The 144,179-nt window shown below is 41.6% G+C and overlaps 2 protein-coding genes across 6 annotated transcripts; both read left to right on the forward strand.

Moving 5' to 3' along the window:
* The first annotated feature begins 34,005 nt into the window (after positions 1–34,005).
* Positions 34,006–101,529, forward strand: abcc3 (ATP-binding cassette, sub-family C (CFTR/MRP), member 3). Of its 4 annotated transcripts, none has more exons than XM_034133101.1 (31): positions 34,006–34,264; positions 60,914–61,090; positions 61,928–62,053; positions 63,434–63,571; positions 69,284–69,409; positions 69,691–69,752; positions 71,939–72,070; positions 77,029–77,271; positions 78,446–78,623; positions 78,733–78,894; positions 81,465–81,557; positions 81,917–82,120; positions 83,198–83,344; positions 83,433–83,520; positions 86,106–86,172; positions 86,262–86,388; positions 88,634–88,810; positions 89,803–89,970; positions 90,309–90,492; positions 90,579–90,687; positions 90,829–90,985; positions 91,749–91,956; positions 92,382–92,692; positions 96,177–96,376; positions 97,404–97,530; positions 97,785–97,886; positions 98,554–98,700; positions 98,954–99,112; positions 99,336–99,502; positions 99,613–99,807; positions 100,686–101,529. In XM_034133101.1, the coding sequence occupies exons 1-31, from the start codon at positions 34,229–34,231 to the stop codon at positions 100,795–100,797; spliced, it is 4,629 nt and encodes a 1,542-aa protein (XP_033988992.1). In that variant the 5' UTR covers positions 34,006–34,228; the 3' UTR covers positions 100,798–101,529. The 4 variants fall into 4 exon arrangements, 3 of the variants coding, with proteins under 3 accessions (XP_033988992.1, XP_033988991.1, XP_033988993.1); XM_034133100.1 differs by lacking the exon at positions 92,382–92,692 and adding an exon at positions 93,788–94,101; XR_004556164.1 differs by lacking the exons at positions 92,382–92,692; positions 98,554–98,700; positions 98,954–99,112; ... (1 more) ...; positions 99,613–99,807; positions 100,686–101,529.
* A 7,016-nt stretch (positions 101,530–108,545) lies between these two features.
* LOC117484676 (WAP, Kazal, immunoglobulin, Kunitz and NTR domain-containing protein 2-like) lies at positions 108,546–111,257 on the forward strand. 2 transcript variants are annotated; one of them, XM_034133096.1, is made up of 2 exons: positions 108,546–108,839; positions 109,082–111,257. In XM_034133096.1, exons 1-2 carry the CDS (start codon positions 108,657–108,659, stop codon positions 110,627–110,629), a joined length of 1,731 nt encoding a protein of 576 aa, XP_033988987.1. In that variant the 5' UTR covers positions 108,546–108,656; the 3' UTR covers positions 110,630–111,257. The 2 variants fall into 2 exon arrangements, with proteins under 2 accessions (XP_033988987.1, XP_033988988.1); XM_034133097.1 differs by having other exon boundaries at positions 109,103–111,257.
* Positions 111,258–144,179: the final 32,922 nt, after the last annotated feature.

Below are 144,179 nucleotides of genomic sequence, written 5' to 3' on the forward strand. Positions count from 1 at the left end.
ACATCCCTTTCAAGATTTCAAGATTTTCTAAGGTTTATTGACATATCATATACTACGGTGTAGTTATGCAATGAATGAAAAACTTGGGTCACAGGTTCCTCAACAGTGCATTACAAGACATCTATCGATATCTGTGTACCTCCACCATTAAACATATTCTGCACATTTCTTATACTATCTATATACATCTTATAAGAGTATAATTAATATGTATAATATCAGTTAACCTGTTCCACTCTGAGCCTGTTTTTCAGGTCTCAGGCTCGAAAATGACATTCCCAGAACAAATGACCATATCTTCCCTTCTAAAAGGGTTAAATTAATAATCTTTTTTCTCAAAGTAATGATAAACCTGTGAGTTGGATGTAGAAGTGTCAGAATCAATATAAATGTTTTTTATTTTAAAGAAAATTCAGATTTTACATAGTAAAAAACTGTAAATTATAGTGTCCGTCCAAAAATTATTTTTTACAGATAGTGAAAACTACCCTTGGATGATGGGTTAGTAGACTAAAAGCTTTAGGAATCCAAAGTACAACATATAATAAGTACCCTGTATCAAGATTGATGCAAAACAAGTGAAATTTGATCTTTTTAGAGAGATTTAGCCAAAAACTGGGCCATCTGGGGTCATTTGGGTGGATTTGACCTATCTCTGGCCCCCCTTGCTCGATTTGGTTGGTTGACATACCCTTGTGACCGTTAGAGCCAATAGAATCGAAGGGGGGGGACAACACCCACACAAGCTGTAAAGAAAAAATGTGGGCGCTTCGCGTGTGGAAAACGAAACCAAACTGGAGGAATGTCTCCTTCTGGAGTTTGGAAACTAAAACGCAGTTGTATTGCTTATGGATTATCAGAAATAATTTCAAAGAAGGCACAGACACATAGGATGAACCTATGGATTAACTATGTTTATCACTGAGTGTTGAGGTGGGCACCGGTAGATTCAGTGTCTCCAGGACACCAAAAACGAGTGGTTGGCTGTGCATCTAGGATAAGTAATAAGGGAGTTATGAGTGAGTTTAAGTGCCTTTGTAGGTCCCGTTTTTTCGATCGAGGCTAATTCAGAGGCTGAGTGCTAGCATTGTGGGTTTTTTTTTGAAAAAAAAAATTAAAAAGATCAGTTAGCTGAGTTTCTTCCCGTTACATGGATATAACACATTCATAGTTTTATTCAATATTAAGATTCCTTAGACGTTGTTTCCTGCAAATGACGCGTTTATCCGCCCGGTACCGGGGGGAAGGTGTGAAACAGGTTAAAATAAGTGCTTCAACATAGTTAACATTGCAGGAAAGTTGATTGTCAAGTTCCAAAACAAACCATGCAATATATTAGACGTTAAGTACTTTGTCAGGCTTAATATCTGTAGATACCCCCAAAGCTTTTTTCTTATTTAAAAGAAGACCTTAACCGAAAGTATTCTTTAATGTTTAAATAAAGCCTTATTAGTTTGTCTGTTTTGCACATCCTCCTATCAGGCACTAAACTGTTTTATTGTAGAGATCACTTACAGTATCTTCTTGATATTTTCTATTCTATATTATTTATATCATTGACCTTCCACTTTCCCACTATATTAAGAGTATGTACTCTTAATATTTAAATGTTTTCATCAAATATAACACATTCAAAATGCTTTACAAAAATGAAAGACATTAAGAAAAAGGCATTTTAAAACAGTCATTAAAAAGCAACACAATCTACCTGCATTGCAATGACTCTAAACGTGTAATAACGTGCTTTAACCAGTAGGAGGTGCGGGTTAAAAAGCTGTCAAGTTTACAGTGTTAACAAAATAAAATATACTGCTGTTTCTGGTTTAGTTTACGACGGATATATTCTGTTATTGTTTTGATATTTGTAACACAAAAGCGATGTAAAAAACCCACAGCAACACAGAAAAGATGGTCTTAACATGACCCAGCGGTCTAGTAAAAAACAATAATATCAAAACAAATTATTACTACTAACTTTATTGTGAAATTAAAACAGAACGGTAAAAGAATAGTTTCCGGTCTATTCTGAGGCCCGATCTCTGTAGATAAATAAAGAACTAGGACAGATGTGTAATGTTTAATGCAGCCAAACCATTCATTACAATGCATTCATGTGATGACTTTCAAAGAGTAAAGCAAGCACTGCTGAATAAAGTATGATTTTATCTTTTACGAAACGTTTTTTTTCCATATGGAATGCAGTTGGAGGTCAACCAATCACAGAGCTTGAGGCAAAGCGGAACAATAGCTGAGGATTCTGGGTAGTGTAGTGTCTTCGGCCATCCTAAACTCTGAACACATATTTGTTTCTCCGAATCGAAGGGGAAAATTACAAAAGCATTGGACACAATTTAAACCAATCAATGTTGTGTAATTAACAAGGATAATCTGGTGTTTTTGAGTCGATGAGTAGTGCAGATATCACTGTAAAATCAATCGACAGTAAGGAGAATACTTACTTCCGGGTGTAAAATCCTCCGTTATCCAATGGGAATGGACGCTCACATTGCTCTTTGGGTCCGTAATACAATAAAGGGGACATGATCAAATAGGAATATAATTATCTTTTAAATAACGTAAACTAAAGGGAACAATCTATTTGACACAGCTGAAGCTCTGGCCTTCCTTAAAAACTAACTAATTTAATAAAAATCACAGTTGTATTACACACAATTCACTGTTTTTTGAGAACAAAAATTGGTAAATAATGCACCATAATACATTCTGACGAAAAATAAAAATTATTATGAATACAAATAAAATAAAAGAAGCCTCCCGTGAGTTACTACAAGCTATAAAGTAGATTCTAAAAACGTTTTATAGAATAAAAGCTCACTGCGGGACGTTGTAGAAATGCGAAGAAGAGAGAAGAGAGAGAGAGGGCGATCAAGAGAAGAGAGAGGGTGATCAAGAGGAGAGAGAGAGGGCGATCAAGAGGAGAGAGAGGGCGATCAAGAGAAGAGAGAGAGGGCGATCAAGAGAAGAGAGAGAGGGTGATAGAAGAGTGAGAGGGTGATCAAGAGAAGCGAGAGAGGGGGCGATCAAGAGAAGAGAGAGGGCGATCAAGAGGAGAGAGAGAGGGCGATCAAGAGAAGAGAGAGAGGGTGATAGAAGAGTGAGAGGGTGATCAAGAGAAGAGAGAGAGGGCGATCAAGAGAAGAGAGAGAGAGGGCGATCAAGAGGAGAGAGAGAGGGCGATCAAGAGAAGAGAGAGAGGGCGATCAAGAGAAGAGAGAGAGGGCGATCAAGAGGAGAGAGAGAGAGGGCGATCAAGAGAAGAGAGAGGGCAATCAAGAGAAGAGAGAGAGGGCAATAGAAGATTGAGAGGGTGATCAAGAGAAGAGAGAGGGCGATCAAGAGAAGAGAGAGAGTAATGTAACCTCCTAATGTAATGTATAACTCCTATGAAAATGTTCAAAAAGTGCTCAAACTTCACATGTGTGCTAACAGTCCAGCCGTGAAGACATCTACGGGACAGTTTTGAGATTTCTTCAAATGATGTTGCCATGGCAACACAATGCTCACCATGAAACACGGTTTTCTCATAAATTCAGTGAAAATGCTCGAAATGGCCCAAAACTTCACAGTTTGGTAACGATGCAGCCATCAACACATCTAAGCGTATTATGGGGTGTCATCAAATGCCATTGCCATGGCGACAGATAATTCACCATCAAGTTAGTTCAAAAGTTTGTAGTTCAAATATTATGCTGCTTTCCCAAGCCTTTTTACTTTTCTCATCTTAATACAAATTCATTCACTACTACTTACATCTGATATTTAACTCCTTCAGCCTATTTTCAGCTGCAGAAACCATTCAACTATTACATTATTCAGCTATTTCAGGACATCAAGGCTATACATGTTTTTTTTAGGGCTGTCAAGTTAACGCGTTAATAACGCGTTAACGCAAAAAAAAATTAACGCCACTAATTATTTTAACGCGATTAACCAGTGGCGAGCCGTCAGGGCCCTCTAGGCCCTCTGTGAGGGCCTAAGATATTCCAAAAAATAATATTTAAAAACATTAAAAAAATATATATTTTTTTTAAATATATATTTTTTTAATATTATTTTTGTTATATCTTTCATTAGTTTTACCGAAAAAAAACTTGATTTAATAAAATAACATTTCCAAATAAATAAATCCTTCGAATCTGCCTGTTCAGTCTCTGTTGAATGTGAAGGGTTACATGAAAGATGCTGGTCTGGCCCTCTCTGCGATTCACAGAGGGCCCGCTATAGTAACTGAACGAGAGAGTAATGTCAAATGACAGTACAATTGACCAATCATATCTTCCCTCTAAATGGGCGGGTTTTATTATCGCGGACTAGATGACAAGTTCCGCCCGCTGTGAAACTTTTCTTGTTTCCATAGCAACAACAACTTCCTGTCAACAGCGTGAACTCGCCTTCAAAATAAAAGCATGCCAAATTACACTTAAGACATACAACTGTAACGAAAGTAACAAACACAATGCAATATCATGTTCAATGTCAAAGAACACAAATTGGGTTCACAGGTGTTGTTTTGTGTGGTAGAGGGTCGCTGTCATTGATGCGTTTTGCACCCTGGGCCGTTGTTTTGATATTCCGCTGAAGTATACGCTGTGACGTAATAACTCTTTTTTTTTTTTTTTTTCGAGGGAAGGGGTGGGGGTCAGAGGGCCTAAGTATAAAGCTCACGGCTCGCCACTGCGATTAACGCATGTGTATTTTTTGTCCTCGGCCGCCCCGTAGTTTCAGAGCGCATCGAGTTTAAAATACCATCTACAAGCTGATGCTGACAGCCCTACTCCTGCCGCCCGCTTGTGGCAGACCACACTTCCACGCCCACCGGCAGGCCCGGACTGGCCATCGGGAGGACCGGGAGGGTGTGTGTATGTGTGGCGCGACTCGCGCGAGCGAGGCACACCTTACGTGTTGTTGTTGTTGTTAGCATCTGGTGCTAGCTAGCTGCGCTAACGGATATAAGGAGCTGTTTCAATGACATTTCGCCGACAACTGCGCCGAGCACTTGACTTTATGCAGGTAGCCAGACAGTGGGACATTGTACGAAAAGTCAGCACACTCAGCACGGATAGTACGCGCAACATGATTGCAGCATCCAGGCAGCTCCCGTTGGAGCATATATGCCTTGAGCTGCACGTAACTCCAACGATCCATCACAGTGTCTCAACACACACACACACACACACACACACACACACACACACACACACACACACACACACACACACACACACACACACACACACACACACACACACACACACACACACACACACACACACACACACACACACACACACACACACACAGACACTGTATTATTGTATGAGAGAGGTTCCAGGTTGAATTGAGGCGAATATTTGTAATGTTCAGAGGTTGTTGTGTTTAATATTCATGAGAATATTTGTCATTGTTCAAATGATAATAAACAAACATATAAAGCATATTTGTCCACTCATATGTTGATAAGAGTATTAAAAACGTGAAAAATATCCCTCTAAGGTACATTTAGAACAGATAAAAAATGTGCGATTAATTTGCGATTAATCGCGATTAACTATGGACAATCATGCGATTAATCGCGATTAAATATTTTAATCGACTGACAGCCCTAGTTTTTTTAAACCTTTTCTTTTAAATATTAAGCTTTTTCTGCATTTTTGTAGCTAAAAGCAGCTGCCATTCAGCTAATAACATATTCAGCTTTTTCTGCATTTTCAGCTAAATTCAGCAACAAATGTTCACAGTTTACAGCATTCGCACGCATTTTCTGCAGGAAATGCATTTTCTAGTTCACTTTACATTGGGGTTGTTTGCGTGGTGCAGACACGTAAATGTAGCAAAGTTTGTGACTCCACCACACACTGCGGTGTTAAGGAGTCGTGGTGGAGTCACGCATTCTGGTGAGACCAGGTTGCCTAACACAGTGGTTCTCAAAGTTGGGGGCGCTCCACCCTGGGGGGCGCAGAGGCATGACAGGGGGGGCGCGAGAGCCCAGGAGGAAAAATGGTTATTAAAAAAAAAGATAAAAAAAAAAGATATATATATAATATATATATGATACAGTACAGTACTATTACGTCTTGGTACTATTACGTCTTGGTCTCTGTGTTTCATTAAAGCTCGGCTCTGTGTGTGTGTGGAACGAGCCATTTTGTGTGTGCGCGTGCACGAGCGAGAGAGAGAGAGCGCACCGGTACCGGAGATCGTTGTTGTTAGCTTCTGGTGCTAGCGAGCTACGCTAACGGATATAAGGAGTTTTTTCAACAACAAAGTGGAGGAGAGTCCTCTCCTGTCAGACTGAGAGACTCAGTGACCTAAGGACTCTCTCAGTGTTGTCTCAGTGGGTCTCAAAGGTTTTGGTCACCATTAAGGCACACGTTTATATGATCATTATAGTTATAAAAAAATAAGAGAATAAATGAAAAACAGGTATGAAATACTATATGACATTAAAAAAAGAATAAAGTTTAAAAGGGGAGTGATTTGTAAAATATCCATAAAGAAATAGTAAATCTGTTTACAGTTCTGTTTCAAATGGGTGTTGAGAGAGGTATCCATAGATCTCTTAATTTTGCTCTCAAAGTGCACCAGATTGATGCTTTTAACTTCAATATTTAAAAATCTTCCCGGGGGAGCTTGCCCCCGGACCCCCCTATGTGAGGTCCACACACAACCTATAAAAATAGCACTTTACCCCTGCTTACACCTATATGCCGTGAGCTGATTATCGAGCCTTCATTGTAACAGTCGCGGGTACACTGTGTCTGTGCGTGGGGAGTGTTGCAGTAGAAAATTCCACTATAGCGCCCGGTACATTAATGGGAAACCCTAAATGTTTGAGCACCCTCTATGAAACGTCAAGCTACCCCACAGCACCCCCAAAATAAATCTCTGGCGCCGCCACTGAGCCTGACTATTTGTGTTGGGGGGGGGGGCCCGACTTTTTATTTTCTCCAAAGCCTGACAGAAAAAGTTTGAGAACCACTGACCTAACATAACTGTCGAGTCACAACAGAGGTGAGGAGGAGAGGAGGAGAGGAGGAGAGGAGGAGTGGAGGTGGGAGGGTAAGAATAAACAAGACCTCTCACTAAAAAAGGTAAACACCAAATGATCTAATACAATTACAAGATTTAACGATGTAAACATTATCTGTTGTCATTTTATCCGAAGAATTTAACTAACATTTCCTTTTGTTTTTAGAGAGCAGAAGAAAGGAGGAAAGGAGAGGAGGTGGGAGGACATCATTAAGTGTGACTTATCATGCTAAAAAGGTGAATTATATAATATTATTACTAGATTTCTTGAAGTTCAGGTCACCTGTTTACATCTTTTAGTTTTAAATGTTTAACTATTAATTACCTTTTGTATAGTGAAGAAAAGGAAAGGTGGAAGGAGAGGAGGTGGGAGGAGAGGAGAGGAGGTGGAAGGAGAGGAGAGGAGATGGGAGGAGAGGAGAGGAGGTGGAAGGAGAGGAGAGGAGGTGGAAGGAGAGCGAGAGAGGGAGGAGCACGAATTTCTTTTTCTTAGAGGAGAGTGAGTTCCTCTCTTCTCTTTATTTCGTTTCATTACGAGGCTGGTTTTCTCTTCTCTTCTTTTCCTTCTTTGCTTTTTCGAGGGGTTCTTTTTTTTCTTGACTGGCTTTTCTTTTTTTCCTCCTCTTTGGTTTTGGAGGTTCTTGGAGGCTTTTTCGTCTCTTCTGGTTCGTTTTTCCTCTTCTCTGCTTTTGGAGGTGGAAGGAGAGGAGAGGAGAGGAGGTGGAGGAGAGGAGAGGAGAGGAGGTGGAAGGAGAGGAGAGGAGGTGGGAGGGAGAAATGAAGCGTGACCTCTCAAATATAAAAGGTAAATATCAACGTATTTAATGTTTAATCAGAAATGATGTACATGAATAACTCATCTGTTGAATCGTACTCTCTGAAGATTTGAACATTATGATGTTATTTTGACAGAATGAAGGAGAGGAGAAGAAAGGATTAAAGAACAGAGAGGTGAAGAGACGAGGAAAGAGAAGGAAAATTGTATTGTTTTACTATGAGGTTTAGAGAGGTCTATTTTACACAATGCTCACGATGTAAACCTTTAACTCATTTCCAAATGCTTCAGTTCAATGATTACACAAAATAAGGTTAATGATAACAGTATATTATCTATATTTTGGAACAAAGAGCAACAGTATTTTCTTATTATTCACAACCAAGCTGTAAGTTCTGGGTCCCATGAAAGACCAGCTCCGTGATATCCTTTACTGTACTGAACACAGGTCTGTGTCTATCAAACATGTTCATATGTGTAAACTTATATCATTTAGGTACTGGTAATGCAGTCTGTTTATCTCCATCTAAATACAGAGTGTAGTTGATATAATCCTAAACTGTTAGAATAGCATTCCAATCATCTTTTCTCTTTGGTGAAAGGCATTTGACTCAAATCCACACTGCTTTGAACAACTTTTTTCACAAATCTGAAAATGCCACAAGGCTTTTCCACAAAATCCTCTGACAGCCCACAGAGTTCCATTAATACATCAAGTTATGCTATGAAATAAAACTAACAAAATACATATGTATTAATTAACTTATTCTTATTCTATGATATTGCACTCCAAAGGAGGTGCCTTCACTTCAACTACAGCCTCTGCAGAAGTGGTTCATTTGATTACTACAACTTAGTAGATATAACACACTGCTGCCACAGGGGGGCGATATTACACTGAAACATTTCCTAAAAACGAAACCATGCCAGCGTAATCACTCAAAGGGCTGCAACTAAATACTTTTACGGATTCATTTTACGATTATTTCACCATTAAGATTTTGGTCTATAAAATGTCAGTTCAGAGTACGATTTAAAAATAACTACAAATCAATGGATGTAAGGGTGCTTAATTATATATTCCTATGATGACCAAGGCATGTCTTCAAACATGTAACTCAAACATATGTTTATGAACAGTACTTGAGTACACTCACCTTCCACCACTGACTAAATACATATTATACCAATCATTTGTATCCTAATCCAGAGGATTAGGATACATCTGCCACCCCACAGAACTCCTTCTAAAACCTATGTTTAGCACTGATGTCAATTATACACATAATCCTGATTCTAAAGCCAAACACATGTGCCAAAGTTATTCCAATTTAACCACTGGATGCTCAGCCCCAAAACACCACACACTGACCTGAGGCCTGTACTACGAAGCTGGATTTTCGCTTAGCCGGCTAACTTCAGGGAAATCTCTGGCTTTCCGGTCCTACGACGCTGATTCTCTTTTTAGCAGGCTAGATTTCCATGGTAACTTATGCTGAACGGCAAACCTGCTCCGGAGCAGGTTAGGTGGCAGGCTAAGAGATCAACTCAGTGAAAGCACCGCCTGCTGACCAATCAGAGCTCCGTGTGCGGAGTTTAAAGCGATCAATTCATATTACAGGATAGAGGAAATACAGAAAAACTGCCGTTGCAGGAAAGACGGCCGGCCAAAATCAACTGACTGTGTGAACGTGAAAATTAATAGAATATCCCCTCCCATCTTCAGAGCAATCTGACTATTATAATATTAGCGTTAAGAAAGCTTACTTAAATATCTGCCACGACATAAGTAACCGGATCAGAGTAACATTAAGTACAGTCCGCGGCACTGTGAGTGCAGGCGTCGATGTGTTCATTATATTGTAGCATCTCGCTACAGGAACACAGGGAGGCTTGGTTTGTCCTTTATCCGGGAGTTTATTATACAGATCACAGGTTACTGTTGGCCATAACCACGCCAAACAATCCACTAACTCTGTCGTATATCCTCACTCTCCGTCACATATTCCCCTAGCTCTTCTCTCGCTTCCCGCGTCTCCCCCTCCAGGAACCTCCCTCTTCCAGCCCCAACCAACCAGACAACACTCTCCCACCCAAACCCACAGCTACAGGTCACAAGAACCGTCCATCAAAACAGTGGCACGTTCACTGACACTCTGTAAAATGCAAACAAACTCTGAACAACAAACACATCAAACATCAACATTATAACCAGTCCGTTACACTTTCCCCCCTCCTCAAAGTCCCTCGTCCTCGAGGGAATAAACAAAGTCTCTCAGGTGGTTAGGGGGTCTGCGATTTCTCTGCGGTCTGCGGCAGGGGGAAACAGGCCCACCGTGGGGCTCAGAGTAGGGCAAGGGAAAAAAAGTCCAGGTTGTGGGGAACCAGGCAAGGTCGCTGGGTCATGGGAGGGGGTTTGGGAAGAAGAAAGAATAGTGTCCCTAGCCCGCTGTGTCTCACCAACTGATCCTAGTGGTGTCGCTGTACCCCGATAGGGTGCCAACCTGTCCCGGTGAAGAGCAACTATTCTCCCTCTCCTCTGCAGTTGGACCCTGTAGACGACCTCACTCAGTCTCTCCAGAACCCTGCAGGGCCCTTCCCAGTTGCTGTCCAGCTTTGGGCATCTTCCCTTCTTCCTCTGTGGGTTATACACCCAGACCAACTCGCTAGCACTGAAATGCCGTCCTCTAGCATGCACATCGTAGTTCCTCTTCTGCCTCGCCCCTGCACTCTGTAGCTGGCGCCTGGCAAAGTCGTGAGCAGACTGTAACCGTTCCTGGAGTTTCCTGGCATATTCGAACCCTGGGGGGTCCACAGGAGCGTCGGGGGGTAAGCCCATCATCATCTCGCCTGGCGTGCGCATCTCCCTTCCTAACATGAGGAGGGCAGGGGAGCAGGAAGTGGAATCTTGGGCCGCAGACCGGTACGCCATCAGCACGAGGGGGACATGGGCGTCCCAGTCTCTTTGGTGTTTCGCCGTCACTATGGCAAGCTGTTGAGCCAGTGTGCGGTTGAACCTTTCTACGAGGCCGTCGCTCTGTGGGTGAAGGGGTGTGGTGCGGGTCTTATGGGACCCCAGTTTTTCGCACATAGCCTTAAACACTCGGGACTCAAAGTTCCGGCCCTGGTCTGTGTGTATGACTTCAGGCGCCCCGAATCTGGTAAACATTCCCTCCACCAAAGCATCCACAATAGTCTCTGCCTCTTGATTTGGTAGGCTGTATGCCTCAGGCCACTTAGTGAAGTAGTCCATGGCTGTGAGGATGTAGCGGTTCTCTTTTTCTGTGCGGGGAAACGGCCCAAGAACGTCGATCCCGATCCTCTCCATTGTGCACCCTACCGGAAATTGCTGGAGCTGGGCATGAGATCTGTCGGTAGGGCCCTTACGTGCAGTGCAGCTGTCGCAGCGGCGACAGTAATCTTCCACGTCTCGTCTGTGTTGGCCCCAGTAGAATCTCTGTCGCAGGCGGCGGAGAGTCTTAGAGACCCCAAAGTGACCAGATCCTGGAGTTCCATGCACTGACCGAAGTACCGTCTCCCGCAGGGTCCTCGGCACCACCACCTGCCACCGTGTCTCTCCTGTAGCCGGTTCCTTCCACCCCCTCTGCAGCACTCCATCACACAGCCGCAGGGCTTCGAACATTGACCATAGCCCTTTTGTGGCACGAGAAAACTCAGAGATCTGTTCCCACCGGGGATTGTGTTGTGCAGCCACCCAAGCGGTCACCGGCCTGATGTCGACATCCCCCTCCTGATTCTTCCTCCATTCGGCAGCATCTACAGCTAAAAGTCCATGGTCAGTTGATGCCCCGACTGGTCCCACAGCTGCACATATCACCTCAGCCTGTAGACATTCCCTCTCCTGTGTCTCTCTCTTCACGCAGTAGCGGCAGTCATCACTGTAGCAGGGGCGGCGGGAGAGTGCATCAGCGTTGCCGTGCTGCACGCCAGGTCTGTGAATTATGGTGAAGTCATATGCTTGTAACTCTTCAATCCAGCGTGCCAACTGACCTTCTGGTTCTTTGAAGGACATGAGCCACTGTAAGGCAGAGTGATCAGTCTGGACTGTGAAGTGGAGGCCCCCTAGGTAGTACCTGAAGTGCCGGATGGCGCTGACCACAGCAAGCAGTTCCCGTCTGGTGACACAGTAGCGGCGTTCAGCTTTGTTAAATGTTCTGCTATAGTAGGCCACTACTCTCTCTCCTTCTGGTGTCACCTGGGCCAGCACGGCTCCTGCTCCACTGTTGCTGGCATCGGTGTCGAGGATGAAGGGAAGGGTGGGGTCAGGGGGAAAGAGGATCGTTGCCTCCACTAGGGCTTCCTGTAGTAAAGCAAATGCTGCTTGACACTCCACTGTCCATGAAAACACCTCTCCTTTCTGTAACAGGCGGAACAGCGGCGTAGCTATGCAGGAGAACCCTTTCACAAACCTCCTGTAGTAGGAGGACAGGCCCAGGAAGCTCTTCAGGTCCTGCACAGAGCTGGGGGTGGGCCAGTCCTTCACAGCCTGCACCTTCTCTCCCATGGTGCCGACGCCGCCCTCCGTTAGCCTGTGACCGAGAAAAGTCACCTCACGCTTCACAAAACAGCACTTCTGGGGGTGCAATTTCAGTCCTGCTCCAGCCACTCTCACCAGCACACGTTTGAGGGCCCCGAGAGCTGATTCGAAGGATTTCCTATGGACGAGGATGTCGTCCAGGTAAACAACACACTCATGGCGGGGGATGTCTGCCAGTACCTGGTCCATAAGCCTCTCAAACGTGGCAGGGGCATTACAGAGGCCGAATGGAAGAACTTTAAACTGCCATAAACCCCCGTTGGTGATGAAGGCTGTCTTCTGTCTGGCCTCAGGGCAAAGGGGGACCTGCCAATATCCGCTGCGTAGATCCAGGGAGGAGAACCAGGAAGACCCTGCCACTGTATCGAGTGCCTCATCGATGCGAGGAAGTGGGTACAGGTCCTTCTTGGTCACTTTATTGAGCGGTCTGAAGTCTACGCAGAACCGAAAGTCCTCCTTCTTTTTCTTAGGAACCATGACTACTGGAGCGGCCCAGGGGCTGTTGGAGGGTTCGATGAGTCCAGCCCGTTGCATCTCCCCCAGTGCTTTATCCGCTGCAGCTTGTCTGGCCAGAGGGAGGCGTCGTGGTCTCATTCTAATGGGCTGTGCATCTCCAGTGTCGATGTTGTGTTCGATGAGATCTGTCCGGCCAATATCGGTCTCAGACAGTGAAAAACAGTCTTTGAATTCCAGCAAGAGCTGCTGTAGCAGGTTCTGCTCATTGGGAGTTAGTCCATCAGAGTTTCTCTGCCAGACCTCTGTTACTGCCGAAACTCTCTCATCGGCGACAGGTTCTGCAGCAATGACTGGGTGAAGACAAGGGTCCAGGGTCGGCAGGGTGGGGGTTTGTGCAGGTGCCGTCATCTGGGAGTCGCAACAAGCAACGGCGTCGGTCACTGTCTCGGTTGTCTGTGTTATAATGGTGTGGGTCACACGACAGCCTGTCTGGGGTGGCCGCCTACACATCTGAACGACCTGTCCATCTGGAAAAGTGAGTGTACCCCTCTTTGTGTCAATGACACAGTCTAATGTCCCAAGAACATCCAGCCCCAGGATGCAATCTTCCAGGTCTGCGACCCACACTGGGCAGTGAACAGACTTCTTTCCCACCCCCATTGTCACAATTGTCTCTCCCACCATCGGACATCGTTCCCCGGTAACTGTCTGTAATTTCACTATGGTGGGGCAAATAGTTGTTTTATTTCTCACTGTTTCAGGCTTCACAAGGGTTGCTGAAGAACCTGTGTCGACCAGCGCAAAACAGTCTGTTCCCGCAATAGTCACTGGGGCATACCAGCAGTCCTCAACCCAGGTTCGGCCCAGCCTGATGATTCGCTCCGGCTGGCCGTCAGCCTCTTCTGTTGGTTGTAACACTTCTACTTGGTTAATGCGCTGCGACGTTTTCTCATTTGAAGAGGGACGGGACACATCATCAGGGGTCCGCATTGTCCCGGTTATGCAGACCCGGCCCCGTTTCCCTGGTTAGCTGTGCTGCGAGGGCAATCTGTCCACACCAGCAGATCCTCTGGCGGGGTCTCTGAGACTCCTCCTGTCTCAGTGTGGTGGCACGCACAAGCTGTGTCAATTTTTCCACCCAGGCCGGCTCTGCTGTATTCAGCTCAATACCGCATGCGGCGCTCACCTTCGGTGTGTGGTCATCCGCACTCCATGAAGCAGTACATAGCATCTCTCTCTCTGTGGCTAGCTCCAAAGCCTCCTGTAGAGACTTGGGGTGGGCGAGCAAAGTCTGTGTACGCAGGTCGGCTGGTAGTAGGCCCTGGAGGAAGTAGTCCCGGGCTAACTCACTCTGGATAACAGGAGGCATGTGAGTATAGGTGCGGTGAACCAGCCCCTCAATGTCGTTGGCGAGCTCCCTCAGCGGCTCCCCAGGCCGTCGCTTGCGGCTACACAGTTCAGAGCGGAGCAGGCTAGCTGCAGAGCATAGTCCAAAGCGCCTCTTTAAAGCTCCCACCAAAGCATCATAGTCACTCCTATCATCAGGGTTAAGTAGCAGCAGGCTGGTTAAAGCATCCCCAGTAAGGCACATTGCGAGCTGGAGGGCCTTTTCTTCAGCAGACCACCTGCCAGCCTTGGCTAGCAATTCAAATTGTGCCTGGAATGCTTCCCAGTTAGCTTTGCCATCATACCTGGGTGTTTTCATAGATGAGGGGAGGGCTTCTCTGTGCTGCTCAGTGTGTTGACTCGTGCCTGCCCTCTTTGTCTCTGTTTTCCCGCGTGTGGCGTCTCTATCGGGGAAGTAGCCGGGGCGGTCAAAGCCAGCCTCAGCGGCCATTCTCATAGTCATTCCCCTTCCCCGACCCTCAGTAGCACCGAAGTGTTGCCGCTCGTCAGCTTCCTCCTCCCGTTTAATTTTAGAGTAGTCCCACAGCGACATGTTCTCACCGAGATGGAAACTGTAGGCTGTATGGCAGCAATCACTGTAGCACGCCGCTAGTTAGCTGTCGTTAATCCGGAGTTGAACTTTTACTTCTGACACCAAATGTAGCGTCTCGCTACAGGAACACAGGGAGGCTTGGTTTGTCCTTTATCCGGGAGTTTATTATACAGATCACAGGTTACTGTTGGCCATAACCACGCCAAACAATCCACTAACTCTGTCGTATATCCTCACTCTCCGTCACATATTCCCCTAGCTCTTCTCTCGCTTCCCACGTCTCCCCCTCCAGGAACCTCCCTCTTCCAGCCCCAACCAACCAGACAACACTCTCCCACCCAAACCCACAGCTACAGGTCACAAGAACCGTCCATCAAAACAGTGGCACGTTCACTGACACTCTGTAAAATGCAAACAAACTCTGAACAACAAACACATCAAACATCAACATTATAACCAGTCCGTTACAATATCATATCACATCATAATGTATCATATATTTCCTTATTTGAGTCAGCTTCTTGAGCCGTATCTGGCCGTGCAACACTCACAGTGTCACATACTGTATGCAGAAGTATTATTTTAAGCAACACATTAAGTTGACGAAACACTCGAGTCAAATGTAATTAAAGTCAGATCCACTCGTGTCTTACTCGTGATTTCATAAACCTGTTAATGTACGCATTCAAACACTTTTTCTTTTACCAGCTGTATTCACCTTGCAGGTGCAGCTATGTGGCTTTTATCCTGGATAAAGTGTTTAAGTCATGGATGTTTAAAGTTTAACTTCTTCATATTTGACTAATATTAAAGTTCACTTTTCATTCAGGAAGTATGACGCTGCGCTGTCAGTACGCTTGTCCATGTTTGAGATTGGTCTAATGCTCCAAATACCACCCCTTTCATGTGAACGCGCACCTAACTAGATAGGACACGGCTGGCTTGAGCGATCCACTTGATAACCAGCGTCGTAGTACAGTTTAGCCAGAGCGCGTATGTTTTGGATTGGGCCAACCGGCTAACTCAAACATATCCAGGTTAGGTTGAACCAGCTTCGTAGTACAGGCCTCTGCTTATGTGGTGTCATTATTTACAGCAATTATGAATGCAAAACAGGATAAGAAAATAGAAAACAGTCCAGATCACCTTTTTTTTATTGATTTTATTCTACGTTTATTGGCAGTGTTTTTCTTCGTAATAAGATTGCAGGGCTTTATTGACTTATTGTTGTGCACCATCAAAAGTGCTAAATCAGTCATGTTTCAAGTTGTTGTTGGTCATCCTTGTATTGTCTTTCACTTCCTGTTTTGTTTTGACACTCACTTGTTACGTCTCATTCCAGGTTCCTTGACTCCCTTCTCTAGGGAGTGTTTCTCCCGTGCTCATCAGCACCAGACCTGATTGTTTTCACCTGTGCCCAGTTATCTCCTGTTTATATTCTCCAGTTTCCCTTTGTTTGTTGTCAGTTCGTCTTGTCCTGTCCTCATGCCAGAACTCTGCTCATCAGCGTTTGCTCTTTTGAATACATGCGATATTCATGCTCCTGTAAAACTTATTGTAAGTTTGTTCCTCACGTTGTGAGTGATTTTTTGTTACGCTTTAGTGAAACCTATTTTTTGTCGCCTCGTTAAGAGTGCCTTATTCCTTTTTGTATATCCTATTTTTGTTTTTATTACTTATACTTTATCTCTGGCTCCCGGGTCGTGTATTTGAGTCCTTTTTCCCTTGTGTATCCGAGTTCGTAACACTTATAATGTCAGATATTTGTGTAAAACAACTTCACATGTAGCTTTGGGCCACCTGATGCTATTTTTAGGCATATATTATGGGTCTCAGATATATACAAATATATAAAAACATGTCTATGATGTGTTTTGCTCAAAATACCAAACAGATCATGCATTTTAGACATCCCTCATATCCCTGTATTTCAGGCCTGTTAGAGAAGTGCTGATCTGGGTCCTTAGCTTGAAAAACAAAAACAAAGAGGAGGGGGAGCTTGTGCCTGCTCAGAATTCTACGAGATACAGATGGAGCCTCTTATTTTGGACCCCGGCATACAGCTTCCTGCCGACTGCCAGCCAGTTGCCTGCCAAAGACCAGTATTCAGGAATGTTAGGCCCTCCCACTATTCTCCAATTTCAGGGTTTAACCAGGAGATGGCGCTATATATTAAATAACTAAGACTTAGTTTTTCACAATAGAAAATGCAGATATTATATAAAAAACTAAAGTTAAAATCTTGTTTTTAATGCCCCAAGAGCAATAACATCTTGTCACAAGCTTTTTGGAAGAAAAAGACTGACTCAAGAGACTTGTAGTTGACTAATTACAGGCCTCAATAAAGTTCTGCCATTGGTTGTGAAAAACAACGGTGGACATAGTGGAAAGTGAAATTGACATTGTCGAATTTAATAAAAATACAAAATAATGTATCTGTGTACGTGTTTTACTATGTGATCTGCACTTATCAAACATCTAATTAAGGCGAGACACCCCAGGTGAATAGGGTATTTTTAACTTAAAGATATCAGCTAAATATTTCTCCAGTTAATTACTTACAATAAGGCAATTGTTTTTTGTATTACAAGTTTTCTGAAATAGCATGTTTAAATATCCAAATGAACCATTATCTCATGAAATATGCGCATATTTTAACACATTTCAGGAACCGAAATCTGAACTTTGGATAAAGCCAGGATCAAAATTATTGTTTCATTTTGTAGTCATATTAGTATCTAAGGCTTTTACAGAAGGGATTTTGGATATCTCTTGAAAATGAATAGCACTTAGTTAGATCACTTTACAGATCAGGTTGGACCAGCCCTGTCGCTACTCTCTGCATTTCCTACTGCAGATAAAAAAAAAGCTGCAAATATGTATTTCTTAATAAACTAAATAGGCCACCATTGGTAGCAGTTCTCATTATATACTTCTCAGTATACTTCCCCCACCCGCCCACTGTTTGTTGCTTTTTGACATGTAAATGGATAACTACCCCCCTCTGAGTGAATACCTGTTGTACCTGTCCGGGGCTAAGCCCATAGGACGATGCTCTGATGTCATCACCCTCGCACATTGGTCATATGTTTATGAGATCACTGTGATTCACTTCTCCGCGGCTCCTCTGTGCAGAGAGGCCCCCCCCCGTTGACAATTCACGAGCGTCTAACTCTCTCCCCCCCTCCCCCGTCGCACCTTCTAACAGAACCCCCCCCCCCCCTTCCCCCCCCCCATATCTGGATTTGGCCCACAGACCTAGAGAGTAGCAAAATACAGTGAGTCCTAAACACAAGTAGTCAGGGTTCATTTATAACGCTTATTTTGATTTATTTTTCTCAAATGATGCTGTATGTTTCACTTTCTGAAAGCGTTAGAATCGCACATGAAAAATATTGAAAGCTGCCAGCTGCCCTCGGCCATGTCTTTGGCGGTGATCCAAGCTTCGGTACCACAGTGGATAAAGTTAGTAATACATTTATAGGCTACTGATCAAATGTCAATACATTACATAAGTCTTATTCTCATTCATACTTAATTTATTTCTTCTTCTGTCAGTATGAACACAAAAAACTAACCGGTATTACATTTCATTCTAAAGTTTACGGTCTAAAAAGGTATTTAAAACAGATAATTAGCTAAGGGTGATGATCTGCGAACACAAACTACAGACTGCTGGAGAAGAGATATCACAGGGGGGGGGGGGTTGGGACACACACATTCCGATGGCCAATTCGTTTTAAACAAAGAGTAGGCTATACTCAACATAGTGGGGTGGGGGCTGGTGAACGGTATGGTCAATGTTTGTAAACACTGTGACATTTTGACTTTATTTGATAATTTCAGTTAAAAACTAACGTTCATATTTCATATTACTGTTTTGCCTGGCTGGACCTGTAATTTACAGGAAAGGAGTGCACGCTACTAAAGAGACACGCTACCATGGAAACCAAACAATGGTGTTGCTGTATTGAAGTCCGAGTGGAAACAGTCATATTTGGAGCGTTATGTTAGAATGAAACAGCGAGGTCGTGACTCACAAAAAAAAAGTGTTACTTCACTAACTGTAAACTTGTCACTCAGAGTAACCTACAGTTAACTTAACTGTTGGAAAAGAAAGATTAGGGGGGGAGAGAGCTGTGATGGGCCATTAGGAGTGTGAACACACAGCTAGGACACTTGACACAGTGGCTTTTGGCAAAGCACACAAAGAAAACAAAAAAAACCGAGAGAGATGAGTTATTGTTATTACAACGTGACTTCACTATTATTTAACAACTATTTTTATTGGGTTCTTTTATTTGGGGTTAAGTACATTGTCAGAATAAGTGAGAAATGGATTTAACTTCTGTTAGACAGCTATCATACTCAGTGGCGGCTCCAGAGTATTTGTGTTGGGTAATCTATGGTAGGGCTAACCCATACAGTGGTGGGGCTCAAGTCAGTATTTGCAATGTAATTACATACACGCTATATCGCCCCCCTTGACAGTGAAACGCCACGCGTGAGGTTTAGATTATTTCCCTGTCTCAATCCAAATTGAACTGTATGAAATAAAAAGGCACATTTGTCTTGTAGTAAATAAAAAGGGCGACCTGGAGCCATTCCTGCAATTTCCCCACAGGTGAAAGAGTTGACATGCTGAAAACCCAACCCCTGCAGGGGGGTCTGGGGGGATTCTCCCCCAGGAGATTTTTTGAAATACTAACATAAAATACACATTCTGGTACTCTCTTGAGAAGAAAAATAAATAAATCTATTACTACATATTTAAAAAAATGAATGCCATTTTTGTTTTTTGTTACTTTGTTCTGAAAGCTGAACCTGCTGCTCCTCACAGAGAGAAGAGGGAAGAGGCTGTGTGAATTACATTGTGGATAAGGGTGGATAGCCCCCATTGTTCTGTGTGTCAAAATGAAAGACAGCCCACACACCTATCAATCATCAAACCGTGGGGTCTTATTTCACGTAATGTTGTATCTATGTATATAGAGATGTACTACCGCTAAAGTATTCTCCGTCGGGACTTCCTGCACGCCGTTATCGTGATTCTGATTGGCCAGAAGACATTATCAAAGATGTTTTATTGGGAAGAAGATCACTACGTGACAAAAGTTTTCAAAACCGTTTCTAGTCTTCGGTATTTCCAGACAAGTGGCTACTGAAATCAATCTTACTAGCTGCTGTCTGTGCAATTTACTCCGCGCGAGATGACGGACTTTATTTAGCTTACTTTAACATCATTTTTCATGGTGGGGCTAAGGTGGGGCTCAGCCATTTCTTGGTATGGCTGTAGCCTACCCCAGCCATACCCTGGCGCCGCCACTGATCATACTGAATAAATATTTATGCAAAAATGTATGGCATTAATAATGTATATCTAATTACATTTAAAAACGTATGGCATTAATAATGTATATCTAATTACATTAACTGTGAATGTCTTTCATTTGATTTAAAATGAAATAAAATTACATAAAACATTTTCCATAAAAAAGTTGATTCAAGAACAAATCAGTACTTTTCTTATATGACTATTATTGCTAAATTTGAAAGGTCTTTACCAGCTTTGGAATTATATATATATATATAGCACCTTCTGCCATCCCATCTCTATATATAATATCTATCCGTGACATATGGATCTTAACAAAGATCCGCTATACATTAGTACCAGATATACTGTACACGGACATTTTAGTGAACCAGACCAGCTGTTTCCGCCGGGTCTTCGCTTCCCGGGCATCACGTTGTTTACAAGTGTGTTCAGATGCTAAATAAAAGTTTAGCTTGTACTTTTGATACCCCGCCTCTCGGCACCACAACATCCAGTTTACTGTATTTCACATGAGCGATGTCGAACATTGAAAAGTCCTTATAAAATCTCTGTTATTAGATCAGTACTTTTCTTATATGACTATTATTGACTTGAACACTGAGAATGTATTTATTAACTTCAGACATTTGAAATATTTGAAATCAGATGAAAACAAACTGTAACGGACCCTGCCGTGTTATCTATGATTACTATGCCTTACTGTACATTCATAATTTCAGCCGGAGGTAGGTGGTAGGCGTTGCGGAGGAGCAGATTGCGAGTGAGGTGCCTGTTCTAAACGAACTATTCCAGCTGTTATAAAGCATTAAATAAAAAGTAAGCAAGGAATACAGAATGTTTCGTTACGTAACTTTGTTGAGAATGTGGCCATGTACATGTAATACATGGGATCATTTGCAGCGACTTGGTCATTGTGGGGAAAAATAACACCCATCCTGATCGTTTCAATGAAGTTGAATACAGAATATTCATATTTGTCAGTGATTTCATGTCAATTCGGCGAACATAAACATCAATGATGATGATTAAATTAGGATTAAAAATCGGGAGAGCCGGCTCGTTCGTTTTTTCCGACTAAACAACATCTATTATTTAGAAGTTGATTTCACATGACTCCAGTGTGGAACCCCACTGCACCCCCTGGTGGATCAATGATCCATTGCAGCTGGCTTCACAATAATTAAATGTATTTATCATGGGGGCGGTATCAAGTCTGACTGGGGGCCGGCCGGCCATCACGGAACGTGCACGAACCGATCACGACCCTCGCACTTTAAACTGTCCAAAATAAGACGCTTCATCTGTACTCAGCTAAATGCTGCAGTGATTAAACGCCATATCATGTTCCAAACCACATCAAGGATTATTTCTGAAACAGTATGGAGCTCAAATGCTTCTTTTCTTGCGGGTTTACCACAAGGTGAGTTCCTTTTTTAAATGTCCTGCTTCTTTACACATACTCTCTCCAGTACAGAGGCCTGTACTACGAAGCTGGTTCAACTTAACCTGGATATGTTGGAGTTAGCCGGTTGGCGTAATCCAAAACATACGCGCTGGCGCTAAGCTGTACTACGACGCTGGATATCAAGTGGATCGCTCAAGCCGCCGTGTCCTATCTAGTTAGGTGCGCGTTCACATGAAAGGGGTGGTATTTGGAGCATTCGACCAATCTCAAACACGGAGAAGCGTACTGACAGCGCAGCGTCATACTTCCTGAATGAAAAGTGAACTTTAATATTAGTCAAATATGAGGAAGTTAAACTTTAAACATCCATGACTTAAACACTTTACCCAGGATAAAAGCCACATAGCTGCACCTGCAAGGTGAATACAGCTGGTAAAAGAAAAAGTGTTTGAATGCGTACATTAACAGGTTTATGAAATCACTGCCCCGTCCAAGACACGAGTGGATCTGACTTTAATTAGGAGAATTTGACTCGAGTGTTTCGTCAATTTAATGTGTTGCTTAAAATAATACTTCTGCATACAGTATGTGACACTGTGAGTGTTGCACGGCCAGATACGGCTCAAGAAGCTGACTCAAATAAGGAAATATATGATACATTATGATGTGATATGATATGAATGATAATGGGACACATCTACGTCTGCACTCACAGTGCCGCGGACTGTACTTAATGTTACTCTGATCCGGTTACTTATGTCGTGGCAGATATTTAAGTAAGCTTTCTTAACGCTAATGTTATAATAGTCAGATTGCTCTGAAGATGGGAGGGGATATTCTATTAATTTTCACGTTCACACAGTCAGTTGATTTTGGCCGGTCGTCTTTCCTGCAACGGCAGTTTAAACTGTATTTCCTTTCTCCTCCTGTCATATGAATTGATCGCTTTAAACTCCGCACACGGAGCTCTGATTGGTCAGCAGGCAGTGCTTTCACTGAGTTGATCTCTTAGCCTGCCACCTAACCTGCTCCGGAGCAGGTTTGCCGCTCAGCATAAGTTACCATGGAAATCTAGCCTGCTAAAAAGAGAACCAGCGTCGTAGGACCGGAAAGCCCGAGATTTCCCTGAATTTAGCCGGCTAAGCGAAAATCCAGCTTCGTAGTACAGGCCTCAGGTTAGCTCTGAGTGTTAGCGATGCTTGCTAATGTAAACAAAGACCATATTATGTCCAAAACAGTCGGGCATTGTTTCTGATAGCAACGTTTCTGATAGTGCCGTGGGTCCACATTTCTGATATTACGTCATATTGGACGCAAATCTGGATCAGCTCTGTTGTGCCCCCGTTTTTAGAGATTTGGGTACGGAGGAAAAGAGAGGGTTTTGTTTTCTGACACACCGAGGACACATATGTATGTATAAAAGACGTAAAAAAGTGCATTTTGCATGATAGGTACCCTTTAAATCAAACATCAGCGAGTGAGGGAAACCCCACCTGCCAGGCATGCAGCGATAAAGGGCTTACAGGTCTACTTGCACATCACAACACTGCTGATACCCAGGCCCGGTTCCAGAACAAAATGAGTCACGGTGCATCTGAGATTAGAGAGGGTGCAGTAGTGAAGTGCTATTTTTTTTAGTGGGGAGTGGACCTAATACCCTCTAGGCGGGTCCTCATCTAGGGGGGGGGTCCTCACCTCCTCTAGGGGGGTCCGGGGGCATACTCCCCCGGGAAGATTTTTTTTTAAATATTGAAGTTAAAACCATCAATCTGGTGCACTTTGAGAGCAAAATGAAGAGATCTATGGATAGATCTCAACACCCATATGAAACAGAACTGTAAACAGATTTACTTTTTCTTTATGGATATTTTACAAATCACTCTCCTTTTAAGACTGAAATGTCTAGCAGAAGATGGCATCTTTTTTACATGAATATTCCAGCCAATCTCTATTTTGAAACCATGAGCTGCAAAATGAGCGCCTTACCCCACTGTACAGGCGAGTTGGGTACTTTTTTTAATATACCTGGGCAGGCTCTGTTTTGCCGAGGTCCTCTGGCACTTGCGGGCCGCTGACGGGGTGGCGGTGTTTGGGGCAACGAAGACGGAGCCGGCGAGTCGGGCGGGAGGACGTTAGTGTCCACGACAGTGGCCGCGGGTAACGTAATGTCCCCATGATCTGAAATGTTATTACAGTACCTGCAGTAGATGCAGTGTTACTGATGGCGATAAGGGCTGGTTGTTTTAACAATTTTCTGATGTCCATCATTGAGTGCTGTGTAAGCACCTTGCAGATGACGAACGCGCAGCGGCACAGGTCACGCGCACCTGACATAATAACGTTACTTACCGTTTAAATTGACCAAATAAATGCAGCAGACAATGTTATTTAACCACAATTACAAATGTTTTATTTCAACTATATTCTTCTTCTTATTATTATTATTACTACTACTATTATTATTATTATTATTGTTATTATATATGTCATATTTTTCACTTTTCACTTTTCATTTTTCTTTTCACTTTTTTTTTTTTTTTTACTTTTCATTTTTCAAATGAGGGTGCATAACGACTCAACTGAGGGTGCAATGCACCCTTATGCACCCCCGTAGAACCGGGCCTGCTGATACCTGAGGACATGTGACAGCTCCTGCAGAGTCAAAATAACACAGGGCTTCCCGAGCATGTCACAGAGAGTTCACTCTGCAGGCCCTCTGCTGGCGGCTTTCATTCACCTGCACCACAGAGGAACTCACCACAGCAGCATCTGCCTGCAGGCCAAGGTCAGCTCCTCTAGGAACCAATAGGAAGAGAACAGAAGGGCTTAATGGGGTAATTAGATCCTCTGATGGACGATAGGAGCAGCACCTGCAGCAGGAGGCCTGTAGATCATAGAGAAGGAATTCCAGCAGGGTAGATAAAGGTCTGAATACACAACGTTCCCTCAGTAGTGACACAACACAATGTATTTTTCACTACAGATGAAAAACAAAACATTGCTTTACCATCCATTTCTTAATTATCTGTATTTCTTCTATGAATTCTTGCTTACAGTACACAGTATGGCCTTGGTATTTTACACTTTATCTGATGTTTTTGTCAAAATTGATCGACAGTTTCAATATCTCAGAATTCTTTATCTCACATCAGAACAGCTTAAAATAAAGATGAGGTACTTGGAATTTCTCAATACCGGTCTATGATCATCTGACATGAAACTGGCTGCTAAGATCTGATTCAAAACTAGATTAGATATTTTTTTCAGTTTCCATAAAAATTCTACTTTATTGTGATTGCACATAGTACAAAGATAGCCGTTTGCATCCTACCAGAACGTGCAAACAGTAGATAGCGTGCAGATGAGGTTGCCTTATATACACATATGTGGGTTACAGTATATGCAAGTTGTAGCATATGCTATATGTGGGTGTATAAATCTAAATTACAGTGTATACAAAAGGAAAGAAGAAGTGGCAGGCCATATTCAAGAATAATGTGCAGGGTTTAAGGCACATATAAGTTACAGATGTAAATAATATTTACACAACTAGTGTAAGGTTGATGAGTGTGATGGGTTGAAGCCCCATGAATATGAAGCCCCCAGATATATATTTTGTAGTATTACTTGCGAGAGAAGTGCATCATTTTCTCATTTGATCGGGCAGTGTAGCTAGGTTTTTTTAAGGGCTTTGTACACCTCTGTTAAAGTGTGAGTGTGCTCAAAATAACTCAATCTAAAGAAAAAAGTATTAAGAGCTGTTGCAACATTTGAAGACGGGGTAAAAAAGCTGCTGTCATTGAAAGAGGCAAAATGCAATACTTCTTCTAATAAAGAGCTAGCATCAAAAACACTGCCACAGTTTTTCCTGGAAGGTTGGTTTCATAATTGTGTTTTGTCAGTATATTTGAAATGATTAGGTTAGCTAGGTTAGCTTGCTAGCCTACAGCGGTCTGCAATAATATCGGAAGGAATGACGTGATCAGATGTTTAAAATAAGCCGATAAAACGTACGTTTTAAGTAAGTTTCCAGTGACGGACACGGTTGGCCAAATTTATACTCCCTGAATGTTAACATACGCTCTGGTCCCAGCTGTGTGTCTGTCTTTTTAGTGTCCCCTTTTCCGTTGTGTTTTGAGCTTCTTGAAGGGTTTTTCTGTTTGCAGCCATTCGTTACGCTTTTAGTAAACGCTGCGCATGTTCTGTCAAGTTGGTGATTTTTTTCTAAATGCTGCGCATTTGTTGTCAAGTTGGGGAAGGTGTTTCTTAATTTGCATGTGTTTTGGCAAACCCAGTCTCACGGCATTTCGTGTTATAGTCACGACATTTAATCTATTGATTCGTGTTCACCAACACGATTTTCACCTTTTTTTCGTGTCACACAGAACGATTTTAAAAGCAATGTATTTCTATTGGTAGTATGTTTCGTGCCTGCAACACATCTTTTTGTCCGGTCGGGTCTTGGAAGACCGGAAGCTGTGGGGTTCATAAAAACATGTTCTTTATATATACAGTCTATGGTTCTTACTCAATATCAAGCCACGATTATTGTTTTTATTTTAAATCGTATAATGTCTGACTTTTTTTGTCGTACAGATGGAGCGTCTTATTTTGGACAGTTTGAAACGCGAGGGTCGTGATTGGTCCGTGATTGGTCCGTGATCGGCCCGTGATCGGCCCGTGATGAAGAGCCGGCCCCCAGTCTGACTTGATACCGCCCCCGTGATAAATACATTTAATTATTGTGAAGCCAGCTGCAATGGATCATTGATCCACCAGGGGGTGCAGTGGGGTTCCACACTGGAGTCATGTGAAATCAACTTCGACACAGTAAACTGGATGTACAGTATGTCTGGTACTAATGTATAGCGGATCTTTGTTAAGATCCATATGTCACGGATAGGATCATAGTCTGTGCTAAATAAGACATGTAATCATTTACAAAACATCACCATGTTGTTATTTAACAAAATAATGTTGTTTAGTCGAAAAAAACGAACGAGAGGAAATGCAGCCGGCTCTCCCGATTTTTAATCCTAATTTAATCATCATCTTCACCACGATCATTGATGTTTATGTTCGCCGAATTGACATGAAATCACTGACACATATGAATATACTGTATTCAACTTAATTAAAATGTTAAAAATTAAAATTATTAATTAATTAAAATTAACGTGCCTAAACTCAGTAATTCACTAAAAATATTTATATTTTAATGGAGCCTTGTCAGGCAGATCAAGATCCGCGTAGCGGAGGGATCTTGATCCCTGGGTGTTATTTTTCCCCATAATGACCAAGTCGCTGCAAATTATCCCGCTTATTACATGGCCACATTCTCAACAAAGTAACGACATGATTCCCAATATTAATTGAAATACTTTTATGGATTTAGAAAATGTTTTTATTGATTTAAAAAATAGTTGTATGTATTGATTTAAATTGACATGCATCCGCCAAGAAAAATAGTCCGTTGTTACCGTTTTTTAAACAGTCAGAATGAAACGGCAGCTCTCAGCGGTGTGTTTACACACCTAATGGCCCATCACCCACAGCTCTCTCCCCCCCCTGATCTTTCTTTTCCAACAGTTAAGTTAACTGTAGGTTACTCTGAGTGACAAGCTTACAGTTAGTGAAGTAACATTTTTTTTTTGTGAGTCACGACCTGGCTGTTTCATTCTAACATAACGCTCCAAATATGACTGTTTCCACTCGGACTTCAATACAGCAACACCATTGTTTGGTTTCCATGGTAGCGTGTCTCTTTAGTAGCGTGCACTCCTTTCCTGTAAATTACAGGTCCAGCCAGGCAAAACAGTGCACTTCTCTTTCCCGCGCTACTGTGACAGACCATGGGGCTGGGTCAGCCACTAACATATTCATATTTATCTTCTCAAAAAGAGAAATATGAACGTTAGTTTTTAACTGAAATGATCAAATAAAGTCAAAATGTCACAGTGTTTACAAACATTGACCATACCGTTCACCAGCCCCCACCCCCCTATGTTGAGTAGGCTATACTCTTTGTTTAAAACTAATTGGCCATCGGAATGTGTGTGTCCCAACCCCCCCCTGTGATATCTCTTCTCCAGCAGTCTGTAGGTTTGTGTTCGCATATTTATGCTGTCGCAGTTCCTGTTGTTTCTATCGCGCATTACCGGTATGAAAGGGTCTGTGCCGGAAATATCAAGATAACACGGCAGGGTCCGTTACAGTTTGTTTTCTTCTGATTTCAAATAAACAAAGTCTTGGCTTTCAGAATATTAAACTTGTTTCGGCAAATTTAGATGATAAATACAACTATGAAGCTTGTAACGGCATAATTACTTAAGCGGAGAACGGAGTAATTTAACGTTACAGCAGGCATAACAACAGCCGGTGTTTATTTTATTATTATATATAGTCGTTATTCATTTGTTTTAAAGCTCAATAAGGAAGATTTAAACTTTCACACACAGCTTTTTCCAGCAGTACCTACCCCCCTCTGAGTGAATACCTGTTGTACCTGTCCGGGGCTAAGCCCATAGGACGATGCTCTGATGTGAACCCCCCCCGTTGACAATTCACGAGCGTCTAACTCTCTCCCCCCTCCCCCGTCGCACCTTCTAACAGAGCCCCCCCACAGAGTTTTTAAAATGTTTACGTTTTGGTAAGTTTTTAGGGAAATGTTGTAATATTGCAACGTTGGCCTTAGGTGGGAGCAGAATTTCTGTATTTCTACTCACATTGTCTGAATAAATATATTGAACAACTAAGGGTTAATTTGCAGGATTGATTGCTTACTTAGCCCTTTATCAGTATATAGCATGAATAATAATCACACATCACTCATATTTGTTATGAATAATCATTTATCATTTATTAAATAGTAAGTCGCTTTGGATAAAAGCGTCAGCTAAATGCAATTTATGAAAGCCTCACTCAGGATTTTTTTAACAAGTGTTTTTATTGCTCTTGGGGCATTAAAAACAAGATTTTAACTTTAGTTTTTTATATAATATCTGCATTTTCTCTTGTGAAAAACTAAGTCTTAGTTTGGCCATAGTTATTTAATATATAGCGCCATCTCCTGGTTAAATCCTGAAATTGAAAATCTGGCAACGCCCTCTTGGAAAATAGTGGGAGGGCTTAACATTCCCAGATATTGGTCTTCGGCAGGTCTTAGGCAGGTAACTGGCTGGTAGTAGGCAGGAAGCTGTATGCTGGAGTCTGAAATAAGATGCTCCATCTGTATGTGAGGAAAATAAATGGGGCTCAGAGCCTCAGGATACTGAAATCTGTATTTTTTAAATCTTTTTTTCCTTCTAATTTGTTATTCTTTTCTAAATAACACACTGTTATTTACTCAACAATAACACACAATCATCCATGTTTTTATTTATTTGTTTGATTCCATAATCTCTGGATTTTTTGGCGTCCGTCAGGAACTGAATTTCAAAATAAAAATAACCGGAAACAGACGTAGGCCTATATGGTACATTTCGAGCATCATTGCGATACACAGCCACCAAACTGATTACCCAAGATCCTCAGCTATGGTTTAAGCTCGGTGATTGGATGTTTTAGCCGCAATGCACGTTGGGATATGGTGTTAATGCGATATGAAATCCGGAAAACATTTCGGAGTTTAGGATGGCCGAAGACACTACACTACCCATAATCCCCAGCTATCGTTTGGGACTACAGTCCCCGTGATTAATCTTCAAGCTCTGGGATTGGATGTAGTGCGCCATGGTTACGCCGAGCGTCAAACAGCTCTTTGAAATGGAACGAAACCACGGCAGACTATCCAAAACTGGATTTAACGGGACCAGCAGATTCTGATTAATGATGTGAAATATAAACAACCCTTAAATCAGACTTTAGTTACACCTGAGTAAAATTCAGGGAAGGTGATTGTCAAGTGCCAACAATCAGGCGAGATATTTGATAGTTGGTGCTTGAGAAGACTAAACATTTATCTGCAGATCCCTATAAAGTATATTCATTACTCGTTATTCTCTACTAATAGTTAATTAAAGACTGTATATAATGGCTATTTTGCACATCCCTTTCAAGATTTCGAGATTTTCTAAGGTTTATTGACATATCATATACACAACTACGGTGTATTTATGCAATGAATGAAAAACTTGGGTCGCCGGTTCCTCAACAGTGCATTACAAGACATCTATCAATATGTGTGTATACCTCCACCATTAAACTGTCATATTCTGCACATTTCTTATACTATCTACATACATCTTATAAGAGTATAATTCATATGTATAATATCAGTTAAAATAAGTGCTTCAACATAGTTAACATTGCAGGAAAGCAATATATTAGACGTTAAGTACTTTGTCAGGCTTAATATTTATCTGTAGATACCCCCAAAGCTTTTTTCTTATTTAAAAGAAGACCTTAACCTAAAGTATTCTAGGTTAATTAGTTTTTCTGTTTTGCACATCCTCCTATTAATATCTTTGGACGTCCGGCACTAAACTGTTTTATTGTAGAGATCACTGACAGTATCTTCTTGATTTTTTATATTCTATATTTCTATCATTGACCTTCTGCATTCCCCCTTTGAAAGTATGTACTCTTAATATTTGTTTCATCGAATATAACACATTAAAACAATAATTCAATAACGTGCTTTAACCACTAGGCGGTGCACACAAGGTACACACAGCCACGGCTGAAGATCGGAAGATTGTGAGTTCAAATCCCGCCTGGAACACCACCACTAGTGTGCCCTTGAGTAAGGCACTTAGCCCTTAGTTACTCCAGGGAGAATGTCCCTGTAATTGGTAATTGTAAGTCGCTTTGGATAAAAGCGTCAGCTAAATGAAATGTAATGTAATGTAATGTGTATCTGTTTCCGGTTATTTTATTTTGAAATTCAGTTCCTGACGGACGCCAAAAAAGCCGGAGATTATGGAATTAAACAAATAAATAAAAACAAGGATAATTGTGTGTTATTGTTGAGTAAATTATTTAGAAAAGAATAACAAATTAGAAGGAAAAAAAGATTACAAAAAATACAGATTTCAGTATCCTGAGGCTCTGAGCCCCATTTCTTTAACTCACTGACGGCAAAAAAAGTCCGACATTATACGATTAAAAACAAATAATCGTGGCTTGATATTGAGTAAGAACCATAGACTGTACTGTATATATAAAGAACATGTTTTTATGAACCACACAGCTTCCGGTCTTCCAAGACCCGACCGGACAAAAAGACGTGTTGCAGGCACGAAACACACTACCAATAGAAATACATTGCTTTTGAAATCGTTCTGTGTGACACGAAAAAAAGGTGAAAATCGTGTTAGTGAACACGAATCAATAGATTAAATGTCGTGACTATAACACGAAATGCCGTGAGACTGGGTTGGTTTTGGCACATTTGTGATTTTTTTTATGTGCATAATTTTTGAAAGTGCAGCGATTTCTGCTAAAGGAAGTGTTTTGGGCCGTTGTAGCTCATGTGCACCTGTCGGCCACCGTACATAATGACAATAATATTATGTGTAATCAACCAATGTAATTAAACTCTAAATAAACTCTTATAGTTGAATGGATATGCTGCTATATTACAACTATTGGATTATACCACCATCTATGTCCTTAACATAGGAATCTTTACCACTTTTACCAAGCAAACATTACCCTTACACATAAACACTTACACAAAGTTTTAACTGACTCGGGTGGGAAATGTTATTGTTTTGAATTCTCCTTTTATTTTGCTGATATATTTCCAATGTCTTTTTTTATTTACCATTTATTGTTCATCCTTAAAGGTAGGGTAGGTAAGTTTGAGAAACCGGCTCGAGATACACTTTTTGTTATATTCCATGGAATGCTCTTAACATCCCGATAGCAATGAATATCTTAAGTGCTTTGACAAAAAATCCATAAAAAAATGTCATCTGTGGAAGCCGTAATACTGTAAAAAGTATGACCAATCATTTTAGCCGGCCCGGCTAAAATAACTGGATGGCCTACCTGCCTGTCAGCCTTCCATCTGTGCACAAACTTATCTCGTGCCCTCATTGGTCATGTGCGCGTTCGTGTGTGTTGGAGGAGGGGCTCTATAAGGAAGTGGCAGATTTTCTCCGGTTGTGTATTTTCAAATTCTAGCGATCTCGAGCCGGTTTCTCAAACTTACCTACCCTACCTTTAATGCTGCCTCCCAGCAAAAAGTATTTCACAAAAATGTACTTGTATAAAAGGAGTGGCAATAAACATGTTGAATGATGCAAATGCTACATAAAAAACATGTAAACTGGTGGAATTCTGTTTTCGAAGTTTAAACAAATCTTCAGACGCAGTCCCCCTTATTTGCGTCATGGGAAAATTGTTTGTGTACGGGGTTTGAGGGTGGGGAAGATTCCAGCATGAAACCTTTAACCCCGAGCGTACAGCTTCCTTAGCACCGGGCTATCAGCTTTCTTACACTTGCATTCTCAAATGAACCCAGGACTTTTTAAATGCCACATCAGAGCTGGGTAATTCCTGAGCTTTGTCTGTGAATTTCGAAAAAGGAAGAGTTGAAATGATTACTAAATCAAGCTTCTAATTAGATTTTACTTTTTGATTCCTTTGGAGACATCTACCCTCGGCATTTGACCCATGCTAAGTATTCAGAAGCAGCCGGTAGCCACAGGGCAGCAAATGTAGGCCAGCGCCCCCAGACAGAGAAATGCATCTGTTTTAGGAAACAAGTCACATGCCGAGAGTATTTTGAAGAAGTCTTGCCTATTTCTAAAAGTGATCCTGGTCCTGGAGCCTACTGCAAGCCTTTTTTTGTTTTTAATCTGTTATGTTTTTCCAAAAAGGAAATAATGTTAAATTTCTCTTTCTGTAGCCACAAATACTCTGCTGGTTTGGCTTTGAGTGTTATTTTATTGCGTTTTGCAAAATCATGTCTAAGGTCATATCAAAAACATAATATATATTGTAATGGTAAGCTAATGTAATGCTATTACTAACTTTTTGAAATATGAATCATTAGATCTTACACAAACTCTGTTGACCTTGGGCATTCATCTGCATCAGTGCTGTTTACACGGGAACGAAACGGGTTGTATCCGCTACTTTTCTCTTTCGTATAGCCCGTTCGTTCACACGAGGCCGTAACGGAACCGCGGAAATGGACCCCTAAAACGATAACGGGTCCCAAGGCGACTAACATAAAGGTTAATTTTAATGTTGTTGCACGTCAGCCCCCCCCTCCCCACCCACCCCCCCGCTACCACCACCCCCCCAAGTATATTTCAGATCTGTGGGAAACACTGTACTGCTACTGACCATGCTACAGATGTTAGTGCAAAATCTACAGCTCGTCTACCATAACCATCAGCAACAAGTGGACATGGAGAACTACATGAACTACATGTTGCTAAATCCACCGCGGAGAATAAACAGAAGGGCAACCAGGCAACCATGCTCGGGGGTCTTCTTCGCTTCTTTTGGTGTATTTTGTGGCGGAAGTACAGCGCCACTTACAGGCCCGGCATATGTACTACAGCGGGTCGAGCGGTCTCGTGTGAAGGGACACGTTTATTGAGCCGTATCGGTGTGAACCTTTATATATACAGTCTATGGTGTGAACGGAAGACTTTTTTGATATTGAATTTGGTTCGTTTGCGTTTCGTTTGCGTTCCCAGTCCTACATCAAGATATATCATGTTTATTACCCAAACCTATACTTACATTTTTTAAACTGGTAACCGTCTGCTTGAAAAATGTGATGTACATTTAAGCTATTATTACAGTTGTTATTACAGTTGTTGCAGAATAATCTCCTGTGGATGAATGACTAAACTGATCATTTCAGCTTTATAGCCATTCTTAGTTAGACCAAATACAATATACTCTTTAGATGTGCCGACAGTAAGCTCCATATGTCAAGCTTTTAAAACAAAACGTTTTAGTTTGGGGGAAATGTTACTCTCAAGAAGAAATAGACTGATTCTAAACCAAACTTTGAACATGTTTACAAAAAATTACAACAATATGGCACAAACAGAGACAGACTGTACCAGACACTTTTATTCTACCAGACACTTTTTACGCTGCCATGGACAGTTTTGCACTACTGTATATATTTTGGTGCTGAAATCATTTATCATCTCTTTCAATTAATCCGTTTAGCAGTCTGGCCCACTAGACTACACTCAAACCCGTAGCCTATAGGCCTACGTTATAATAATTTTAAATAAATATGTAGGCTATATATTTATTTTTGTATATATTTACTCTCTGTGGTGAGATAATTATGATGAATTTCTGTCACACAAAAAGAGAAGTTGACAATAAAGTTGACTGTATCCCTGATTTCAATGTTTTGTCTATGTCATTTTTGATTGACATTTATAATTTTGTTGAATACAAGGGGAAAAACAGAGAAAGATGGGGGGCGGGGCTTAGTAAGCTGACACCCTGCTCTGCCTTGCCCTCGCGACAGCCTCGCCTCCCGGTGAACTAATTCTCCACAGGGCGGAAGGAGCGGACCGTTTCCTGACTGCTCCACGTTGTCGCCGGGGGGAGGGACACGGTAACCGAGGCGCCTCCGCTACACATACCTGGCATGTGACAGTTAGCGAGCATCTATTTTTTTTTTAACGCCAAGGAAAAAGGAAAGTTGGTCGGCGAGAAAGGGCTCGACCGGTATAGGGTGAGCTCCGCGTTGGTCTCCCGCCGAGACAGTCACAGAGATGGAGCGGCTGTGCGGACCAGAGCTCCCTTTCTGGGTGAGTACGTCTCCGTCACTCGCTGCCGGCCGGCGTACGGTTTGTACGACCGCCGTGTATGTCACAAGATACGCTAACTCCATTGGTGTGTACTTCACGTACTACCTGACAAGGTTATGCATTGTTATGTCATTCTATTGTTTTCTTTCCGGGCAGAAGAAGCCACTAATGGTCATAGCTTACTCTAAATAACCCACTTGATAGCATTCACTGTGTTAACAAGCTCCCAGTTCATGTCATGCTGTATTCAGTGCTCTCGTTTGCTGTATAAAGAAGGTCGGAAACTGCAGTTGTTTCCTATGGGACTGAGCACTCCGGTAGTAAACTGTCTAATAAACGTCAGCTAGCTTAATGTTGATATTATTATAGTATTTATGATACACCTCAGACACGATAATGTCCGTAAACTTATCTCAGTGTTAGTACACAGTAGCTACATCCCTCAATCAATATCAAAGTGACAGCATAGCAGAGATAACAACGTCATAAAGAAGGAAGTATATAGCATTTAACACTCACTATAGGCTCACTGGGAATATTTCTCTATGGTGATTAAAACACGTGCAGTACCAAAGTCCCATAATACTCATATTAATGGTCAATATTACAAGACATTGCTGCGTTAATATATCTATTAGTCACCAAAGACACCTGTGACAGTACAAAAATGTATATGAATATTGTAGGAGATGAAAAATCCCAAAAGCTATAATAGGATAAGGTAATTACTCAGTAGTAGTGCCACTTTCCTTAGAAACCCTCAAATGCAAGCACATTGTGTGGACGGTAGTGGTAACTTGAGTCGTACTAATGACTTTTAGCCTCAGAAATATCTTTAAAAATAAGCTTACAATCACAAAAACCTTGCAAACGGCTGCAATTGTGTATTTCTACATGCTTAAAACATACATAAGCTTACCTAGTGATGTCTGACACATTTATGTGCTACATTTGATCCTGAACATAACAATTCTGACATTTCGCCTTCATAGGTTAATGATACATTTTTTAATGTTATATTCATATATCAGTGTGGGACGTCTGTTTATAGATCTGTTGCTGTGGTAAATCAGTGTTTCCTGGGTGATGTAGAGAAAAGATGTCACTTGTGAATGTTATGATTCGGGTGTGAAATGTGCAGTTTTGTTATTGCTGTAAATATACAGAGGTGCTTGACGCTTCCTTGATTTATACCATATTAAAGATTTATTGTACACATTAGAAATGTTTTTTTATCTATTGTTAACATGAACATACGACCACACCAATATTTGTGTTGGTGCACCAGGCTGCGGTACGGACCACTACTACAACATTTTGCATCTACACCTCATTAAACTGTCATGCTATATTAGTGAGGAAACCCGTCTATGCACAAAACTCAACACTTTATGGGCACAAGGGTTAAGACTGTGCACCTGATTTTCCTCTCGCTGGATATTATATCAAGGGCTGGCTTGTTTTAGAGGCCGTCTGATGTGACCTGGACTAATTGCTGCTGTTTACATCCACTTCAAACAAACTGGAGGTAGTTGTAATCCCCCAGGGCTCAACAGTGCAACAATGCTCAATGTGAGTCAGGTTAAACACGAAAGGCTTGACCAAGGACATTATTTGTAATCTCATTGTTTGTAAAAGTTTGTAACCGGACCTTTATCGGTAGCTCAAACAAGGTTTAAATCCATATTAATATTGTTCAACGCTTTTTTAATAAGATTTCCCATCAATAGCCTGTTCACAATCCAAATCAAACGGGGTTTGAACGTGCTGCTTCCCTTCTAATATGCTTATGTAACGGCTGCTTTAGATGGCAGGTTTTACATGTTGTAACTTTCACTAGATCAAGATAAAAAACACGATTGATTCAGATCTCTTTGGTTTTTTCCCAAAGCATACCCAACTTGAGACCAAAAAGGTTGCCTTGAAAATCATTAAAGTATTTCAATTTGACAATTGTGTAAATGTAACAGCATATTTGAAGTACTGTTGCTGTGGTTAATCATCGTTACCTAGATAAAGAAGAATATTCTTGTAAAAAAATCTAAAATATACCAACTCAATTTTTCAAATGTAACAAATAACAGTGCTTGTGTCTCCTACATCAAGATATATCATGTTTATTACCCAAACCAGCAAATACTGACATCTTTTAAACTGGTAACCGTCTCCTTGAAAAATGTGATGTACATTTAAGTTATTATTACAGTTGTTGTTACAGTTGTTGCAGAATAATCTCCTGTGGATGAATGACTAAACTGATCATTTCAGCTTTATAAGCCATTCTTAGTTAGACCAAATACAATATACTCTTTAGATGTGCCGACAGTAAGCTCCATAGGTCAAGAATGCCTCATTTCAACTTAATGCTACAGCACAGCATCTTTTTGAATCTGTTCTTTGGTCACAATTAGAAAGATATTTGGTTACTAACATCAATACAAAACCTGTATCTTCATTTTAATACTTAAACAATACCACAGCAAAAACCTAAGACATCAGGAAAGTAATGATGACAGCATGGAATTTGAATTATTATTTGCCTTACTATTAATTAATAAACATCATGGTCAACGTCATGCAGTGAGAACATTTAAATATCCATATGTCCTTGATAAAGATAATCTATTTACACACACACCTTTTAACCTTCACACAGGTTTGCAAAGATAAGTGCAAGCTATTTTGTTGAGACGCTTCCTAAAGAGATGCTCAGAGGGAATTACATTTCCCCCAGGATAAACATACATTATGCATAGTGTATGTTGAGGGCTTTTATTGTGAAGGACACACATGGTGTGCCACTGGTGCGTTTGAAAGTGTTCGTGAAAATGATAGCCCGCCTTTCGATGCCAATTCATTACCAAGGATAGAAATAAGGATGTTAAACACATTGCATGCTTATCTGTAACTTCCTGGTACAGGTGCTGCCCGGAGCGGCCAAAAAGGTGTGTTGCCTTTTTAAATGATGTTAGGAAGTCGGCCATCATCAAGGGTTTATCACACCTTGGGCAAACACATTTAAACAGGCCATAACGTTTTTATTGTAGCTGTATTACTCATGATGCGTAGACGAGTTGCTACCCTGTATGTATTTTAGAGTATTTAAGAAGGCCTTGAAGAAGCAGAATATAGCATCCAGTTCACACATGCCGAACCTTTTTATCAGCAGCAGCACGTACCAACTATTCAATCTGTCACTAGCATCTTACATTGTCACTTGTCAGTTGATGGATAGCGCAGCCCAACAGCTGGAGCTGAATGTTAACAGACTTTGTAAATTATATGGTGTTGCATCAGTCAGGAACAGTTGATGTCTTCATCAGTTAGGGTTTAAGTGGTGTAGGGTGATGCTTCTGCTGAATGGAAACTGAAAAGAGGAAGCTTTTGAAGAAGTCATTATACTAAGGGACATTTAGTGGGAAAGGTCACTGCTAGTTCCCAACCATTTGTGTGTTAAGGTGTGTTAGCAATAACTCAAGTTGAGATAGAGTAGTGTGAAGTTAGTAACCTAAAAGCTAAACCTTTTCACATTGTGAATAAACAACAGCTGTAGGGAAACAATTGTTGTATTATAATGAATGCAAAATTCAATGTAATATTGAACATATTGAATGTTGTTTTCTTCTTTCTGCTTGATGACTAATTTGTCATTTGTTTGCCACCATATTATGTCTAAGTGATTCAAAATGGTTAAACGACGGTCTATTTCACACGATATTCATATTTCTTTTAGTCATTTAAAGGTTGTTGACGAACAGAAGTATTGTTTTCTGGCATCACTTTAACATTTTACGTGGAAAATCAGCATTTTGGTATGACGGTGCATGCCAAAAATGAGAGGGCGCTGCGCCCCTCTTACCCGGTTTGGAAAAAACCCTGAGATTTAAAAAGCTTTCCAGGAATGTGTGTTTTTGTTGTACTTTTTAAAATAGAAAAATAGCTAACTTGCTCCCCAAAACACATTTTTCTTTTAGATTTACTGCCCACATTCTGATACTACATAATTGGAAATGTGGTCTCCCGGTTTCTTTAGCTGTACGTGGGAGGAGGATACATCTATCTGAGTAGGATCAAGATCAATTGGAGATTTTCTGTAGGGATGTTCCGATCACCTTTTTTTGCTCCCGATCCGATTCCGATCATTTGATTTTGACAATCTGCCGATACCGATTTTTCCCGATCCGATCTTTATGCAATGCATTAAGAGAAAGAAAAGGTAACAGATAACGGCTGGTCATCCAACGCGATGAATTCAGCTATCTTGGCTGTTATTTTTTTGGCCTTTTCACTGTTCTGGGGCAGTTTCTCTTTCCTTTTAAAAGTCTCTGAAAGTGTCGGTTGTTTCAGTGCCGTTACCTGAGTGGCCGCTGTGTACTCGTCGTGTTGTTGTTGGTGTTTGTATTAGATTGGTCGTGTTGAACGTAGCTCTGTTCTTTCCACCACGCGGAACCTCCGCCTTGCAAACATTGCATCTGGCTGTTACACTGCCTTCGCTTTCAATTTTATAATACTTCCAAACTCCTGACATTTTCTCTGTCCCGACTCCCGAGTCACCAGATGAACGTAGCCTCTTGTTAGCTTACTGCTACTATTAGACACTGCGCCCTGCCCACTCCTTGCCAGATTTGAGAGAAATAAGCAACCAGGTCTATGAAAACAAGCCCAAAAGAAGCAACACATACATGATGTTGTGTAATTTTAAACCAAAACTAAGGCCTCAGGATGACTTTAAGACGTGAACATGGTCATTTTTGTTTTGTAACATTAAATAAAATAATACAAATATTTTATAAAAAAAAAAAAAAAAGATCCCCGATCCCCGATCACGTGATCGGATCGGGACATCTCAAATTTTCTGTGAAAGAAGACCTACAACTTTTGAGCACAAATAGTATTTTGTGTACCAGAAATGTATGCTGGACACGTCAACTGATGACATTGTAGTTTCAAACTCCTTAAAATATCAGAAAACACACAATTCACAAGGATAGTTTTTGTATTAAACCTTTAATTATTTCATCTCACATTTTCATTATCAAGCTGATGTTTAACTGCAAAGTATCTTAATTCCTCAAAATATAAGGTGACTATAGAAGGCCACTATTTCTTCAGTACTGGCAGCCAAAAGCTGAGGACTGTTTGGTAGCCTGGTAACCACTTAAAAAAGTTATTTTTGAGCCCTGTGTACACAAACTCTGTCAGTCAATAAACCATGTATTGTTAGCTGACTTTGCATGTCCAAGGCAAACCACTCAATATGGCAATGCTGTTTTTAAGGGGACTCACCTACTGTATATGCACCAGCATGCTTGTAAAATTCTACATTTTCAAAGAAAAATCCCCAAATATAGTGTCTACTTCTGGAAAAGAAAGACTGCTAACCCAGCAACAAATGAAGAAATGAGAGTTGTGAAATGGGTTCATTTGAGGTCTTTTCTTTTTTAAAGTAGCACCTGAGAACAAGGAGAAATGTGCAAACTAGTTCTGTCACGTTATCATGTTATCAATATCCTTTTACATTCTAGTCTGTGTGTTATACTCCTTACAGTCTGACTCACTTCCTGTGTGTAGCTGTGACACATTTGTATTGGTTTTACTTGCAAATTCCTTCTTAATCATAACTGTTTGTCCATTATGAATTGGAATGTCTATCCTGTAATCCACTTTCAAGGAAACTGGGGTCCAGCAAACTTTAGAGAACACAGATCCATGAATAACACTGTTAATGTTTTCCATGCCGTAAGCAAACATGGCCAGCAGCAAGTCTTGTCCTCCTGCAGTGTTTACGGTCCTCTGTCTTCCTTTCATACCTCTCGACAGCTTTTCAGTGTAACAGAGAACAGATGGACGGCCTGCTGCATTTTATTTCTAAATACACTCGAAAGCATAAGACAAGTCTGTCACCCCCTCACCATCTGCAATACTTTACATCGTGATGGTCTGTTAGTCACTGTGATTTCATTGCGAAAGCTACTACAGATTAATATAATATAATTCCACTGTTAAAGGTCGGGTAGGTACGTTTGAGAAACCGGCTCGAGATACACTTTTTGTTATATTCCATGGAATGCTCTTAACATCCTGATAGCAATGAATATCTTAAGTGCTTTGACAAAAAATCCATAAAAAAATGTCATCTGTGGAAGCCGTAGTACTGTAAAAAGCACGACCAATCATTTTAGCCGGCCCGGCTAAAATAACTGGATGGCCTACCTGCCTGTCAGCCTTCCATCTGTGCACAAACTTATCTCGTGCCCTCATTGGTCATGTGCGCATTTGTGTGTGTTGGAGGAGGGGCTCTGTAAGGAAGTGGCAGATTTTTTCCGGCTGTGTATTTTCAAATTCTAGCACACTCGAGCTGGTTTCTCCAAAATGACCTACCCCACCTTTAACACTGTTGCAATGTCCTAGAACCTTGTTTTTTAAAGGATCTTTCTTGTTCTATAATGTCACTTCCAGAGTGCTCCTCAAAAATTGTAATATTACACTAGTGTTACACTCAATCAAAAACATATACTTACCATATAGACTCTTACTTTTAAAACAAGCCAGTTTATTGTACTGGTTTGAGTGGTAAGTACTTATTTACTAGTGTAGTAATACATGTACACCTATTATCAACTTGCATTAAAGTGTGCTTTAGCTGCATCGGGGTGAGACAAGTCATGGTCATATAACTTTCCTCTGTGGTAATACTGATATTAAAGAACTTGTTTTTGGACCACTAGCTAGCTTAGCTTACCATAGAGACTTTTTTTCTAAGCAAAGATAATACTTGCAGTTGTACAGTGTTTCCACTTTACACGTTATATGGGCGTCATATGTCACAGTATCATAATATGTTCTGAAAACAAATGCCGGTGTCCGACACACACACACAAACATACACACAGAGCTGAGCAGAGCAGAAACCGACACACATCAGGCGCCCTGGTGACCAGACATCACCTTCATAAAACAAATAATCAGGCGTAATAATCGGGCAGTTTGTTGTGTGTGTGGCAGCCTGCGGTCGCTCTTTAGCTGATCTAATGAAGTGAACACAGTGATGGCGGTACGTAAAAGGCACAGCTCTTTGCGCTGGTGCTGCTCTTCTCAGAGGCTGAGTTACACGTCCGCTGCCTCCTGGTTCTGCAGCAATTTCATGAAGTGACTGAGGTTTCCCTTCTATAAAACAGCTTTGGGCAGCAGGTACTCTGAGAGTCACTGACATGAATTCATAGATCAAGGCAGACTGGTTTACAGACTCTCCTGTTTTGCCGATCCGGTGCTTAAACAAATAGCTCTACACCCCTGGCCGAAATGTCCTTAAAATGAAGTCTGAGTGCGAAATACAAGTCAAATAATGTATGTACTGTAATTTCCAAAAACATAACAGTCTGCGATGAACTAGCGGTCTCCTGTGTGCTCCACTTCCTCTTTTGTGCAACGCGAAAGTAAGTCATGCTCATGAGAAACGTTCTTGTGACCATGAGAAATTAACCCGTTATCCCAACTTTTTTCCTTTAGGGGCTCTTTTGGTGTTTGTTAAGCAAGAGTATTTTTTGTTTCGAGGTTTGTTCCATATTTTAGTCTCACTGTTTTCTACTGTGCTTCCCTGTATCCCTATTAATGCTGTGATGTGCTACTGGTAATGCAAACGGATCACTTCCTGCTTCTTCTGCTTCACATTAATAGCTTTACATCACTAAACCCCGGGAATGCTTTTACTGTGTGGAACATTTACAGGAAATGGATTTTGTCACCCATTATTCATACATTAGATCAAAGATCCCATTTACACTCAGTCACTCAATGCATCTTTGGGGGGTGGGATTGCTTTCCTATCTCACAATAGCTAAGTGAAATGCATCCAAGAAGCATTCAAGAAGGATTTAAATCCAATTGCTCAAACTACCCCTGAAGGTTCTGGCTTCATCATTACTCCTCTCATAGTTTAACTATGCGATTAAGCAGTTGGGAAATAGTCACTTACTGTGTACTTTACTTATTACAACCATGGTCTCTCTCCTCTGTCCCATCTTACATCTGATCAGGACTTTATTTGGATACACATGAATCAAAATAACAAGATGAAATGGGGCCCAAAAGATTGCTGTTTTAAGCAGTTTGGTCAAATGTTTTACTCTTAAAGTGACATAAACCGAGCTGGCATTCTTGACTAAAGAACAGATAACAAGCTGAGCGATACACACAGTATTATCCTTTAAAGCGTTTTCTGGCAAGATGCTTTAAACATATTGCCCTCATTCTTATGCAGCAGACACAATGTCACATGATCAAACCATTAGAGAATTGTTTCTGACCACAGACCAAAAATAGAGACAAAAAGGGCTGCCTTCGCTGGGCAGGTTGCTACAGGCATTGATATTAAGACGGTCTAGAAGATTCAGGAAGTCCCTTCCGTGGCGATTTAAAGCAAACCAAAACAATAAACAAATAAGCACAGTTTGGAATAATTAAAGCTAGATACAGTTAAATGTTTTACTTTTATATTTGCTGGCCGTTCAGTATAGAATCAGCTGATGTTTCTGAGTGGTGTACACATGGTTCCTTCGATGATCTGTACCCACATAGTCCTAATGAAAGAGATTCACTAAGCTCTTGAGTGTTTAATCCCTAATAAACAACAGCACAACAAGCAGCAAGGATGTTGTCTTGAGCGGTATGAGAAATGTAGAATACAGTTCATGTATAGTATGCCAACACCTTTGCAATTCAACGTTTACAATACCTTTTCAATACTACTGTAAAAACATTAAATCAATGTCATCATTAAATCTGATGTAATGCATACATACATATTTTCGTTTAGATCTTGGAGGTCATTTAAACAAATCATTATACTGTATCTTTTGTTACGTTTCAGAACATTACAACTGAACACATCATTATGAAATCATAGTTTATCTTTGAACAATAGTTTAAGGAGTAGAGCTTCGAACCTACCATAATTAATCTTTATGCAACGTCTGCTAACCGACGTATTTGATCGTTGACAATGTAGCTTTTAGGTAGAGAAATAAGATGCGTCCCCTGAGTTTTCTGTTTCCAAAATATATTTTCTACTATCCCAGGGGCGACAGGATGGCGTACCTATGGAAGCCTGTTTGCGCCACAGGAAAACAAATATAAATATCCTGTAAATCAATATATTGACTTAGCTATCTCAATATATTGACTTAGGTATCTCAATATATTGACTTAGCTACCTCAATATATTGAGTTAGGTATCTCAATATATTGACTTAGCTACCTCAATATATTGAGTTATATATATTTTTTTTTATTGAAACAATTATGTCAAATACAGAACGAGGCACATAGACATCAATGTTCACCATCAATTCACCATCAACTAGTTGTTAATTAACATGCATATTAGCAGTATATTGACTCTTTATTAGTCATTATAAAACACTTATTAATGCCTTATTCTACATGACTATATTCTACAAGTACTAGGCCATTAGTTGAGAGTTTTTCCTCAATAACCCTCTAATTAGTCCTTATTTATTGCAAGTAAGGAAGTTGTTGTACATGAGCTTTGGTCTTAATATGCTCTCCTCAATATGTATAAATAACTCAAAATTAGGTATTTCTATCTAAGAATATGCTCCCTATTTTAAAGTGAAGTCTTGTTCATAACCAATAAGCTAGTAGTTTGACTCTAATTAGGTATTTCTATCTAAGAATATGCTCCCTATTTTAAAGTGAAGTCTTGTTCATAACCAATAAGCTAGTAGTTTGACTCTAATTGACCTGAACAGGTTCCCTATTCTAAAGTTGCCTCCTCTTCACACTTTGTAAATACATTATAGCACACAACTACTGAAATTAACCTCAACAGTACATGAACAAAGTAGGCTCACGTTGAAATATCTGTTTTATTAAACCACTAAAGAGAGGTTCAGACACATGTACCAAAACATGTCAAGTTTCTCCAAGGCTGAGAACACGCCTGTACTTTTTAATAAAACTGATTTTTAACAGAGTTTATGTATTTGTGATCATACTGTGTGACCTGCTTGTATGTACTTACACCATAGGTGTACTGTTCTCTCTCTGTGTTGTACTGTCTCAGTGTGAACATCGATTAAACAGCCAGCCAAACTCTTTTGAGAGCCAGGGAATGCGCAGCCATGCTACTTTATTGACTTATTTGCAGTCCACTGACATTCAAACGGAGTGAAACTATAACAAAAAGAAGTTACAAGGCACTTAATGATCTCATACATGCAAGTGTAACATACACAGATTACTTGTAGAATATGGTCATGTAGAATAAGGCATTAATAAGTGTTTTATAATGACTAATAAAGAGCCAATATACTGCTAATATGCATGTTAATTAACAACTAGTTGATGGTGAATTTGTGTACCTTAATATGAAGTTGTACCGCTTATATGATGAACATTGATGTCTATGTGCCTTATTCTGTATTTGACATAATTGTTTCAATAAAAAAAAATATATATAAGTCAATATATTGAGATGGCTAAGTCAATATATTGAGATAGCTAAGTCAATATATTGAGATAGTAAGTCAATATATTGACTTACAGGATTCTTTTATTTTTTTCCTGTGGCGCAAACAGACTTCCATACATACCTGTAATATGTACCTGCTTTACTATATAAAAAACAAAACAGTATTGTCACGGTTATCAGAATGTTTCAGAATTTACTTGGTACCAAAGTATTGGTTCTTGTGACATCCCTAAAAGCTATAGGCTACTATATTACTCATACAATTCAGTTTACTGAACATAATGAGTGCTTAACCAGTAAAAATACTTGTATTTATCTTCTGTGGCACAGGACCAACTTTTTGAAGTTATATCATAAGTATATTTTTTGGAATGGGATTGAGAATTTGATTCTAAACAGGAGGAATGGGGTTTGAAACAGGATGAAGGACGGAGGGATCTAATGGCGCGTTTCCACTACAGCGCGGAGCACGGTTTAAGAGGGCTGTGACGTCAGCGGCCCGTCTTTGGTTGTGTTTCCACTTGGCCTAGTACCGGCCGGCGGGTCCTAATTCACAGTTTTTCTGGCCTCATAAAATCGTGGTTCTAGGGCCAGAGACAACGAGGCTGAGTCGGGCTGAGTATGCTAAACTAGAGAGAGAATCGCTGGCAAGGGGGCTACAACTACAACAAGATGGACATATTTGACCGTGATTTAATTGTAATACACGTTTCAAAATGATGCCGAAGTAACAACATACTGATACCGGTTAGTAAAAACCATGAATTAATGCTTTGACAAGTCTGCAGACAGACGGCAGGCGAAAAACCTTTTAAAATGCGTGTTTTCTAAATGGAGATTGGCTAAGCTAACGCAGTATATGCTCCGACCGTCCACACTCACAACAACGGCCTATACAGACATAAATAAAGCAGCGACTGTATTCGCCATGACACAGGCAGTCTGTGGTTTGTACTTGTTTAACTTTTGTCTAGTTTCTGAACATATATGAGGAGCTGTGAGCTGTGAGCTCTGAGTGCTAACAGCTAACGGCTATGTTGTTTTTCTGGGGTTCTCATTGAAGATGACGTCACGGCTCCGCCTACACTGCGTTACTATAGATACTACCCCAGTCCGAGGCCGAGCGAGGCCGTGTAGTGGAAACGCGCCATTAGATGCTGCATTATGGGAGCTGCAGAATCCGGTTCATTCTTTTCTGCTACAAAATATAGCTGACATTGTTTGTCGGCTATTAAAGATGGTAAGGTAGTCCTTTGAAACCAATTGCACACCCTTAAATATAATAGATTGATTAATGTGATTCTTACAACAGCTGCACGTTACATGATTCCACAGTCTCTGTGCAACTCTCAGCATTGATTCATGCTCATTAGGCAATGATGTAACTTTGTGTAAGCCATGCTGTAGCTCCCTGTTGCTTTGAAGCCATCCTTTGATAATAACTCTGTTCTATGCAACAATGCCACCAAGGGATGGAACTCAGAGGCTGGGAGTTGCCAGACCTGTATGTTAACACTCTGCTTCATTTACTATTAGTTTCAGACTCCCTGTTCTTTTATTCCTGTTTCTCTCTGCTGGCGCTCTGATATCGCAATAGTGCCTCACCCTTTTCCTTCACCTTTTGTTTAAGTTTCAAGTTACATGCATAGTACCTGAAAGCCTGTGAAATGGAACAAAAAGCCAACCCTTCCGCATTCAGTAAGAGCTGCAGTGTGGTAACAGCTGATAGTTATCAGTAGTACTAGTCAGTTTTGTTTTTAAATAATTAATGGTAATTTCTGATGCCTTTTATAAACAGTTTCCATTTAAAGAGGACATATTATTCTAAGGTTCATATTTGTATTTAGTGCCTCTACTGTGACACTTGTCTATGCTTTGATGTTCAAAATGGGTCTTTATTTTTCTCATACTGCTGCCTGTGCTGCAGCTGGCCGGCTCTGTTGTGATTGGTCAAACGCTTAGAAATGTCCCGCCCATTAGTCTGCCACGTACAATATGTTGAAGTGCTAGCCAATAGAAGTGCGAGTGTTACATATGAATGTCACTTTGTATATGAGAATAACTAAGGAGAGTGAGGGGGAGAGTGTGGGAGAGAAACTCCCTCTGGAGGGAACTTTGGGATTTTAGCCTTTGCAGACCATTTACATGCACAACACTGTTTTATTGTGTGCATAGGCATGTCGCGATAAGCAATTAATTGACTTATCGTACGATAAATAAAAATGAACTCGATAACTTTTCTGACCTCGATAAATTGCCATTTACATGAGGATGTGACTAGCAGTTTGAAAGGATGTACTTGAATTATTATTATATATTATCATTATGTCAGTGGTCTAAAATGGTCATACAACGGTACCGACAATATTATCGTTTATCGCAATAATTTCCGGGAAAATGTATCCAACAAAATTAATTATCGTGGGAGGCCGATACATGAAACACACACACACAAACAAATCTACAGACTTACTCCAAACTGCCAAATATATTAATTAACACACTCTCACTCATATACTCTTTGACTCTATTTTGGCCTAGTAGAACAATTGTTACGATATCCGATAGGACCCAAACGCAGGACACGGCAGAGTGTTGGAAAAAGGTTTATTGTGAGGTGGAGGAGCGTGGAGAGTAATCCTGTAGGAATGAAGACTGGTGAGTGTGGAGAGTAATCCGGTTGGAATGATGACTGGTGGCAGCAGGTGATGGTAACAAGGCGGCTGGATAGTGATCCACTGGGGTTTAAACAACGATCTGGCGCTGATATGTTGTGGAGCCTCCGCTGATATACCATTAGTAAATGGCTGAATGGGAATCAGGTGTGTAAAGCTGATTGCACCAGGTGGAGATTTGCAGCAGGTGGAGATTGAGCCGGGAGCCAGGAGTGACAGCCACCACGCCCACACAGACAGGGAAAGGGAACACACACTCACAAGGGAGGTGGCTGAAGAGTAGAGCCACCACAGTACCCCCCTCTTAAGGGACGCCTCCAGGCGGTCTACCAGGTCTACCAGGTCTACCAGGTCTACCAGGGTTATCCCGGTGGAAGTCCCGAACCAGGGACGCGCCCACGATGTTTCGCCGGGGAACCCAAGACCTCTCCTCTGGACCATAGCCCTCCCAATCCACAAAATATTGGAATCCCCTTCCACGGCGACGAACGTCCAACAATCGCCTGACGGTGTAGGTTGGGTGATCATTGATGATGCGGGGGGGTGGGGGAACACTCACTGGAGGAGACAAGGGGCTGCTGGCAACAGGTTTTAACAGAGAAACATGAAATGTCGGATGAACCTTCATGTGTGGGGGAAGCTTGAGTTTTACTGCAGATGGGTTGATAACTGAGTCGATGATGAAGGGGCCGACATAACGTGGCGTGAGTTTCTTCGACTCTGTCTTGAGTGGGAGATCTTTGGAGGAAAGCCAAACACTCTGACCTGGTAAGTAGTTGGGAGCCGGGGTCCTGTGGCGGTCTGCGATGAGGCAGTTGCGGGCAGCGGAGCGGAGCAGGGCGGCTCGGGTATCCCTCCACACCTTATGACAGCGACGAAGGTGGGTCTGAACGGAAGGAACAGCAACCTCCTCTTCCTGGGATGGAAACAGGGGTGGTTGGAAACCCATGGCACAATGAAAGGGTGAAATACCTGTGGCTGCATTTGGCAGGGAGTTGTGGGCATATTCGATCCATGGCAGATGTGGGCACCATGACGAAGGGTTCCTGAAAGCCACACAGCGAAGAGCCGCCCCCAGATCCTGGTTGGCCCGTTCCGTTTGCCCGTTCGTCTGAGGATGATATCCAGATGACAGGCTCACTGATGCTCCCAGAGCCTGACAGAAGGCTTTCCAAACGTGGGAAATGAACTGGGGACCCCGGTCAGAGACGATGTCGGTGGGAATCCCATGGAGTCGAACAACATGATTGACCAGAAGATCTGCAGTCTCTCGGGCTGTGGGAAGCTTGGGAAGAGCAACAAAGTGTACCATCTTGGAAAATCTGTCCACAATAGTTAGGATGATGGTATTTCCTTGTGACAGTGGAAGTCCAGTGACAAAATCCAAGGCCACATGCGACCAAGGACGCCTAGGTACCGGCAGCGGCCGAAGCAGGCCAGAGGGAGATTGGTGGGAGGACTTGGCGCGGGCACATACTGTACAGGCAGCAACAAAGGCCCTGGTGTCTTGAGCCATGGAAGGCCACCAGAACCGTTGTTTTAGAATAAACAGTGTGCGATGGACACCAGGATGACAGGAGAGACGGGAGGCGTGTGCCCACTGCAGGACCTTGGAGCGAACAGGGGTAGGCACAAAAAGACTATTAGCTGGGCAGTTACCTGGGTTAGGTTGCGCCCGCTGAGCCTCCTTAACCAATGACTCAATCTCCCAGGTAACAGCCGCCACCACGCAGGAGGCAGGCAGGATAGTGTCTGGATTGGCAGCTGGTCCTTCGGAAGCGAACTGGCGAGAGAGAGCGTCCGGCTTGAGGTTCCGTGACCCTGGACGGTAGGTAAGGGTGAATGAGAAGCGGCCGAAATACAGGGCCCATCGAGCTTGACGAGAGTTAAGGCGCTTGGCAGATTGGATGTACGCCAAGTTTTTGTGGTCTGTCCATACAATAAAAGGGAGCTCGGCTCCCTCCAGCCAGTGCCTCCACTCCTCTAGGGCAAGTTTGACAGCCAGCAGCTCTCTGTTACCCACGTCATAGTTCTTCTCAGCTGGAGTGAGGCGGCGAGAGAAAAATGCACATGGATGTAATTTTTGGTCTCGTTCCGAGCGCTGGGAAAGAACTGCCCCTACCCCGGTGTTGGAGGCATCGACCTCCACCACAAACTGGCGAGAGGAATCAGGGTGGATGAGCACAGGGGCAGTGGTGAAAAGTCTCTTTAGCTCCGAGAAGGCTGCATCGCACTCTGGAGTCCAGAAAAAACCAGTTGTAGGGGAAGTGAGTCTGGTTAAAGGGCCCGCCACTCTGCTGTAGTCTCTGATGAAGCGCCGATAAAAATTGGCGAAACCAAGAAACTGTTGAAGCAGTTTAACTGAGGTTGGTTTGGGCCACCCCGCCACCGCTTGGATCTTCTCAGGGTCGGTCCTAATCTTTCCTTCCTCAACGATGTAGCCCAGGAATGAGACTGTGTTGACATGGAATTCGCATTTCTCCGCCTTCACAAAGAGTCTGTTTTCAAGGAGTCTCTGCAGCACCTGCCTGACATGGATAATGTGCTCCTCCTTGTTACGGGAGAAAATGAGAATGTCATCCAAGTAGACAAAGACTGACCGGTTGAGGAGGTCACGGAGTACATCGTTCACCATTGACTGAAAAACTGCTGGGGCATTCGTCAGTCCAAAAGGCATCACCAGATACTCAAAGTGACCGAGTGGTGTGTTAAAGGCAGTCTTCCACTCGTCCCCTTCACGGATTCTGACGAGGTGGTAGGCATTGCGGAGGTCCAGTTTGGAAAAGATGGTGGCTTCCTGGAGGGGTTCAAAGGCGGAGTTAATGAGGGGTAATGGATATTTGTTTTTTATAGTGATGGCATTGAGACCCCTGTAATCAATGCAGGGCCGCAGTGAGCGGTCCTTCTTGGACACGAAGAAGAACCCAGCACCGACCGGGGAGGAGGATGGGCGGATGACACCAGCAGCCAGGGAGTCATGGATGTAACTCTCCATGGATTTTCTCTCAGGGCGAGACAGGTTGAACAGACGTGAGGAAGGCAGAGGGGCCCCGGGAAGGAGGTCAATGGGACAGTCGTAGGGTCGATGAGGAGGAAGAGAAAGAGCTCGCTGTTTACTGAACACCTCTCCTAGGCTATGATATTCCATGGGGACAGATAACAGGTCAGGCGGCTCGATCTTGGGTGGTGGAGCGGCGGCCTCTGCTGGCGGTAGGGCAGACTGCAGGCATGAGGATAAACAAAAACAACTCCAACTAATGATTTTGCCAGTTATCCAATCAATCTGGGGGTTGTGTGTTCTTAACCAGGGATGACCCAACACTATGGGAGCATGAGGTGAGGAAATAAGGTGAAACTGAATAAACTCACGATGGTTTCCAGACAGAATGAGGTTTACTGGCTTGGTGCGGTGAGTGACTTGGGCCAGGAATTGTCCATTAAGAGCATTGGCATTAAGAGGTGAATCCAACACTTCGCAGGGAATTCCTGCCTGAGCTGCGATGTCAATGTCCAAAAAATTCTCGTCTGCCCCCGAGTCCACTAAGGCGAGCAGGGGTAGTGACTGTTGGTTGCAGCAAAGAACGGCTTCTAGCTGCGTTCTGGGTCGGGGGTTGAGAGAGGAGGAAGGGCTCGCCAGAATCCCCACAGCTACTGACGAGCCTGACCTTTTGGCAGATTAGGATAGGAGGAAACTAGATGACTGGTTTGGCTGCAATAAACACATTCCCCAGCCTGGATCCTTCTAGCCCGCTCAGATGGTGAGAGGTGGGCCCTTCCCACTTGCATGGGCTCATCTTCGGGGGGTGAAACCGAGAAAGGAGTCGGAAAGGATCTGGAGATTGGGGCAGTGGCAGTGCCAATTCGGGGATCAAGTGAGGAGTAGCTGGGATTGGGGTGACGGCTATTCCTATCCCTGCGTCTCTCTCTGAGGCGATTATCAATCTTGATAGCTGTGGCAATTAAATTATCCAAGCTAACTGGATCATCCCTAGCAGCTAGCTCGTCTTTAATTGCTTCGTTCAGCCCTTGAAGAAAAACATCTTGCAATGACTCGTTATTCCAGCCTGAGTCAGCAGCAACTGTTCTAAACTCAACTGAAAATTCGGCTACACTACGGGAGCCCTGCCGGAGAGAAAGAAGGCGCCTAGAAGCGTCCCTCCCCCGTACCGGGTGATCAAAAACTTTTTTCATTTCGGAAATGAAAGTATCAAATGATGAGCAAATGTGTGGCTGGCTCTCCCTAACGGCTGTAGCCCAATCTAGAGCACTCCCCCTCAACAGACTCATTACATATGCTACCCTAGCCCCATCTGTGTGATAAGTACTAGGCTGCTGCTCAAAGACTAACGAACACTGGAACAAAAAGGCTCTACAAATACCCAAATCTCCAGCGTATCGCTCCGGTGTAGGAATAACAGCCTCTCGTAGCTGATGGAGAGGTGCAGCAGGAGCGGGGGGAGGAGCTGTCGGCTGTGCAGCGGGCTGCGGGGGAGAAAACTGGGAGGTGAGCAGTTCCACTTGTGTGCCGATCCTTTGCACGTTAGTGGAGAGGTTCCGGAGAGTCTCCACAACCTCACGGAGAACCACGTTGTGATGCCCCACGAGAGCACCTTGATTGGCCAGGGCTTGGCTGAGTTCGTCCGCAGTCTTGGACTGGTGGCCTGTGTCCGCTGAGTCCATACTGGCCAGATCGTTCTGATAACTTATGCATACATAAATAATATACATAATAATGCCAAGATAGGTCCCCTTTAATAAGCACCGTAACTTTCATGATATCATTTCTCGTTCATAATCGGTTGTTTCCGTGAACGGCCGACTGTTGTGTGACGGCAAATGCCGCGGCCGCAAGGCATTGTGGGGCACCTATAGAAATAATAATCTAGACAAGCTATAATACAACATGTCTCCCTTCTCTTAAGGCCCTGACACACCAGGCCGATATCGGCCGTCTTGGGTTGTCTGGCGACAACGCGTTCCTTGTCGCCCAAAGTCAATTTGGTGTGTCCCGAACCCTCGGCCGTGACACGCCTTATTTGGCCTCAACATGTTGAATCGGCCGGGTGTCGGACACAAGCTATCGGGCCAAGAAACCACTCTGATCAGCTGTTCAGCTAGCAAATGAGAAGCGAAACGGAAGTGAGGGACGTAAACAAACGATTTAAGGCACAGGACAGCAGCTAAACACCAGCAGGTGATACTTAAAGACATCAAACATAGCCCTTAAATGTCCTCTCTTACCTCCCACACATAGCAGGGACATCTCTGATATCGGCGGGAGCGTCCCCGGCTGTCCTCTGCTGAGAGCTCCGTGATTTTTTTGGTCAAGTCCGGTTTATTTGTCAGTATAAAGTTGCAGGATTAGTCTGAAGTACCTCAACATTGTCCTTAAGTACAGTGTCTAAGTAAATGAGATACTGTCTACTGCTGTTCATTTACCTATTGTGAGTCGCCTCGGATAAAAGCATCACATGTAAATGTAAATTTAGCAAGAAGTGGCCATTATTACATTACATACATTACTACATTGCTGACTCAATAAACGACACACCCGCCAGAACACTGCGATCATCAGATGCAGGTCTATTAACTGTGATTTTATAGTATGTCTGCACTTTATGTGCTCATTTCATCATTCATGTATTTTTATATTCTAAAACATGTTTTCGATGGACGAGAGTGAAAATGGAACGCACACGCTATTTGCTGTTTGTTTATATCACAGTCTGTTCTTCTTCTCTTTCTTCCGGTTGTTGCCTATTTTGAATGACGAATACACACTACCACCGCCTGCTGATAAGGACAGTTATTGCCACTCACGCATGCGCAGTTCGTACGTGCTCGGCTGAAGTAAAGCGGTGTATTTCAGTGCGAGACACGGCCAAGACGCAGGAGAACTCGTCGATGGAACTGTCGGTGTCGGGTGTCGGCGAGTTCTCTGGTGACTGCCTGGTGTGTCAGGGCCTTTATAATCATAAACACATTAACATATAATGTCAAACACTCTTTACCAGGCACACACAGAGATTCAAAGTTAAGCTACCGCTAAGGAATAACGTTCCACTTCCGGTTGGCGGAAAGCGGCAGCCGATGCTCTTATTGTGAAACACTACAGACATGCTACTTCCGGTAGCCGAGTAGCGGAGCAATAAATGAACTGTAAACACATAGGTTGCGGTCGAATAGTCCAAAAATCAGCTCCTAAGTTCTACCCCTATCGTCTATTCCTTGACCTCTGAGTGAAACGTCCCTTAACGGGGTTAAGGGATAGTGGATAGGAGAATTCAAAAGGATTTAGGAGAAGAGACTGCGGTACATAAATGTGCGCCTGCTGCTGCTGTGGGGAAACTATGGAAACTACAGTTTTCTATACAGCGGACTACAACATGGATATTTAATAAGAACGAGGGACTACTGTTAACTCATCTAGAGACTCTGCACCGTGCTCTGATGCTGTTATGCTTTATGAACGGGGACAACAGAGAAACATATTCTTCATGACCAAAGTTGGAATTGAAATAAAAAAGGAAAGTGAAACTTATGCTCGTCACCCTCTCCCTCCGGTCCACATTAATACAAATGATCCCAATACGTATGATTGTATGAAAAGATCTTAAAATCAATACAAATGTATTTATTATAAACGTTAGTCCTTAACATCTATCACTGTGTATATCACCATTCAAACATCTTTTAAAAGTTGAACAAACCCCACACAGCTCAGTAAAGACTGTGAAATGTTGACTTTATTTGATCATTTCAGTAAAAACTGACGTTCATATTTCTCTTTTTGATTATAATACTGATGAACGTTCAAAACAAAGCACTTTGGCAACTTACCACATACGTTTTAAAATGCTTAAAGTGGACCTATCATGCTATATTTGAATAATATAGTGTAGGACCATACCTATATAAAGCATATTTATACTTTTTTTTTTTCAAAATACCAAACAGATCATGCATTTTAGCCATGCCTCATTTTGCTCTATTTGACCATTTCTAGCTCTGTTTTTGCAAGGGCTGATTCTGTGAGAACAGCACCATCTACTGGCCTGGCATATGTACTACAGCGTCTCCAGCGCTTTCGAACGGCAATGGCCGTGGCTGTCTCCTCCTGATTGGTGGAGTTGGCCCAATAGCCGTAGCGCCACCGTCCTGACGTCAGGACAGTGTTTAAATCTGGATCAGTTTTGATCAGATCCGTTGCAGCCCCTTTTTTAGAGATTTGGGTATGGAGGAAAATAGAGAGGGTTGTGTTTTCTGACACTTGGTGAGTTCCCTGGAACACCGGGGACACATATTCATGTATAAAAGACGTACAAAAGTGCATTTTGCATGATAGGTCCCCTTTAATAAGCACCGTAACTTTCATGATATCATTTCTCGTTCATAATCGGTTGTTTCCGTGAACGGCCGACTGTTGTGTGACGGCAAATGCCGCGGCCGCAAGGCATTGTGGGGCAGCATTTTCTCCTCTCCTTTAGGTTAGGGAGGTCCAGTGGTTCCTAAGCTAAAGGAGGTTATAAAGGAAGTTTGAAACCTCCTTTCCTTTCATTTAGAGAATTCGAACGGCACTTATCATGGCTGCCACTGAGGGACTTCCGGGTCATTTCACTCCGTTAGGAAGGTTCCTAAGCTAAATGGACTATTCGACCGCAACCATAATATCTCACCTTTAACGCCACATAAACATTTATCCACATAAACTACATCCTATTACATTAATAATAGGTCTGTGCCACTCAACACGGTGTATATACCCCTAACTTTGAGACAGGAGTGCCGACTCACTTAATGAGCAGCCATAATAAATATGCACGCAGCATGCACAGATCACATGAGCACGGAGACTCTGCATTAAGCCACATCGGCACAGAAGTTATCACAATAATAATAAAGTGTAGAACAACATAACAGGCAGCACTGTGGACAAACACTCACGTTCATTTACGCACACAATACGAAGATTAAGACGGCATAACTTTCCTGCAACTACTGACGCACATTACCCTCTGATATGTGACGTCACCCAAAACACGTGGGTTAGCCCCTCCCCACTATGAAGGCACAACTTAACAGGTATAAACTCTGTATAATAAAATAATATATATATATATCAATAACTATAACTTTGGGGCCTTTTCTACACAACTTCTTCCCAAGCTTCACGCGCAATTATTATTGATTGTTAACCTTTCAAGCGCTTTGAGCACCAGGAAAAGTGCTATATAAATGACATGTATTATTATTATTATTATTATTATTATTATTATTATTATTATTATTTTATGTGTAGTTACGCAATCTTCAGTTTCAGATTGTATCGGTAGGCTTTTACATTGAAATGCCTCTGCGCTAATGTGATAACAGCCTCTGTATCACATTAAATATATGAAAATGTGAACACGTTTTGCAATAACCACATACAGTAAGCTTAGAAAACGCAGCCTTTATTTAGTCCCTTCATCCATGGAAACAATCTCCTTTTTTTTATCACTTTCAAACGAACGAAAATGTTAATTTCCCCTGACAAATATTTAAAAAGTTTCACCACTGTGTGAATATTCCTTTTAGAAGGTGAGCCGATATAGCAGAAATTAATTAAACCATTTCTTATGTGCATTCAGTGTCTGCCACCAAGATAATAAAAAATGTGATATGTGTGAGCAAATAAAAGACAATGGTCTGGTTAGTGATTAAACTGGATATTTACTCGCTGCCTTTTCCCCAGTGGGCAGTCGAGATAACTACATGCTTTTAAATGTGACATTTGCTTTCAGCCCTCTGTTCCATGCCGAGTGATAGGGAGGTGTGTTACAAACACAACACAGATAATGTGCTGTTGGCCGCTCCCCTGCTGCTCAGGTTGGCATGAGGAAAAAAACGTTGGAATGGAGACACGTTGTGCTGTGGACACATTTGCAATGCAAAACTCTGCAGAATCCATTACTTCTAACAAATATGGTGCAGAGGCAAAAGGAGCGTGACAACGGCCTGTTTGGCTCCAGTGTTGTGCTAATAATCGATCTATCAAATATTCTTCTCGATTAGTCGATATACGTTACGTCTCTAAAACTTCAGAAGACAGTAAGATATTCTTATCAAATGTGTTGTTGTGAACAAAATACCCAAAGAGAGAATTATCAATACTGTTTCCAATTATTCAAGGTTACGTGATTTTGGCAAACATGGAGGACGAGAGTGAAGTCCTAAATACAGGGCTGGGGAAGGATAAAGAAAAACGTTGGTTACATGATTAGCAGACATTTGCATTGTAGTTTATTTTGACAGTGTATTGTCAGGTTTTTTAAATGAACGAGAAACAAAACCTGCAGAAAAGGTAAATGTTCCTTTTCTTTTTAGTTACTCTTAAATGCAATACTGTGTGACACTAAAGTCAGGCTGGTATTTATTTACACCTGTTAACTGGAAAACCTGAAGTAATTGTAATTAAACGTACACCTCAATTACTCTAATCTGAGACTAGGACAGGCAGCAAATGTTTATCATTTGAAAACCTAAACCAGTGAAACTTGTTTCAGTTTTCCTTGTTAAATAATCAGTTGAATATCAAATAGACGTTTAGAGCACATCTAAAGCTAACTGCTTAACTAGCTTCATATTCTTTTTTCTATCTGTACAAAAACCAAAGTGTGTTTGTACATGGGGTTATGCATGAATGACTTTTATTTTAATCTGCACACGTGGGGAAATATGTGGATTAGAATCAGTGATATTTATACTTTAAGATGGGTTGGTAATATCAGATGTTGGTGACTTTAAACCTAGCAACATTCTGTCATTAAGTAAAAAGTTATTAGCAGTAATTGAGAAATATGTTTACCATATACTTCTTTACACCTCACCCTAAACTGGTACACACTTTTGTCACATTTAATCATCATTTGTTGCTTTTCAATGTACGTTTTTGTTGGTGTTAGGGTTAGGGTTTGGGGCTTTAGAGGAGCTAATAGGTGTTTTTTGGCACAAAAAATGGGTTTCTCTTTATGCTAAGCTTAATAGCTGCTGGCTGTAGCTTTACGTTGACTGCACATTACATACTTCTAATTTTGGTTCTTGGCAAGTAAAACAGTAAGTATCCCAAAAAGTTCCAATATTAACAACATAAGGGTCTTAATTATTTGCTCCCCTGGATTCAGTTAGATGTACTGTATGATGCATAGACCAAAAACTATTCAAACAAATGAGGATATGTTCAGGCCTTATCAGGTATTCAAAAGCTTAAACACCTTTTCTGGGTGTATGATAGACAAAAAAGACAGAAATATATGCTTGTGGTCATTTACACATCACATTGTGTTTAGGGCCAGAGGGTAAAGGACTCCTTAAGAAGAGACATTTAAAAGCTGCCACACACACCAACACAAGCAATTACCCAACACCTCATACCACAGCAACACTTTCACACACACAGGAGGGTGTGGTGGTGTCGGAGAGTTGGCCAGCAGCTGTGTTTATCTTGGTTCCGTCTGTGGGTGGGCCCTGTACTGTGTTTGTCCAGGGGAGCACAATAACCACGGGCTGAGTCAGGGCTGCATCCCACTATGCTTCATGTTTACTTTACTCATCTCCTCCGGATGTCCTCGGATCACTCAGTTATTGTTGCTCTGCTGCAAAATAAATTATCTGTTTTCATATGCATGGTGTGGAAAAAGTTACACATTAACATATCAGAGTCGGAATCACACAGTTGCTCCATTTTAGAATAAAATGAAATAAATAAAACATATATTTATATATATAGATGGATAAACTGTATACTTTATTCATCCCACATTGGTCAATTGATATGTCACAGCAGAAATGTTAGGCATTAGACATGAGTTAAAAAAAATGGAATAAAAAAATACATAACTCTACAAAATAAACAGCAGTTATATACATATCAACACTAGGAGAAACACCAATTGAGTATCTGAAGAACAAACAATATAAATATATAAAAATAAGAATTTTAAGTTAATAAACTTGCCAAAACAATTATGAAAGGAAATACACATAAATAATCACAGGAATTTAAAGTAGTCCAATAAAAAAACAAAAAAAACAAGTTAAAATAAAAACATGTATATTACAACATGTGCAATGGTGTATTAGTATCAATAAGATATGAAAGCAGAAGTGCACAGTTCACTTCATCACATTTAAACCTCATTTTACAGAAGTTCATTTCTTTAGGCATTTCTGCATTACTTGATAAAGTTCACATGGCAATTCCCAAACACACATCCTGTTGATGCAGAACATTGCTTACTGTTGCTTTAATATTGCAGTTGATCTGAAAGAGCCACTGTTACTTGTGAGCTAAGTTCAGCTTTGTGTGGTTTAGTGGTAGCAACAACCCTTTGAAAACTGTCTCACTGATAATCTTGATGCATGTCGACAACACTCAAAACACAGCCGTCGGTTTATCTGCCTTAATTGCTTCTTCAGTTTGCATGGTGTGTCTCGTGTGTACTGAAGGCGAGTTCACTGTCAGCCGTTGTCAAGTGCATCAGAGAGAAGGAGAGAAATGTAGGGGAAGATAAAGTGTCAAGAAAGCGCCTATAGCCTCATTATGACAGATTCAGAACCTTTTCATCCAAATTGAGTTCACGGGCCTGGAATTATATCATTTTGGTTTTCAGATATGTCACTGGAATTTCTACTGTCAACTCAATACAATGAAGGAGATTGGAATGTCATTCTGGTGATTGCAGTGTTGAAAAATGACATTTAATAAAACCTTAATAATTCATAAAAAGAAAAAAATAATGAATTGTATTTTTTTTGAGTGCTTTTCCAAGTGCTCAAAGCGCTAAGCATTACCTATTACATATCAGACATGTAATACATGTAATACTGTGGACAATACCAACAGGAGTTTAAGGTGAAGTGTCTTGCCCAAGGACACAACGGCATGTTGCCTGCGGTGGTCAAGGTGGGATTGAACCTGTGCTTCCCTGGTCCCCTGATCTGAGGACACCAAACCACTAGCCCTATCTATTTCCACCCCATATTCGGCATTGTGTTTGTGGTAAACTGTGTCTCATAAGATGTTTTGAAGAGGCCCTATTATGCTTTTTGGGGGTTTTCTCTTTCCTGTAGTGTGTTATTAGGTTTTAGTGCATGTAAAAGGTCTGCAAAGGTTACAATGACCTTTTTGAACATTTCAGCATGGAAACATGTCACAGTAGAGGCACAACATTAGCATATTATATCCTATTTAAGGTGTATTATTTTGCAGAATGGCATTTTCTTAGATTTTCTTCATTTCCCACCTCTATAAATAGCTGACAGTCTTTGATCTGATTCATTTAGGAATAAAAAGAGTTTCTGGGTTTGGCAGCTCTGCATGCAATTCAAGTTTCAAGGTTAAATGGAATAAAGGCAGGCACAGTATCAGTTTTTCATCACATGATTAGCGTAGCAAAGGATAATTCACAATAGCCATCTTATCTCGATATCTAAGGAATATAAACAAATAATAATAATGCTATCAGTCACATTCATCTTTTACTTTGGTTTATTGTGTGTTGTGTAACTTTTTTGCAAATAAATACACTGAAAATACAAATGTTGTGACTAGGTAAAAGAGTAAATTACAATAGCAATATATATATAATATGATCAAAGAGGTGCTGGATATGTGTATTATGAACATCATATAAATATCTGATTTAAACCTCTTGGTATATCTCTAACCCCTAAATGATTGCTGATGCCTTTGCTTCTTTTCAAAGATTTAAAATCCAATACATTCCTGGTTACTACATATTCCACAGTTAGAGAAATGTTGTCAGGCTGCTCTGGCTCTCACCTCTAACCTGCTTGTAAAGCTGTTAATCCTGCCATTTAAAGTTACTATGATATCGCACAGAGGTTGGCAGACAAGTTTCTAACATACAAAGAACTGGATTTCACATCATGTTTCCTTCTCCCATGACGGATGGGTAAATATTCTCACAGTGTTGAAGGGAACCATTTGCTCTGATAAACTAGAAGTGGTGTTTTTGGTTGGGTGTTGGAGGTGTGGCGATATCTTTTTGGAAGTGTATGTCTGAGCAGAGTTTCTGCAAATCCAGTGAGAAGGTCAGACATACCAGTTTGGGTTTTTTGATCAAATATGAAGCACTGCATTTAAAGGATTAAAAGGCTTTTGGAAATGAAAATCCCAAGACTCCTCCGACAATGCAACATCAAATATACTTAACAAGTACATACAATTGTATAAAAGACAATGTGGTTTAAGTAAGTTGCAGAATAAGAAATATATATTTTTATAACATTTGAAAAGTTTAGAAATTAAATACTGTAGGGTAGAATAGGCACTGTATACTGTAATAATATATCAACATTTGGATATGAGGACTTTAAACAGATGTGCAGGACAGCGTATTATGGACAAACTGTAACTGAATAGTGAAACTTCAGGAGACTTTATACTAAAGTGTTGTTCCCCATATCGTGTGTCTGCAGGTAGCCAATCAGACATTCCACACGGACCGGCCCGACCTGCCGGAGTGTTTCCAGCTCTCCGTCCTGTCATGGCTGCCGTGCATCTACCTTTGGGCCGTCTGCCCCATCTACCTCTTCTATCTCAAGAGGAACAACAGGGGCTACATCATGATGTCCATAATGAACAGGTTCAAAACGGTGAGAGGGGACTTCATTGTTGTAGATTGTATCACAGTGCACTCCAGAACAAGGTTAGATTGTTACACGTGGCTGATATTCACAATGCCATCTAGTGGTATGAGTACTGTTGGTTGATCTGTTCTTCATTGAATAGCTCTAAAACAGTTAGATATATTTTAAATTTCAATGGAAATTACTATATTGCTCCTGAAACTGCATGATTTAAAGACAAATGTAAATCATTGGACGGCTAGCTTCAGGCATGTGTTAGGGTGTTTGACTGACATTGTTCAGTTACGTTTATTTGTTTATAGTGTCGTGGACAGTCCACATTAATCAACTGTCACAATAAACAGTAAATGGGGCAGCTTAAGCCAACATTGCTCATTTCCAGCTGTTGTCCCCGGCCAGATGATAATAGACACCCTTAAATTGTACCAACACTCATTTCCTTATAGTTCTCTAATGTAATAATGTTGATGCAAGCAATTCTTTACATTTGTTCAACAAGTCTTTGTAATGTAGTTAATATGCCATGAAAGAATTGCAGTCCCGGCCCCTTTTTTTAACGATTATGAGGACTTACCATGCTGTTAAATTAGTTTCTTACTCAAAAAAAAGAAAATGATATTGAATTAGCTAGGCTAACTAGAATGATTGGGAAAAACTAAATGCAATCATTTGGCTGTTCTAGACTTGAGATTCTCAGTTTCCAGTGATGCTGTGTGAGAGAAAGTCCCTAGTGTGCATCCAATGATGTTGCTGGAACTAAGCCACAATAACCTTTGGTTTTTAAGTATTTGATGTCTGTCTGTTTTTTAACCTTGCCTCGTTTCTCTCTTGCTCTGCTCTCAGGTGTTTGGCTTGTTGTTATGGATTGTGTGTTGGACAGATCTCTTCTACACATTCCACGAGCTGCGGCAGGGAAACACACAGCCGCCCATCTACTTTGTCACCCCGCTGGTGCTCGGCATGACCATGGTGAGGATATGTCTAACAAAAAACAGAAGGAGGATGTGTGGCTCTCTCGTTTATAATTGAATGCTTTTAAAAAAAATATTTCCAGAATTTTCTAATACAGAGCTCACAGTGATATGATATAATCAAGTCAACTTGCATATATATTGAACTGGAATTACTGATGCTGATTATTACCTGTTGCATGTTGATTAAGAATTTGAATGATGACGTTATGAATCAAGCTTCAAGCTATTCGGTTCAGCCCTAATGTTTAGTCTAAATAAAACGTTTTAAAAAGGTACATTTTCATGTGCCCAAAGCAGTTGTAGTCTCTAATGCAGTTTCCCAAATCCATAATACTATTCCCATACAGCAGGGGTGCCCAATACGTCGATCGCAAAAGTAGTGTGGGTAGATCGCATGGCATTTAAAAAAAAACAACATCCTTATTATGGCATTTGCCACTTGTCTACCTACATAAAAAATGCAGGTAGACAGGCCCGCCCCTCCCTACACGCAGATGACGCACACTGCGTGGGGCCTCACCTCGCGTAGGGAGCCTCATCTGAAGCGCAAATGTGGCGCACCATTATGCGCTTATGCGGCGCAATTGGTGTAAGTGCCACAGTTTCTCCGCCGCTGCGAGGTTCCGGCACTCGCAGTTCACTAGCCCCACCGTCGACGCTCGTGGCACAGAGGGCCTCATGACTTTGCGTGGGGCCACATATTGGGCAGGGGCGGCCCTGTAGGTAGATCATTTTGACTTGGTCATTTTGAAAGTAGCTCCCAAGCTGAAAATGTGTGGGCACCCCTGCCATACAGTATGTACTACATACCTAACGTCATAGTTTCAGCAGTTACTAAACAAAAACATCTAAATACTTACACAACATTATGTGCAACATCTGACATTTGAATGTCACTGCCAATAAAATAAAAAAACAAAAAGGTCTTCCTTGATTTATCTGGATCTCACCACCAATTTGGAATTGCAAATATAACAGCATTTAAATGATCCTTTAACGCCACATTTATAAATCGATAGCATTTATTTCTCTCTGGTTTTAGTACCCTTAATTGTTTTTTTCTCTCCCATGTAGTATTGTTTTGAGACGGACCATTTATCTTGTCATCACTTCCTGTCAGTTCTAGTGTTTTTTGGTGCCCCTATGTCCTAGCTGGCCATCAGTAGCAGGCTGAAAGCATTTATCCAGAGCCGTATACTTAAGTGAAGCTTGTCCGCAGTTCTCCTGAGAGCTATGAAGCATGAAAGGCTGACCCAGTCAGACTGCGGTTCACCTTACATGCCCTCAGTGATTAAACCCTGGCTAATCTAACATTCTGCCTCTGCCCATCCATTCCTCTCTCCGTGTAATACCCCCCCCCGCCCTCCTCTCTCAGCTGTTGGCCACGTTTCTGATCCAGTTTGAGAGGTTACGCGGGGTCCAGTCCTCAGGGGTCCTCTTCATCTTCTGGTTCCTGTGTGTGCTATGTGCCATCGTGCCTTTCCGCTCCAAGATCCTCCAGGCCTCCAGCCAGGTGAGAACGGCTCTCAAATGTCTTTTACACACTGAAAAAAATTATTTTGAATGAAACATATTATGTCAACAAATATCACATAATTGTATTAGGTAAGTCAACGGTTCAGTTTTTTTAGTTCACGTCCATCATCCTCTTCCCCATCCCCAATTCTCTTGTCTTTGCTCTGCATTTCCTATCTCCTCTGCCTCCTCAGTGCTCTTGACGTTTGAGACTACTTCATCTGTCAGCTCTGTCTCTCTCCTCCCTCTCCACGTTGTCTCAGGAGCTTACAGTGAGTGGATGTTTGGAGAGGGGTCATCCCAGGGCATCACTAAGCGCAGAGGGAATAGTAGGCCTGTTGTTCCTACCATACTTATCTCACCTCTAGGGCTGTTAGCTGCAGCACACTGCAGACAAATCCCACAGGTGACAAGACAAGACAGGGTACAACAACAACAACAACATGTCAAATATAATTCAGAAGCAGCGCCAAAACATTATTTTTCTTGCAAACCATTGATCCAGGTAATTACTTGGCTAGGTGTTGGGCATTTTGGCAGAACTGTAAAGCTCCGAGCTGCTGGAAATACAACACTCCTCTAATCAGTGACCTATTAAACATTTCAGTACCACTTTCTATAATGCTGCATAATGGGTTATAATCTGCTTATAGCGCTGTAAATGGACTGCATTAATATAGCTTCTCTCTAGCTTTAGCAACCACTCCACACAATACTACTCAAGCCAGCCTTCACCCACACTGAAAAAAATGAAATGTTGACTTTTCAAATTGTATTATGTCAACAAATGACACATAATTAGGTGAGTTGAAAGCAATTATAAGAAGTTTAAAGGGGACCTATCATGCAAAATGCACTTTTGTACGTCTTTTATACATGAATATGTGTCCCCGGTGTTCCAGGGAACTCACCAAGTGTCAGAAAACACAACCCTCTCTATTTTCCTCCATACCCAAATCTCTAAAAATCTGCAACGGATCTGATCAAAATTGATCCAGATTTGAACATTTCACTGACGTCAGGACGGTGGCGCTACGGCTATTGGGCCAACTCTCCACCTATCAGGGGAATGTGGGGTTGGGCCACGGCCGGCCATTGCCGCTCCAAAGCGCTGGAGACGCTGTAGTACATATGCCAGGCTATGTAAGTGGCGCTGTAGTCTGCCACAAAAGCAGCGAAGAAGACTTCCCGCGCATGGTTGCCATGGTTACCCTTCTGTTTATTCTCCGCTGTGGCTTTTTTTCTCCCTCCCCGAGGCAAGCGTTTGCTCCCGCTGCTTTAATTCAATGCAATCCCTCCCCGTCGAGGCAAGCACTGTAATTCTCTCCGGTTAGTCCACCAGCAGATGACAAACACCCACCTCTCCGCCTCTTCCAAGGAACGAGGGGACCGTGCGGCAGAGTTTCAGTTAGGTTTTCTTTCGCCGGTCAAGATGTCCGTTAAAGTTTAAATCTTCCGGACAAAATTAGAAAAGTACCGGTCAAAGGTCTTCTTTGTTATTTATTGAGCTTTAAAACAAATGAATAACGACTCTATATAATAATATAATAAAACACGGAGGACGGAGGACGGAGATCTCTTTTTCTCCCCCTCTTCTGACAGCCCAGCAGCTGATCAGAGCACCCCTCTCCTGCAGGGGGGCGTGGTCAGCTGCAGCTCACAGAATCAGCCCCCCTGCAAAAACAGGGCTGGAAAGAGCAAATGGAGCAAAATGAGGCATGGCTAAAATGCAGGATCTGTTTGGTATTTTGAAAAAAAAACTATATTTATATACTTTATATAGGTATGGCCCTACAATATATTGTTCAAATATAGCATGATAGGTCCACTTTAAATATTAGGTTAAACTTAATCAATGTATTATGTCAACAAATTAAACATAATTGTATTAGGTTAGTTGAAAGCAATAACATTAAAGGTCATGTCATGGCCATTTCTACTGATCATAATTCCATTGTTGAAGTCTACTAGAATAGATTTACATTGTTCAATGTTCCAAAATCACATTGGTTTCTCATACAGCATCTCTGTATAGTTTGTGTATTCACTCTCTGTCCTAAACGGCTTGTTGGAGCTCCTGCCCACTATGAGCCCACTGTGCTCTGATTGGTCAGCTCGCCCACTATGAGTCCACCACCGTTACAGCGGAACATCAGTGATTATGTGTTACAATTAACAACCAGAAAATGACACCAGTAAGGACAAACAGATGAGAATGCTGCGTGGGGTCTGGGTGCCATGTTGGCGGGACGTTGCAGGGCTCGCTGCTGCGAGGAGCGGACAGTGTGAGCTGGATTACTGGTGTCGTTTCCTGGTTGCTGCGTGGGGTCTGTGAGACAGCGAGCTGTGAGTTGTGCGAGCTGTGAGTTCAGGCTGAGAAATCCGCGGAGTAGCACGGCTGAGAAAGATAAGGCTGAGTGAGTGAGTGAGTGAGTGAGTGAGTGAGTGAGTGAGAGAGTGAGTGAGTGAGTGAGTGAGTGAGTGAGTGAGTGAGTGAGTGAGTGAGTGAGTGAGTGATTAAGGGAGTGAGTGAGTGAGTGAGTGAGTGAGTGAGTGAGTGAGTGAGTGAGTGAGTGAGTGAGTGAGGTGAGTGAGTGAGGTGAGTGTGACGTGAGTGAGTGAGTGAGTGAGTGAGTGAGTGAGTGAGTGAGTGAGTGAGTGAGTGAGTGAGTGAGTGAGTGAGTGAGGTGAGTGAGTGAGTGAGTGAGTGAGGAGTGAGGAGTGACGGACGCCGGTGAGTGGGAGTGAGTGAGTGAGTGAGTGGAGTGAGTGAGTGAGTGGTGAGTGAGTGAGTGAGTGAGTGAGGGAGTGAGTGAGTGAGTGAGTGAGTGAGTGAGTGAGTGAGGGAGTGAGTGAGTGAGTGAGTGAAGTGAGTGTGTGTGTGTGTGTGTGTGTGTGTGTGTGTGGCTCCACGGATTGGTCCATTAGGACCGTCGTTACGTCACTTGGTACCAGGAAGAAAAAGAGAAATGTCCAACGAGGCGTTCTGGGGCAGCATAGACAGGTATTTTCTGTGTTAGAGTTTTACTCGCTACAGGGTGTACTTTGAGGGTTGTGACTTTTGAGGGTTTGTGACTTTGCAGACCGTTTACATGCATAAAAACCTTCATAACACACAAGGGGACGGGTAATAACCAGAAAAGCATGACATGGGACCTTTAAGTCTAAATACAATGTAGGTTACATTTACTATTACTGATTTCAAATAACTTGATATAATACATTTAAACGTCGCCGTTTTTCAGTGCATTCATTCACACACACATTCACACACTTGTGGAAGAGGTTTCCATACAAGCTGCCACCAGCTCATCAGGCTCAATAAACAATTAACAGATTATAATCTTTATGTATTCTCCCCTACACAACATAGCAGATATAACATATCACACGCTTGTTCTAAGCCAATATAAGTTGTAGGGCTGTGCGATTATGGCAAAAATCATAATCACAATTATTTTGGTCAATAATTGATATCACGATTATTAAAAACGATTATCCATTTACTTTGAAAACATCCATTTATTGAAAAGAAAATGTGAACAGTATGTTTTTAACAGTTGATTACCCTGAACTTTAAGTATAATTCAACTGAAAAACCAAAAAAAAAAAGAATTATTATTACATTTTATTTTTTTTAAATAAAAATAATAATCGTTTTATTTCGATTACGGTGTTTTCGTAATCGTTGCAAGCCAAAATCGTAATCGAGATTAAAATACGATTAATTGCACAGCCCTAATAAGTTGTAATTGTTTGCTTTAATGAAGTGGGAAAAACATATTTAATCTAAAATTGGAATTACAAATTATTTAAGTACTTGACACTTAAAGTCATATAACATAGCTTTAGAATGTGTAATGGTTATTGTATATAACATGTTGGATTCAGGAAGACAAACATGGGGTAATCTTTTCAAAAGGAAAGTCTTCAGCACACTCTTAAAAGTTTGGACACTGTCTCATGAAAATAGGAAATTGAGGTGAATTTCTGTTAGATCTTAGCTCTTTTTGGCATTCTTGATCATCTGTATTATGGAAATGTTTCTGGCTGTGTTAACTTGCACGTTATAATTGGATTACGCTCAATATTCAGAGTAAGCACCGATTAAGATGTGCACATTGGTTCATATTCATGTTTCTGTGTGCGAGATAATCAGATTTATGGGAAATGCCACCTGCAATTGTTTTGGTAGCCTCAAAATAACAGTAAAAAGTGTGAAATAAATATCCATTAGACCAGAAGTGTATAAGAAATGCAAGTCAGCCTCATGAATGCACCACACACTGACGCTAATACCATGGGTTACTGTAAGATATTTGTTTATGAAAAAATAATATCCTGTGTGTGTGGGCGGAAAATCTTTTATATCAGTTAAGAGTAGACTCCACTTGTCCAGCCTGAATGTCTAAGTACAAAAAGGTGTGTTCAATTGCTGTCACTGAATTCCTTTTGTGCCACATGATGGATGGTATTATTTTGCACTTCCTTTATGATAAAAAACACTTTCAACCAAAATAATTACATTTCATTCATATTTAAAAGTCTTTACTTAGTGTGGCTGCTTTCAAAGTAACACCAATCCAGGACAGACGTGTAAGCAGAGCCTGGAGCACTCAGTGGGTCACAGTGTGAGGCAGGCAGGTGGTAAACCACGCAGCCATGTGTTCCAGGTCAGCCCAGGCTACAGCAGACTTGTGCTATAATCACGTTGATCCAGAAAATTAGCCCATGAACAAATATGATTCAGGGATTTTACACTGTCTAACTAGGTCATCTATTTATAATCATGTTCATCTGATTTAGCTGTTTGGAGAAAACGTTTGTGGCTTCCCTTTGGGTCTTTCTGTGTTGGGAATATTGTGTGAACTCAAATCAATGGATGCAAGTTAAAAGTCTCAGGAATTCTAAAATGTTTAGTCGATGGTAGGTAGCGTTTGCTACAGGACAACCAGGTCAAAATGGTCTGTCTAACTCTTTAGTTTATGATCAAATACCTGTAAAATGAGGTTTGTGGCTTTTCAGATTAGATGTTAGCATATTAGCAGGCTAAACTAAAGTGCTGGAATTACATCTGCTAAACATCAGCACTTACATTGCCATTGTGAGAAGGTTAGCATGCTAATCATTTAGCTGAAAGAGGCCCTATTATGCAATTTTCATTCTTAATGCCTTTTTTTGTCTGACTTGCGCTCTACGATTGGCATTGTGGGCCTGTAGGCTGGTCCACCAGTTAGATCCAGACTTACATATGTCAAGGTGGACTGCCATGACATTTTGTACAGGCTTTGATGGTTCCTTGAGAAATAACTTGTCTTGTACCTGTGGTGATCGTCTGGCGCAACAATGATGTTGCAACTGCGGTTTTGAATGAAATATTTTGAAGATTGTTGGGAATATCAATTTCCTCATAGGATTTATCAAAACAACTTATCTTATCTTTTAACTTTTTATTTAGTGCCAGCATCAGATCAAAATTGTCCATCCAAAACTTGGAAAGAATACCCACAGAAACTAACAGTTTGATCAATATTAGCTGTACCTCACATTTAGTTCAAATTGGCATGTTAGTGTGGTTTTTGTGAGAATGTTAGCACACTGACATTTAGCTCAAAGCACTGGTTTGTCCTAGCACAGCCTCACATGATCTTTCCTTTAATTTCATATTTGCTATCATCTCATCTCTTTGTGTCTTTATTTTACATTTCAGAGCGAAGTCAACGACAAGCTGCGATTCACTACGTTCTACTTCTACTTCGCCCTTGTGGTCTGTGAGCTGATCCTCTGCTGCTTCAATGAGAAACCTCCTCTCTTCTCCAATGTTGTCACAGACCCTGTGAGTTATGCATCCTTCTGAAGTGTCCACTCAGAGCCCATGAAGCATGTATGTATGTTACATGCAAGGACATCTTCAATTCCAACTTGTATGTTCACGGTCCTGAGTGGCTGGAAGTCTGAGTGTGTGCCTCAGGGCCACTGTGTACTTGTTAAAGAAGGTCACACACTTATACACACACACAGAGAACACGCTTGTTGCTGGCTGCTCATAGAAGTATGTCAACTGTATCCTTGTTTACCCCTGACTTGTTTTTCTGCACATTTTCCTATTTTGTTCAGAATCCCTGCCCTGAAGCCACAGCAGGTTTTCTCTCCACCATGACGTTCTGGTGGTTCACAAGGTGGGTTCACACTGGTGTCTGCCTCCCAATGCCTCACCCATAGACACATCATGTGTTGTACATATTGGGATTAATAATATATTGTATTTTTACATTTAAATTTAAAATGTAACTTTCAATTAAGTCAAGTTACTTCAAGTCACTATAAAACAACAAACTAAAGGCTGCTGCTGCACAAAGAACACACTACTCACACAGTAACCTACTACTCCTTTTATTTAGCTAAACTATGCTACCAACCTAGTGGCTAAATTAGCGAGGCTAGGTTGCTAACTTGGATTATTTCTCGAAGTAGAGTACATGTTAGCAATGTTTGCTAGCTCCTTTTATCGTAAGCAAAAAAAATGTCTGTCATGTTGTTTGTTTTTGGTCAGTTTGATGTTCACAGAATTCTGTATTTCTCTAAGGGACATCTATGAAATCAAAATCGCTTAGCTCCGAATTATCTAGCTAGCTGTTTTTGTCACTTTAGTGCTGATTAATAATACAAGCTAACAACCTAGCATAGTTAGCTGGCTAGGTAGCCTTGTTAAGCTAAATCAGTAAGGTGTTTCTTACTGTGTACAATCTACATTTAAACATCAATAGGAGGTGGTTACTGTACATTTGTTAGCGCGTATTTAGCTTGCTGTTAGTCTGGGATCATGTAATTATTTTGAAGGGCCGTAGTCAGGGGGGATTTAAAGGGTAAATATGTTATCCAGCCCAAGGCCCAGGTCCATGCAGAGATCTATGGTGATGATGCATTATTGTGAACAACAATTCAAAGTTAAAATGATACGAGAAGAACTAGTGACGTTAGCTGTTAGAAGCTGGTTTTGCAGCACAGTTACTTTTAATAGAGGTTGCATTGTGAATTGTGTCGCTTCAAGCTCTATTCAGTAATAATACATTTAAACGTAATCTAGTAAATGTACTTTTGGTCCAGAAGCTTTCAAGAAAAATAAAGGTGATCTCTTCAGACCAATATAAAATGGATATCAGGCAATTATTTTATTATAAAATATATAATTATATATTTTATAATAAAATAATTGATAATAATAATAATAATTGATAATATTATATGTATTTGCTCAAAGTTGATAATTACTGTAAACAAGGGAGACCTATTTTGAGAGGTTGGTTTGTCCCACACCAACTGATGATAACTGACTAATTATTTTTGATTCCAACAACAAACAAGATGTTGCTTCTTTCATCTTACTGAAATACAGCATCTTCTTTCTGTTTTTTCTGTAAGCCAGTCTCTCCTCTTACCGGAAAATGCATCAGGGCAATTTCCGGTGAAATCTGATCTACCAGTACATAATAATGATTAGCAAATCCAGGAAACTCAATTAAGGTTTTTTGTGGGGAGAATTCCTACTGAGTCAGTATCTTAGATTTTTGTTTTAGAATGACATTTTGCTCATGTAATGAAACACACAACAAGGTACATAAGAAAACACCCTGAAAATCGTTCAAAGGCAGAGAGACAGGTAGAGACTAACAAGCCTATACTGCCTCCTTCACATCTAATTGTGATTGTTGAATTGTTGAATGTTCCAGATTCAATAAACTGCTCTCTCTCTCTTCAATTCAATTAAAAACCTTTATTGGCATGGCCATGATGACATACATCTTTGCCAAAGCATTGTACAAATAATGGCATTTAAAACACTCATCTAAACATATATAATGAAAATCATTGTACCAACCATCTATCAATGTTTTTCGAATTTTTTTGAGCAACAAATTCAACTACAGCATCCCCTAACACCAGTCCTATTTTTTAAACCCTTAAAGTGACACAAAAAAAACTGAACAGAAATCATATAGGCAATTATTAATTATTCTGCTAGATAAAACTGGTAATATATATATATATATATATATATATATATATATATATACATTTGATGCAGGGTTGTGGTATGATTTTAATATATTTTTTTCTGATTAACAAAAAAATTATAGAAGCATATTGGACAATTTTGGGAACAAATGTTACCGGACAGGTTTACATTTTGGGCATTGTGTAAGGTAGTGCTGGTCTGTCTCCACAGCAGTTCTGCCACACTGATGGCAGAGCTGCTCCTTTTTTGGCAGCCATGTTTTCTTATACCTGCCTGTTCCTATTACCATGTTGTGAATGCTCAGTCTGTACTTTGCTAACATGGCTCTCTCCGTCTCTCTCTCTCTAGTATGGCTATAAAGGGCTACAAAATGCCTCTCGAGACCAAAGACCTGTGGTCTCTGAACCAGCGCGACAGCTCCAAGGTGACGGTGCCCAAACTCCTCAACCAGTGGGAGCAGGAGCTGACGAAAGCCAAGAGGTATGTTTTAAAAGGGAAGAGAAGAAGAAGTTAATATTTGATAAAAACAGCTTACTTTACTGTCAGTGTATTGAACATACAATATGTTTAATGCCAAAGAGACAGTAGTCTAAAGAGAGAGATCAGGTTTAAGAAGAAAGATCTGCCTAGTTTAAAAATACAATGTGACGCAATAATCACATTTATCCATTCACATTTCTTTTAACCAAGGCTGTCCAATTGTAAGTCATGACCTTCGAGAGCTGTCATTTGGTTTTCAAAAAATGAAATTTATTTATTTCAGTTTTAGTTGTATTTAACTATCTTGGACACAGCTATGTTTCCTTTCATCTCTCTGCATTCCTGCCATAACATACTTTCACTTTCTATGGTCATTTGTTTCTACTTGAAATATAAATATTTAAAAAACAGATAAAACAGATTTCATAGTTTGATTAAAAAGGTGATACCTAAAACAGTAACTCCCGTAACAGGAGGAAATAGTACATTTGATGAGTTTTTCTCATGGTAACAAGGAAACAGTGTGGTTTACAGCTGTCATTTTGAGGTCTATAGCACAGAGGAATATGTTGTATTAGTCTTCGATACACACACTTTTATATAGGGTACATTTTGTTTTACAAAAATAAGGAATATAGAATTCTTTAACCTGTTAAGCCCGAGAGACCCCGGTACCGGGTTTAAATAAAACCCACAATGCTAACACTGAGCCTCTGAATTAGCAACGAGCGAAAAATGCTAACACCTTACTGCACCGAAAATCACTCACAAAACCTTATTATCGATCTCTTCTCTACATCCATGACATCGTTTCACATCGTGAGGTGACACAGAATCGTTGGACACCCACATTATCACTGAATTATACGAAATGGCGACGTTATAAGCAAAAACGGACATCAAAACAGGTGACGCTAGGTAGCTAAAAATGCTAACATTTTTACCTTGGCTCTGTAGTCTCTCCAAAGTGGTCTTCAATAGCATTAAAACGATAAAAACGCTGCTGAAGTTAATCCATAGGTTAATCCAATGTGTCTGTGTCCCTTTGAAATTATTTCTGATAATCCATAAGCATTAAAACTGCTTTTCCGTTTCCAGATGTCAAAGCTAGAGATAGGTTCGCTCTGATGCTAAATTACATGCGCGAAGCCCCCACCTTTTCGTTTCACAATGAGTGTGTGTGGGGGACTCCCCCTTCGATTCTATTGGCTCTAACGGTCAGAAAGAGGTGTCAACCATCAAAATCGACCAAGGGGGGCCAGAGATATGGAAAATCCACCCAAATGACCCCAGAAGTGGTTTCTTTTTGCTAAATCTCTCTAAAAAGGTCAAATGTCACTTGTTTTGCATCAATCTTGATACAGGGTACTTATTATATGTTGTACTTTGGATTCTTAAAGCTTTTAGTCTACTAACCCATCATCCAAGGGTAGTTTTCACTATAAGTACAAAATAATTTTTGAACGGACACTATAATTTACAGTTTTTTACTATGTAAAATCTGAATTTTCTTTAAAATAAAAAACATCTATATTGATTCTGACTTTTCTACATCCAACTCACAGGTTTATTATTACTTTGAGAAAAAAGATTATTAATTCAACCCTTTTAGAAGGGAAGATATGGTCATTTGTTCTGGGAATGTCATTTTCGAGCCTGAGACCTGAAAAACAGGCTCAGGGCTTAACAGGTTAAGACATAGATACACAAAATATCTGGTTTCTCCAGGATTATTCACTTGTGTTACATGGTATTTTGTTTTAATGTAGGAATCAGACACCAACTAGGTTACTTGAGTGTATATAAACATCCTAAATGTAACTTCAATAATGTGGTTTCCTGTGTGAAAAGTTTAAAAAGTGCTGTTGTACAATATGTTCACCCTTTTTTGCACAAGTGAAACCATGAGAATGTAATTGAAACTCTAACAATAACATAGCTACATCTCATTTATGAAACCAATACCACTGTCTCTTTAAAAAAATAATTTTCACAGTGGAGTTGATAACAAAAGTATTTACAAAACAAAAGTATTCACAACAAACAAGTAGTACTTACACATAAGAAAAGAAAAAACCAAACACATGAATTCAAAAAGACAAAAAGGAAAGAAAAGAGTCAAGAAGAGCAAAGTGTTTTGTGCTATTTTATCATTTTACATTGTTACAATATTTTGGGGATAGTCTGGCTCAGCTGGTGTTAAGAGGAAAAGGAGACCAGGTTTTATTAAAAGGGATTATTTTGTCTTTAAGGTTGAAGAAAGCGGTTCCAGGTTTGCATGATCTGTTTAATTATTGAGCTTATGGTTGATGGATATTTTAGTTCTTTTTTTCCATCTGATTAAAATAGTTTTCTATGCTATATTTAATCTGTCTCCCATCTCTGTAAAACATGCTGCAGAACAAATAATTGTTCTAGTATGGGTAATATTTCATTCCACATTATAAGCCTGTTTAGTTACATACTTGAGAACCAAGTGAGTTGCTTAGTCATGATAACAGGACTTCAGCTCTACATCGATTAATGCATCAATAGGAAAAATAATCTGCAAATATTTTTGAAAAACGATTAATAGTTAGGGAAATGTTTAAAGGTCCCATGACATGGCAATTTCTACTGATGATGAGTCCACCACCATTACAGCGGAACATCAGTGATTATGTGTTACAATAGGAATAGTTCCGATAGTTCCTGGGATTTTGCGTTTTGTAAAAAGATCTGGAACTAGAACTTAGTTATTTTCCTGCTAGAGAGGTGGTACTTTCCTGGGGAGGAAAAGGTTCCAATTGCTGGGCGAATTGCAAACCACGCCCCGTAAAACTCAGAAAAGTTTTGTGAAGCCGCCATTGTATTTGCTTTCATTAGCATTATTAGCATTAGCATTAGCCCAGCGCACCAACCCTCACATCAACAACAATGGCCGATTGTATTGAAGCGCTACTCGTTTCGGTTTTGCTCTGTTTGCTTTGTGTACAAACTGGATAAAACGCGGGCTTTTTGTTGTTGTTCAGGAGGTTGATCCCGCCCCTGCCCCCGCCTCCGACGTAAGCGTGACGTATGCGGTTCTTGCTTCTAGACCGACAATCTTTTGGTGCTTGAAAAGCACCGGTTTTCGGAGCTTAGAGGTGTGCTAGTGGAGCACGCTCAGGTACTCTTCACGCTAACGATGGATCACTTCTAGGCTACTGTCCCGCAGCTGCTGCCTCTCTGGCTACTGCTGCGGAGCGCATAAAGCAGTCTCTTCATAACGAAGGAACACTTCTTCTTCAGGCAGGGAAGGCTACGTAGCACGCAGTCTACTGTCCCGCAGCTGCTGCCTCTCTGTTGGACTCCGGTACTGCACATTACTCACGAGACGTTGTAAAATAAAATTAGTGGGGGGCGAACGCACTAACCACTCCACCAATGCCACAGTCACCCCCGTCGTGCGGGCCGGATGAGAATGTTTGGCGGGCCGGATGTGGCCCACGGGCCACCAGTTGATGGTCACTGGTTCACATGAATAAAAAGCTACATAACACACGAGGGGACGGGTAATAACCGGAAAAGCATGTCATGGGACCTTTAATGCAAAAATCTCAGTTGCATATCATATGAAACTAAAAAAAAATGGGTTTCAACTGGTGAAATAAGATATTTAAAGACGTCATCTTAGACTTTCACATTTTAAACACAACACGACTAATCAAGAAAACTGCAGTCCTACAACATTGTGCTGCTCCAGTGTTCAATTCTGTGCACACTCAACAAGTCTGATGAACTCTGACCTCCTCCAGGCTGCTTCTCCTCTCATGCTCTGGTTTTCCTGTCGTAGTTCCTTTGTGCTTTCTCACTGAGAACAACCTGTAAACTGATATGGAAAAGCTTGATTCAGCCTTTTTTACTCGTCATCTGGAAACCCGTTTGGTATTGAGCTGAATCCCTTCACAGTTAACCTGTTGAACTGTAGTCGTCTATTGGTTCGCTGCTGCAATCTGACTCCTGCGCTCTAAGCTGGTATTAGAATAGATTTTGTGTAGTTTACAAAAACATTCCTTTCAGAATGTCTCACTGCCTGAGCTTTCTGCACATTTCTCAAGATGAGAAATGCACCTTTGTTTGTATTACAGCTAATCTTACTACTCGCTGTTGCAATAATCCAGTGTTTTTCCAAAGAAAATCATCATACCAATAAAATATGGAATGTGTAATTCTTAGGAGCTAAAACAGTTAAACATTAATCAATAATAAAAACAGATGTTATTGCAGTGTAATTTATTCACATTTTAAATGGGTTTATTATTTAACCACTTCCTGACGGTGAATTACTGCTAATGCAAGACATATCATCATCAGCTTTGAGTAAGTTGTATATTTATTTCTAAGGCAGATTAAACGTATCTGTTCCTTTCCCTTATATCGAATCACTTAAGCTTATTTTAGGGTTAATATTTGTATTTTGTGCCTCTTCTGTACAATGTTTACTTAATTTTCAGATAGGTATTTATTTTTCTCATACTGAGAACTTTGGAATTGTATCCACTGCAGACCATTTATATGCACAAAAAGCTACATTATATAACACACTACAGGAAAGGGAAAACCCCCCCAAAAGCATGATTGGGCCTCTTTATGTACACTCACAATGTGCATTGTTGGAGGATTCTGGGATATGCACAACATGTCCTATATGTAAACAGACATTTCCGTGGCAAATCTAACCATGAGTCAAATGTCCCTAGCCCTAATTTCACCTCAACATTTGCCAGTTAAATGCATAATTGGTTTTAATATTCTTCTTAAGAGTCTTTGAAAGGCCTTACAATGATGTTGTGTGCTGTTTTAATATTATTGCTATTATATATCGTCTTACTTGTTGTGTCAACACTGTTTCATTTGACACATAAAGGCCTTTTTTTACTTAGCCAATGAAGCAGATTATCATTCTGAAACACTCTCCAAAATTCCATATTCTCCAGTGATCAGAACCTGTCCAGTCAGGCGGTGTACTCCAAGCCCCCGCCATCCACCACTAACCACACCGGAGCGGGAGGAGGAAGCAGCCCGGAGGAAGTAGAGGTGCTCCTGTCCAATAAGAAGGCTCCCAGACAGCCCTCCTTCCTGCGGGCCCTCATCAAAGCCTTCGGACCCTACTTCCTGATTGGGTCTGCCTTCAAGTTACTGCAGGATGTGGTCACCTTCGTCAACCCTCAGCTGCTCCGGTAGGAAAAACGTCCTTAACACACCATATTTGCAAATCTGGAACACCAACAGGCTACCATTGTTCCCAAATACTATGTTCAGGGTAGATCTTTGAATGACATGTTTATGTTTTTGCATCCTGGTTTGTTTATTCCTAAGGTATGGTAGCCCTTATGTAAATATTGTATGGTTATTTATCTTATAATAGACTAGGATGGACATTTTGTGAGAGCATCTGTCCTGTGAAAGCTAGAACTTTACATAAAAAGAAGATATAGATCAGTTTATACAACCACATCATTTCCCTGTACGCATTTTGTTACGGTTATGTTTTGACTATAGATGTGTGTCAGATGCTTTTCTTTACATAAGTTATTTTGATATCATACCGGGGTAATGTTACTAGGCTAGTGCTGCAGACCGGACTTTTCTGGAATGACATGGGACTCCTGTTGTAATTCTTCTGAGAGTTCATGATTTGCTCTCCTGCTTTTATAAAATGTATTCCAGCCATGTGTTTCACCTCCATAATTGAATCTTATTTGACACAGAAGAAACCAACACATGAACAGAACCATTTTAATGCATTTTTTAATGAAGCTTCAGCAACCTGCAATTACCAACTTAAAGAATGAAAATAATACTGATTTGTCTCCATGGTCTGGTCAACATGTGAAGAATTACTAAATGTGGACATATAAGGGAGTTTTTAAAGCTTACTTTTTTTGTTTCCAATCAAATGTATTAATAGAAGGACTTTGCTTACCTTGGTATCTTGCAAACCAAAGTTATAATCTCTAACAAACGTTGCAGTTTGATACAGATGATATTTTTGTAGCTATAAATTAATGAAATGAAATTAGCTTTTTCATATTAACCACCTGACCACAGAGCCCCCCCTCCCCCTTTCGACACACCACAAAAAAAATCTGAATTCAACACCTGGTTGTAAGAACAGTTTTATTTACTGTTGCATGCTACCAACATATAAACCAACCAATAGATGGTTTGTTCATGCTATCTCATGTTGACATTTTGCACGTAAGAAGACGTGTCTATTTAAAGACCATGAGGACAGAACAGAGGGGTTACATAAGAAGCAAACTATGTGCCATTATCAGCACAGCTCATTCCAGATATGTATTGTTTTTTGTGTTTTATCTAAAAGAATGTCCCTCCTTCTCGCTCTTTCAGAATGCTGATCTCGTTCACCAAACAGAAGGGTGCTCCTGATTGGTGGGGTTACTCGCTGGCCTTCCTCATGTTCTTCACGGCCTTCTTGCAGACGCTCATCCTCCACCGTCACTTTCAGTACTGTTTCGTCACTGGCATGAATGTACGCACAGCTGTCATAGGAGCCATCTACAGGAAGGTATGCAGAAATGTTCACGTTTCATTTTCTGGGGTTTTACCAAAAACAAATGCAACAACTCTTAAACAGCCCTCAAAACTTCCCTTCTCCCCCTATTATTGATCTGCAGTCGCTGGTGATAACTAACGCCGCCAAGCGCTCCTCCACGGTGGGAGAGGTGGTCAACCTGATGTCGGTGGACGCACAGAGGTTCATGGACCTCACCACCTTCCTCAACATGCTGTGGTCTGCTCCTCTTCAGATTATGCTGGCCCTTTATTTCCTCTGGCAGGTATGTGCACAAACTATGCATTTGATAGCTATGCTAGACATTTCCCTCCATATTCTTTTGCATGAACCTTTCTTTATGGGACACAGTGGACTTTTGCTTTCTCTCTAGTAGTGAATGTTTTACCATGCTTTTAGTTCCTAGGCCACTTAGTGATTACACGGATGTATACCATTGAGATCAGAATAACTGTATTCGTCCCACAGAGGGGACATTTACATTGTTACAAGTAAAGAGCCAAAGATAGCTTAATATTAATTAAGAAGCATGCATAAAATATTAAAGATAGAAGTAGGAACTACACAATTTACAATTTACAAAACTCACATCCAGTACCAATTACAGTTAAGAGATAGCAGCCAGGTGATAGTATTACAGGTGGAAGTATATATATTGCACAGTTATTTACAGATGTATTAAGTTGAATGGTCTATCTAAAGAAGAGCAGCAAGTTATAAAAACTAATAATTATGAATATAAACATCTCAGTTCTGACTAATGTTCCAATAAAGTTAAACCTTTTATAAAGACCCAATGTACTAATACGTAAAGATACAGTGAAAAACATTGTACCTACCAGGGCTGTACGGTGTTTTCCAAACAACAAACCATGGATTATCCCTGAAATAAAGGCTCTACTCTACTACTACTAAGGGACACAAAGAGGGCCTTTATATCAGGCAACAGAGAGGAGCTGAGGAGGATCAGAGAGGGGAAGAAGAGCGGCAGGAAGAGGAACAGCTGCAGCAGAGGAATGTCAGAGTCTGGAGAGGCCTGAAAATCTCTGGCTACAAAGAGCTAGACTCCCATGCCCAGGGGGACCGTCAGTGGGCAAACAACCTGAATCATTTCTTTAATAGATCTGATCAGTCAGGCGCCCCTCCCCCTGCCCATTCCCCCCTGCTGCACCCGTTGTCCCATCTGCCTGCACATGGCCCTCCCACTCCTCCTCCGACCTGCGGTGTCTCTCAGAGAGAGACCGCAGGTCCTTTCTTCCTGCAGCGGTCAGACTTTACAACCATCATGGCCCCTGGTGGACCCCCACACTCACACTACAACACAGACTTAAGCCGCTTTCACACCAAGTACTTTGCTGTACTTAGTGTCGGCACTTATTACCCCCAGGGCACTAAGTACAGATCGCGTTCACACCGGAATAAGTTCCCTGAGGGAAGATTACGTAAATGAAGCCGCTGACGTCACTTCTTCTTCTTCTGCTTTGGGTTTACTGGCAGGCTGCAAACAACTTCGCGTATACTGCCACCCGAAGTCCCCGGCTGGAAGTCCCCAGAGTTGGGGACTGGCTTCAGTAGAAGCTGCTGGGACTCCCAGCAGCTTCTACTGAAGCCTTCCGAGTAAATCGCAAGAACGCTGACACCTCCTCTCTTCATCACTCCACCGCTCCCATGTTTTTTTTTGTGTTGCCATAAGTTATTCTCTCTCCATTGGTGTGCGGGGCTAATGCTTATGCTAATAATGCTAATGCCAGCAAATACAATGGCGGCTTCACAAAACGAGTTTTACGGGGCATGGTTTGCAATTCGCCCAGCCAATAGAAATTGGTACTTTTTTCTCCCCAGGATAGTACCACCTCTCTAGCAGGCACTAAAAATGGGGGTAAAAGTTCCCGGCACTAAGTACTTTGTGAACGCAAAATAAGAGGTACTAACGGAACTAAACGGGAAAAGTACGGGGAAAAGTACTCCGGTGTGAACGCGCCTTAAGATACCACTGTTGTGTAATCACACCAACGTGCAATAATGTAACAAACAAGACTACGACTCCAATGTTATGTAATGACACTTGTGTGCATTAGGTACATTTTTTGTCCCCATCTTCACTTTTGCTGTAACAATGTAAATGTCCCCTCTGTGAGACGAATAAAGGTATTAATACTGCCAAACGGCCAACCCTTTCAACAATATAGTTTGATTTTGATTTTGTAATGAATACTTAAGCACAACATCTTAATTCTATTTAACAACATTTTCTGGTACTCTAAACAAAAAAATTCATAGTACTAGATTATTGAAATAAATGATAAATATATACTATTTATCATTTTTATACATAAAATGACCTCCTCACGGAATGTAATTCGCATGCAGGATTCATCTTGTTTAGTTCCACTACAGACTTGATATAACACTGTGTCATTAGTAAATAAAAGAACACTGACATGGTGATCTTGCATTACCATGAACTGTTTACATTTTCCTTTCCCTTAACTTCTGTCAGTGTTTACTTCCTGTTTGTCTCATTCTGCTGTTCCCGTTACTGTTTACTTCCTGTCTGTCTTCTTCTGTTGATTTCTCTGACAATCAGCGCTCTGTCTTTTAACCTCTTTCCTCGTCTATCTTTTCTTTACTTGTATTCCATGGTGTTTCCTGATGGATGAAAAACAAATGTTGGTTGTCCACAGCTGACTTTTAAATAACGTGACATCTTTCTGCGGCAAAATCAACAACCTCTCAATTGTCCAAATGATATAAAGATGTGCTAAAGAGCCTCTTACTGTTATATTGTTTTTTAATTATGTTTGCAGTAATTTATTGACGCTGTTGTTTTTTCAGAACCTGGGTCCCTCCGTGCTGGCGGGGGTTGCTGTGATGATCATGCTGATCCCGTTAAATGCTGTCATTGCCATGAAGACACGAGCCTACCAGGTATGAGCGGAAATAGTATTTGGCAAAAAATGTAATTGTTGTCTTTTGACTTAAGAACCAGCAAATCAGTGATATTAACAAATTACTTGATTAATTTGCACAAAAAATGTGCATTCGAAATGAATAAAAACTCTAGTATATACCAAGAGCTACTTTAATTGTTTTTTAATTTTTTTTTAATTTGCATTTTAAGAAATTAAATGGTTAAACGACATACATGACGGAATGGCATACTGATAAAGCTAGAGTAAATGAATAAAATTACAATCCAGAAATCAGAAACAGTTTAAAGTAATCTGTAGTCTAAAGTAGTTTTGTGTCATCGTTCTCGTCTTCCCCCTCCTCTTCCTCTCTCCCAGGTGGAGCAGATGCAGTACAAGGACGCTCGTATCAAGCTGATGAACGAGATCCTGAACGGCATCAAAGTGCTGAAGCTGTACGCCTGGGAGAACTCCTTCAAAAAGAAGGTCCTGGACATCCGTCAGAAGGAGCTTGACGTGCTGCGGAAGACTGCCTACCTGGGAGCGCTGTCCACCATGGCCTGGACCAGCGCCCCCTTCCTGGTAGGCTCTGCTCACATTTCTGGAGGCTGGCTGTCTTTTAAACTGCTTTTTGAATCTTAATGTTCATGAATTAAGCATAAGGAGCAGAATTCTGTTGTTTCCTTTTTATCAGATTCCTTGTTAAAGCGTACCTGTGACTTCTGATTGTTGCACATGCATAGTGACGTTAAGCCAAACGCACTATGTTTGTGTTTGTTTGGCAACGGAGCAATGGGGAAGATAAAAAACAAATGGTGCTTATAAACTGCGACCCGCCTTGCTTTTTTCCTGATAATGCTACATAACATCACAACAAATCTTTGATCAAATCAACAGGAGGTGGCTAGATAACTTTGCTAAAAGAGTCAGCTAACATTTACTTAGGTTTCGCATACTAAAATGTATTTTTTGAAAAGAAACCTGAATAATTACAGTTGATAAAGAAGATGCTTTAACAGCAAAACAATGGTGATGGAGGCAACAACTCCCATGATGCCATTAAAGTCCTTTATAATATGTTGTTATTGTTTTGATAGAGACCCCTAGTGGCAGGAAATCACATATTTTGTGTTTAAATCAGAATTTACAAAATTGCATTAGCTGGCTACGGTTACATGGGAGACTAAATGCAGAATACTTGTGGTGGAACCGTTGCCATGTTACATTTTAACATCTTGAACTCCTAGTAACATTAACACAACATGAGCAGCAAGGATGGTTGAATAATCTTACGACTGATACACCACCCTACACCAGAGGCGTCTCGGGAATCATTGACTGCACAGAGGCTGCACACACTCCAGTGCACACGCCATAGCAACATTACGCACCACTTTTCACCAGCTGATTGCCTGCTTACCAAACCAAATCCTCACGATTATATGAAACAAGTTGCCATGCCACTGCTCCCATAAACACACAGCCAGTGTGTATCAGTCTTTATAAACTGAATCTGAGATGTTGTGAATATCTGCAGCTGTTGATAGTGAGGTCATTGCTGAGTCACCGGTTTAATGAGATTAACGTGTGAGTGTGTGTAGCATCACAGCACTGACTGCTACAGTAAATGATGGGTCTGTTTGCCCATGTGCTTTGCAGGTTGCTTTGACAACGTTTGCCGTGTACGTGTCTATTGACGAGAACAACATCCTCGACGCAGAGAAGGCCTTCGTGTCGCTCTCGCTCTTCAACATCCTCCGGTTTCCTCTCAACATGCTTCCCCAAGTCATCAGCAGCATGGTGCAGGTGGGAACTGTTTTCCTTTTTTCTATTAATTGTGTTTACCTATCTTTTTTGTGTGTGTGATTTCATTTTGTGTGTGTTTATCATGCAGGCCAGCGTCTCACTGAAGCGAATAGAATCTTTCCTGAGTCATGAAGAGCTGGACCCAAATTCAGTCGACAGGAAGAACACAGCCGCAGGTGATTAAACACTCCTACTCCTTTCACAGACCTTAAATCAACATGTGGGTTCTGTTTTCCCTTCCTTGCCATACTTTGATTATGTTTGCACATCTGATGTCATTGCGCATGCTTTTAACTGACAGAAGACCTTTAGAAAATGTGGCTTGTCATTATTTGTCATCATTTTGAATCTCTTGTCTGAACTCAATAGCGTCTTAAGAATCAAGGAGTTTCTCAAAGACACTGCTTCCCACGCATCCCTTTCACACAGTGAGCTTGAAGAGCTTTTGGATGACTAACACTTAAAAAATGCCATTTGTACTTCCAACGGGTGGAAAGTAACTAAGTACATTTACTCAAGTTTTGTACTTTACTTGAGTACTTACATTTATAGATCTACTTCTCTACATTTCAGAGACAAATATTCTTATTTTGACTCCACTACATTTATTATATTATACTCAGTTACTTTGTACATCTACAAACACCTGAAATGCTAATATGATTTAAAGTGGTTTTTCTCTTTCCTTTAGTGTGTTATCTAGATTTTGGTGAATTGGTCTGCAAGGGTTAAAATCCCAAAGTCCTCCCCCGTCTGAAACACGTCCATTGGACTCCTTTTTTTTACTTCCGCGACACCATAAAGTCACTATTTAACACTCGCGCTTCTATTGGCTAGCGCTCCGACACATTGTACATGATAGGCTAAGGGGCGGGACATCTCTAAGTGGTTGCCCATCACATCAGTCCCGACCAGCTAACCAATCAGAGCAGACTGGGCTCTGGTTTCAAACAGAGGATGAAAAGAGGTGCTGCAGCACAGGCAGTATGAGAAAAGTAAAGAGCTTTTTGAACATTAAAGCATGGAGACATGTCAGAGTCACAAAATACAAATATGAACCTGAAAATATGTCCTCTTTAAAGCAGCGGTACAAATAATCTTCATCATCATTGTTAATAAAAATGCTGAGGTGAGCCCATTAACACCTTCATCTGGAGTTGGGAGTCACCAGCTGTGAACTTCACCCAACTTCATGCAAGCTCATTTCAAATAGAGTTTGTGGGTGTTTGGGTGTGGGGGTGTAAATGACTGTAAATAAAACATGGCAGATGTAGCTAATCATATTGTTTTGATTAGACCAGCTGCTGTATACTCAGTTTAAATATACACAATGTTAAACATTAATATTGTACATTTCCCAGTAGACCATCTTGCTCTTCAAGATTTGACAGAAGAGGTTTCCAATTTCCAAACACTGATAAATTATCTGAATTTACAATACCTCAAAAAAAAGCAAAAACAATACTTTTTTCCCCATAAACCAAAATCGGCTCTATTTCATCAGAGGCAATAAGACAAATCTGGTGTGTTTATGTCTCACAGTCTCACGGGCACGGGATCAAACTGAGCCAGCAAATATCCTCCGCTGTATCTTGTCAGAGAATATGAACCTGAAAATGAGCATAATAATGCAGTACTAATCTACACAGTATTTCAAGTATCTACATTTGGTCTGCACTGACAAACTACAATACTAAAATGCTCTTACATGTATAAAAACACGATATTACAAATATGATAATAATAGAATACTGTGAAAGATCCATTCTGCATAGTGGGTGCTTTTGATACTTCAAGTACATTTAGCTGATAATACCTGTTTACCTCATTTTATTCTGAAATGTGACATTAGCCGCGTTCACACCGGAGTACTTTTCACCGTACTTTTCGCGTTTAGTTCCGTTAGCACCCCTTATGTCGCGTTCACACCAAAAAGAGCACTTAATCTCGGGAACTTTTACCCCCATTTTTAGTGCCTGCTGAGAGATGGTACTTTCCTGGGGGAATAAAAGTGCCCCAGTTCTGATTGGCTGGGCGAATTGCAAACCACGCCCCGTACAACTCTGAAATGTTTTGTAGAGCCGCCATTTTATTATCCTGGCATTAGCATTATTAGCATTAGCATTCGCCCAGCGCACAAACGCAGAGAGACTAACTTATGGCAACCCAAATAAAACATGGGAGCGGTGGAGATGAGGAGGTGTCGGCGTTCTGGCGATTTACTCGGAAGGCTTCAGTAGAAGCTGTTGGGAGTCCCAGCAGCTTCTACTGAAGCTAGTCCCCAACTCCGGGGACTTCCTGCCGGGGACTCCGGGTGGCAGTATACGCCGTGAAGTTGTTTGCGGCCTGCCAGTAAACCCAAAGCAGAAGAAGAAGAAGTGACGTCAGCGGCTGCGTAATCTTCCCTCAGGGAAAAGTACTCCGGTGTGAACGCGATCTGTACTAAATGCCCTGGGGTAATAAGTGCCGGGGCACTGAGTGCCGGCACTAAATACGGCAAAGTACTTGGTGTGAACGCGCCTATTGTGCAGAATGAGTACTTTTTAGTTTTCTTAAACTATATTCAAATGCTAACATTTTTCTTCTTTAACTTAACTCAAATTTTGAAATCAGGAATTTTACTTGTTGTGGAGTATTTTAGTATCATAATATTTGTACTTTTAACTTGTAAAGGATGTGAGTACTTCTTCGTCACTGGCCCTGCCTGAATAAATCAAGCTGACATCAATTTCAAAAGATATTGACAAAGATGTTTCCACAGACTTTGCAGTGACAGTTGTCAATGGGAAATTCAGCTGGGCTAAAGACGACCCTCCTGTCCTGCACAAGTATGTCTTGAATCTCCTCCACATTTTTGTCATATTTCTGTGTTGTCATAACTGTGACTAACTCCTGTGAATGTTCTGTGTGTTTGCAGCATTAACGTGATGGTGCCTCAGGGCTCCCTGCTGGCGGTGGTGGGCCACGTCGGCTGTGGGAAGTCCTCCCTGCTCTCTTCGCTACTGGGGGAGGTGGAGAAACTGGAGGGAGAGGTCTCAATCCGGGTAAGACTTAAGTACACCTTCTAAAAAAACAAAACAAGCTTATTTTTCTTTCTTTATTTCCTTCCCTAAAGCTGCACTAATTCGTTTTTATGTTAACAATAGACCATTCTGTATTTTTTCTGATCATTTTATATTGGCTATTCTTTAGATACTCTAATAATATATATATATATATACTAACCTTTTAAGGTACTGACTCAAGACACGTATTAACATATATTTCAATTCCTCACTTTCAAAAGTATCCACAAGCCCTTAGGCTCAATAAATAACACAATAAGCTTTTGGGGATTTATCTGAACCAAAAATGAAAAACAACAAGCAAGGCTTTTCCTCCCTGCTTCCAGAATTTAAGCTAAGCTAATCGCTGCTGGTTAACATGCTAAACAAATCTCAATTTGGGATGATCAAAGTATATTTTATCCAATCTACTGTTGTGTAATTTAACAGTGATGACCCAATATAGAATTATCACCTCACTCAACTGAGCATTTTAGCATTTTTCAACTCTTTGTTTATTCACACCAACTTGTTGTTGGTGAATTTCATAATACCTTTTTTTTTTTATTAAAGGGGACCTATCATGCAAAATGCACTTTTGTACGTCTTTTGTACATGAATATGTGTCCCCGGTGTGTCAGGGAACTCACCAAGTGTCAGAAAACACAACCCTCTCTCTTTTCCTCCATACCCAAATCTCTAAAAACAGGGCTGCAACGGAGCTGATACAGACGTCAGAAAAGGGGTGCTCCGCCTATATGGGCAACTCTCCACCTATCAGGGGAATGGGGGGTTGGGTCACGGCCACGGCCATTGCCGCTCGAAAGCGCTGGAGATGCTGTAGTACATATGCCAGGCCTGTAAGTGGCGCTGTAGTCTGCCACAAAAGCAGCGAAGAAGACTTCCCGCGCATGGTTGCCATGGTTACCCTTCTGTTTATTCTCCGCTGTGGGCGCTCTGGCTCCTTTTCTCCCTCCCCGAGGCAAGCACTGTAATTCTCTCCGGTTAGTCCACCAGCAGATGACAAACACCCACCTCTCCGCCTCTTCCAAGGGACGAGGGGACCGTGCGGCAGAGTTTCAGTTAGATTTTTTTTCGCCGGTCAACATCTCCGTTAAAGTTAAAATCTTCCGGACAAAATTAGAAAAGTGCCGGTCAAAGGTCTTCTTTGTTATTTATTGAGCTTTAAAACAAATGAATAACGACTCTATATAATATTATAAGAATAATACACGGAGGACGGAGCCTCTCTTTTCCTCCCCCTCTTCTGAGAGCCCAGCAGCTGATCTCTGAGCACGCCCCCCTCTCCTGCAGGGGGACGTGGTCAGCTGCAGCTCATTTGCATTAAAGCTACGTCACAGAATCAGCCCCTGCAAAAACAGGGCTGGAAAAGAGCAAATAGAGCGAAATGAGGCATGGCTAAAATGCATGATCTGTTTGGTATTTTGAAAAAAAAACTTCACAGACATGTTTTATATAGGTATGGCCCTACAATATATTTTTCAAATATAGCATGATAAGCACTTTAAGTAACGTTTTATTCCACACGTTATGTGAGAGTGACCCGCTCTGTTATTCATTGGCACCAGGTGTACACTTATCACAAAAGATGGAATAAAGAGGGGAATCAATCAGTCACACTTTATTAATATAGCTCTGTTTGCACAACTAACCATACAAGTGGTTCAAAGGGTTCACAAGTCATTGCAAATGTTATGAACAAAACAAACTAAAACTAATCTCTTTGAGAGGCTTACTTATTATTAAACACCTGTTCTAATACAATGACTTACTCATTTCCGTTACTGTGTCTTTCAGTGGATCATAATAAGTGTTTCCCCTAGTTATGGTAGTAGAAACACTGATTATATTAATATTACATTTTGGGAATTTGCCCTCTTGTGGAGACTTTGATTAGAAATTGACACTACTCTGTCTGCCTACTTCATATGAAACTTTAACCAGCAGCGATTAGCTTAGCGTAAATACTGGAAGCAGGGAGGAAAAGCTTTGCTTGTTGTTTTAAATTTTTGTTTCAGATAAATTCCCAAAAGCTTATTGTGTTATTGATTGAGCTTAAGGGCTTGTGGTTACTAAGTGAGGAATTGAAATAGATGGTAATACGTGTCTTGAGTCAGTACATTAAAAGGTGAGCATAGGATATACTTTAGATACTGTTTATTCTTGGGACAAAAGACTTGTTAAAGGTTACTAACTACCAGTGTGTGGGCTCTCCTCTCCTCAGGGCTCAGTAGCATACGTCCCGCAGCAGGCCTGGATCCAGAACGCCACGCTGCGGGACAACATCCTGTTCGGGAAAGACTACAATGAGCAAAAGTACCGCTGCGTTCTGGAAGCCTGTGCCTTAACTCCTGACCTGGAAGTGCTTCCTGGAGGGGATATGACCGAGATAGGAGAGAAGGTACAAAGAGTAAAACACTTCGCTTTCCATTCTTTTACTGAAAAACACTTTCATTTTCCATTTTCTTACTAAAAAACACTTTCAGTTTCCATTCTCTTACTAAAAAAACACTCTTTGTTCCTGTTTTCTGGTGTGAGCTTTGGTCATGGTTTCTGATGTTTCCGACATTAAAGAGAAAAACCTTCTGAAATTGATTTGTCATGCAATGGTGAAAGAAGAGGGAGACTTCCATAACAAGTCTCCGTCTGACTAGTGTGAAGTATCCAGAACACACATTTAGGTGTTTTATTTTTCATTGTTAACTGATTTATAGAACATTTTATTTTGTTAAACCTGGTGGAAATGGGTTTTTATGACAGTTTTTTATGATTATGGAGTGATATAGAGAGATATTAAACATTTCCTCATTGGCCTAATCCAATGTTTTCTATTCCATATGCAAATAAGCACACATTTTAGTTTGCATATTTAAACATATTCATTGGAAAAGAGAAACGTAATTATTTTTAAGTTAATGTATTGGTTACAAATGTTTCACCTGATTTATAGAACATTTTATTCCTAACAACCTGTCGAAAATTGAGTTCTCTATTAAAGTATTTCTGTTTATGGTGCATGTAGAGCAGGGGTGTCCAAACTACGGCCTGGTGGCCAACTGTGGTCCGTGGTCAATTTTTTATTAGCCTGCAGCAAATTCAAAAAGTATAATGGAATATGGCCCAAACATGAAACTTGTGCTTTTCTTATATTGTACAAATATATTACACAGTGTTCATTTGTTAATGAGCCCCATTTTCAAATACATTTGGTAAATTAAAGCTGCCAACACTTTTTGTAACAAAATATATGGAAACCTCTGGAAAGCTGGGATGCAGGCTTTTTTTTTTTCAAGACAATGCGCCATTTGCATTTTTAAACATAATAATTGAGTAACTCCTGTAAAAATAAAAATAAAGCGTTTTCTTAATGAGTGACGTGTCTGTGTCCTGCAGGGCATCAACCTGTCGGGGGGGCAGCGGCAGAGGGTGAGTCTGGCCCGGGCTGTGTACAGCGACACTGACGTCTACCTGCTGGACGACCCGCTGTCCGCTGTGGACGCACACGTAGCCAAACACATCTTTGACAACCTCATCGGCCCAGAGGGGTGTCTGAAGGGCAAGGTGGGAGAGCCTTATCCGGGTTTTTATCTTTCCATTAGTTTGTGATTTAAAAAGTCCAGAATCGCCATTTTAAACTGTGCAATGCCTACATTACTGAGGCTGGCGCTACTCAACTGTGCAATACTAAAACACTTATTAAAGCATTTGGAGCATTAATCATTCATATCTTCATTACAACACTGAATAGATTTGTATCAGTTTATTTTATTTTATTACATTTTTACACTACTCTTACCTAATTTCTTACTCTATTTTATAAAATGTTATCTTTGAATTTAGTAGTTTTGTAATATATGTGTTTTATTAAATGACAATGGTTTTTTTCTTGTTAACTCCAGACACGTATTCTGGTGACACACGGCATCAGCTTCCTGCCTCAGGTGGATAACATCATGGTGATTGTGGAGGGCCGGGTGTCAGAGATGGGCTCCTACCAGGAGCTGCTCAAACAGAACGGGGCCTTCGCAGAGTTCCTCAGGAACTACTCCATGGAGGACTTCGTGGAGGAGGAAGAGCCCGCTGGTAGACCATCACTTCCTTATATTATTTACCTCATTTTGCATATTTTCTGCTTGAGCTGTATAACATACTGCTTCATTGCTTCGCAGAGGAGATAATTCAGGATGAGGAACTGTTCCCTGACGACGCCCTTAGCAACCACGCAGACATGGTGGACAATGAGCCGGTGGTCAATGAAACCAAGCGGAATTTTATAAGGTAGAGAAATACTATTGTTTCCTTCCTTTGCCTTTTCTCTCATAAAAACTTTAATTAATCATTTTAGACATATTATGGAATGCTTTTCTAGTGGAGTTAATGAAATGCCATACATGGAAATAATATTTTCTCCCTTTACAGACAGATCAGCATCATATCAGCAGACGGAGAAAACCTGAGGGGCCGCTCAGTGAGGAGACACAACTGCAGCCAGAAGAAACATGGGGAGCAACAAGAGAAGAAGAAACCAAAAGAGCTGCAGAAACTCATCCATGCAGAGACCGCGGAAACAGGCAGAGTCAGTCTTTAATTGTTCATTTTTTATCCTCAGATGTACAGTGAGCCTTTTGGGCTTTTATCTGAGGCCTCTTGTTTTGTTTTTTTTTACTTTAAAATTAGCTCATATCCTGAGATCCTCTTCAGCCCTATCCTATTGCAATACCACACTATGAGTATTATAAATGATTTTATGTATGAATAGAAATCACAAAATACAACAAAGGTTGTGAGTGTTGCATCGGATCCACGACAAGGTCACTCAAGAGAGTACATTAAAGACTTAAATCTCACTAAATTGTCCCTACCAGCTCTTCAAGACAACACTACAAATTCGAAATGCACACACTGTACAAGTGTTCACAGTGTACAGCATGCAGTGTATTAAACGAAGTGTCCAAATTGAGACACAGCAAAAGTTTGTTTTTAACTTTTTGCTACTGAAGAGATTGATGTTCACTTGCCGCCCTTACTGGCCGTTTGAGTCATCCATAAGTGACAGTGAATAACAAAGGTTTTCAAAATTGGTGAATCACCACAACCACAAACGTTGTTTGAGCATACTGTCATAAATGTTCACCAAAAGAAAGCAAGCGAGTTTAGCTGCAGAGACACACATGCAACAGAAAAATATGACTCCTAATTATATACATCAATATATGATTGTAATGGTTATACCTCTGCATGTGTGACCATTAAAGAGGGTTTCATCCCTCCCAATTCAATTCAATTCTGTCATGAAGGCTGTGTGCGCTGACCTTGCCTGACCTCTGTCCCTCTGACAGGTGAAATCAAAGGTGTTCCTGGAGTACGCCAAGGCAGTGGGCATCCTGCTGTCGGTGTTCATCTGCTTCCTGTACGGCTGCCAGAGCGCGGCGGCCATCGGAGCCAACATCTGGCTCAGCCAGTGGACCAACGACGCCTTAACAAATCAGACTCAGGAGAATATTCACTTGAGGGTGGGGGTGTACGCAGCTCTGGGCATTGCACAAGGTAAGAATCACTCAAAATTAGCATTAAGTCAATTCAAGTCCAGCTCTTGTTTATGCATTTAATGTTGTATAATACCTTTTTGTTGTAATTTTGCACAGAGGTTCAAATTGTGTTTTCAGGTTGTATGTGCTGCCACACCATGGGGCTAAAATATTGTTTTACCTGAAGGTGCTCCACCCACACAGTTTCTTGTTGCAGACTTTGTTGAATAAACTGTGTACTTGCTTTACAGCTAGTTTTTCTACAATAAACCAACTGGAGAGATGTTTCAGCAAGAGAACATTTGAGTGGTGTAATGATTTAACGTTGTTCCTTTTACAGCAAACTGTTGATGGACTGACTGTGTCTGCTAGTAACACACTAACACCTTCCTCTCCAACATATCTTTCCTCCACTCCTACTCCTCTGATCCACCCCCGTCACAGGTCTCCTGGTCATGCTCTCTTCCTTCACACTAGCCATGGGGAACATCGGCGCAGCAAGGAAGCTGCACTTTAACCTGCTCACCAACAAATTTCACACGCCCCAGTCTTTCTATGACACCACGCCTTTAGGACGCATCATCAACCGCTTCTCCAAGGACATCTACGTCATAGACGAGGCTCTCCCATCCACCGTGCTCATGTTCCTGGGCACCTTCTTCGTTTCTCTCTCCACCCTGATAGTTATCATTTCCAGCACACCCATCTTTGCTGTCGTCATAGCCCCCCTGGCTTTCATATATGTCTTTGTCCAGGTACTTTGGGAAAATGTTGCTCATGTGCCGGATGATCGATCCTCTTTCTTCCTCTTTTCTTTGCTATTGTCCTTTTCCTGGGATGGCATGCTGCATGCATGTTGGAGCAGCAGCTTAATTCACTTTCAGTTTCAGCTTCTCCATAGCCTGTGATGTTGTCCGTGATGAGCCTGCTTCCACACCCCTTCCACACACTCAAACAGACATGCACACACAGGTTGAGCAACACTGGCCAACCCCAATATGCACACAATGTACTTAAGTACCTTTTTGTTTTAGGAACCAAAAATATTATTACTCAGGCTTTCCTTATCTATAATCTCCCTCTAGTGGTGGACCATTGTAAATACAACTAGATCAACTTGGGGCTTTTCTTTGAATGCCAGTGGTCTGCATTTGTTTTAGGGTTTTAGCAGGTGCCATGTGTAGCAAACTTGTGCACGAATGATTTGCATTCATGGAATATTGGAGCATTTCTGAAGTTGTTTGAAATACCAAAAGGGTAGTTGGTTGGTTAAATTAACGGTAGTCTGTGAATGTATAGGAGTATCTCTGGATAAATATGGAGGATTCCATACATTTTACCCATTATAACTGTATCTTAATATTTATATCTAAATATAAAATGACTTAGTTTCGAGGTTAAGGTTTTATTCTAAGCCAACAGTAAAATAAAACAGCAGAGATGGAGAATAATAAACATTACTTTAAAATAGTGATTAATCGAAAAATCAGTTTTTTGTGTAACATTTAGGTCAAAGATAAAATTCACACTTCTTGAGATACAGTAAACTCGATGTTTGTGGCCATATGAAGTCACAACTGATTAGATATAGAGTTATTGAATGAGATAGAAGTTCATTTACTGATACCAAGGTTTGTTGTACCACTTGTTTGTTGTACCCCCCCCCCCTCCGCCTCCGTCTACTTTTAGGGAACAGCGCTGGCACACAATCATTTTTTAAAGAAGTGTTTTTTGTTTAGCTGGAGCACACATTGTCATTAGACATCAGGAACAGGTCCTAATCTATTTAACTCAGGTGTTGTTGTATTGTCAAATTTGACCCCCTCCCCCTCCCCTCCCCCCTCTCTCAGGTGTGTTCGTGTTGGTTAACTGCCTGTTGGGTCGGGGCTTCTGTATGCTGCGGGCAGCCAAGCTCATACACTGCGACCTGCTTCAGGGGGTCCTGCGCGCTCCGCAGGGCTTCTTCGAGAGCACCCCCACTGGGCGGTTACTAAACCGCTTCAGCAAAGACGTGGATGCTATAGACACCCACATCCCTGAAAATATTGACATATGGATGCGCACTTTCTGGTACACTTCGACTGTGCTGCTCATATGCTCTGCCCTCACCCCAATGTTCCTCCTAGTCATAGCCCCGTTAACGGTGTTCTATTGGTGGGTTCAGGTAAATAGGACGTCCGCTAACTCATTAATACAACATGCATGTCTGAGAGTGTGTGTGCATGGGGTTGAAGTGGTTGCAGTGCAGTAGGTGCAGTGTAGTTTGGTGTCTGTTAGTCCAGTAGTCACAGCAGGCTGGGGCCTTCAAGGCTCAGGGGCCAGTGTGTAGTCAGCAGCACCACCTGGTACAGATGATTACACCAAAACCTTTTGGCATATTGCAACTCCAGTTATATTACACATTCATTCTCACAGGCAAGGCTGCTCTGGAGGCAGAAATAATCTCACTAGTTGTACTGTATGTGTACATTTAATGTCCATTTGGAACTAAGCTTGTCTACTGAACTTTTTTTTACCCTGCCCAGTTATTGAGGGTTTGCCAGATAGCTGTAGTAACTTCGGCCCACTGAGGTTAATGAGGTTACTCCTGCCACAGGAGCAGCTGTGTCTGTCAGGTCTGGTGGTGGCTGTGTAGGCAGTGTGACTTGTGGTAGATGGATGGTCGTGTGCGTAGTGCTAATGACTGCTGTATTGGTTTACATTTTTTTTTCGTATTTCGAACAATAATAAGGGCAATTTCAAGTCATCCATTACTCATTTTGCTATGGATCTTGTGGATCTTCTCTGTGGGTCAGTCATATGTCTGTATATGTCGAGTTTAGTTTACTTTCCCGAAGGAGTACTAATCAGCCTGTGAAAACAGTTGTATAATTATTTCTGCGGTGCTGTGGAGAGACCTTTTTTTTTTGTTTTTTAAGAGGTGGCTTAAGACCTTTGGAGCTTGACTCGTGCTATGAAACAAATACATATCTCAGTGTCTGCTGCTTTGGTCTTTAATCTTGTGAGCTAAAACATTGGAGTATCCCTTCAACCCCTCTGGATACACATCATATAATGCTAGCTGTTTTGCTAACCAGATTATCTTTAAATCAAGCCTACAGACTTTAAAGGTGGGGTAGGTAAGTTTGAGAAACCGGCTCGAGATACACTTTTTGTTATATTCCATGGAATGCTCTTAACATCCTGATAGCAATGAATATCTGAAGTGCTTTGACAAAAAATCCATAACAAAATGTCATCTGTGGAAGCCGTAATACTGTAAAAAGCACGACCAATCATTTTAGCCGGCCCGGGTAAAATAACTGGATGGCCTACCTGCCTGTCAGCCTTCCATCTGTGCACAAACTTATCTCGTGCCCTCATTGGTCATGTGCGCGCTCATGTGTGTTGGAGGAGGGGCTCTGTAAGGAAGTGGCAGATTTTCTCCGGTTGTGTATTTTCAAATTCTAGCGATCTCGAGCTGGTTTCTCCGAAATTACCTACCCCACCTTTAAGTTAAGGAATAATCAATCACTCAATCAAAAAATCAGTCAGTCTGTAAATCATTTCAAATCAACAATCCAATCCACTTGGATCCACTGGAAAATGATACAGAAATGAGAAATTCATGGGGTGTTTTAGTGCGCGTGTACATTTACACTAACTAAATGAACCTTCAAATAGCTTAAATCTGCTTCACTATCACAATCTCTTAAATGTCTTTGTCTTTGTCTTTGTCATGACATTCATCCTGCATGGTTTATGTCTTTGCGGCATCATCTGTCTCTAAACGTAGTCTTTGTTTGAATGATTAATTTCTAAATTTATGATAGCCTAACTAATCATACCAATAATAGCCCGATAAATGGATCATTTCATAATATGTGTAATGAACAAAACACCTGCAGTTGAACACATGTTATTAACTGTGCAGAAATACACAGAGTTATTATGCACAAGGGATTATTGTTCCTATTCTAACTATTTGCTAACATGATTGCTCTGTTGACATGCGGTGTAAAGTTATTGCAGGTAATATGCATGTAGACTGAGTTGGCATCCTATCATAAATGTGTAAATTGGACTATTAAATAATCACTGTGGGTGTTTTGTTCACACAGGCTTCTTAATTACTCTGCATGTGTGCGAGTGTGTGTGGACTTGTCTGTGAGCATCATATTTGTTTTTAACATCTGAGCATGTTTAACACCCTGTTCAGTTGTAATGTTGTGTTTGTTTCTCTCCCCCCCACCCCTGTAGAGATTTTACGTTGCCACGTCCCGACAGCTAAAGCGCCTGGAGTCAGTCAGCCGCTCGCCCATATACTCCCATTTCTCTGAGACGGTCACCGGCACTAGTGTAATCCGAGCCTATGGCAGGCACTCTGCCTTTGTTCTCATGAGTGATATGAAAGTGGATGAGAACCAAAAGTGTTACTACCCGGGTATAGTTTCCAACAGGTAAGTGTCCCATTTCAGCTCAGCAGAACAGAAGCTGTGTCCAACTATAAAACAATATTATCCAGGCACCAGACCCAGGTGTCCCGAGTTACTGCAATCAGTGCAGCCAATGCAGCACAGACAGCACAGCCACACCCTCTCCACTGATGATCCCACAGGGGCATCACAAGTACCTTTAAAAAAAGGTGTCAAAGTGCTTTAACAGACAAAGCAAAGAAAATCAGGATAAAAGGCAATAAATAAGAGAAAGTAAAAAAAGAAGAAGAATTTAAGGGGAAATTGACACATTAAGAAGATGACAACAATAAATAGTAAGAGAAGAACAAATTATTATATGAAATAAAAGTACAGTATTGTTTTATCCTCCTTCACATAGCCACTAGTAAGATGAATAGTATGTTGTCTATGCTGATACTAACACCACTGTTAATGAACATTTAATAAACCTGTAAAACAGGAATAAACCATGAAGCAGAGGTAACATGCTGTTTACAGCCACGATGCCATAAAAAAAACGTCCCTTTATGGGAGGCTCTGCTTCCCTCTGCTGTCTGTAGAGGTAGACGTGTTTCGACCTAAATATGACCCGGAGGACATAGTTATAACATTACATTAGTGTAGCTAATACGAAATAAATCAAATCAATCAATTAAAACTGAAAACGTGATTTTTATTTCATTTTAATTGTTATATTTTGTTTTAATATGGGTATGACTATGAGCTGGATTGATGTAATCCACAATCAGTATTGAACAGAAGCAACCATTAGCTTATATATGCTACCAGATGAATACATGTGGTCATATGTATCCACTTCATTAAAAAATAATCAAGCAATTAAGTTTAATAACCTCCTGAAAATCATAACTGGTTTTAAGGATAGTCAAGATGTCAGTATTAATTAAGGTTTACATTGAACTTGCAAATGTCACTCCAGATTTCAATTTCTCATCAAAACATAAACATCGTAATTGAACTTTCAACCAGATGCATGAAGTATTTTAATAATATATATTGTGTCCCACAGGTGGCTGGGAGTGCGTATCGAGTTCATTGGGAACTGCATCGTTTTGTTCGCTGCTCTGTTTGCTGTGATTGGAAAGGAGAATCTGAACCCGGGCCTCGTGGGTCTGTCAGTGTCCTACGCTCTGCAGGTACTAACTAACTGCTGCAACTAAATCCATCTGCAGGATTTCACTTTTTTTTTAACAAGTAATGTAAATCAGCAGCTGAAGTTAGTTATGTGTATAAGTCCTAACATGTATCTACTATTACAGTATTATTATTTTTAGGTAATAACTATTCATCCACCCCTTGTTTCTTTTTAAGCAAACTATTTTAGCTACTCGTCTATAACGATTAGGAAACTACTTGAACCATTTATTCTAACTCTGTGGTTCTGTTGTAGGTGACCATGTCTTTGAACTGGATGGTGCGGATGACTTCAGATCTGGAGAACAACATCGTAGCAGTGGAGCGGGTCAAGGAATACTCTGAGACCAAGACAGAGGTTTGTGTGTGTGTGTGTGTGTGTGTGTGTGTGTGTGTGTGTGTGTGTGTGTGTGTGTGTGTGTGTGTGTGTGTGTGTGTGTGTGTGTGTGTGTGTGTGTGTGTGTGTGTGTGTGTGTGTGTGTGTGTGTGTGTGTGTGTGTGTGTGTGTGTGTGTGTGTGTGTGTGTGTGTGTGTGTGTGTGTGTGTGTGTCACTTTCTAGTATTCCAGAGAAGTTGGCTTGTGCATGTGTTTGCTTGCAGCAGTAAAATAGTGTTGGCTTTGTGCTGCAGTTAAAAAGGAGGAATGTAACCACATTCCAAAAAACTGTCCTGCTGCCAAGTCATGTTCTCAAAAAAACCTATAAACTATAACCAGATCCAGAAATGTTAGATTACCTGGTGCCAACAAGGGCCCCTCTGTTATACAAGACAAACATGGCACGTGCACTGTACACAGTGTACTTTCTTCCTACTTTTCAGCAGCCATCACAGTGTGTGCCCCATGTATAACTGCTATAGTTGTTAGTGAAAGCTTTTGTTTGGAGCATCCAGTGTGTGTCAGAGGGGAAATAAATGTTTGGTAGCTCTGACTCACACACAGAAGTCATTTGAAGTTCTGCTAACTGCGAACTGATGAGTTCTTCAGAAAGTGTTCCTGGTCTGAAATGCTGCTCTTCTGTTCACAGGCCCCCTGGGAGATTGAGGACAAGAAGCCCCCAGCTGATTGGCCCATGAAGGGGAACGTAGAGTTCCACGACTACAGCGTCCGGTACCGAGAGGGACTGGACCTCGTCCTAAAGAACCTCACACTGAGCGTGAAAGGAGGAGAGAAGGTGGGGGGGGGGGGTTTGGTGTGGCCATCAGTAAGCAATAATGGGTCAACAAGGTCCACTAATGTGTGTGTGTGTGTGTGTGTGTGTGTGTGTGTGTGTGTGTGTGTGTGTGTGTGTGTGTGTGTGTGTGTGTGTGTGTGTGTGTGTGTGTGTGTGTGTGTGTGTGTGTGTGTGTGTGTGTGTGTGTGTGTGTGTGTGTGTGTGTGTGTGTGTGTGTGTGTGTGTGTGTGTGTGTGTGTGTGTGTGTCCACAGATTGGTATCGTGGGTCGTACAGGAGCTGGGAAGTCCTCCATGACGCTCTGCCTGTTCCGACTGCTGGAGTCTGCAGCAGGAGAGATCACCATCGACGACGTGAAGATCTCAGAGATAGGCCTGCACGACCTGAGGTCCAAGCTCACCATCATTCCACAGGTACACACATGTGCACACACTCCTCACAATATGTCAGAGAAAATGTTTTTCCTAACAAAATATGTAAAATGTAGTTGGAAATTGTTTGTACTGTTGGTTTCTACGGATTACTGACTAGAAGCGACTAAAACTACTACAATCCAAAATATATAATACCTCTCGTTGGGCCTTTTTCTGATTGTCTGTTATGTTTCAAGCCTGAAAATATTTGTCTCTGTTGCAGGAGCCTGTGCTGTTCTCAGGCACACTGAAGATGAACCTGGATCCCTTTGAGAAGTACAGTGATGAAGAGCTGTGGGCGGTTCTGGAACATTGTCACCTCCATAAGTTTGTGAGCAACCAGCCGGCCAAACTGGAGCTGGAGTGCTCCGAGGGAGGAGAGAACCTCAGGTTTGTTCAGAGGGAGAGATACAGCAGCTTTTAATGCATGGTTGTTAGCAGACAAACTGATTGTTCTCTTTAGCGCTGTGTTTCACATGTTGTGTGCTCTTTATGTTCAGTGTGGGCCAGAGGCAGCTGGTGTGTTTGGGTCGGGCTCTCCTGAGGAAGACGAGGATCCTCGTCCTGGATGAAGCTACAGCTGCTATTGACCTGGAGACTGATGATCTCATCCAGTCCACCATCAGGACTCAGTTTGAGGACTGCACCGTCTTCACCATCGCTCACAGGCTCAACACAATCATGGATTACACAAGGTTCAACATATATAAATACTTTACATTTTCAACTTTAAAGTAAACCTTGAAATCTAATGCATCCATCAACAGCAATCAGCTTAACTTAGTAAACACAGAACAATGATAACAATCAGATTTCAAAGCTCCTTAGTGATCCTAAAGTATTCTGGGTTGTGAAGGGCACACAAACATTGAGTGTATCTCACCGAAGCTCACTGTGTGTATTCTTCAGGTCAAAGAAACAGAAAAGGGGCACTTTTTAAAATGGCAAAGCATTTTTCTGTATCTTAAAACCTGCATATTTGACACACTGCAACATTTATTGGCATGTTACGGCTAACCGTAGATCAGTGGAATAATGTGATAAACCAAGCAAACTTAAAATATTTATATTCTGTGTTGGTTCGCTTTTAGAAAATATAGAGAAGCGAATGCTTACTGACATTAAGAATCCTTTATTATTTTACTTCATCCTATCGTCAGTAGAAACCAACAGTACAAAACAACTTCCTCACCTGGCAAACAAACAATGAATCACAACAAAAATGGAGACAGATGAGTTAGAGATGTTGGTAACATAACAACAACAAAATCACGAAACAATCACGAAAATTATGTATTAATAGACAACCTTTCTCTGCATAATAACAAGCCATTACTTATGTAATGTGTATATGTACTGTATATATATTTGGGCGATCAAATAATGCTTAATTGGTTCATTTCAAATGCCCATCCATTTGCCACATTGTGTATAAATGTATATCATTTGGATTGTATACTATGTGAACCTTGTACCGCCTGCTTTGGTAATATCGTGGTCATGCCAATAATCCAAACTCTGCAAAGTATCCATGTTTTGTAAATGACTCATGCTCTCCTCTTTCTCCTCGCAGAGTGCTGGTGTTGGACAAGGGACAGATAGCAGAGTTTGACACTCCGACAAACCTCCTATCACAGAAAGGAATCTTTTATGGCATGGCTAAAGACGCAGGCCTGACGCAGTAGAACTGCCTTTCGTCCCAATTTGTACAAACCAGGGTTGAGGATGAGCTCAGTTCAGTGTGACTTTGCATTTCAGACCTGGCAGTGGAGCTGAAGAGTACCTTTATTGTGAACTTGGTATTTATTTTCAGGGCACTCACTGCTGGTTTTGAATGAAGCCTCCTCTGCAGACTTGGATCAATTAGCCATTGCAAACAGTTGTATTGTTTTCTAAACCCGTATCAGAAACATTTACATATTCTGTGATTGTCTTAAGTTTCTTGCACTGAATGTTTTGTTCTTTGTGGCAAAGAAATGTCCATTTGGCATCTCATAAGGATAAACAAGCCATATGTGCAAGTACTAGTTGATCCAAGCCTGCTGTTTAGTGCCTTCTGCTAGTGGGATAAAGAAAGCCAGTGAATGTATACTTTTCTAATCGGCTGACTGCTGCAAAACAAACAACAACAAAAAAAAAGGAGGAACTTTTTTATTTTTATTTTTTTTCTACAGAGAAAAATATTGTGCCACTGTTACTTTCCTCAAAAGAAAAACAACACTCCTTTTGTGATAAACCCACTTGTTTTTTTACTGTACCATTATTTAAGCTACTTTTTAAAGAATTGTTTAATCTTAGGGAAGTTTGCTCAGTTTAATATGTGATTCTTTTGTGAACCAAATCTATTGAAACTTGAACTCTGTACCACCAAAATATGAAAGATGATAAAGCCTTTATTAAAAAAAATGGAAGAACAATGTTTGTGTGCTGTCTTGGTATGATACTGAAACTCAGGGGCACCAAACATATTGCACATTAAAAGTGGAATGCACATAACCAAAGAGTAGTGGTGACAACACTTGCAGAGACTGAAAATGATAATGCAACAAGGGATGGGAATGTGATTACATCAACAGAGAGTTGGCCATCTTTGGAGGATAACATTGACTGCAACCTATTCACTGATCTATGGATGTACAAAGAGAAATGGATAGAGCATTAATTCCTACGAAAGTATACCTCAGTGGCGCATGAAACCAAAATGGTAGTGATGTGACGTTCACGAACGATCCGATTCTTTTGAACGGCTCTTTGGTACGAATGAAGGGAACGGAGTCCTACTTGGTGAGAGCCGTTCTTTTTATCGTTGGTTCACTGCCTGCCATTAATCCACTCGCCTTTAAAGGAACTTGCTTTCCTGAATGCAAATTTGCCATAGATGATGGCATAACGCATGCTGCTTGAGCAGTAGTTTGGCTGGCTGAGAGATCTAGCAAGTTGTACATTTTTCTGTGAGTAAAAGTAGATTTCTGGCAATACAGTCAATCATTATCCTGGTGATTATTTTCCAGATAAACCTATTAACCCCGCCCCCTTAAAAAAAACGGCTCTTTTGAACGGCTCTCGGAAAGGAACGGAGCCATAAGATCCGGCTCCCTTCAAATTGCCGTAATTCCCATCACTACAAAATGGCCTGACTTTGGAGCAAAACTACCTGTTAAAGCTTGGGCACTTGTGTTTGCTTAAGTCCCGCCTCCAGTCCGCATTTTCAAGAACGGATCTCTGGATTCTGCTTTTAGCTCATTTCAGTGGCAGTTCTAGACCAATTTGACTGGGGGGGCAGTTATTTTCTGAGAGGGGCACAATAAATGCAGGGTGAAAAAGACAAAGACAGTATGAAGTAATTGTGCATAAGAAAACAATGCAATACAGTTATTGGTACACATATTTATTTCAGATACTTATAGTTACAGTTTTTACGCTCTAATGGGTTCGACTAGAATGACAAATATCGTTAGTTCCGCCTATTCCGTCAGCCAAGAAATCGTTTAATCATAAACTTTTCATTTTCAGGGGGGCCACAGGGGCCAAAGTCAGTGTTAGGGGGGCACGGCAAGCGAAGTTGCTTAACTTTTACCCTCATATTCCACAACCAACAAAATAAAATAAGAAAAAGAACATTGCTTTTTATCTTATTTGTTTTCAACATGGAAGTTACGTAGAAGATGTAGCCAACATCAGCACTAGACTGCAAGTGTTGTAAAGGATAACATATTTGACATTTTGAACTTACAGACATGTGTAGGGAATTTCTCACTCACACTCCAAAAAACAGATAGTCGACGACTTCAGTAACAGTGATCGGTCTATTCTTTTAATTGTATTCATTAACTTTCATCTAGGAAAATAACTCTCCTTTGCCTCCTTGATGAGCTTCTCTTTGTAAGGGCATTTATCTATTGCACATACTTAATTCGTTTTGGATGCAAAATAGCTAAAAGATGATCAGTAAAAGCTAATACAAATTGATGGCGGCTGCTTTAGCTATGGACGCTATACTCCAAAGGTGGCCGTGCCGCCGCAAACTGTCAAAGAAAGATGCATTCATCAAAATGGATTATATAAAATATTCACTTGTCAGTTGTCTTTATATGGAGTGTGGACTGCTACTTGGAGAGGTCCCAGTTCACCTCCTGGGCCCTGCCGTGGTGCCCTTGAGCAAGGCACCGGACAACCCCCTTCCCCCCTCACTCCCATTGCTCCCCGGGCGCTGTACAATAGCTGCCCACTGCTCCTAGTACTAGACTCCTGGTACTAGGATGGGTTAAAAGCAGAGAACACATTTCACTGTGTGTGCTGTGTGCTCTGCATGTGTGACCATTAAAGAGGGTTTCATCCTCCAATTCTATGATCAAACAGGGATGAATTACTTAATTTCCATTTTATAAGGTACACCTAGCAAACGTAGGGCTGTTTTATTTGAGAGCAATGGTAGTAAAACTATTAACTTGGTGTGTACAGTATGTGCTATAAATTATAAGAAACAAAATCATTTGAAAATGAGAGTGTCATTATTCCACTCATCCACTAGAGTGCGCTCACAGCCAATCAGGGGTCCACTAGAAGAACATCAGTCTCCAGTCAACACTATAACATCTGCAGTCTTCTATGGTGAACTTGTGGACCTCACTAAGGAAGTTAGCAGAACGTTTTTACCCCTAATTTGGCATTTCATCTGACACCACACAGGATAGCACCATGGCAGGACTAAGAAGAGTAGTTCACCTCAGATCTCTGGCAAGATGTCTCCTGCCCCAACCACACACACACGCACGCACGCACGCACACACACACACGCACGCACGCACGCACGCACGCACGCACGCACGCACGCACACACACACACACACACACACACACACACACACACACTGTGGCTTGCTGTTCTAGAGAAGCTGCGGTTAGCATTTCTCAATGTTCCTCCAATTACTGATGGCGTACACATACTATTTGTCTAACGTGCCAAAACTATCGGATGCTGATAACCAGGGATGAATGGGTGCTTGCTGCCAGGATGCTCAGTAATTTACCTGCCCTGGGGCAGCTACATGAAATGGCATGGAGGTTTGTCTCTGGACGTCTGATGACTTGTCCTTTCGGTTTCTGCTGCAGGCGCAATTTACCAGAAGTGGGTAGAAGTTTGAAAACAACTTCAGCAGAGTTCAGACAAAGCACAGAGCTTTCTTGCCTCAATGTTGCTCAATGTCTGTCTGCCGATACCAACCTGACTGGTCTCCTGGATATTATTTTGCTATATTCAAACTAGCCAAATGTTAAAAAAGGACAACTTCTTTGGGAATGCACAAATTAGCTTTCTTGCTACAGTAAGAAGCCGAAATCACTCTCATACCTGTACACTAAATAAAGCTAAAGCTAGCAACTGGTTTGCTTAGCTTAGCGGCTATGGGCTTAGTAAGGCATTTTGTGAAATGCTTAAAATAAATAACGGACGGTCATTCATGTGCAGAATTCCTGCACTCCAGCTTAAACATGTTTTTCTTTGTCTGTTTTTGTAATCCCTTTTGTGTTACATTTGGTAATCATGGTTACATATCTCCCTAATTGTTAGCAGCCGCTAGCTGTAGCTTCAAATGTTAGCAATTCTTCTCGTCTAAACTTAATGAAGATCTATCATATATTTAATTTTGAAAATAAAAACAAGTGTTTTTTTAACCATCTTTTGATCTTGCCATCTTTTATATATATAATAAATTAGGTTTCTTGTGAGGTAGGCCTAGATAAAAAAAAACACAAACAAGGCAATTGTCTCATTTGTTACAGAAAAAATTAAATGGTAGCCTACCATATATTTTTGAGTTTTTGTTTACAACATTAGAGTACAATACATTATAATTATTAAGGAGTTAATTGGAAGTTATTTGCTTTCTATGAGAAGATGTATACCACTGTCTGTCGAGCTTAAAGCCAGCTTACACGGTAGGCCTACATCCCATTGTTAAATTTGGTTTCAGGCTAAATGCTAAGATAAGCTAACTGGCTGAATGCTGTAGTTTGGCATTTATCTGAATGGTTCTGGCAAGAAAATAATGAAATCTACATCACTACATTTCTAACAATACGTTTTTCTTTTAGTGTTTTTTCCTGTGCCATGGTTATGCATATGTTATGAATATATTGCATGTCTAAGTATCATGTTGGAGTGACTTTGTGTAGCCTATGTAGATGGTAATTGACACAAAAAACAACCAAACTAAACCAATCATTACATAAATGCACACTACATGGTACCATAGGCGGATTATGAGTCCGAGGGCACAGACTAGCAAAATGCTGCACCATGTCTCCTACATTAAAGGAAAACTGTCGTTGTCGGGATCTCCCACGTGTCTTTGTGATTTGAGACTGTTTGTAGTGATTTAGCATCTTTCCTTTTTTATGTCTCTTTGTGATTATATAATTTGTGTGTATCGTGTAGCGTCTCTTTTGGGTAATTTAGCATCTTTTCCTGGCCTGAATGCGTCTCCCTGACACTTTTAGTCCATTGGTCTGTTGGCCTAGTTATATATTTGGTATATAAGCTGGTACAGTATGGTAAAACAGCTCCAAAAGTGTAGCTTAATTGCTTGGTAATTAGCTTACTGTAGTAAGCTAATTACCAAGCAATTAAGCTACACTGGAGCTGTTGTGATTGTCTTACCAGGAACTTGCAAGTTACACCTTATACTTTGTCTTAATTGACTGGTGTGGGCTTTTATTTTTCTCCAAATTGCACAAGAATCTAATATGAAAGTTTCTCCAGGTGGTTTATTTTTTTGAAGCTTGGATCCTCAAATAACCCCTTGTCTGAGGACGGGCCTTTGGACGGGCCTTTGGACGGGCCTTTGGACGATTTTGTGCTTTTCAGGGTTCCTATTGACGCTTTCCCTGAGGGAAGAAATAAATTCTTACATATTTGTAGCCCCAAGATGTATCCACCTTCACTGCTTTGACAAGTTTATTAATTTCTCCTCCGTACAAAGAGTTTGTGCATGACAGTTGATGTGAGGTGAGCCAGCTTCTTCCTGTCTGGAGATGTGATATATTTATCTTTTTATTAAACCCTTCAAATGAATCTTATGAAACGTGTATATGTTAATAAGGACTTTTGTTAGCTGGATTGTTCAGGAAAAGACCAGAAAACAGAACTCGAAGAATGTTGGGTGTTGTTAATCACAGGAAAGACCCGGCCATACAGTAAATAGCTGTTGAAATAAGCTGATAGTTAATCATATGTGTGCAGTTGTTTGTCATTGGCAGGGGAAAAGAGCAAATGTAATCCTTCTTACAGGATTGAGACTGGAAGCTCTGCAGGCTTCAGATAAACAGGTTTTATTTATTGCTGGTCATGCACACACACAGAAATCACCATTGAGAACAAACAATGTCCTGCAGAAACACTTCATGAGCACAAATCCACAGCATGAGCCCGCTGTTATTGCACTGGAAGGCAGACTAATAGCTCTTCTGTCCTCAGCTGAACTGTGGAGGCAACCAAAGGAAGAGGTTTACACAGGAAAGGAATTATAATTACACCTTCATTCATTAAATGCTCTGCCTCCGCACACGCCCACTTTGGAGAATATCACCAGATCTTAACGTTGTTTTAACTGGTATTGTCCTCACCTCACCTCTGCTGGCCTACCAGACACATTTGAATAGGGGTGTACTCAAGGTTGAGTTTGCTATTTTAAGTCCACAATGAAGCCAGTTCGTAAATTAAAACTTGGGACTGTTTTATAATGCTTGAAGTAAGTTTTGTCGATGCAATGCTGTCTGCCAGTCTGTCCAGTCTTTGGGGAATTTGTTCTTCTTGAGATTTCTGTAAATCCATGCAAAGTGGTTGTATTGATATAAATAATCCTGTTTACAAAGACATGCTTTGTAGAATGTGGAGCATGTATAGGCTGCTGTAAGGTTTAGGTACACGGCTGAAAGTTGGTTAAGAATGGAAGTGTTTGTGCAGCAGCAGTCACGTAGCACTCGTCACATGTTTAGACAGGAAACACTCCATAACAATGTGTTAAATACAAGGTTATAAATATGTGTTTGCAATAGTGTATTTATAATAAACTGTTGAGGTGTTATTGATGTATTACTTTCAATACACAGTTATTCAAACCTTAACCTAGTACTACCAGTTGAATAAGCATTAAGAAGAGCTACATGGATGACCCACACACTAAAATGATTACAGTGTTACAGGAACATCAACATGTTATCCTTAAATGTGTCAGTATTTTTTAACAGCTTTCCTCAAAATGCATGCAGTTAGATTTAATTACATTCTAGTGCGTTTGCCCCTAAACTATCTAAGGTAATGAACTATAAACTGAGGAGTATTAGTGCTTGTTTATTTGAAATTATTTCACTTTATATTATTTTGTTAAACCTGTGCAATTGTTAATTCCTCAGTTTGTAAGATGAATTATAGTTGTAAAAGAGTTTGACAAAACATAATGTGCAGGATATTGGTAATACCTTCCAATGTTTGCTAAGCATATCTTCTTATATTTAGTCTGGAATAGAAAGTACATGTATCAACAAAAAAAGGTACTTCCTTTTGTGTCCAATAGAAGAGATCAAATTTAGACAGAGTATTTGTGCATATCTGGTTAAATGCACAAACCTCTGAAACGGATTTTGTTGTAGCAATAATAAAAAATACTTCGTAGCACTTAGAAATGTTTGACTTATTGGATGTTAATGCAGTATCACTATTGAAATCCCGTGTACTTTTAGGATTCTTGTTTTGAAGTTTGTATCTTGATGGTTGAATGCACTTTGCTTTGGATAATCCGTTTAATAATTAATACTTAAAAAATGTAAAGAAGACTGCATTTATAAGCCTATTCTTTTTTAATCGATATGGTTGAAAACAGGAGTAATGTTTTCGAGGCTTTTATTAAACGGGAAAATAATATAATGACAAAATAGTTCATATTCAAACTAAAGTACCCTGAAGTAAAGTAGAGCGTAATTTACACAACAATTACTCAAATTATAAAACACATGCTGTCTTTCTTTCGTGTGTTTACTCCCAGAATCACGGTTAGATTTAAACATCCTCAGTTTTAATTCGTGCAATCTTCAAATAATAGCCTGTGTATGTTTTATAAGCAACAGTTTGCCTGTGAGTCTCTTCTCTCCGTGCGTCTTTACGCACAATGGCGCTGGAGCGCGCAAAGGGTTAAACGGGGTTCCCAGCAATCCTTTTAACAGGCAGGTGCCCCGCCAGCGCCAGCCCAAAGCGCACCACTGTAAAGCTTCTTCCAACATCTCAGGAGCAACTCATATCTGTCATGATGCGAGTCATGTTAGCGGCGATGGCTGCAGATCGTTAGAATAAATAGAGCATCTCCAAACCGGATCAGCTGACACACGGCGTCCTGCCTCGCAGACTCACACACGTGTGATGCGCTCTTGACTTCTGCCATCGTTTTCACTAACTTTTATAGTCAAAGACGTGGGGTTGTTTACTGCTGGATCACAGAAACCTTTAACCAAAAACTGTTCATCGCTGACGGAGCTGTGTCCCGCTCTGGAGATGTGGTGGATGCTGTTTCCACGCTGGATCTGGTTCCTGGTGTGTGTGTCAGTGTGGTGTGTCAATGTCGGAGTTCTGCCGCATATCACCTACTCACACCCGGGGATCTGCCCCAATGACATGAACCCCAACCTGTGGGTGGATGCCATGAGCACCTGCACCCGAGAGTGTGTATCTGATCAGGTAACATTAAAGTTACATTTTAGAATTAACTCTTCTGTTTGTTTAAAGTATTTTGCATGCACTTTTTTGTATTATAAGTACTATTTAAATCTTCTGTTTCAATTTCTGCTCTCAACTGTAATGAGTTTTTTTTTTTTTTTAAATGTTTCATTGTTGAAATACTTTAAAAAATACTTTAAAAATACTTTCCAAATACTTTCCAAATACTTTCCTTCATCTCCAACTCTCTTCTCCTCTTACAGGAGTGTGAATCCTTTGAAAAGTGTTGCCAGAATGTTTGCGGGAACCGGAGTTGTGTGGCAGCCCGTTATCTGGACGGGAAGAAAGGCCCCATGGGAATGCCCAAGGAGGCCTCCTGCGCCAGCTTCATGTGCAACCAGCAGGGCTCTGAGTGCGACATCTGGGACGGCCAGCCGGTGTGTAAGTGCCGGGACCGCTGCGAGAGGGAGCCGCACTTCACCTGCGCCTCTGACGGGATGACCTACTACAACAAGTGCTACATGGACGCAGAGGCGTGCTCCAAGGGCATCAGCCTGGCTGTGGTCACCTGCCGCTTCCACCTCACCTGGCCCAACACCAGCCCCTCGCTGCCCCAGGCCACCACTCTGCGCCCAACCACTGCTCCTCTTCCGGTGACCCCACCCCCTCCCACCGAGCCTCAGACTCCCATGGTTGTCAGCAGCCCGGTTCACCAGACCGTCAAAGTAGGCGACACTGCCAGCTTCCTGTGTGACGTGACAGGCTGCCCCCGACCTGAGATCAGCTGGGAGAAGCAGCTGCCAGAGGGGCTGGAGAGGTTGGCCATGAGGCCCAATCACGTGCGCGGGAACATGGTGGTCACCAACATCGGGCAGCTGGTCATCCACAACACGCAGCCGCAGGATTCAGGCGTCTACATCTGCACCGCTCAGAACCCCTCTGGATCTGTGAAGGTCAGCCACCCGCTCTCTGTCCTGCCCATAGAACCACCCAAGACCCCCGACCCAGGGAACGTGACCCGCTGCCTGCCTGAAGAGTGTCTGAAACCGCCTGATAACCCCGAGGATTGTGGGAGCGAGATGGAGAGAGTCAGCTGGTACTACGAGTCCAAGACCAACAACTGCTTCTCCTTCACCCACTGCCACGGCAGCAACAGCCCGCAGCCCAGGAAGATGTTGGAGACGTACGAGGAGTGTATGCAGTGCTGCGGCCCCGAGCTGGCCGGCCCCTGCGGCCTCCCAAGTCTGCAGGGCCCCTGCAAGGCCTACGAGCCGCGCTGGGCCTACAGCAGCACCCTGCTGCAGTGCCAGTCCTTCATCTACGGAGGCTGTGAGGGCAACAACAACAACTTTGAATCCAAAGAAGCCTGCGAGGAGATGTGCCCCTACCCGAAAAACCACCACTGCAAGGCCTGCAAGCCGCGGGGCAAGATGGTGACGAGCTTCTGCCGCAGCGACTTCGTCATCCTGGGCCGCATGACAGAGCTGACGGAGGAGACGGACTCGGGCAACGCCCTCGTGACCGTGGAGGAGATCCTAAAGGACGAGAAGATGGGTCTCCGGTTCTTTGGCAAGGAGCCTCTGGAGGTCACCTTCCTCAACATGGACTGGAACTGCCCCTGCCCCAACATCACGGGCGCTGCCGCTGAGGGGCAGGTCATCATCATGGGCAACGCCAACGACGGCATGGCAGTGCTTCAGCCGGAGAGCTACGTGGGCGCTTCAAGCCCGCGACGTGTACGGAAGCTGAGAGAGGTCATTTCCAAGAACACGTGTGACATTCTTAAAGCGATCACCAACAGCCCGCAGTAGGGTCAGGGTTAGGGACATAATGTTAGACTGCAACATCCTGTTCTCTACGGAACATTCATGCAGTGATGTTTTTTAGGAGTTCCTCATGTCCGAGATCCTTGTCTCATGTTGTGTGTCTCATATGTGTGTCTGCAGAGCTTTGTTATGTCATTGGTTGATTGAATTACCATGTACTGTATGCAACACAAGAGACATCCATCATGATCCTCTCCATGCCCTCTCCTGCCTCCAGCAGAAATGGACGTTGCAGACCTGCATTGAAGCAAAAACCAGACCAGTTGAGTTTGATCTTATGGACATGATTTAGGTGTCACAAATCTTTTGATTCTTTCATTTGCTAACAGTATTTCCATCTTACTTCACACATGTACCCATTATTTCTTACTTTTTGAATGTTGTGTAAATGCATCCATAAACCTGTCCAGGCACAAACAGTGCAACAAGGTAGATTTGGATCATCCAAAGTTGTAATATATTTTATTAACCATTTTACCACATTTTCTGACGGTGAGTCATTTATTTTTTTATCTTGCTTTAACTTCTTGGATATTTATTATCATGTCATCTTTTCTTTGTCCTGTTTTTGTATCACATTCTCTCTGAAAGAAAATAAAGTTTTGAGATTTTTCATCAGTCTCCTTTTCCTAATCTTTGAGTACATCAATATACTACTGATTTATATTGAGAAGGTAAAGCTTATAGGACAGGGTACACAAATTGATTGAAATGTTAGTTTTTCTTTTGGAGGCCGGGGAGCTGCTCCGTACCTGTGTGGTTCCTCTGACAGGCCGTGATGAAAGAGATTTGGGAATAGCTGATCCCCAGCCCACCCGGCCCCCCACCCCATGCTCAAACACAGAGCCTATCCATTCTACAGACCCCTGTGGCATTGTAAAAACTTCACCCTATTTTGCTTTGCCTCCACGAGCCGCTCTAATTGGGTAAGGAGCCCAGGCAGTAAAGCTCAGGTCCAATCCCTTACGAGCTATGTGTTTCATGCCGTGCCAGCAGGCGTCTCTGGGTTACTGGGAACAGGCCTTGGTGGGCTTTCGACGAGGGTGTTCCACTTCCCAGATGAGATTCTGTTTCTCCCATCCAGAGCAGAGGGAGACAGCAGCAGTACGGTGGTCCTTTACTGGCAAAGCAGCGGGGAGCGGGGAGCTGCACTTCAGCAGCTGTTCAGACTCTGCAGCAGAGAAACATCACATCCAGCACCTTGGATCACACCAGAGAGCAAAACAAACAAAGTTTATATCCAGCACACAAACCTATCAACAGTTATTTGATACACTGCTTATTCAAAATCACAAACCTCTTGTTTAACAGTTAAACACTATAACAGTGTTTCTAGAATGAAGTTCCTGCGAAAATGCTGCATATGCACATGTAAAAGTTATATATATATATAGTATATCTATAGCTGTGTGATATATAGATACACATATGTACTACAGTATATGTATGGTACATATGTGTATACTTGTGCTGTTTGGTTTGGAAAAACAAAAGCCAGATGAAAATGTACTACTAGAAGAGATAGTACCAGAAGTCCACAATTATTGCTCACATATTCCAAATTCTGAGGTAGTAAGTCAACTTCTAAGCTGACTAACCCATCATTTCCTCAAGAATGTAAAATAATATTTCATAATTTTGTCTAGTAGGATGGTTGGGGAATGTGGTAGGAGTACGAATTGTATATATCAAATTGCAAACATACTTATGTGAAACTGAAATCAAGTAATGATAAAAGAAAAGAAAATAGAACACTTTATTTATTCTCTAATTCTTGTTTACCACAGTACTTTTGCCTTTTCAGCCTCTTAAATGAACTTGTTGGTTAAACTGATCAAAACTCAACTTACTTTTTAATTAATTCAATTATTATGTACAAATGGTTTGTCCCTTCAGACAGCAGAGAGGGATGCAACAAATGTCCCCAGCTGCACTGGAACCTGGGACCTTGAGGCTCCTGGTTTAAAACAATTGTGCAACACTGAGGGAATCACTGATTGAGGGTCTCCGAAACCACAGATAGGTACTTGTGAAATATGACATGATTTTATATTTTTGGTACATGTGTGCCGCTTATTGTCCCTCTGATGTATCTTGCATTGAGTTCAATAACTTAACAGCATCACAGGTGCCACAGCTGAGGGAACTGGTTCACCTATCAAACCGAAACCCCTGAAAACAAACACAAATGCTATCAATTATTTTTCTCCTCCCCTGATGTTATGTCCATTAATAAAACACCTCTAACCACTTCAATGCGTAGTCCGGCGTCTACAAAAACACAATTTACCATCAATTAAAATTCAGCATATTCGAAACATGTGTGATCCTTATTTTTCGAGCACTTTTATGCTTTTTTAATTTGAGTTGGGCTCAGTAAAAGGGTACACGAGTTATGCTTTGATATGCTGTGCAGCATTTTTGCTCCCATTTTCTTTTCCTCTCTTATTTGATGGGGTCAACGCGTTCACAAGCTCAGTTCACACAAGGCAGGAGCAGTGGTGGTCCATGCGAGGCTCAGATGTAGATCTGCGGCAGGTAGAGAGGACACAGCAGGCAGCAGAGCAGGGGGGCTTCCTCTCTGAGTGTGTTTCTATGTGCAGCCTCAGTGTTGTGTGTGCATGATGGGACAGTAGCACCTGTGGAACGCATCAGCTAGCCGGGTGGTTTAAGACCTTTGATTCATGACCTGCATCTGTTATGGTCATATCATTTTGAATGTCTATTGAAAAGATACAGTAGCCACTCACACGCAGTGAGTGCAGGTGAGCAGGGTCTCAGGGCAGTATATCATCTCGGGGCAGCAGCTGGAAGCTTTGATGCTTGGGGGGGGTCCGCTCCGGACGGGGAAATAAACCAGAAATGACAACAATCACATCGAGGGGCTTCACCCCAATGCTGCTGCGGCAAAGTGTCAACAGACCATAAGCAAGCTACGCTCATATAACACATACATACATATGTATTCATGCATTAAAACTAGGGCTGTCAGTCGATTAAAATATGTAATCGCGATTAATCGCATGATTGTCCATAGTTAGTCGCGATTACTCGCAAATTAATCGCACATTTTTTATCTGTTCTAAATGTACCTTAGACGGATATTTTTCAAGTTTTTAATACTCTTATCAACATATGAGTGGACAAATATGCTTTATATGTTTGTTTATTATCATTTGAACAATGACAAATAATCTCATGAATATTAAACACAACAACCTGAACATTACAAATATTCGCCTCAATTCAACCTGGAACCTCTCTCATACAATAATACATACTGTGTGTGTGTGTGTGTGTGTGTGTGTGTGTGTGTGTGTGTGAGAGAATGTGGAGACACTGTGATGGATCGTTGGAGCTATGTGCAGCTCAAGGCATGCTCGAACGGGAGCTGCAATCATGTTGCGCGTACTATCCGTGCTGAGTGTGCTGACTGTTCGTACAATGTCCCATGTCCCACTGTCTGGCGTACGGGGAAAAGTACTCCGGTGTGAACGCGGCTATTAGCCGCGTTCACACCGGAGTACTTTTCACCGTACTTTTCCCGTTTAGTTCCGTTAGCACCCCTTATGTCGCGTTCACACCAAAAAGAGCACTTAATCTCGGGAACTTTTACCCCCATTTTTAGTGCCTGCTGAGAGATGGTACTTTCCTCGGGGAAAAAAGTGCCCCAGTTCTGGTTGGCTGGGCGAATTGCAAACCACGCCCCGTACAACTCTGAAATGTTTTGTAGAGCAGCCATTTTATTATCCTGGCATTAGCATTATTAGCATTAGCATTCACCCAGCGCACAAACGCAGAGAGACTAACTTATGGCAACACAAAAGAAAACATGGGAGCGGTGGAGATGAGGAGGCGTTCTGGCGATTTACTCGGAAGGCTTCAGTAGAAGCTGTTGGGAGTCCCAGCAGCTTCTACTGAAGCTAGTCCCCAATTCCGGGGACTTCCTGCCGGGGACTCCGGGTGGCAGTATACGCCGTGAAGTTGTTTGCGGCCTGCCAGTAAACCCAAAGCAGAAGAAAACGAAGTGACGTCAGCGGCTTCATTTACGTAATCTTCCCTCAGGGAAAAGTACTCCGGTGTGAACGCGATCTGTACTAAATGCCCTGGGGTCATAAGTGCCGGGGCTCTGAGTGCCGGCACTAAATACGGCAAAGTACTTGGTGTGAACGCGCCTATTGTGTCCCTTGCACAAATATTTTTCTAATTTCTTGCACTATTTTTTTCTTTCTCTTCTTAAGTATATTGTATGTTGCATTGTTGGAGCAACACTTGTTATATGCATAATATATGCAGCACTACACTATAGATATTATGCATATAACAATAAAGCCGTTGAAAAATGTCAAACTCTCTGATAACAGTGAAGGATTGATTCAATAATGATTCTTTCATATTTAAACAAAAATCAGGTCAATATTTTAGTGTTGAGTCTCAGAATCGTATTATCTCTATTAATCAAACGTGATGCCTTGCATTTGGTGCATGTTTTATGACTGATGATGTAATGGATCAGAAAGCGTTGCATTAGCAAGCATGTGAGGCTGTGAATATAGTGATTTAGTATGAATGCCCTCATTATAGATTTGATCTAAAAAGTGTGTTCGTACTTTCAGCTGGAGGTTTATTCCCCATTTAAACAGTGTTTGCCCCGGTCCCTGAAGGCAGCACTGCTCTGTATCAGACCTTGTGTGAGCCACAGCTTCCTCTGCTGTCGGCTGAAGCTTTTCTGCAGAAGTGTCAGCTCTGGTCCAGACTGCTGTTATGGACAGTATCTTTTATTAACAAAGATATTCTATCTCCTATGTTGGAACATGTTAGAAATATCCTACATGTAAGTAATGTTTTTTTTTTTTAAATATGTGCACTATATCAAGATAGTACTCTGGTAGTAAAAAGTTGCACACAGACAAAGTTAGCAACTAACCAGTAAAAGTATTGAAGCATTAATCAGCGCAGTAGTTCGGCTGCAGAAGAGAAAAACAGGACTCCAGGGAAAAGCAAGAGATAATCCGGCTGGATGTGCAAGCTTTCATGTTCCCCTTAACACATTCCCATTCAGTTGCCCCAAAATGATCGAACCACTAAACACAAACATGAGCTTTAATGCAACAAAAGACTATAGATGTGTCAGGAACACTTCAATGACTTTAACAATGACTCTTCCATGATACGTTGAATTCTTGAAAAAATGATTAGAATCAAAACCAGAGAACAATCTTTATGGATGAATGTAAATGGAGGCCCTTGAAGCATCCACACAGTATATAAAAAGTAAGATTTGTTTTAGGAAGTAATAAGCACACAACTGAATACACGAGACGTGGATCACACTGTACACGTTGTGAGAGAGTTAGTAAACGGATGGTTTGATGGTGGATCGTTTTGCTGCTGGCCCCCATTCACTTCAATTCATAAATACTTTTCTTTTGGAGTCTTCTTCACTGCGAAAGCATGCGAGAACATTTTTTCAAGAATGAAACGTAACACTGTGTGAGTAACTGATACACAAATAATAACTTTGGGGTGAAGTAATCCCTTATTACAAATATGTGCCACCGACTTCATAACTAGGGTTCCTTTAAGCATGTATTCTGTTACAATGACTTATTACTTTAAAAAAAATGTAATTTGCTACCTAATCTAAGTAAAGCAATTATAATGTACCCTGATTACTCTCCATTGCTTTAAAAAAATGCAATGCAAATAAATAAAAGCCTTTGAAAAGAAAATAGGAAGAAATGATATTTAAAAGCAAAATATCTTTTAAATACGCAGGCTTTGGGATTCCAAATGAAACCATACGCTATGCCTAAAGGTCAGTACTACTGCTATCCACCCACATTAAAAAGATAAATGTAGTAATAATCTGATTACGTCTTTTTTATGTAAATGTTAGGGAACACGGTGTGCTTTTTTTTGTATCCCGATGACATAATCCCATTACAGGTATTCTGTTACTCCCCTAGACTTTACCTTTCCCCTCATTATAATACGCAGGGTTAGGGTTAGGGCTATTTGTGCACATTGGTTTGGCTTTACCCCACATTAACAAGGTCACTCCCTAACTGACTGATTTCACACTGCTTCCTATTGCATGCTGGGATATGCTCATGTCTCTTGTGACCCCTTATAAGAAAAAGCATGCAAAATTGCAACAAAATGAATAAATGACATCTCTGTGGCTCAGCTTCCTGGATCATGTGACCATCACAAGCAGTAAACCCTACAATCCACTAGAGGGCAGCACTATCATACTTAAAGAGTCCACACTGACCACAGCATCCTTTCACTGCACTTCCTGTCTGTTACTTTACTATCTGTCCTCATAAACTCATGCAGCATTAAGACTGCTTTTAAATCCAATTGGTCAGAACTTTATTACCCGCAATGCAGGAACCGTTCAGTAAAGTAGTTCTGCTGCTGTTGATGAGTTTTACCGTCCTCTGGTGGAAAAGAGCAGTTATGTAAGAAGCAGATAATTGAGCGTGTAATGAAGACTCTGAAGGGAGCAGTTCAGAGGTGCTGTCTCCCAGCCAGAGGTGGAGGAAGTATCAGATCCTGTACTTAAGTTAAGTAAAGTACCAGAGAGTAGGAATACATGGTACAAGTACAAATCCTGCATTCAAAATATTAATCATCAATCCATTTTAAATGGCTTCTTAAAACCCACCTCTTCTCCTTAGCGTATTAACATCTTTTAGAGCGTTGCTTTTATTGCTTTTAAACTGTCTATTGTTTTTACTTGTACTTGTTTTATGGTGTGTGAGATGAGCTGTGTTACTGTGTTTTGTTTTGTTTATTTGACTGTACAGCACTTTGGTCTGGAGGTTTAAAGTGCTCTATAAATAAAGCTGTATTGTATTGTAACACACACACACACACACACACACACACACACACACACACACACACACACACACACACACACACACACACACACACACACACACACACACACATACACACACACACACACACACACTCAAAATAAAAGTACTCATTATGCAGAATGGCCAATTTAAGCACCATATATCTTTGATTATTTGGATTGGATTAGATTGGATAAGGTTTAATGTTCTCCCAATTTGAGGATTGTTTCTGTCACGAGAATGCATATTAATTAATATAATCTTACATTTAAATCTTACAAAATATAAAATAAACAATATATACATTTCAAAATTATTATTTTTGTGTATGATAATCATTGATACAATAATGTGTTCATCACATGGTAAAAGTGGGGATTATTTAAATTACTTTATGGGTATTATCGCCTGTATTAATAATGTATTTGTCTGAGATCTATATCTTGTATTAAGAATCTAATCATCCAAAGTAACTAAATAAAGTATGTAAAATAAATGTAGCGGAGTAAGAAGTACAGTAAAAGTATAAAGCAAGTACCTACATTTTTTTTACTTGAGAACAGTACTTGAAATTATGTACTTAGTTACTTTTCATCACTAGATTACATGTTTTACAACCTTACACTGTATACCAGTTACTGAGCCGTGGACATGTCCCTTCCACTGTAACACTCATACAGCTGGGACAAACATATACAAACACACACACACACACACACACACACACACACACACACACACACACACACACACACACACACACACACACACACACACACACACACACACACACACACACACACACACACACACACACACACACACACACACAGCAAGTTTCAGCGCCTCCAGGGAAACAGTGACTGACTGCTGGAGAACGAGAGGAGAAGGTGCATCCTCCCTTCATGTATCCCTCCTGCCAGAGACACAGTGACACGTTCAGAAGCAGTTTACAGCCCTGATTGACTGCTGCTGAATATTTCATGGGTGCCCGTTTTTCATGCATAAAGTGATCCCTTGCTGACTGTGAGCTATGGTAATCCTCACAACGGTAAATATCAGCAAAGATTACACAACAGCAGAGTGCGTTTCACATTAAACATTTAACTCGGAGCAGAATGTTCATGAGCTTGATTACTGCAGGTATCGGGGGGGCGGTGTGTGTGTTACACAGGGGATGTAAACAGAGAAAGGGCATGTGGATGTGTGTGTGCAGGAGGCTGTGGTCAAGGGTATCAGTACAGTAGGTGGGAATACACAGGCACAGCCATTAACTGAAGGTAGAGGAGAAAACTTTAGCTGGAAAGGCCAATTTAGCCTAAATGTAATATGACAACGCATTTAACCTAATTTAATCCGGGTTGAGGATGCATTCAGTCTGTGTGTGTCTGTCCACTGATATTTTAGCATTATACTGGACCCACCAGCCTTATATTATATATTAATTATTAAAGAGGCCCTATAACGCTTTTTGGGGGGTTTGCGCCTCCTGAAGTGTGTTTTAGGTTTTAGTGCACGTAAATGGTCTGCAAAGGCTAAAATTACAAAGTTATATCCAGAGGAAGTTTCTACCAAAGAAACATTGCGCTTCTATTGGTCAGGTACCAATCACAACAGACTATACTATGTTGCTTTTTCTTACAATTTCGATATACAGTACTACATTATGTCGTTTTTTCTAATATTTTTGACATACTTTACTATGTCGGTTTGTTTCAATATGTTGACATACTATACTAGGTCGTTTTTTGCATATTTTAGGCATATCATACTATGTTATTTTTCAGAAAATGTTTATATTCTATACCTTGTCGTTGTTTTGCATTTTCCGACACGTATATTATGTTTTATTTTATTTTATTTGACACATTTCCACATGTTTTTTCTCAGCACATTTTCTACATACTGTAAAAAGAACAGTTATGAATGCCCCAGTGGCCTAATGTACAAGGCACTGGCCAGGGGTTATGGGTTCAAGTCCCATCTGGGGTGAATTCTCTGTGTAAGCGTGCTGCATGGGTTGACCCTAGGAGGTTTGAAGTTAAACCGTATTCATTGAAAGTGTCCTTGGACATGGAGAGACATGCTCCCATAGGCACGTATACAGTATGTGTCACTTAGATGAAGGGATATATTATACAAATGTTTTTATTTCTACGATTTTCAACATACTATTTCATATTATCTGAAATTGTAAAAATATGTTGTTTTTCTAAAAGTTGACACATAATGCACTATGTTGATTTTTTTTATAAACACAGTACAATATATTGTTTTTTCAGAAAACGTTTTTTTTTACAACTTTCCAGGTTTCTCTGAACTTATGTCATGTGCATCATGTTGTACGTATCTTTGAAATATATCACTTTATAATACATTTAGTCGCACTGTCATCTGTGATGACTGGCCTTGAATGACAATATAAAGTCATACATTCTAAAATGCTTAATAAAACTGAAGCAAAATAACTCCAAAGTGAGTAAGGAAGAGAAATCTTATGTTGTTATACCTTCCAAAACATTTTTAATGAGCTCTTTTCCTCTTTCTGACAAATGCTTTCCTCACACGTTTTCTTCTAATGATGAGTTTTCCATCTCACCAACAGAAACACCCGGGAGACATTAAAACAAGACATTGTTTGCTTGTTCTCAATGTGAGCAGTGAGTGTGTGTTGAGGGGGGGGGGGAGGAGGAGGGGGGGGGGCGTGTGTGTGAGGGCTGGCCCACTCCTTCATAGTGTTTTATTTTTGGAGCAGCACACAGGCTGCTCAGGAATAGAACAGCAGTGGAGTGGAATGGTCTCTGTCCGTCTCCCCCCCCCTCTCAGACAGGAGCGAGCTGCCTCCTCACTGTGTCTGCTCTAATCACTCACACTGGCTCCCACAGCCTCCATGACCTGAATCCATCCCATCCTCCTTATGCAATGCCTTCATCACACAGACAAACAGGGAGGCTGCTGTTCTCAATCTGCACTGCCCCGCTTCTGTTGCATATATTATGCAATCTGCTTTAGTAGTTTAATCAGTGTGTGTGTGTGTGTGTGTGTGTGCGTGCGTGCGTGCATGCGTGCGTGCGTGTGTGTTAGACATCAATGCATTGTTTATCAGGGACCTTACACACTCATTGTCACCAGCAGTGTAAACATCAGCGTCATAAGAAGACTGCTTGAGATCGGAATGGAGGTTACTCTCCTCTAAAGTCAAACAAACGTTCTATTTTTGGATCATCTGAGCTGATCCACCTCGCTCTAAATCTGTGTGACATCATTTCTGATGTAAGTAGGGAGTAATTGCATAAAGAAAGGGTTAAATCTGTTTTCTTCACCTCTGATCCTGGTTGTCAGAGGTGGAAAGTATTGTATCATTTCATTTTTAACATAAAGTATTTGCGTTTTATACTGCTTTATATTTTACTGTGTTTTCATTGAAAACATTTACAGCTCTTTTTTTTTTAAATAGTACTTTTGAACACCACTAAGTGCTTTTAATTCATTGATGTACATGCTAGATATACACTGCAGATTTAGATCGTAAAAACATATGATCAGGTCAAATTTGATCCGTTGTTAAAGATCAATAATTTGTTCAACCTCGAGCTAAAATGATTATTAAATTATTATATTGACAGAAAATACAATTTCAACAATTGTGATAATCAATTAATGATCTCAGTCAATCATTACAATAATAACTGCCAAACATGAATTGTTCCTTAAACTGGTCATATGCGAGAATACATTATAAATAAAACGTTTTTTGGGTTAAGTGTTGATCAGCCAAAATATGCTAATTAAAGATATCACCTTGGGATAGCATCAATCTATATTACAAAAAACATATATAGATGGTATTGGATTCCTACTTTGGGTATATTTCACTACGGTTTCTCCTGTATCCCCACTTAAATCTAAATATGATGACTTGAATTCAACTTGAAACTGTAGAGAACAACTTAACAAGCATACCTCACAACTGCTTGGTCAAGGCATTAGCGAACAGTTGCTCATGTATACAACCAGAAGAAAAGGAGCAACATTACTGTCATTTTGAAGTCATGTCCACCTTACAGAGAGTTCAACCTAGCTGCTGCTGCTGGGAATGAAGTTGAGGAAAACTAGCTAAAGCTCAGTAATGCTAAAGGAAACTGAAGAGTTGGATTATAATCTTTGCGACACATGTTGGCACATTTGCTGTTGCATATAAATTGAAGAATACATTCAGACTGTTTCGCCTACTGTTATATTTGATGCAGCTCCAATACAGAATAAAGAAAGACATTTCCACAAATACCTAAACATTTCAAACAGAATGTATTGTGTGCCCGGATGTAAGAAGCATTGCTGACTATTGACAACTATGGTTCATGTGTTTGCCATGCTACAGACACCCGGGAGTAAATAATGTCTGCTTTGTCATTTCAACCTTCATCAGTTACAGTTTTTGTATAGAGAATAACAAATATTATACCTTACACTTTAGTGCAAATGGGGTTCTTGCAAGACAAACGTTTTTACTCAACTTTTTTACCACAAATTGCCAAAAACACAATCCTCCTGTTTTACAGTTCATTTTTCCTGTCTTACAATTTGAAAATGAAGTTTATAAAAAACCCAATTGTAATGGTGTCTCTAGCCTGCAGGCTGTAAAATCTCTCTTCATTAATTCCTCCATGGTGTGGGTCTCAGCTGAGTCCTGTTCCTCTCTTTGCTCCATTGTTTGCAGCCTCTGAATAATTTGCTCATGTTAAAGCGGAGCAAAGCTCTTAAACCCAGATTTCCCCCGCTCATCTGTCGATTCCCTCATCCCTCCTTCTCTTTCCAACCGCTCCTCCTTCTGTATCAGTGTCTCTCTATCCGCCTGATCCAGGGGAGTTATCCAGAAGAAAAACAAGAAATCCATTTGAACAAGTCATTTCATCTTGTATTGACGCTTCAAATCTCATGCCAGTTTAACTGGAAACAATTGAAACTAATCTCACACAAACCCTCTTTCTTGATGCAATATTTCCTTAAATTAACTTTTATATTATTGATAAACGATGGACCTGGCTGGTTCCAAAATACAGACACTAGTTTGTGCCATCACATCTAAGTATTATCAAAGCTATTATAATCATAACCTTCGCCAGGGAGGTCATATACTATATATTTTTGGCATGTTTTTGTTTGTTTGTCTGTCAGCAGTATAACGGGGAAAACTACAGGCGTGTTTTTCTTGAAACTTGATAGAAAGATGTAGTATGGGCAAACGAGCCACCCATTACATTTTGAACCAAACCCTAAATTCTTCCAATACAAACATTTTGTTTTACTTTGGTTCACATTGCGAAAGGACATATTGCGTATTGAATAATTGTGTTGTGTAAAAAATTTGTTTCATCTGGGAAAATTCAAATGATTTGGAACAACAACAACTCAGACAGATAACAACATCATTTAAAGGTGTTCAATACTCTTAGCTATAAAAGAATACATTTTCTTTTTTTCTGCCTTTTTTCCCCTCCAAATTATGACTCAAGCTGATGAGCAACCAAAGTTGGAAGAATGACTTCCGAACTCGGGAAATGACCCCCCGAGAAGCACCATTGAACCTAACAAGGTCCTGCCTCACTGAGGTCTATACATTTGGCTGTTTTTCTTTCAGAACAGATATCATTTTTCAGTTGTGCATTTTAAACACATGTTGTATTGGCCGCTCTTCCACGGCTCTAGCAGGGTAGCGTGACAGCAGGAGAAAGCCAAACCTAGATCCCCTTTCGTTATGGAACTGGATTTGCATTTCTCGTTGATGTGGCCGGCAGTGGGTCATCAGAGGGATTATTTGTGTATGTTCTTTTTTATTCTCTTTTATTAAATCCAGTGTGTATTTAGAGAAAATATTGGCAGAAATGTAATATAACATATATACAGTATGTTTTTAATTTTGTTTAATCAACTTAAACCAAGAGTTGTTGCTGGTTGTAATCTGCAACCTCACTACTGGATGGAACTAAATCCTACACACTGGTTCTTTAAAGGTCTCATGTCATGCTTTTCCGGTTATTACCCGTCCCCTTGTGTGCGCAACACACTCTCACTCCCTAAACGTCCAGGAGCGACGCTTGGTCAGGGTCCCGTGGCGTGCAGTTGGGACGTGCCGAGGCTCCTTCAGCTTCATAAACGGACGCAAAGATCTTTCAACTGATTGCAATGTATTCCCATCGGCGGCGGGATTTGACGCTCAGGGAAGCACCGCATCGGTCCATGTCGGCGGCATTTAAAGACATGTGAGCGTCCATTCCCATTGGATAACGGAGGATTTTACACCCGGAAGTGTCACGCTCACAGATACAGATCAGAACCCAATAGCACGACTCAGACACAGGCAGTGTTTCATAAATGTTCCGTTTATTCCGGTCAGGGACAGGCAGGGTCAGAACCAGGAAATCCAGCAGAAAGGCAAACAATCCGAGAAGGGGCAGGCAGAACAGGGCTCAGAACCAGGTGATCCGTCAGAGAGGCAAACTAATCCGAGCAGGGAGCAGGCAGAGAACTCGAGGTCCGATTACAGGCAGGTAGTAGTCGAAACCGGGCAGGACAGGAATACAGGCTAGTGACTAGCAATCACTGGAGCGCTTGGCAGAACTGACAAGACAATCTGGCAAAGGGCAGGTGAGAGTGAGGTGATATAAATACTGTGAAGTAATGAGAAATGAGTAACAGGTGAGGAGAAGGGCTGGGGAGACCAGGTGAGGGAAGTGAGCTGATTGCCAGAGCCTGGAGGAAGGTGGGATCTGAAATGACAGGAGAGTTAAAGGTGTGCCAAACCAAAACAACAACAATAAAAGTGTCTAACTTGTGACAGAACCCCCCCCTCTATGGACGGCTCCTGACGTCCCACGTGGTTGATCGGGATGAGCCTGGTGAAAGTCAGTAATGAGGGATGGGTCAAAGATACTGCGAGCGGGCACCCATGAACGCTCTTCAGGACCATAACCCTCCCAGTGTACCAGGTACTGCAAACCTCTTCCACGTCGCCGGGATTTGATGAGGCGACGGACAGTGTAAACAGTCTCCCCGTCAATAATCCGGGGTGGTGGTGGGGGTCTAGAGGGGGGCTGAAGAGGGCTCACATTAACTGGTTTGATCTTGGAAACATGGAAGGTAGGATGAATCCTCATAGAAGGGGGCAGACGCAGGCGGACAGCTGCAGGATTGATGACTCTTGATATGGGAAATGGACCTACAAAACGGGGAGACAACTTCTTCGACTCAACTCTGAGAGGAAGATCCCGTGTGGAGAGCCAGACACGTTGCCCAGGGGAGTAATGTGGAGCTGGCTTGCGACGACGATTGGCGGACCGTTGATAACGGTCGGAAGTGCGCAGTAGCGCAGAGCGGGCCTTTAACCACATGCGTCGACACCGGTTTACAAATGCCTGGGCAGATGGGACGCTGGCCTCACGTTCCTGTTCAGAAAAAAGGGGTGGCTGATATCCACGGGAGCATTGGAATGGGGAAAGACCAGTAGCAGAACTAGGGAGAGTGTTGTGGGCATACTCAACCCATATAAGCTGCTTAGCCCAGGCGGAGGGAGTGGAGGAGGCAAGACAACGTAAGGCAGTCTCCATCTCCTGGTTCATTCGCTCTGCTTGACCATTGGATTGGGGATGGAATCCGGACGAGAGACTGACACTGGCCCCCAGTAATCTGCAAAACTCAGTCCAAAAACGAGAAGTAAATTGTGGACCCCGATCAGACACCACGTCACAGGGAAGACCATGCAGCCTGAACACATGTTGTAGCATGATCTCCGCCGTTTCCTTGGCAGTAGGTAACTTGATTAATGGAATAAGCAGAGCAGACTTGGAAAACCGATCTATAACTGTGAGTATGACTGTGTTACCGTCTGAGGGTGGTAGACCAGTGACGAAATCCAAAGAGATGTGGGACCAGGGACGATGAGGAATAGGCAAGGGATGAAGAAGACCGGAGGGAGCTTGGCGTGAGGTCTTATTTTGGGAGCAGACTAGGCAAGCAGCAATGAATTCCTTGGTATCCTCCTCCATGGAAGACCACCAAAATCGCTGTCGAATCAGGGCTAGAGACCGTCTCACTCCTGAATGACAAGCCAGACGAGAATTATGACCCCACTGGAGAACCTGGGTACGGAGGGTAGCAGGAACAAACAGAAGGTTATCAGGACAAGCACTTGGGGCTGGATGTTCGGCATGGGAGCGCTTGACCTTATCCTCCACCTCCCAGGTCACCAGACCAATGACACATGTGGGAGCAATGATACTCTCAGGATGAGATGGAGAGCTCTCTGGCTGGAACTGGCGAGACAGGGCATCAGGTTTGATGTTCTTAGAACCCGGTCTGTATGAAAGAGAGAAATCAAAGCGCGTGAAAAAGAGAGCCCACCTGGCTTGACGAGAGTTCAGCCGCTTAGCTGAACGGATGTACTCTAAATTTTTGTGGTCAGTCCAGACCACAAAAGGCTGCTCTGTTCCCTCCAACCAGTGTCTCCATTCTTCCAGGGCAAGCTTCACCGCCAACAGTTCTCGATTTCCAATGTCATAATTTCTTTCTGCTGGGGACAGCTTCCGAGAGAAGAAGGCACACGGGTGAACTTTCTGATCCTCGGCCGACTGTTGAGAAAGAACTGCCCCAACTCCAGTGTCCGACGCATCCACCTCTACAATAAACTGCCGAGTAGAATCTGGAAAAATCAAAATAGGAGCAGAGGTGAAGCGTGATTTTAACTCACCAAAAGCCCCTTCTGCTACGGAGGACCACCGGAAGGGAATGTTCTGAGAGGTGAGGGCTGTGAGAGGGGCTGCCACTAAACTGTAGTTTCGAATGAACCTCCGGTAGAAGTTTGCAAAACCCAGAAAGCGTTGGAGCTCCTTGCGCGTGGAAGGGCGTGGCCAGTCAGTCACCGCCTTGGTCTTGTCAGGATCCATCTTGATGTTTCCGGTGGTGACCACAAATCCCAGGAAAGGGACCTCTGTGGTGTGGAACATACACTTCTCTGCCTTGATGAACAGGTGGTTCTCCAGAAGCCTCTGGAGGACTAGGCGAACATGGACCACATGTTGCTGTTTAGACTTGGAAAAAATCAAAATGTCATCCAGGTACACGAAAACACAGACATTGAGTAGATCCCGCAGAACATCATTCACCAACCCCTGGAAGACTGCAGGAGCATTGGTGAGTCCAAAAGGCATGACTAAATACTCATAATGTCCACTGGGAGTATTAAATCCCGTCTTCCACTCGTCCCCCTCTCTGATTCTCACTAAATGGTACGCGTTACGGAAGTCCAGCTTAGTAAAAATAGTAGCGCCTTGTAACAGTTCAAAAGCAGAGGAAACAAGTGGAAGGGGATACCTGTTCTTGACAGTGATGTTATTGAGTCCTCTGTAGTCAATGCATGGACACAGAGTTTTATCCTTCTTACCCACGAAGAAAAACCCTGCAACAGCAGGAGATGATGAAGGCCGGATAAGTCCTGCATCCAGAGAGTACAAACAGCTGTTTTCCTGCAGGCGGCGCTGTCGTTCTGCCTCTGAGAGCCGGGTCCGCCCCAGCTGCATTGGTTCATGAGAGTTAGAAAATCCTCCTCTCACCTGTTCAGGAACCTGCGCAGATGGACGAGGCGGAGCTTGAGGAGCGGCGGAGAAAACCCTCTCTTTCCTCCGCTCCCGAAGACGGCTGTCAATGCGAATGGAAAGAGCCACCAGCTCATCTAAGTCCGCAGGAAGATCCCGAGCTGCCAGCTCGTCTTTAAGGCGATCCAACAGACCATTGTAGAAGGCATCGAGGAGTGAAGAAGCATTCCAGTTACTCTCGGCGGCTATGGTACGAAACTCGATGGAATAATCTGACACGGATCTGCCTCCTTGCGCCAGGTTAAACAGTCCCCGAGCTATCTCTCTTCCGGGTGTAGCGTGATCAAAGACTTTCCGCAGTTCATCGGTGAATAAGCTTACAGACGAGCAGGCAAGGGATTGTCTCTCCCATTCGGCGGTACCCCAGTCTTTAGCTTTGCCCGTGAGAAGAGAGACAATATACGCCACACGAGACCTTTCTGTTGGGAAGGCGGAAGACTGGAGCTCGAAGGCGAGGGAACATTGGACCAGGAATGGTCTGCACGAACCTGGGGCTCCGGAGTAGCGTTCCGGAGGAGGCAAGCGTGCATCCGACACCGGGGGAGTCTGGACTCGAGTAGCGGAAGCTGGAGTTAGATCCGGACTTAGGACCGTAGGAGGACGGTTCAGAAGATGATCACGGAGATTCTCAAAGGTCCGTTCGTGACGAGCTGCCATCGCCTGCATAGCTTCAGCCATGAAGGTAAGCTGCTGCTCGTGGCGTTGTAACATGACATCTTGCGTCGGCGGCTCTGTCGCTGAGTCGGCTAGGTTCATGTTGGCCAGATTGTACTGTGACGCTCACAGATACAGATCAGGACCCAATAGCACGACTCAGACACAGGCAGTGTTTCATAAATGTTCCGTTTATTCCGGTCAGGGACAGGCAGGGTCAGAACCAGGAAATCCAGCAGAAAGGCAAACAATCCGAGAAGGGGCAGGCAGAATAGGGCTCAGAACCAGGTGATCCGTCAGAGAGGCAAACTAATCCGAGCAGGGAGCAGGCAGAGAACTCGAGGTCCGATTACAGGCAGGTAGTAGTCGAAACCGGGCAGGACAGGAATACAGGCTAGTGACTAGCAATCACTGGAGCGCTTGGCAGAACTGACAAGACAATCTGGCAAAGGGCAGGTGAGAGTGAGGTGATATAAATACTGTGAAGTAATGAGGAAATGAGTAACAGGTGAGGAGAAGGGCTGGGGAGACCAGGTGAGGGAAGTGAGCTGATTGCCAGAGCCTGGAGGAAGGCGGGATCTGAAATGACAGGAGAGTTAAAGGTGTGCCAAACCAAAACAACAACAATAAAAGTGTCTAACTTGTGACAGGAAGTAAGTATTCTCCTTACTGTCGATTGATTTTACAGTGATATCTGCACTACTCATCAACTCAAAAACACCAGATTATCCTTGTTAATTACACAACATTGATTGGTTTAAATTGTGTGCAATGCTTTTGTATTTTTCCCCTTCGCTTCGGAAAAACAAATATTCTTTCGGAGTTTAGGATGGCAGAAGACACTACACTACCCAGAATCCCCAGCTATCGTTTAGGACTACACCATGTGCTTTGTTTGACAAACCCCGTGATTAGTTCCTCAAGCTCTGTGATTGGTTGACCTCCAAATGCATTCCATATGAAAAAAAACGTTTCGTAAAAGATCAAATCATTCTTTATTCAGCAGTGCTTGCTTTACTCTTTGAAAGTCATCACATGAATGCATTGTAATAAATGGTTCGGCTGCATTAAACATTACACATCTGTCGTAGTTCTTTATTTATCTACAGAGATCGGGCCTCAGAATAGACCGGAAACTATTCTTTTACCGTTCTGTTTTAATTTCACAATAAAGTTAGTAGTAATATTTTTGTTTTGATATTATTGTTTTTTATTAACTACTATGGGTCTTAACATGGGTCATGTTAAGACCATCTTTTCTGTGTTGCTGTGGGTTTTTTACATCACTTTTGTGTTACAAATATCAAAACAATAACAAAATATATCCATCGTAAACTAAACCGGAAACAGCAGTATATTTTATTTTGTAAACACTGTAAACTTGACAGCTTTTTAACCCAAACCACCTACTGGTTAAAGCACGTTATTACATGTTTAGAGTCATTGCAATGCAGGTAGATTGTGTTGCTTTTTAATGACTGTTTAAAAAAAAAAATGTTGGTTGCAATACCAGATTTGAACAATAGGACATATTGAAAGCAAGGCCGTGTGTGTGTGTGTGTGTGTGTGCGTGCGTGCGTGCGTGCGTGCGTGCGTGCGTGTGTGTCATGGTGTATTCTAGTGGTTTTGTTTTGTCTTTATGTGACCAGCGCCAGCCCGCAGGCTTAACATAGTATACAGTGTTCACCTCACATGACAAAACCCTCTGCTCCACTACGGTAAGCTTCCAGGAAGGTAGGTAGGGATGAAAGACGAGGAGAGAGGGGAGAGAGGAGGGGAGTGTGGAACCTGTCCTGAAGGAGGGGAGGGGGGAGCGGTAGAGAAACAACTGAGAGACCATGAAAGGACTCGGGTCAAGTGCTAGGCTGGAGGAGAGGGGAGAAGTGAGCAAGACAGGAAGTCAAGGGCACTGGAGGGGTATCAGTAGCGGCATGTTATGGGGGTTGTGGGGAAAGTAAGGTCACAAGGGTAGATCATGTTAGGGCGGGGGACAGAGAATAGGGGGGGGGGGGGGGGCGGAGTGACGGGAGAAGTCCAGAGAGAGTACATAGCTGCAAGCAGACTCCAACACTTGGACACGGCCCAGGGAAATTGTGCCTGGGTACATCGTGTTCACTCTGCCATTTGGCTCCCTCCATCACACACACACACACACACACACACACACACACACACACACACACACACACACACACACACACACACACACACACACACACACACACACACACACACACACACACACACACACACACACACACACACACAACAACTGTGTGGCTGTTTACCTCATGTCAACTGTAATCAGGAACAAAATCCATAGCAGATTCCAAATTGAGCAAATACTTCTGAAGCTAATCCTCTAATTGGTCATAAACATCACAAGTTAGGAAGGTAATGCAACTAATTATAGTTTAGCATTGTGGGAAAAACACCGTTATTCCTCAAAGTTAAAGAAGCCCCCTGTGTGTGGCATATGGAACATGGCTATTTCATCATGACTACAGTCAGGGACATACTGTATGACATACATGCAAGTGGACAAATAATGGAAGGGCCTGTCAGCATGGACAGAATAACAGTAGCTCAGGGTAACACTAACCCTGTGTCACATACATACAATTTAACTGCACTGAGATTTGTGATGACGTTTTTTTTCATATCTCATATTATGAGCATTAATGATAGTTTGGGCCAAGGATTAAATAAAAAAAACGTGATTTTACCCAAAACTAGCAGTTAGCCCGGCCTTGCAATGAGATGTGGCTGTTGGTCTTTGGTTTGTACCAAACGTCCAAACCACACATAAAGTACCTGTCTCTCCAGGTCCGGAGCTTGGTTCTGATGGGCTGCAGTCGGTTAGCGTCAGTGCATGCCAAGTGCATGCTGGGAACACAATGTTATGATTGGATAACCACCCTGTCAGTGAAGCTCATTGTCATGCTAATGTTAGCTAATGTTAGTCTGATAACCAATGATATCACTAATCAACCCAAATTACAGCAGAAACATCAGATTGGTAAAACCACCATTTTAAAGTGTATATCTTTAAACGCTTCAGTTACAACAGTAACAATGTAATAACTTTACAATTCAAATAAATGGACAGTTGGCGCTTCTGACAATTTGTCGCATCCAATAGGCACTTTCACACCAAGTACTTTTAATAATAATAATAGCTTGCATTTATATAGCGCCTTTCAAGGAACCCAAGGTCGCTGTACAGTAATAGGGCAAAAACAAACATAACAAAACAAAAGTCAGACAGACAAAACAACAGATCGATTAGGGGCCGAAAGCCTTGGAAAACAGATGGGACTTGAGGGCCCTTTTGAAGGCGTCGAGTGTGGGGATGTTGCGAATCTCCGCTGGGAGAGCGTTCCAGAGGGTGGGGGCTGCCACACTGTAGGCTCTGTCCCCGAAGGTTCGCAGTTTGGTGCGGGGGGTGGTGAGCAGGCCAGAGTCTGAGGACCGCAGGTTCCGGGGTGGCGCATGTGGGTGAAAGATGTCAGATAGGTACTGGGGGGCAAGGGCATGGAGGGACTTGTAGGTGAGGAGTACTTTGTAAGATATACGGGACTTGACCGGCAACCAGTGTAGGTGGATGAGGGTGGGAGTGATGTGCTGCCATGGCTTTGTGTGTGTGAGTACCCTAGCAGCACAGTTTTGGACATACTGGAGCCTGTCCAGGTTTTTTTTGGGAACCCGAACAGGACACCATTGCAGTAGTCCAAGCGGGTGGTGACAAATGCATGTACTAGGGTTTCGGCAACCGACTCCGAAAGTGACGGTCGGAGTCTGGCAATGTTCCTCAGGTGGAAAAAGGCTGATTTGGTCACAGATTTGACGTGGGAATGGAAGGAAAGGGTGGAGTCAAGGATGACACCCAGGTTGCGGGCTTCAGGAGATGGGGAGATGGAGCCGCCGTCGACCTCGAGGATGAAGTCACCAACCTTCTGGAGCAGGGCCTTGGGTGCCACAACCATGAGCTCTGTTTTCTTGCTGTTTAGTTTGAGATAGTTGGAAGACAACCATGCTTTGATGTCATGCAGGCAGTTGATGAGAGACTGAGGGGGGAGCTGGGAGGATGGAGTGGTGCTGAGATACAGTTGGGTATCATCAGCATAACAGTGGAAATTGAGTCCATGATGTCGGATGATCTGGCCGAGGGGGAGCATGTAAATGGTGAACAGGAGGGGGCCAAGCACAGAGCCCTGGGGTACACCGTGGTGGACTGGGGCCGGGGGTGAGTTTGAGCCACTGATGGAGACAAACTGTTTCCTGTTATGGAGGTAGGATGTGAACCAGGACAGCGCTGTGCCAGTGACACCTAGGAGGTCTGAGAGGCGGGTGAGGAGGATGTTGTGAGAAATGGTGTCAAACGCTGCAAAGTCAGAGCGAGAGTTAACAGCTCATCTAGTTGCATCTGTACTGTAGCTAGTAGCCTAGTTTCACCTACCGGGCTGGCATGGGGTGGCCTAAAAAACTGCCACCCTAAAAATAGGCGTTGCCACCCCAGCTGCCACCCCAGTTGGCAGCTTTGTTTTGAAAGAAAAGTTGTGGCTCATCGGACATTGATGAGAGAAAGTCTCTAATGTCCGAGTGCAAGTGAATGCAGCACAAGACGCACGTCTTGTAACCCCTCCCTGATTTCATTTGAACGGTACGGCGCAAAACGAGAAGCATTCGGACCCAAGTACTGAAGGAATGAGGTATTTGCGGTCTACAATGACAGAGAAGAGACTGTCAAGTTTGGCTGTACTCAGCATTGAATCAAAACGCACTAAAGCTGTTGATCTTAATAAGTTTGTGAGGCGTTTTGCTGAACAAAATGGTAATCGCCGCATTCAGCTGTAATAGACATGTCAACTTGATGCTCTGCTCACGGATGAGCATACAAAACTGTTAAGATGATGACCTTACGTGTGTAAATATATTTTTTTCTTTGTGGGGGTCTGCCCCCAAAAAACAGTTTTAAGTCCTGAGAAAGTCAAATAAGACGGTGTGTAAAACTACACTGCTCAGCCAAAAAAAAGTAACCACTTTGATTTAACTAGGCCAGTAGGTAAGGACATTCCACTGGATAATAACTGAAGTATAAAAGAATGCATGACTGAAGTGATGGAGACCATGTTTGAAGGCAAACAAAAAGAGGAAATAACAGGTCAAATCAAGCAAACCCCCCTCTCAGATTCCACAGCAACCAGAAGAACATAAATACTGGCTGGTGATTTGATTAATCAGCTTTGTGATGGAATAAAAAATGCACAGTGCATTTCCTTAGCTGTGGATGAGTCCACTGACACCACTGACAATGCTCAGTTGCTGGTGTTTGTGAGTTTTTATGATGAGGCAAAGGGGGAGTTTGTTGAAGATGTGTTGGGCCTGACGAACCTCAGTGGACACAGAAGGGGGCAAGACATTTATAAAGCAATAATGGGAATGCTGAATGAAAGAGGGTGCAGCTGCCTTTATTCATAACTGTGCAGCTCTTACACTGCGACTCTGAGGGATCAAGCACAGACACAATAACAATGAAAACTGCTGCATACAGATTATTTTTGTTTTTGCAACCTCATGTTAAGAATCTTGTTGCAATTGTTTAAAAGTTTGAATGACCGTAATAAACGGACCTTTGTCTTATTGAAACAATTTTTTTGGACCTTTAAGATTTGTATTTGAGTACCCCTGATCTAGCAGATCGCGTTCACACCGGAATAAGTCCCTGAGGGAGTATTAGGCAAATGAAGCCGCTGACGTCACTTCTTCTTCTTCTGCTTTGGGTTTACTGGCAGGCCGCAAATAACTTCAAGGCGTATACTGCCGCCCAAAGTCCCCGGCCGGAAGTCCCCGGAGTTAGGGGACTGGGAGTCAGCTTCTACTGAAGCCTTCCGAGTAAATCGCCAGAACGCCGACACCTCCTCATCTCCACCGCTCCCTTGTTTTCTTTTGTGTTGCCTTAAGTTAGTCTCTCTGCGTTTCTGCGCTGGGCTAATGCTAATAATGCTAAGGCGAGGATAATAAAATGGCGGCTTCACAAAACTTTTTGGGAGTTTTACGGGGCGTGGTTTGCATTCCGCCCAGCCAATCAGACATAGGAACCTTTTTCTCCCACGAAAGTACCTGCTCTCTAGCAGGGACGAAAAACTGACGGAAAAGGGGGTAAAAAGGTTCTCATGAACCAATTTGAGTTCCGGCTCTTTTTGGTGTGAACGCGACATTTCGGAACTATATCGGAACTAAAGTGGGAAAAGTACTGCAGTGTGAACGCGCCTTTTGTCGCATCCAATAGGCGCTTTCACACCAAGTACTTTTCCCAGGAATAGTTCCCGGAACTTAGTTCCCCGGAACTCTTTAATTCCTGAACTATCTAGTAGATCGCGTCCACACCGGAATAAGTCCCTGAGGGAGGATTACGCAAATGAAGCTGCTGATGTCACTTCTTCTTCTTCTTCTGCTTTAGGTTTACTGGCAGGCCGCAAACAACTTCACGGCGTATACTGCCACCCGAAGTCCCGGGTAAATTGGCAGAAGCGCCGACACCTCCTCATCACTCCACCGCTCTCACGTTTTATTTTGTGTTGCCATAAGTTAGTCTCTCTCCGTTGGTGCGCTGGGCTAATGCTAATGCTAATGCTAATGCGAGCAAATAAAATGGCGGCTTCACAAAACTTTTCAGAGTTTTACGGGGCGTGGTTTGCAACCTTTTCCTCCCCAGGCAAGTACCACCTCTCTAGCAGGGACTGACAAGGGGTGAAAAGGTTCCAGAGAACTAAGTTCTAGTTCCAGATCTTTTTGGTGTGAACGCAAAATCCCAGGAACTATCGGAACTATTCCTGGGAAAAGTACTCCGGTGTGAAAGCGCCTAATGGTTCCATAGAGCCTGTGCATTTGCGATGCCCCTTAACCCTACCTCCTAATGATTAAGAACTAAGGACACAATTAAAGTGTTCAGGGAAGTTGATTTACCAAAAAATAAAAGATATGCTGATTTACAGATGTCTGTTTTCCATGTCAAAAGAAACAGTATTGTTGGGCCCATTGACGTCATGTGACTAACATGGCTATTGTAGTACGTTTGGCCACCAATAAACTGATCGCCTGCTCACTTCTTGGGGGCTTTGGTCAAAGTCACAATGAACTACATCCTCCATAATGAGGAAACTGTTGAATCAACATTACACCCTTCATGAAGGGAGGTTGTATTGCAGTAAGGTTGTTGTAGACTGCACTAGTTTTAGCTAGGTGTCCATCACAAATAGCAATTGGGAACCAAATGGGGAATGGATATCTGGTAGGCTGATTAGTGGCCCACTGGTCCCTTTCCCAAGGGCCAAACTATAGGCAGTTAATCCAGCCCAAAAGTAAGGAAAAAACTCTACAATAGTGGTGATGAAAAGGCTCCTGTGTTAGATTTGGTTGTCAGCCGTGGCCCGAGCAGCTCTTCTCCCCCACCCCACCCCCCCGGCCCCTCAGGAGCCGCCTGATGAAACTTAAATGAGTTTGTTCAAATAAACACTCTGCTCCATTAGAGATGTTTGCAGTACACACATTTCCAGCACACTGGAATGGGAAAGCCTCTGGAGCAACAGCTCTGAGTGAACTCAGCGAGGAGCTGATCCACAGACAGAATTACCGCTCTGCATGAATACAGATGGAGACAGTGTTAACACAAGGTGAGATGAGTCACTGCCTTTTCATGTTTCTCATCTTGTCTTCTCAAGGTTTTAGGCTCGTCTCCAGAGAAGCTGCCAATATGGCATTTATTTTTTCAATCAACCTACAGTAACCTCGGGCCAAACTCACAAAGTCTTCTGACTCTCTGTATAATGTGCATTCATTCCAGCTGCTCTACAGCTGGGGCTAATGACTCAGTAATCATACAGGCTTTGGTACATTATGTTCTTGTGTGTGTGTGTCTGTGCATGTTTGGAGATGGTATAATGTTATTCCTGATGACTGTAACAATGATATTTCAGTCCTTGAAGGGGTCTCTTCACCCCAAAAATATATTTGATTTACCATTAACTGGTATGAAGCCATGCAGATGGTTTTGGTTATATATTTTTCTATTTCAACAATGGAAAAGTATTATATAAAACAATCAAAATTACCTTTTACAATGGTCCAATCCATTTAGATACAACATATTTGGGGCATTCTTTAGATGAAACAGAGCGCCATAAGCCATTCAGATATAATGCACCACTACCCCCAAGTACACACAGCAAGTGTTACCCAGAATTCCCCTAATATACCAATATTTCAGCTACACTACTTTGCTCAACCATTCCAAAAAATGTTCCTATCCTCTTTGGAAGTGTCTTGCTTAATCTCAACCATAAATCTATATGTTACCTTTTCCATATGGCCAGACAACATTTCATAAGAAATTAGCCTGTTCATTCTCGTCATGCCAGGAGCTATGTAGTGTTTTCCTTGCAACAAGCACATATCTATACATACATTGTTGTTTATATGAGCATTAGCTGGGTGCAGCCCTTGGTCTGACACTGTTTGATATATTATATAGGATAGCTCCTTCCAAAAATTGTTCACTCTCCCACAGACAATAAAACAGTCTGACTCCAAGTCTGAATTGAAATGATTGTTGGTATAAAGGTTATATAATTTATATCTTAACAACAAAAGAACAGAAACAATGTCCTGGTTACTCTCATACTTCCTTCTGTAGAGTCTTCCATTTGGTGTAGCCAGGGCTATGATTTCACCATCTGGAGCAAGTATAAATGCTTTATTTTGAGCCTTTTCGTTCGTGGTGTTCAGGGACCAGGACAGATCTGCAACAGGAACTGAGACATGGTGTTGTTCACCTGTTCTATTGTAGATTCACTGTGTTTGTGCACCCTAACCCTTTGGTAAAAGTGATTTAAACCCTTCCAAACTCTTCAACATTTCAGTTAAAGGTGGGGTAGGTAAGTTTGAGAAACCGGCTCGAGATACACTTTTTGTTATATTCCATGGAATGCTCTTAACATCCCGATAGCAATGAATATCTTAAGTGCTTTGACAAAAAATCCATAAAGAAATGTCATCTGTGGAAGCCGTAGTACTGTAAAAAGTACGACCAATCATTTTAGCCGGCCCGGGTAAAATAACTGGATGGCCTACCTGCCTGTCAACCTTCCATCTGTGCACAAACTTATCTCGTGCCCTCATTGGTCATGTGCGCGTTTGTGTGTGTTGGAGGAGGGGCTCTGTAAGGAAGTGGCAGATTTGTTCCGGCTGTGTATTTTCAAATTCTAGCGATCTCGAGCTGGTTTCTCCAAAATGACCTACCCCACCTTTAATGTGTCCTTGATATTTTGACATCATGACTCATCTGAGAATAAAGCACACACTTTTAGAAAGTCTATTCACAAAAGCATGTGTGTTGCAAACAAAAGGTAGCAGAAACGGTTGTGTGAAGAATACAAATATAAGCTTGTTAACAAAACAAAAACACTGTCTTCTTTCACTTCTTCTTTCATCCATTAATATTGTTTTTGGCACTGTGAGACAATCAGGTAAACACTTTGCTTAATACTTCATTATTGTGAGCATCACAAACACAATTACAGTTACTTACAGAATACATCTTAATCACATACATAACAATGGATCCTTAACTTCTATCTTGTACATACTGTAACTTAAGGTAGGTAACATACCAAACCATTTTCTTGTTATTGTAAAGTTGAATGGTAGTGCTTCTTGTTTATTTCTTTACCATACTGAACCCACACACTCACACACACATACACACATGCTTTTAGTTGATGCCCTTTGTCCTCTGCTATAATCTGTGTGTGTGTGTGTGTGTGTGTGTGTGTGTGTGTGTGTGTGTGTGTGTGTGTGTGTGTGTGTGTGTGTGTAAGGAGGCATCCGGGACATGATAACATTCACAACAGGGAACAGTTCCTGCTATGTGTAAGTTGTGTGACGTCAAAGCGTACACGTCAAAGCGTACACGTCAAAGCGTACACGTCAAAGCGTACACGTCAAAGCGTACACGTCAGAGCGGGGGACACACTGGTTATTTTCACAGAGGATGCTCTCCACTACTGTGTTCAAATAACACACTGTTTACACAATCTATTGTGAAGGTACGTTAAAGAGGACATATTCTGCTCATTTCAGGTTCATATTTGTATTTAGTGCCTCTGCTGTGACATGTTTACATGCTTTAATGTTCAAAAAGCTCTTGTCTCATACTGCCTGTGCTGCAGCAGCTCTTTTCACCCTCTGTCTGAAACCAGAGCCCAGTCTGCTCTGATTGGTTAGCTGGTTTGTTGATTGGTCAACAGCTTAGAGATGTCCTGCCCCTTAGCCTATCACGTACAATGTGTTGTAGCGCGAGCCAATAGAGGTGCAAGTGTTACATAGTGATGTCACTATGTTACGAGGGAAAAAAAGGTGTCCATGGAGGCGTTGCAAGCAGGGGGGGGGGGGGAGTGTGGGAGAGGAACTCCTTCTTGAGGGAACTTTGGGATTTTAGCCTTTGAAGACCATTTACAAGCACAAAAACCTATATATCACACTACAGGAAAGAGAAAAGCACAACAAGCACTAAAGGGCCACTTTAAGTTTGGACTCTGCCAGTCCAGATTTGGGCCTGTCTGACTTAGTTAGAAGTATAAGAAAGGATAACCATGATTGTAGTTAACAGTAGTACCTAAATAAATGCCATTTTCTCTTTCTATCACAGTGTGAAACAGAAACGGGGATCTGAAGCTGACAGTAGAAGCCCAGTGGCAGAAAATACATTCCAGCGTTTCTTGTTAAACACCTTCTCCTGCTTATTAGACTGTTGGTTTACGCAGCCTCTGCACAGCTCTGAACAATAGAGGCCTCTGCATCGACTTCCCCCTCCTGCTGCGTTCCGGCGCTTACACTCATTATTTCTCCGATGCTACGCGGTAATTAGATGGCCATTTCTCCAAATCAGCATGCTGGCTCCTTTTAAATGTGACCAAAATACATTGATGTTGCCACCCTTGATCCCTCTCGCAGCGTGATGATTGTGTGAGGGTTTAGAAGAACTGTTCATCAGCTTGTTTTTCAGCTCTAAACCTGTTGACCGAGAAAATGAGGTTCTTTTAAGAGGCAGCTACTGTATCAACACATTGTGATCTGCGCTGCCTTGTGACTTTTACTGCACTGTGATTTCATTACTGCTGCACTCATCACTCTATCAAGTAAAATGCCAACACAGAGAGCTAAAGTTACACTGCAGCACTGACTGTACTGTAGGTGGGTGTGTGGCAGAGAAGTGCACTCCAGTTAATCCTGGACTTAAGTCAACTCAAATCACTGATGACTTGTAAATTGACCTAACAGAAATTAAACTTGACACATGAACTGGAAGTCAAAGATGTGTGACTACAGCCTCCTAGATTATTGTCTTTGTTCATTTTGTGTTTACAGTTTTGAAAACATTACATATTAAAAACTTACATCGTTGTGAAGCTCATTGTCAGGTTAATGTTAGCTAACGTTAGCCTGATAACCAATGATATCCCTAATCAACCCTAAACACCAGAATAAAATGTTCGCAAACATCGTTTTTTTTTTATTGATTACATTTATTTCACTTTTTTTTGTCTGTGTTGAGTTTAATGGCCAAGGTACAAGTGTAACAGGTAGGTTTTTAGTCTGAGTTGAAGATATGTAGACTTTCTGCTGTCCTGAAATCAATGGGGTGCTGGTTCCACCATTTAGGAGTCAGGATAGCAAACAGGCCAGTTTTTGTTGAGGTGTAAAGGGTCCCACTGGCAGTGAGCGAGTAGCAAGACGATTGGCTGATCCAGAGCGAAGTGCACGTGCTGGAGTGTTTGGTAAACCATGCATGTCCTGGATGAAGGAAGGGCCTTTACAGCATTTTAAGCCAGTACCAGTGTCTTTCTGAAGGTTAGATCAATTGGCCACCAACATTAGTATTATACAGGTAATAATACCTAGACTATGTCTTTTAAAAGATTGGATACCCGTAGGGGACCTAACTTGCCTCAACTAAAGACTTGACTTGACATTAACTGTGACTTGCCCAAGAAAATATGACTTGGGACTTACTTGAGACTTGGACTTAATAAAATGAGTCACCTTTCTGGTTTGTGGATTCAAACCATTTAATATATTGTTATTACGGTCTTAATTCTGAGATCAATAATGTACTTTGTAATACCACAAACTTGTTTCAAACAGACTGAAGATTTGATCCTCTATTTAGACATATTCTTGTTTGTGATTTATTTTCAATTGACTTGAAAACTGCATTTTTCTCCATAAATGAGTAAATGGCTTATGGTTAAGAGAGAAGCTATGCGTCTCTGGGAGCAATCCTCTACAACAGGGACGTTCAGTCTAATTGGTATTTCTAATCAACCTAACTTCCTCCTACTGCTACTCTCAAGGCACCATGTAACATTATCATGTGTTACTCCATAAGATAACTCATCACAGAGACACTCATATACCCCCAACTCTGTGTTTCTCTTTCGAGTGAATTATGCTATAAGAAATGAATACGTTAAAATAGGCAGAACTGAAGGAAACTAGAAAATGCATTTCCTGCAGAAAATGCGTGCGAATGCTGTAAACTGTGAACATTTGTGGCTGAATTTAGCTGAAAATGCAGAAAAAGCTGAATATGTTATTAGCTGAATGGTAGCTGCTTTTAGCTACAGAGACCAAGTCAGTGTGTTGCTGAACTTAGCAGAGAAATGCAGAAAAGATAAATGATTTGAATCAAATTGTTACAGCTCAAATGCATTGCAATGACTTCCATGTTAAAAAAAAGACTTTAAAAAGCTGAATATTTTAAAAAGTATAACATATTTTGAAAAAGTTGAAAGTTTCCCATCATGTGCTGAAAAGTTTGATATTTGAATGGTTCCTGCAGCTGGAATTAGGCTGAAGGAGTTAAATAAAGATATTACATGTAAGTAGTAGTGAAGGAATGTTTACAAACACCTGTGTGTGTAAGCCCAGAGATCAAAGGTTACCATGGTGATGACATTATCAAAATACCTGTTTACGTCTGTCTGTCTGTCTGTCTGTCTGTGGCCCCGGCCCCACGGGAACGCATACGGCAAAACGCATAGGATTAACGCAAACGCAATCGCCAAAAAGCTTCCGTCCACACGCAATATACACCGGATAGTGTCTTCCCACACGAGACAGCTCCATTTAGATCCAACCGCTGGAAAAGCTGCAGTACATATGCCGAGCCTGTACGTGGCGCTGTAACTTCCTCCACAAAAGCAGCAACTTCCTCCACAAAAGCAGCGAAGAAGAATGGTTGTCATGGCTGCACTTCTGTTTATTCTCCGCGGTGGGGGCCGAGGGAACCGGGCAGAGTTTTTCGCCGGTCAACGTGTGTTAAAGTTGAAATCTTCCGGACAAAATTATAAAAGTGCCGGTCAAAGGTCTTCTTTGTTATTTATTGAGCTTTAAAACAAATGAATAACGACTCTATATAATGATATATAATAATAAAATATAAAAGAGAGAGAGTGTGTGTGAGAGAGAGAGTGTGTGAGAGAGAGAGAGAGTGTGAGAGAGAGAGAGTGTGTGTGTGAGTATGAAATGACAGTCAGTTAGAACTGACTGCTGTCAGTTGGAGTGATGACATCATCGCGTTCCATAACACAGGTGTTGACAGTTGAGCTAACGAGCTATGTATAGATCAAAGGCTTCATTGTTCTGAATGAGAGATGAACCTCTTACATGTGAACGTTTTGTGGAAGAACGATAACAGATATCTGTGAAATTTCAAAACGTGAAGCATGTCAAGGTAGTTGAGTATCTGAAGTGTAATTTTTGTTTACTTTCGGGTTAATAATGTGGCTTTTTTGGCAGTTTAAGAAAGGTGTGCGGCTGCTGCTGTGAGGAAATATCTGCCTGAAATTACAATGGGCTTTAATGGAGACATGTTGAACGTTTTTGTCACTTCATGCCCTCAAGAGGCATTTTGTTTAATTATTTTGCTTAATTATTTGTCATTTTTCAAGCTACGAGATGTTTTCCTACGTTTCTCATGAAAAATTATGTCTGAGGAGTGTAGGGTTTGGGAATTATGGCAGGTTTAAAACATTTTTTTTGGGAGAATTTCAAGCACTCTTCCACTCTGTTTTGAGATCAAAGCACTCTAGACTTAACGAGCTGCTCCATCCACACTAATGTTAAAATCTGAAGAAAGCCTCTTTACCAAGCTCCAAACTAAGTTAAATATATCAAGAAGTGTAAAAGATATGAAGAATCTGAATAACAAGTTTTATAGCTGAAGGTGTTGTGATCATTTGAAAGTTGGAATGAAGTGTCTAGCTGAAATTATGTGGAAGGAGAAGCATTTGGCGCAAAGTGTAGGAAAAGAGGATTTGAAGGCATCTCCCATTGACTTCAATGTTAAAAAAAAGAGTTTAAAAAGCTGAATATTTCAAAAAGTATAACATATTTTTAAAAAGTTGAAGGTTTCCCATCGATTCCTGAACAGGCTGAATAGTTTAATATTTGAATGGTTTCTGTAGCTGAAAATAAGCTGAAGTTATGGAGAGCTAAAGTATTGGCTGAAATAATAATAATAACTAGAAAATGCATTTCCTGCAGAAAATGCATGCGAATGCTGTAAACTGTGAACATTTGTGGCTGAATTTAGCTGAAAATGCAGAAAAAGCTGAATATGTTATTAGCTGAATGGTAGCTGCTTTTAGCTACAGAGACCAAGTCAGTGTGTTGCTGAACTTAGCAGAGAAATGCAGAAAAGATAAATGATTTGAATCAAATTGTTACAGCTCAAATGCATTGCAATGACTTCCATGTTAAAAAAAAGACTTTAAAAAGCTGAATATTTTAAAAAGTATAACATATTTTGAAAAAGTTGAAAGTTTCCCATCATGTGCTGAAAAGTTTGATATTTGAATGGTTCCTGCAGCTGGAATTAGGCTGAAGGAGTTAAATAAAGATATTACATGTAAGTAGTAGTGAAGGAATGTTTACAAACACCTGTGTGTGTAAGCCCAGAGATCAAAGGTTACCATGGTGATGACATTATCAAAATACCTGTTTACGTCTGTCTGTCTGTCTGTCTGTCTGTGGCCCCGGCCCCACGGGAACGCATACGGCAAAACGCATAGGATTAACGCAAACGCAATCGCCAAAAAGCTTCCGTCCACACGCAATATACACCGGATAGTGTCTTCCCACACGAGACAGCTCCATTTAGATCCAACCGCTGGAAAAGCTGCAGTACATATGCCGAGCCTGTACGTGGCGCTGTAACTTCCTCCACAAAAGCAGCTACTTCCTCCACAAAAGCAGCGAAGAAGAATGGTTGTCATGGCTGCACTTCTGTTTATTCTCCGCGGTGGGGGCCGAGGGAACCGGGCAGAGTTTTTCGCCGGTCAACGTGTGTTAAAGTTGAAATCTTCCGGACAAAATTATAAAAGTGCCGGTCAAAGGTCTTCTTTGTTAGTTATTGAGCTTTAAAACAAATGAATAACGACTCTATATAATGATATATAATAATAAAATATAAAAGAGAGAGAGTGTGTGTGAGAGAGAGAGTGTGTGAGAGAGAGAGAGAGTGTGAGAGAGAGAGAGTGTGTGTGTGAGTATGAAATGACAGTCAGTTAGAACTGACTGCTGTCAGTTGGAGTGATGACATCATCGCGTTCCATAACACAGGTGTTGACAGTTGAGCTAACGAGCTATGTATAGATCAAAGGCTTCATTGTTCTGAATGAGAGATGAACCTCTTACATGTGAACGTTTTTTGGAAGAACGATAACAGATATCTGTGAAATTTCAAAACGTGAAGCATGTCAAGGTAGTTGAGTATCTGAAGTGTAATTTTTGTTTACTTTAGGGTTAATAATGTGGCTTTTTTGGCAGTTTAAGAAAGGTGTGCGGCTGCTGCTGTGAGGAAATATCTGCCTGAAATTACAATGGGCTTTAATGGAGACATGTTGAACGTTTTTGTCACTTCATGCCCTCAAGAGGCATTTTGTTTAATTATTTTGCTTAATTATTTGTCATTTTTCAAGCTACGAGATGTTTTCCTACATTTCTCATGAAAAGTTATGTCTGAGGAGTGTAGGGTTTGGGAATTATGGCAGGTTTAAAACATTTTTTTTGGGAGAATTTCAAGCACTCTTCCACTCTGTTTTGAGATCAAAGCACTCTAGACTTAACGAGCTGCTCCATCCACACTAATGTTAAAATCTGAAGAAAGCCTCTTTACCAAGCTCCAAACTAAGTTAAATATATCAAGAAGTGTAAAAGATATGAAGAATCTGAATAACAAGTTTTATAGCTGAAGGTGTTGTGATCATTTGAAAGTTGGAATGAAGTGTCTAGCTG

This window comes from Trematomus bernacchii, unplaced genomic scaffold (genome assembly GCF_902827165.1).
Source record: "Trematomus bernacchii unplaced genomic scaffold, fTreBer1.1, whole genome shotgun sequence".
Taxonomy (NCBI): domain Eukaryota; kingdom Metazoa; phylum Chordata; class Actinopteri; order Perciformes; family Nototheniidae; genus Trematomus; species Trematomus bernacchii.

What these genes read in the sequence shown, in the direction of transcription:
- abcc3 (XM_034133100.1), top strand. Translation starts at nt 34,229, where the DNA reads ATGGAGCGGCTGTGCGGACCAGAGCTCCCTTTCTGG. An exon ending in TAATGAACAGGTTCAAAACG is followed by an intron (nt 61,091 to 61,927) that starts GTGAGAGGGGAC and finishes CTCTGCTCTCAG; the next exon opens with GTGTTTGGCTTGTTGTTATG. An exon ending in AGGGGTGTCTGAAGGGCAAG is followed by an intron (nt 89,971 to 90,308) that starts GTGGGAGAGCCT and finishes TGTTAACTCCAG; the next exon opens with ACACGTATTCTGGTGACACA.
- LOC117484676 (XM_034133096.1), top strand. Translation starts at nt 108,657, where the DNA reads ATGTGGTGGATGCTGTTTCCACGCTGGATCTGGTTCCTGGTGTGTGTG. An exon ending in GAGAGTGTGTATCTGATCAG is followed by an intron (nt 108,840 to 109,081) that starts GTAACATTAAAG and finishes CTCCTCTTACAG; the next exon opens with GAGTGTGAATCCTTTGAAAA.